General features: G+C 41.8%; 2 protein-coding genes across 3 annotated transcripts; one reads left to right on the forward strand and one right to left on the reverse strand.

The window, feature by feature from the left end:
- The first annotated feature begins 9,039 nt into the window (after window positions 1-9,039).
- Window positions 9,040-48,723, forward strand: LOC138585310 (kinesin-like protein KIF13B). Its single transcript, XM_069657597.1, has 37 exons — window positions 9,040-9,052; window positions 9,165-9,222; window positions 10,217-10,309; window positions 12,217-12,397; window positions 12,519-12,606; window positions 12,755-12,889; window positions 13,048-13,160; window positions 13,393-13,504; window positions 13,706-13,918; window positions 14,017-14,127; window positions 15,027-15,161; window positions 15,266-15,396; window positions 16,530-16,616; window positions 16,757-16,947; window positions 18,928-19,159; window positions 19,272-19,434; window positions 21,310-21,456; window positions 22,270-22,419; window positions 24,008-24,136; window positions 25,409-25,582; window positions 25,755-25,912; window positions 27,503-27,635; window positions 27,856-28,002; window positions 28,121-28,150; window positions 28,336-28,435; window positions 29,202-29,328; window positions 31,180-31,235; window positions 31,345-31,463; window positions 31,546-31,722; window positions 31,857-31,949; window positions 33,833-33,985; window positions 34,174-34,251; window positions 37,909-38,002; window positions 38,223-38,341; window positions 43,639-43,704; window positions 46,027-47,347; window positions 47,479-48,723. Exons 2-37 carry the CDS (start codon window positions 9,195-9,197, stop codon window positions 47,733-47,735), a joined length of 5,841 nt encoding a protein of 1,946 aa, XP_069513698.1. The 5' UTR covers window positions 9,040-9,052; window positions 9,165-9,194; the 3' UTR covers window positions 47,736-48,723.
- A 1,896-nt stretch (window positions 48,724-50,619) lies between these two features.
- LOC138585311 (homeobox-containing protein 1-like) lies at window positions 50,620-72,861 on the reverse strand. 2 transcript variants are annotated; one of them, XM_069657599.1, is made up of 10 exons: window positions 72,717-72,861; window positions 69,854-70,516; window positions 65,570-65,655; window positions 64,259-64,369; window positions 61,325-61,478; window positions 59,967-60,049; window positions 59,457-59,552; window positions 57,209-57,300; window positions 56,632-56,715; window positions 50,620-54,588 (listed from the first exon to the last, which is right to left on the reverse strand). In XM_069657599.1, exons 2-10 carry the CDS (start codon window positions 70,507-70,509, stop codon window positions 54,445-54,447), a joined length of 1,506 nt encoding a protein of 501 aa, XP_069513700.1. In that variant the 5' UTR covers window positions 70,510-70,516; window positions 72,717-72,861; the 3' UTR covers window positions 50,620-54,444. The 2 variants fall into 2 exon arrangements, with proteins under 2 accessions (XP_069513700.1, XP_069513699.1); XM_069657598.1 differs by having other exon boundaries at window positions 57,209-57,303.
- Between the last annotated feature and the right edge of the window lie 57,269 nt (window positions 72,862-130,130).

Raw genomic sequence — 130,130 nt, forward strand, 5'->3', positions numbered from 1 at the left:
AAGGTCTCTTATCAGGAAGTGTTGATCTTGTCCAGGGGACTTTTTGTGTTTGACTTCGGTTTCAATTTTGGACTCGTTGGTTGACCAGACTCCTGACTTGTCTGTCTTGACTTTGTATGTATATATATATACACTCACCGGCCACTTTATTAGGTACATCTGAAAAATCTAAGGTAATCCTATACACCAGCTCATCTATAAGATTTGCTTTCATGTTGCCTGTAATGTACAGGCTTTACAAGCTGTCACAGAGGTGTTCATTCAATGATATTTCAGCGTCAAGCTCATAACTGGTGGTGGGCCTGTACTGAGCTGTAGGCATCGGCCATTTTTTTTATTTTTTTTTATCCGACGGCCGATAAGAGTGCAGAGTGCCCACACACACGGCGGAGAGGAGAAAAAGTTCATTTCTTTGCTAATTTTATTAAACTTTGTTTTATTTACTTTATAAAACTTCAGGAAGTTATTTATTTATTTATTTAAATTTTCAGTTAACTTTATAAGAGATGCTGCTGACCCTGGGAACTCCCTGCGCTTTTTGTTTGTTTGTTTAATAAACATATGCTTAAAGGCATTTAAACAAAGTTAAGTGTTGGAGTTTGTATTATTCAAAATTTTGACGCCAATATTTTCACTTTTACTGCAAATGAATATCGGCTCCAAATATCGGTTATCGGCCTCCTTGACTACTAATAATCGGTATCGGTATCGGCCCTGAAAAAACCATATCTCTACTGAGCTGCATTATATTCAGAGGTGTTCCTAATACTGTGGCCCCCTCATGTATTTAAATAGAGAGGACAAAACATTTGTGACACATCTCAACATAATTCAGTGCAACACCACCTTTAACTACGGCCTCAGTAATAAAGTGTGTTGAATGTACACACTTCTGACTCTCAACAAAACAAAAGGCAACAAAAACTAAACTTCATAGAAGCAGAATCCATGGCAGCGCTGTCGTATTGACCTGCATTGTACAGGTGTACCTAATGTAGTGGCCGTACATATCGAGGGCACTTTCGGTCTGCTGTAAAACGCTGTGTCTGACACGACCCTTTTGGAGGTGATGTAGAGACAGTTATATTTTCTCTTCCATAACCAGTTAAGAACTCCTCACAGGAGCTTTGATAAGTCGTTCAGGACTTGTTGCTCGTCATGTGACTTGATTGAAATCTCATGCAGACAAAGGAAAGGTTGTATCTAATGGATGTGATCCTCATGACATTTGACAAAGCAATGCCACATGAGGCTCCGTTTGTTTATGTTTGTTTATTTCCATGTATCATACGGTTGTAATCGCCTGACTCGGTTGCTTCAGTTCTGAAATGGATCTGGTGCTGTTATGATTTTATTTAATATGCATGCAGTACACTTGGTGCATTTTGACTTAAAGTTAAGGCTTGTTTATACAAAATAGTACAAATTTACCAACTTTAAAGTCGAGCTGAAACGGCATTTCGAGAGTATCTAGCTTTTGTACCGTGACGTATTTCCGAGTGAAACAGGACGTGCAGGCGGGACATATCATTAGAGGGATTTGATTTGATCGTTGAGAAGTGGGCGCAGACAGACGTTCTCCACAGCGCAGTAGCTAGCTAACTGACCGAGCGTTCTCGGTGCTCTGCGGCTAAATGTTGCAGATTGATTGGTTGAAATTGTTTGCTGCTAACTTTTTTAGTTTAGTTTTACAGGAAGAAAAAATGATCAGATTTTGATATAAGAATAGGAAGGAATGGATTTTCTGTATTTTTTTTGGCCTATATTGTCAAATAGATGCACAATATTACCGGGGATGTGATCTAACAGGATTAAAATGACATTTTTCTTTTCACCTCGACTTAAAGATCAGACAGAACACGTTTTAGCAGCTGGGGGCGGCTTTTTTTGTGGTTGTTTTCAATGAGAGGGACGCTTTTTGCGCGCTGCTTTTGTGTTGCAGAACGCCTCACGTTTTTGAGGAAATGCACTGAGCGGAAAAAGTTGAGCGAAAAAGTTGAATTTAACTGAGCGAGTTGAAAAAACTCGAGGCGCTCAAAGCAGAAAAGCGCCCGATGTCATTGCCATTTTTTCTCTTTGTCCAATCGGATGAAAGGAGAGGCGGGCCTTCTGTCAGTTTACAATACAACGGTTATGTCAATGACAGCTGCGAGCTGCTCTTCTTTTAACCGTAGGCTTCAACAAAAAGTAGCAGTGCGGTGTGCCTCGCGTTTTACAGCCTGCAAAACACACTCTGTCTGATCGGGCCCTGAGAAGGTTTTCTAGACTAGCGCTTCCTCAGCGTCGTGTCCTACTTTGATCAATGAATGGAGAACAAAATGTTTGAAGTCGCCTTAAACTGCCACGGGTGCTTTGTTTGCTGCCTGTCCACAGTGAATTATGTGATTTAATGTGATTTATTTTTTAATCTGGGGTGTATGATTCTAATCCAACACACTTGTTGACATTTCAACAAATAATTCCTCACAGTCCACAATAAAACAACCCAAAGTACGCAGCCTTTGCTCTGTTAATGGGCAAGTGAAATACTTTTTATTACATCAGATGTAGGAATGAAGTTATATCCCTTAAAAGCCCTGCTGCTTTATAGAAATTGGAAGCACTTGTCTCAGTTTTAAATATTTTTTCCACCATTTCCAAATTTGTATTAATTTTATCAGACCAGTCCAACTTTCTGAGATGAAAAGGAGGTACCCCTACCTGGAATAAATCCTATTTCCATGTAGTGATCTGCTAATGTTTTGTCTCATTCAAGCGTGTGCGAACAGTAAGTGTGTACGTCAATTAAATTCCCTCAGGATGACAGGAGGAAGAGTTATTTTACTGACAGTAACCAGCCCGTCAGGTTAGCACACATCTCCCTGGAGCAAACTCAGCTCCGACCCCACCCATCCTCCTCCTGTTACTCTTTTCCTTTCTCCTCCTCCCACTGTGTCCTTCCTGCACCATTCCTCTCTTTACAGAAGGTGTGTCTCTTCCAGCTCAGTCCTGCTCTGGCAGTCAAGCCTTGATTTTTAAGGAGTGAGAACAAAGGGGAGGGCGATGTCAAGACTCATTTGCGGCATTAAAAATGTCTTTGAATATTATGATGTCAGAACTCCCATCAGTGCAAAGCATGGCAGTATTAACAAAATGACAGATGTGGTCGCATAATTTGAATTAAAAGCGTGTAAATGGGCATGTGTTGTATGTTCCCATATATTTAGCTGTAAACAAAGCAGGCCAGCCCTCTTCTCCCCCACAGCCAGTTAGTGAGTCAGAGCAGGGCATTCAGATGTTCCCTGAAGGATCTTGTGCCGACTCAGGTTACATTATTCAGTAAATTAGCTTCAGGGCAATCCCCTCCAGACGTGAAGTTATGAATCTCTTGTTTTTAAGTAAAAAGAGAGTCTCAATTTTCAGAAGGTTTCATATCTATTTATGTGTCTGTATCTGTTCGGGCTTCTTCTGCCCTAACACGCTTCAGCTACGGTATGTTTCCCCTTTGGGGATCAATGCAAACAGGTTTTACAGGCTCAGTGCGACACAGACAAACACTTCCACAAACCATGAACAGCATTGGGGTCATAGAGAAACACAAGGAGGAGAGGTCGACTGTTTTTAGCAGTCGTTAAGCAAGTGAATTTTTACTGAAAACATCAGTTGTGTGTAAAGGAATTCTTGATTAGTTTCCCAATGGACTGTGTCCTATTATGAGCATGATCAGTGTAATAGAAAAGCTTTGTTTGTTGGGAGAGGCACTGACCAGGCAAGTTCACAATGCTTAGTCAGCCTTCTGATTTGCTGCCCGAGCCTCAGGGGCTGTTAATATGTTACGGCACCCTCGGTAGCTGCGAACCAGAACAACAGCGGACCCTCAAGATGATAAGGATTAATAAAGCCCTGGGTCCTGCGCAAGCTGTGGAGCTTGTTAAACTATACTTTCATGGATTCTGTTTTACTGCACTTGCTGTAAACAGGACTTGAATTGTCGCTTGAATATTTATCAGGCGCTGCAAAGAAAAAAGTGCTTAAAGCTCCTGTGAGGAATTTAAAGTGAGTGATACAGATGGCTGTTAAAGAAAGCAGGATGGGATTTGTTTCCACTTGAGCATGTACAGGACAAAATCAGCAAAGAGGTACGGCTTTGTCCACAGGGGGCGCCAAAATCAACACAAAACGAAAGTTCCTCACAGGAGCTTTATAAAATTTAGCTGCAATCTTGAGCTTTTTCTTATCTGTTCTTTGATGTGATAAGAAGCCCGCCCAGGAGAGTTTCTTTTATCAGTTTATGGCCCCACAAACAAGCTTGTAATATGTCCTGACTTTCAGAGCTTTTACGTACCGAATCGGTTGTAAGCCACCGTCCACTCGGATGGACTTTGTATTATCAAATGAAAGTGAAATACTTGCGCAGGCCTGTTGGTCGTAGACTTGACCTATCATCCTCCTCCCTCTCCTTTAGTGACTCCTTGGAGCAGCAAGGCTCTGCCAGTTATCTCAGGAATGTCCTCGCCGGCCCAGGAGAGGACAGGACTTAATGTTGCTCTTTCATGGACCAGCCAAGTCTCGCATAGGGAGGCCTTGTTTCATTAAAGCCCCCTGTGTATAGCCAAATTGATATTTCTGCCTGAGTGGAGGTTGTGTCTTTTGAAATGTGTGGCACCCCCTCTTCAAAGGAGGGCTTCCCTGGAGACTGGGTTCTTTAAGTTTAAGAATGATTGATTATACCACAACAAATTTAACAAGTTGTGTTTCCAGCATTTTTTAAGTGTCCAGTACAAATGGATTTGCCAAAAAGATTTGGTTATTAAATGTGTTTGAAAACAGATTCACTGAAAGAGCCAGAAAACATTCATGCACAGCTGTTAGTAAGCTGGTGTTAACAGTCAGAGCTTTCTGCGGCCAGTATGCCACCAACACAAATAAACGTGTGGCAAACGAGGCCTGTAATCCCCTTGTGTTCAATAGTTGAATTGATGACTGAACTAGCATTGCCCTGATTGCTTTTCGGCAGTTGCAGGCAACTTATTAATCAGCTTGCAGAAAAAAATGATCAGAAGTGAGAGGATTAAACATCTAAATGCAGACTACGCATATAAAGGATATGTTTGCCACTTGGGGGCAACAGAAAGAAGCTTTAAAGCTGCTGTGATGAACTTTCAGTTTGTGTTGATTTTGGCGCCCCCTGTGGACAAAGCTGTACCTCTTATCTCTTTGATGATTTTGTCCTGTACATGTTTTTTAGTGGTGTTTTTTAACACATAATCTCACCCTGCTTTCTTTAACAGTCCTATGTATCACTCACTTTAAATGTTTGCCCTGGAAAATGTAAACAAAGGCAGCGTGCAGTTAGGCCATGTCCACACGGAGACGGGTTTAGGTCTCTTTTTTAGTTCCACTCATATTTTGCGCCATCGTCTTCTGCTTGTGTTTCTTCTTTGTTGTTACACTTATACGCATGCTCTATTTCTTCTTCTCTGGTTTGTTGTATTTGTGTGGCTGCGTTACAGCGCCACCCGCAGGCCGGTTGTATATATTACAGTGTTTCAGCGGTTTCGTGGGGACGCAAACATTTCCCGAGGCGGCGCCGTGTTTACGGAAAACTTTTTCTAAACGATGTCGGCTCCGTCTCCGTGTGGACATGGCCTTAGTCGCTTCGTCCGACACCTACCCCCCCGCCAGCAGTTTCAGGCATTAAAAATAACTATATAGAAATTAGAGATAGACCGATATGGTTTTTTCTGGGCCGATACCGATACCGATTATTAGTAGTCAAGGAGGCCGATAACCGATATTTGGAGCCGATATTCATTTGCAGTAAAAGTGAAAATATTGGCGTCAAAATTTTGAATAATACAAACTCCAACACTTAACTTAGTTTAAATGCCTTTAAGCATATGTTTATTAAACAAACAAACAAAAAGCGCAGGGAGTTCCCAGGGTCAGCAGCATCTCTTATAAAGTTAACTGAAAATTTAAATAAATAAATAAATAACTTCCTGAAGTTTTATTAAGTAAATAAAACAAAGTTAAATAAAATTAGCAAAGAAATGAACTTTTTCTCCTCTCCGCCGTGTGTGTGAGCACTCTGCACTCTTATCGGCCGTCAGATAAAAAAAAAAAAAAATGCTGATATGCGTCAAAATGCCGAATATCGGCGCCGATAATCGGTCGATCCCTAATAGAAATAATCAATCTTGTCGCTGATGGTCTGGTTTGCTTTTGTAGCTCATATAGAGTCATCAGAATTAATTTCAGTCCGTTTCATAACCAGCGAAAAACTCCTCACAGGAGCAAACATCCACTTTTAGGAGTAAACGTCTTTCCTGCCACCTGGCAAATGTGAATTTGATAATCACTCTCTCTTAGCTCTGTTTCTGGTCACTACCAAAATCTGAGAAGAATAAATCTGGCTCTTTAGCTGCTAAACGCCTGCTCATTTAATTTATTTGATTTGATAGGAACAATGCAATTTAACATAGTTCCAGTACAGAGCACGAAACCAATGTGCTGCACAGAGAGATTATAGCTTTCATTCATTTTCAACTCTTGTCCCGAGTTGAGCCTGTACACAAAAAATGAAAGCATTTAGTGTCATAATTATGTTCACATGCTAACTTAGCTGCTAGCATCTATCAGCTGTAGTGCTGTGTGGTGCTGGTGCATCCACAAGTGACACATTAATGTCCATTGTTCCCTTAATATGTTCAGACTATACGTAATCATTAAGCCATGATAATTTTTTTTAATGAACTCAGAATTCAAGTTAAACTGGATCAGACTTGGACATGCTCTAGCCTGACTGCGTCGCTGCTGATGGACAACGCCATGAATCGGCTCTGATAATTACATGTGACGTTTGCTGACTGATGCATGAGAAACTACAGTTGGCTGCGTGCACTGGGACAGAGCTAAAATGCAGTAACTATGCTTTAAAGTGTTCTGGTAAGAATGCAGAAATGTAGGCTTGGCCTGTGTCTCAGGGAGGCTGGAAGGCACAGAGGGTCTAAGTGCAGCTGAAGGTCACATTCCCCCCTTCCTTTCACATTGAGCCAAAGAGGATTAGTCACCTTGACAGATTTTTAAGCTCACTAGAATTCAAACACAATGTCCTTGAAACTCTTACTTCTTTCCCCACTAACATTTGACTGGAATCATGTCAGGATGTTTGTATTTGCTGGTTTTGCTGTTGCTCTGCTGCAGTGTTGTTTGCTGAGCAATGTTAAAGGACATTCATGTGACAGCTTTTCAGTTAACTGTGGTCGATAATGATCCCATCGTCTTTAGTCCGAGACGTTATAGAAGGGACACCGGTGAACGTGCCGAAGCGATAATCAACGTCCCGTCAAGACTTCCTTTTCCGCGTGCTGCATTGTAACTAGAGATAGACCGATATGGTTTTTTCAGGGCCGATACCGATTATTAGTAGTCAAGGAGGCCGATAACCGATATTTGGAGCCGATATTCATTTGCAGTAAAAGTGAAAATATTGGCGTCAAAATTTTGAATAATACAAACTCCAACACTTAACTTTGTTTAAATGCCTTTAAGCGTATGTTTATTACACAAACAAACAAAAAGCGCAGGGAGTTCCCAGGGTCAGCAGCATCTCTTATAAAGTTAACTGAACATTTAAATAAATAAATAAATAACTTCCTGAAGTTTTATAAAGTAAATAAAACAAAGTTAAATAAAATTTGCAAAGAAATGAACTTTTTCTCCTCTCCGCCGTGTGTGTGAGCACTCTGCACTCTTATCGGCCGTCGGATAAAAAAACAAACAACAAAAAAAAACAAAAAAACAAAGAAAAGGCCGATAATCGGTCTATCCCTACAAATGAATATTGGATTGTTGTTTGTATTGATACTTTATATTAAAAGACATGCTTACATGTACTGACACTTTGCATGTCCAACAAGAAATGTAGCTGTCTACAGAACATCTTGCTCGGCAGCCAGTAACTGGTAAATAGTTAAACCAGTTATTCTCCTCTCGCCTAGCTTCATTTAATGAATTGTAAGAGGAGGCCCAGAGGCATGAAACTATTGTGCAAGAAAAAAAAAAGCACAAACTTGACATGTTTTTTAATCGTATCTAATCTTGTTTATTTATAAAGCTGTTCCAGTTAAACTCCCATCTTACATTTGCACGTCGATTGTGCAGAGTTCTGACTGTAGTTACCGTCTGAGATCTCAGGATGTGGTCTTCATGCCTGCTCCGAGCATAAGGACCGAACTGGGAAAGAAAGCTTTTATGTTCTCTGCTCCCATCACTTGGAATAGCCTTCAAAATGACTGGAAGCTTAGAGGATTGGTCCCGCTGCCTGATGTTAAAGCTCGTATAAGTACAGTGGTGGACAACTTGATTGTGCGTATGCATTATAATGTTTTGACACATGTATGTATAGCCTATCCTCTGTGTGGCTGATGTGTTGTGTCTGTAATTTTTATGCTGCTGTCTTGGCCAGGTGTCCCTTGAAAATGAGATCATTGATCTCAGTGGGACTTACCTGGTAAAAAAAAGGGTTAAAAAAAAAAAAAAAATCCCAGAGCATAAAGCAGCTAACTAAATTTAGCTCATAACCCCAATGTTGGGAACCACTGGCCTAGAGGTTAGATAAGCAGCCCTTTCACCAAAGGGTCGAAGGTCAAAGACTAATGAAACTGGCTGGGAAAATGCTTGTGGAAAAAAATAAAGCTTACCATTTAACATCCATCTGTTCAGCTTGAAGGTTTGAGTGTGTTAAACTGTGTGACAGTGAGGTGAGAGGTTTGCTGAATCAGCACTCAGCTGACTTGAAAGGGTTAATAAAAAAAGGCCTCGGGTTTGTTTTGAATCTCGTAGTAGTAATTCTTACCTGGCCCACAGTGAGTGTTGCCATGTGATCAATATTTCACATGTTCCTGCCTGGGCAAGGACCCTTGCTGTGTTTTCTTTGGTGTGTAAATCCACAGGCCTGTGACATTGTGATCATGTCAGTTGGTTAACATGTTCATATTTATTGTAACAACAGTTGGTGACTGATACTTTTACTCTTTTTCTCTCTGTTGCCATCAGGAGTCAGCCGAAGGTGAGTATTTAATTAAAATCTGAATAAATTCTATTTTAAAGTAACACAAAGTATCCATGCATCAGTTGTTATCAATTCAAATCCACTGTTGCTCCTTGTGTGTTTTCTCCAGGCTTTTGCCTATGATTACTGCTTCTGGTCCATGGATGAATCCCAAAAGGAGTTTGCAGGTTAGTAGCCTGCCACAGTGTCAGTGGGTTTTGTACTATGCTTGATTTGGTGCAGGCTTTTTTTAGCTTGTGTGTAACTTTACCGCGTGTTAAACTTACCTCTCTGAACACTAGGGATGCACGATATTATCGGTTATCGGTATCAGCCGATATTGGCTTAAAAATTAATTATCGGATATCGGCCAACACGCCGATATCCGCCGATATAATTAACCGATAAAATAATGGGCTGCTGCATACTTGATTAAATGCCCGACCTCGGCGCAATGTCCCCGGCGCGAAGAAGACCTGTGCGTCGCAGCGTGATGACGTCACGTGTGTCTACCTGCAGCATGAGAGAGTTAGAAGCCAAAATGTCGGTGGTGTGGAAGTTTTTCAAAGTGTCTGAAATAGAAAGCAAAACTGCTATTTGCAACGACTGCTCAGCTTGGGTGATGCGAGGAGGAGCCAAGGCAAAGTCTTTCAACACTACAAACTTGATTAACCATCTCAAGACCCGTCACCCCGACCGTTGTAACAAATGTGATAAGTGTATCACCATTATACTGTACGCTAATTCCAATACAGAAGAGGGTTGATGATCTCGAAATATCAGTATCGGTATCGGTAATCGGCTAAATGAGTTGTAAAATATCGGCATATTGGATATCGGCAAAAAATCTAATATCGTGCATCCCTACTGAACACTAAGGTGCTCAGGGAGCAGGATAAAAACATGTAACTTGTTTTCCTCCAGATGAGTGCTTCTGTCATGTGTATTATAATGGGGTAGAACTAAACCGTTTCCAGGGGGCTTCTTAACAATGTGATTGTTATTATTAGCTTCGCAGCCTGCGTCAGAACTATTGAATCTGAACAAGCCTGTCTATTGGCTGTGAGCCTGCTGGGTGTTTTTCTCTGAAGCTTTGTTACTAAAGTTATCTTTAAATGTAATCTATGTATATCAGTCCTTTGACGTTTTATAATGTGTGTTTTCTGATTTCTGTCTGTGTAGGTCAGGATGTAGTGTTCCAGTGCCTTGGGGAGAGTTTGTTGGACAATGCCTTCATGGGCTACAATGCCTGCATCTTTGCTTATGGACAGACAGGTAACATTTAAACCTGCCAGTTTTCTTTTCCATTTCTGTTTAGAGTTTCTCCCCGTCTTTTCATATTGTAAGCTGCCGTGCCGAAAGTTATTCCATTGTTTTTGATATCAGAGTCCTGACTAATGAAACAATGCTCAGAAAGAAGTTTCTTAAAGGAGCAGTTCTCCCCTGGAAAAAGCCACTGTCAGTCAAAGCTGGTGTTCTCTGTAATCAATAGAAGCAATAATATTTGAAATTGGCGCCATAGCTGTGGAGAAAGTTGTACAAACAGCTCGTGGTTTTGACTGTTCTACATTCCTACAACACCCAGCATGCATTGCGCCCCTCCCTTTGACAGGAACGGCCCAGCTAGAGACGCTGGAGTGAAATACTACCGTTTTCGCTGCAGGCAACGGCTCAGAGCGGTACAGAATCTGAAATATGACGAGAACATACCGGTGGATCGTCTAAAAAATCTTCAGGTCTGCAGTCGACATTTCAAACCTGACGATTTTGAAAGAGACACGACATCGGAGGCGGGCGTCCTAGATTGAGGAAGTGTAGTTTAGCGAGCTCCCTGGCGTTTTACGTAGTCTGTTGGATGTTTTCCAGGGCCCATTGGAGAAGCGGATAGCGTCCTCCAAAGGCACAGAGGGAAATTGCATGTTTTTTCTAGCTTAATAGCATGATAGGACTGAGGTTAAAAAATCTGCACACTGGCCAATTAAGTACAATTAGCTACACATGCACAGATTAACACAATGATCGTGTTATATAACTGAATACACACTTTATACTTATTTAATCGAAGTAAATCATGTATCCAAAAGTGCCCAGCCTTTATGTATTATTATGTATTCATGTAATTATTGTTGTGAGTTTGCTTTAATTGAGGTACAAGGGAAGTTAGCAACAAAGGACTCTCCCAAGTGAAGGTTCTCTCAGCCACAAGGTGGAAAATAAGTTTCTGAGGGCTGTTAATTTAACCTTGTTGGATTTGGATGACAGAAGAAAAGGTGTTGCGGCACATCAATTTATTTATAGTCTAGAGTACAGCTTTCTTTTCAGACTCATAAGCAGAACTAGATGTTCACATTTACTGTATAATTAAGCTTTTTTATGTCCTCCTTTTAACTCTCGGCTGCAAATCACTGAAAATTGTCGTTTCTTGACCGAAGCTTAAACATAAAAAGAGAACATTTTTAAATTACCCTTTTGTTTTTACTAAAGGTACAATAAGTAGGATTTTTCTTACATTTTGTCAACAACACATTCAAACTGGGCCCCTCCTCCTGGGCTCTTCGTCACCAGAAGCTCACCCTCACTCTCTCGTGTGAGAACACGCCCACCCTGCCGAGCCAACACCGACAGCATCACGGTTACCTTTGCGCTAGCATGCTAACAACTGGTTACCTTTGCGCTAGCATGCTAACAGCTGGTTACCTTCGCGCTAGCATGCCAACAGCTGGTTACCTTTGCGCTAGTTGGGGCCCAGTTGCTAATTTGAACCACTCCTTCACTCACCTATACGCTGTGATTGGCTCAGGGAACCACAACAGCGCCCCTCTTGAAAACGTCCCTTGCAAAGCAAAACAACAGAATGGATGCAGAGGGAAGGGTCTGCGCACACACTCACCAACACACATGCATAGAGGCCCATAAGTGAAGATTTATATTTGTAAAAGTCTATATTTATTTTTCTAGGAAAATCCTACTTATTATACCTTTAATACCCTTGACTGTTTTTATGTTAAATGGGGCCTTTATAAGCAGCTTATGAAGCTTTATTCATCGCACTGTGTTTACAGACTTCATCAGCGAATAAAAGTGAATCTCTATTTCCTTCATCGTTACTATTTCCTCCTGCATTTCTTGTTTTGTTTTCCGATTGATATTTCGATCTGTACATTACTTCTGTGTGTCTCTAGGCTCTGGGAAGTCGTACACCATGATGGGCTCTGCAGAACATCCCGGTCTGATCCCCCGGCTCTGCAGCTCCCTGTTCAGCAGGACTGTGCGGGAAGCCCGAGAGGGAGAGAGCTTTACCGTGGAGGTCTCCTTCATGGAGATTTACAACGAGAAGGTCCGAGACCTGCTCGACCCTAAAGGGTGAGGAACGGGAATCACGTTCATGTCACAGTTCTTACATTTCTGTATTTTGAAGTATTCAGTTCATACTCTTTACCATCAACATGAGACTGAAGGATTAATAACTGTCTCCTCTCTGTAGAAACCGACAAGCACTGAGAGTGAGAGAGCACAAAGTCTTCGGGCCTTATGTTGACGGCCTCTCTCGCCTCGCGGTGGCTAGCTACAAGGTACTTGTAAAATACTTGACGAACCATATTTAATATGTCTGTTTTTCTTTTGCTGTTATCACTTTGTGTTGCCGGGGGAAACGAGGTATTTCATAAAGCACGGGTACAGACGAGACTTGTTTGTTTGTGGCGTCTGTGTCTCTGACAGGACATAGAGTCTCTGATGTCGGAGGGAAATAAATCTCGCACAGTGGCAGCCACAAATATGAATGAAGAGAGCAGCAGATCTCACGCTGTGTTCAACATCATCCTCACACACACACTCATGGACCTCCAGTCTGGGGTAAGACTCAATCAAGCACACACACTATAACTATTGATAATTAACAGGGTGTACAAACTTTATGTTGCTTGTTGACCTTCTGAAGCTGTGAAAATTTTCAGTCCGCGATAATAACTGTGTTCTCTATGTTTGTATATGTCGTTGTGTTTCTGCTTTAGACTAGCGGAGAGAAAGTGAGCAAACTGAGTCTGGTAGATCTCGCTGGCAGCGAGCGCGCGGCGAAGACTGGAGCAGCGGGGGAGCGGCTGAAAGAAGGGAGCAACATCAATAAGTGAGTCAAAGAGAAGAAATATGTGGTACGACAGTGCTGTGGCACGACCCAAGATGTGATTGGGTTTGTTTTCTGTCTGCAGTCACTTTTGATTTATTATAGATTCACATATTTATACTGCAGCAGTGAGTGAGCTTATTTTATCAGCTTAGATAGCCTGATGATTTCTCCCTCCACTTTATTTACTTCCCTCTTGATTCCCTGCATCATCCACACTCTGTGTCTCCTCCAGGTCTCTCAGCACCCTGGGTTTAGTCATCTCGGCCTTGGCTGACCAGGGGGCGGGAAAGAACAAGAACAAGTTTGTTCCCTACAGAGACTCTGTGCTCACCTGGCTGCTCAAGGTACAAAAACAATAACCCTTGTGAATACAGTTTTAACTACCGACAAACAGGAGGATGATTTCTGTGTATCTTCAGCTGCATGGAAACAATTTCACAGCTATAATGCTTATTTCCAGTAGCTCTGTTCAATTGGAAAAATGCTTCTATTGCCAACTTTCTGTGTTTAATTAAGACATTTAAATAATTGTGTTAAATGTGCAGGACAGCCTGGGAGGGAACAGCCGCACGGCCATGGTCGCCACCATCAGCCCTGCTGCAGACAACTACGACGAGACGCTGTCCACTCTGCGTTACGCCGACAGGGCCAAGAGCATCGTCAACCATGCCGTGGTCAACGAAGACCCCAACGCCAGGATCATCCGAGAGCTCCGGGAGGAGGTGGAGAAGCTGAGGGAGCAGCTCACCGAGGCTGAGGTGCAGATTACTTCAGAGCTGCTTTTGGCCTTTACAAGCTCTGTAAATAACGACAGTGTAATCTGTGGAGAGTGTAACGCAGCTTCTGTCACTCTCAGTCTATGAAGGCTCCCGAGTTAAAGGATCGGCTGGAGGAGTCCGAGAAACTGATCCAAGAAATGACGGTCTCCTGGGAGGAGAAGCTAAGGAAGACTGAGGCTATCGCTCAGGTAACAAACAAACACAGTTTCTACAACGGTTTCCAAACTCAGATATTTGAAACGTGAACTGCTGTCAGTTGTTTTTCTTCTCTTCTTTCAGTGTGACTTAATTTAAACGCAAGTTATTCAGAGTTTTATTCAGTAAGGAAGATATTTTCACACTATTCACAGCTCCCTCTCTTTTGACTCTTGCATTGCTTACATCAAGCAGCAAGAAAAAGGATGAGCAGTTGAATAATATACATATTAAATAGGGATAGACCGATTATCGGCCGGGCTGATTATCGGCGCCGATATTCGGCATTTTGACGCATATCGGCATTTAAAACTGGGTTATTTTGGCTCTGATGCGGCCGCACCTCTCTGTCTGCAGTCACTACTCTGTCTCCAGCATTGTCCCACCCACAGCACTGATTGGTTACACGCAGAGCCATGGCACGGGTAACAGCCAATCAGCAGCGAAAGCTGTGCATGCAGAGTGCTCACACACACGACGGAGAGGAGAAAAAGTTCATTTCTTTGCAAATCTTATTTAACTTTGTTTTATTTACTTTATAAAACTTCAGGAAGTTATTTATTTATTTATTTAAATTTTCAGTTAACTTTATAAGAGATGCTGCTGACCCTGGGAACTCCCTGCGCTTTTTGTTTGTTTGTTTAATAAACATATGCTTAAAGGCATTTAAACAAAGTTAAGTGTTAGAGTTTGTATTATTCAAAATTTTGACGCCAATATTTTCACTTTTATTGCAAATGAATATCGGCACCAAATATCGGTTATCGGCCTCCTTGACTACTAATAATCAGTATCGGCCCTGAAAAAACCATATCGGTCTATCTCTAAATATATATATCTATATATATATATAGATATATATATATCTATCTAAAATATGTGTCTCCTGTAGGAGCGTCAGAGGCAGCTGGAGAATCTTGGCATTTCCCTTCAGTCTTCTGGAATCCGAGTGGTGGATGACAAGTGTTTCCTGGTCAACCTTAATGCTGACCCTGCCCTCAACGAGCTGCTAGTCTACTATCTAAAGGTACCAAAAAACACACCTATCGTCCTGTGCTGTTTACAGTACATGTACACAATGTCTTCAGTGGTGCCTCATGCAGCTGCCTCTCCTCTATGTCCCATGTCTAGGAGCACACCCGTGTCGGCTCGGCCAACTCGCAGGACATCCAGCTGTGCGGGATGGCCATCCAAGCAGAACATTGTGTCATAGACGTGACAGAGGGCAGCGGTGTTGTGCTCAGTCCTCACCGCAACGCTCGGTATGTAGTCATCCTGAATCAACAATAAAGCCATGTTTGCTCACCGCTTAACCGCAGAGAGGGCCTATCAGTGAACAGCTGAATGTTCTGTGAGCCCTACACTGTGTAAGGTCAGAACGCCTGACATTAGATAATAAATGTACTTTGTTGAGCAACAACAAGGTTTTTTAATGACACCCGATAATCTTAGAAACTTTACATTTGTAGTAGTTCAACTTTAACTGATAAAATGGATCAAACAACAGCATACCCCTCAGCTACCATTGTAGCTTATCGTTTTGGCTTCGCACCGCTGTGCAGCAGAGTCTGTCGGCAACCTGCAAGACCGTTCACGTTACGCCCCCCGCTACAAGTTTCTGTTACAAGAAACGCCCCCTTCTTTCTTAAAGGTCACGACCCTCCGAGGGCATCGTATAAAACACAGAACTTACATAAAGAAAGTAGAATAAATGTTGACGGATTCATCAAATCCTCATTTTTATTAGTATACAGTAACTAATTATTGTCAGGCGAGCCGTTTCCCATCCTCCAGGATCCTTGCATTAATGATTTCACCCACCTCGTCCTCACTGCCAACCGAATCGTGTTAAAGCAGCTGAAACCTTCAGTTTGAACTTTAAACTCCTCTGGCTGGTTCCCTTCCATCCTCATCATCTTTGAATTTCCCCTCTGCGTCCTCCCTTCGCCTGACTCCTGTGACGAATTGCTCTTGCTCTTTCGTTTCCTCATACTGCTTTGCCAGCTCCCTCCACCTTCATCATCAGTCTCCGTGATAGATGCAACAAAACGTGTGTTTCATTAATTAATAGTCAGAAACGGCCGAACTTGAAGCAAACTCTGCGTTCTTTCAATCCTCCCTCCACGCTGGCGGCCTGCCACTCCGCCTTCCTGCTTTGACATCTCGCGTGGTTATGTGTTTTGATCAGCTTCAAAGAAGGGGGCGTGTCTTGAATGGTCTTGCAGGCCGCAGACACGCCCATCTCCCGCTGTGTCCAACTGTTGTGGTTCAGTCTCAAGGCTCTGATGAATATGTAGCTGTGTTCCTGTTAGATTTGTACGTAGGGAACTGTTTAATACAAACTTTGCTATAATAGCTTCATATGGTGAACACAGTATAAATCCTTCATTGGTAGAACATGTGTGAACGGCGCTGCAGTCACCAGCCCAGTCCAGCTTCATCACGGAGACCGCATCCTGTGGGGAAACAACCACTTCTTCAGGTTTGTGTTGCCTCTGAATCTCGATCCGTGTGGTGTTTCATTTCATAACATTTAAATGTTATTGCCACATCGCTTCCTTTTTTTTTCTTTGCTGCATCACCCTTCCTCTTTCTCACATACTTACTCATGCACATTCACAGGATCAACCTGCCCAGGTACATGGTCCACGCAGGAGCTGAGGACGAAGAGAGCGGCGCCGCGATGAAGACTTGTTTGAGCACCGACCGGCTGGAGGTGGACTTTGATGCATCCAGCGACGTGTCGAGCGAGCTGAGCTTCAGCTATGAGTTTGCGCAAACTGAAGTCATGATGAAAGGCATGGGCAACAACGGTAAGTCAGCCTCAAATTACAAACAATGGTAGAAGAGCACTCAGTCAAGCAATACAATGAACATGTGTTTATGTATCATATGTACATAATGAGTGCTCTGCGATATGGCCAAAATCTTATATCATGATATAGGATTTTTCATATCTTGTTTATCATGTTTTCTGGTAATTTAACAAATGATTAGTCCATTAGAAATAACCACTATTTTCGAATAATCCTGTGTGAATTAAATACTCCACAAATACAAAGTACTGAGTTTCCCTTTTCTGCACGTTAATGTCCGTGTTAATAAACAGCGCCTCCCTCTACGGTTCGCTGCAGGTTCACTCCCACATGCATGGATCAAAACGTAAAGCGTCGTCAAAATGATGTAAAGCAGTTCAGCCGCTGGTTTTGTGACATCACGATTGAGACAATCATAGAAAAACACATACAATAGACATTTTCATATTTTTTAAACAATATATATTATCAAATTGCCCAGCTGTATAATTTGTACAGTAAAGCTCAGAAAAATAAAAAACAATGAGAATGTAAATGTATAGCTACGCTTTATATGGACTTCAAAAATACGATTTAAAGCTCCTGTGAGGAACTCAGTTTGTGTTGATTTTGGCGCCCCCTGTGGACAAAGCCGATTTTGTCCTGTACATGCTTAAGTGGTGTTTTTTAACAAAAAATCTCATCCTGCTTTCTTTAACAGTCATATGTATCACTCACTTTAAATGTTCGCCCTGGAAAATGTAAACAAAGGCAGCGTGCAGGTAATCGCTTCGTCTGACACCTACCCCCCCGCCAGCAGTTTCAGGCATTAAAAATAACTATATCGAAATAATCAACGTTGTCACTGATGGTCTGGTTTGCTTTTGTAGCTCATCAGTTTTAATTTCAGTCCGTTTCCAAACCAGCGAAAAACTCCTCACAGGAGCTTTAAATATATTAATATTGTATTGTTCATCCAGGCACCTGTAAACTGGTCTTCTGTACCGTTTAAAGTCTGTTCATAGTCCAGACTCCAGAGTGAATAAATACTGCTCGTGTTTATAGTTTGTTTAGAAGATCTAAAAACTTACTTAGTTGACATGTGATGGAAAATCTCTAAACACAAAGTATCTTTTTTGACCTCTTCACTCTTCAAAATCATGTCTGTTGGACGTGTCATTAAAGGGGTCATGGAAAAAACAAATGTGTTACATACGCTGACCCAGGCTCAGGTGTTCTCAAAGGTGTAAAAGCTCTGGTAGGTTTAAATCAGACACGTCTTAGTGTAAAACGGTAACGCTAACACATTAGCATTAAAAGTGCTAATATGGTATAATGCTGTTTAGCAGGTATAATGTCCTTATCTGGGCCTGTTAGCATGCTAACATTGTCCATGCTACAGTAATGGCATCATCGTTAGCACTGCAGGTAACAGACATATTAACATTTTGCCTTGAGCATGGACATTGTTTGTTCAAACGACTCACAAAAACTAGTGTGTGTGTGTGTGTGTGTGTGTGCGCGTTTGTGTGCGCGTGTGTGAAGCATGGCAAAGAGAGGAACAAGTAACCCAGTACAACAATGTGGCTCATTGTTTACTTTTTAATAGTTTACAGACGACAATGGAGCTCTATGGCACAGAGGAACAATGTATTTTAGGCTGGTAACACACAATACTTGTTAAACAGGAGTGGCTGTTATTATTTACGGAAAAATAGAGAATAGCTTTATCCTTGAAAACCGGAGTAGGCATCTTTATTGTCCACTCACGTTGCGGTCCTTCTTTGACCTCAAAGCAAAGCACTCGGTGTAATAAACAAAGGAAATAAAATAAAACAAAGGTTAACCAGTCAAGTTTTACAGCTCTGTGGAAGGACAGAGTCCCTGAAGTTACTCCAAACTGTTTATGCAGTATAATTAAAAAAATTAGACCCATAATATATGTGATAAGATTCTTTAGACTCACTCTCTTTTCTCCTCCCTCCTCCTCCTCCTCAGACCCCTTGCAGTCTGTGTTACAGACCCTGGAGAGGCAGCACGAGGAGGAGAAGCGCTGCGCCCTGGAACGACAGAGGCTGATGTATGAACAGGAGCTTCAGCAGCTCCGCCGACGGCTTACTCCTGAGAAACCCTCCCAACTCCTGGACCCGACCGGCCTGCTGCCCGGTGGAGCTGCCACTGGAATGTCACCCACCTCCCACAAACGCATGCGGCGCTGGAGCGAGGACAGGTGATGCACGACAGGGCAATGTGAAACCTTTACCGATCCCTATGGAGTCTTTATAGGTGAAAAAGACTTTAAAAAAAATCTTTGAAAAATATGTATTGTTTTTGTTGTTCAGAGAGGCAATGATGACTCGCAGCCTGCGGCGCCTGAGGGAGCAGATAGTACGGGCCAACCTGCTGGCACAGGAGGCTGGCTTCATAGCTGAGGAGCTCAACAAGAGAACAGAGTACTTGGTTACTCTGCAGATACCTGCTGCCAACCTGGATGCCAACAGAAAGGTAGTATGTCTGCGAGTAGGTGTGTGTGCGTGTGCTAGAGGTCTTCAGGGGTTCAAAATTTGGTGCCGGAAGAGACCCGGAAATGTGCAATCTGGAAGCGAACCAGACCCGTCTTTTATTTGAAAGCTGGGACCTGTGCAGAACCGAGATATGTCGGACTCGAGCGGGCCGGGCAAAACAGACCCGATCAACACGACTTCACAGCTGATTGCTTTTAACAAGTTACCATTAGTCAGTTGTCAAAAGAAACCTCACCTGTGACGCAGCTTTCTCCACTGTGCCTGGCCGTGCATATAATCCATCCTCTGCCAAGAGAGTTCATAAAACACATCCAGGTTTCCTGTTATCCATGTCGTGTTGATAAAAACTTCTTACAGTCTTCCCAGATCCACCCGGGTATTACCAAAGACTGTATATGTAGATGGACGACACGACAGCTCCCTAAAAGTGAAGCCAAACCCTCTCTATCGCCCCCTGCTGACTGGCTGCAGTATAGGTCATAAAGCCCGCCTCCTCCATGTTAACAGATGGGACATGAGTCAAACTATAAAATCAAAATACACGCCCAATACATTTTTCTCAAACATGGTTTCTGTCATTATAGTTAGTTCTTATCATGCTGATTTAAGTTTATTTTTAATTAGTTATTTGATGCTGTAAAAAGGATGATTGACAGCTCTGTTGACCAATTCGGCTCCTGCAGCCGATCTGTTCCTGATTAGCAGAGTAGAGGAGGAACGGTGAGAGGAGACATAACTAAAACAATCACTACAGTCACTGAAGTTTACATACCTGTGAACGTTAACCTCAGACCAACACAAGAAGCTGTTCTGCTGTTAAACACGCCAGCATGCGGGATCCTTGCTGTTTTTCGTTCAGTGTGCGTTTGGGTTAGCGGAAGTGGCTACCGCAGCTCCACCCGCCGATCTCTACTGCGCAGACTCTGGCTCCAAATGACGTCACCATCTCAAGATGGCAGCGCCCGTCACGGGGGCTTTTACGGCATCAATTTCGTACAATGGGAGCAGATGGAGACGCGTCGTCCATCTATATATACAGTCATTGGGTATTACACATGATGTTGAACAGACCCATAACGGAAGATTATAGAACGAGTCCCGACCTGGACCCGTTTGCCCACGTTATACGTACAAGTGTGTGTGTGTGTGTGTGTGTGTGTGTACATGTGATTGTGTAAGTAAAAAAGTAAATAAAAGCTACAGAAACTCAAACTTTATCACCAGAACAATGAACACAACATCAAAACAATCTCTATTGACAGACTCCGCAGGTGCTCGTGTGAAGTCTAAATGATCTACATGCTTTTCATATTGTAGTACAGTTTTGAGGCTTTCCTGTGAGACAACGAGATCTCCAAATCATTTTGGCACCTTTAAAGTTACACTGAATTAGCTATTAGCCGTTCCTGTGGGACTTTTCTGTGATTTCCAGGTGGTTCCACTTTTGCAGTATAGACACCAGAGATTATCATATCTTCAGGGAGGAACAGAGGAGTAAGAAAAGGAAGGAAATGACACTGTAAACTAAATTTGTGTTTCATGTCTTCTTATTTGACTGAGTTTTGACACAAATTGCTTTGTTCTTCAGAAGTCAGTTTGACTCACTTCTTGAATGTTTTGTTTTGTTCCATCCACCACAGTGTGAAACCTCCTCTGTGTAGTAACTGATGTAAATCAGTGGCTGAATAAATGGAGGAAAAAGCACTTTTAGTTATTGAATAAAATCTGGTGTGCTGTCAGAGGACAGTTAGGAAGATGTTTGGCAGTGATACAACTGATATACTTTACTCTTCGTTCTGTGTTTGGATTTTTGACATGAATAAAAGCGTTGTACTCTCCACCCCTCTCTTCACAGCGTGATGTAGTTCTGAGTGAGCCGGCCATCCAGGTTCGTCGTAAAGGAAAAGGGAAGCAGATCTGGGCTCTGGAAAAAATGGAGAACAGGCTGGTGGACATGAGGGAGCTCTACCAGGAGTGGAAGGACTTTGATGAAGACAATGCTGTGAGTGAATACAGTTAGTCGCTTGCATGGCAACAGTTCCTGCCTGAAGAGGCGTCAAAAATCGTGCGTTTTGCTTTCAATAATTTGTCAGCAAATGTTAGAAAACTACCTGAATATTTGATTTAATGGAATTGCAATAAAACGAATATTAACATGCTTGGATGATGTGTGATGCTAATTAAAAGTTTAATGTACCCCTACGTACATTTGTAGATATGTGTATGCAGCATTGGGTGTGTGTTTGAGTTTATTAGACACCTGCAGTGATCGCACCAGAAGAAACGAGGAGTGTGTCTCCCCATTAAGAGAGGCACGGTGCGCATCCATGCATGACGCACAGCGCTGTAACTTCAGTGATCATTTAAATCTCCAGACGCACCGACAGGATCAGTCCGAATCTAATGTCCAGATTTTGAAGATGCTGTTATTTAAGATGCTAAAATTTTATTCAGTTCTCTCTGGAGAGTTTCTTCTGTCCTGTTAAATTTATCACACTTTAAATCAGTTTTTAGTGTCGCTGCTTAAATATCCCACGATATTTGCTGCACACGTGGAAAGAAGTAAATAGTTAAAGAAGACATTCATACATCAAGCAACACAATAAAGACATCACCTGGAAAGCTGCACGGCTCAACATAATGGGGACTTAATTCTAGGTTTGATGACTCGACTACAACCCTGACAGATGATGCATCTCTCAGTCATTAAATGCTTAAAAGATGAGACAAAAATAGGCACAGTGAAAAGCAAGAATGTGCAGATAAAACAGTTTCTTTTCTCACTTTTTTGTCGTACTTTATTTTTATTACCCAGGTGATGCGTTCCTATTTCAAACGTGCAGACCCATTCTTCGATGAGCAGGAGAACCACAGTCTGATCGGCGTGGCCAACGTTTTCCTTGCCTGCCTGTTCTACGACGTCAAGCTGCAATATGCAGTACCCATCATCAATCAGAAGGGAGAGGTAGGAGCCGACTGTGTGCGATCCATGATGGTTTTTATATATGGACAATTTAGATGTTAGAATCTTTGGAGTTCTTCTTGTAGCCTGCTATGTTTATGTTGAAGGGGTCCCTTGAATTCACATCTGTCAGCTCAGTTTGGGTTTTTTTACCCACTACATTTACTGTTTTCATTCACTTTCTCTAATCGCTCCCATCAGCAGATGTTTTCAGTGCGAAGAGCTAAAAAAAAATCCTCCTGAAGTACCTAATGAGCTGAACCACCTGAGCTGCAAACACGCAAAAATTCGCAACTACCTGTGGCTCATAGTGGAGCATTTAGCAGCTAAAGACCGAGCTATTTCCCTCAGGGGTTCGCAGGGAGCAAAGTCAGAGCAAAGGGGGGTAGTGAAGAGAGAGAGGGCAGTGGAGGGACAAATAACAAATGAATGCTGAGATTTCTGATCTGCTAAATGTGTACATAAACAACTGTTGGCTTCCAAAATTGCTTGTAGTATGTTTCGGCCGCCCCCAAGGGAGAAAATTATTAGGTTAATGCAGTTTCAATCTCGGCTCCCTTCGGCTATAGTCTGAGACGATACAGCCTCGGGGGACAGCGGTGAACGTGCCGGGCGGTAAGCCTTCCCGTCAAGACTTCCTTTTCCGCGTGCTGCATTGTTACAGAAAGAGAAACGGGTCTTACCTTTGCTCGTGATGCAGATTTGTAAGAAGTAAAAATTCAAGCTTTGTCAGGTCTGTCCTCAAGAGGAGAAGAAAACTTTTGAAATGCTCGGTTGTTGAACGGAGGTCAGATCGATCTGATGCATTCGAGGGAGTCGGGAAATCTGAACGGCTTTCGCGACACTGCGTCAAGGGAATTCATCTCAAGTTGAATTTTAGATCTAGAACAGATTGTTAGCTGTTAGCATGCAGATGTCTGTTTATAGAGATTAATAAGAAGCTAAATCGTCGTCAGATCACGCTGATGGGAGGCGGGATGGCATAACGGCGGATTACGTTCCGCCTGCTTTTGCTCTCCTCACGGACTGTTTTTCCTGCATACGCAGCAGTCTGCTGATACGTGATTGGTCAATATTACTCGGATTACAAGCGTAGTTCAAACAGAACGCTTGCCTTCCCGGAAATCCACGTCCCTGCCTACAATGTAAATAGAGCTTAATGCAGTTTAAATCAAGATCAAAACAGAGCTAGATGTACCGTAAACAAAGAGCATGTAATATTAAATTCAAAATGGCCCCAAAAAGAGCCCAAAGTGATGTTTGAATTCATTATGAAAGGGAAGAAGAGCAAGCAAATAATTAGAAAAGGGAAACCTGACGTTCTTTAGTTACTTGACATGTTTAAAAAGATTGTTAGATTATCAAAGGGTGCAATTTATTTTCTGTCTCATTTACTAATCAGATTTACGCATCAGGTCAGTAGTAATATGCAATTATGTGACATAATATATGAATATAATTTATTATATTATCCATATATTATATTGTATTATCATGTTACTGATTAATTTGATTATAAGACCTACTGACGAAAAATGATTTAAGCCTATGTTTGTGTGTGTGTGTGTGTGTGTGTGTGCGCGTGTATCAGGTGGCAGGTCGGCTGCATGTGGAGGTGTGGCGGGGTACAGAGGGCTCTGAGGAGGAGGGTCCAAGGCAGTCTGACACTCAGCAGTTCAACACAGATGGAGATGCACAGGAGCGCAAGCTGGACTGTGTGGTGAGAATATGCAAATGTAGCATTTGTAGATAACAACAGTTTATCAAATAGATTAGTTATTAATGAGGAAAATCCAGGAGGTTATTCAGGAAACCGTCACCTAATAAACATAATCATGTTTCTGTGCTTACTGACAAATAAGCCAGGATCCTGTGTGCAGTAGCTTTCCAGTATAAGTTAGTGTAACTTCAATATTGCCAGTGGGAAAATAGTTCCAGATTAATAATGGGTCTGTCAGACAGTCTGTTATGTCTTCTCTCTATTTGGTGTTTCTCCAGTTTAATTAACTCTGTCGGCTGTATATCCTGGTTGTCTGTTGCATCTGTCTGTTTGTCTTATGATGAAATGAAATGAAAAACAAAGTAAGGAGGTCATCCTGCACATTTCTATATATTCTCTGTGAAAACATTTTTATAGGAGGGAGACAAAATAAAACCAAGTTTAACAGACCAGCACATTTCAATAGCAACCTTGTTTAGGCACCTCAAAGACAGTTCTGTTTCATTATTTTTAGGGCTGGGTTTTAAAAATCGATTCGAATCGATTCTCATCTGAATGACCCAATATCGATTCATAAATCCTGAGATATATAAAAATATGTGTAAAACATTTTTCATCACGTTTCTGAGCGCTCCTGAACGCTCCTGAACGCAGCACGACTCAGCGCATCCCCCCGAAACATGCCCGGACTCGTTTACTGCACCGACTACGGAGACTCTGTTTATCGTGTGTGTACATGAATATGTAAGTTAGTTTTGCATTGATTTTCATGTTACACTCTGTTAGCGTCTGCTTTGGCCGTGAGTGTATTTTCGGCATGTTGTTATACTGTATGCCTTTCCTCTTAACTCTCGCGTGGTTTTGTTCTTGGCGCTGTGAGATCTCGCGGCCAAATGTTCAGACTAAAAATCTGAATAAGCTAATTCATAAAATTGTTAATATGGTGTTGACTGCTGTGTGTGTGTCATGTTAAATAAAAAGTACATGACTTCTTTGGGGTCAGTTCGTATTGTAAACATTAAACATTTTGATAATGCAGCAGGTTAGAGGTGCATTGATATTATAACTGAAATACCCCGAACAAAAATCGATATATCGAATCAGATCGGGACCTTGTGAATCGGAATCGAATTGAGAAATCCTTATCGATACCCAGCCCTAATTATTTTCCTTGGACCCCGAGATTCAAACTCACAGAAGCCAGAGTGACAAGTCAAACTGTTTGACATGATAGTACTAGATGAGATAATTTCCTCACCTTCTCCCTCACAGGTCAAAATCCTCCAGGCCAACGGTCTACCTCGCCACCTGTCCAACTTTGTCTTCTGTCAGTACCACTTCTGGGGGCAGGAGGAGGTGGTGTTCATTGCCCCGGAGGTGGCGCCAAGCAGCTCTTCCTCCAGCTCCAGAGACCCTCAGTGTACTGTGGTCTTTGACAGCCCCAAGGTATATTTCTCAAACGCCTATTTACTCCCATCAGCAACCTCATAACCTACTCAGCTCATCCTCTAGCCCCCTCTTTCCATTTGTTACGTACATTAAAAACAAGCTTCAGTTCATTCAATTCAAACAATGCATAAGAGAGTGATAAAGAGACACTGTAATGTAAATTTTTTAGGAGCTGTCTGTGCAAGTGTCGGAGGACTTTGTGGAATTTTTGGCCGACGGGGCCGTGGCCATTGAAGTGTACGGCCACAAGCAGGCCAACCATCGCAGAAACCTGGCACTGTGGGACCTCGGAGTGATTCAAGCCAAGACCCGGTCCCTCAGAGAAAGGTGCAGTGACAACACAAAACCGTGCAACTGTGGAAAGAGATGTCATATTTTAGTCTAGTCTCATATTCTCTCTCAACAACCGTAAAAGGCTGTCATGATTAAAGTGTCGCCTTTTAATGGTAGAATAGGCCGATCCTCAAAAGCCTTAGTATCTACTAAACATATTATATGTCAGTTAGAAATGAATAGAATCTCAAACAGATGTCAGCAAAGGACAAGATTTAGTTAAGTTTGGTTTGTAGTCCACTTGTGATTTCCTACTCTCATTTTAACATGCTTCTGTTTAATGCAGGAAAAGTCTGTGTGAACAGCAAACGAGGAATAAAGAAAAGGCAAAGGTTCAGTCTTAAAGTTGAAGTTTAATCCTGTTAGATCACATCCCCGGTAATATTGTGCATCTATTTGACAATATAGGTTAAAAAAAATACAGAAAATCAATTTCTTCGTATTTTTGTATCAAAATCCGATCATTTTTTTCTTCCAAAAAACTAAATTTCACTCGTGCTTACGTAAGTTAGCACCAAACAATTTCAACCAATCAATCTGCAACATTTAGCCGCAGAGCACCAAGAACGCTCGGTCAGTTAGCTAGCTACTGCGCTGTGGAGAACGTCTGTCTACGCCCACTTCTCAACGATCAAATCAAATCCCTCTAATGATATGTCCCGCCTGCACGTCCTGTTTCACTCGGAAATACGTCACGATACGGAAGCTAGGTACTCTCGAGACGCTGTTTCAGCTCGACTTTAAGGCCAGTTCAGATCAGTGATTCGCTACGAGACTCGATGCAACTGCCAAAAGAGTCCCCTGACATCGTAAAGTTCTAAAACTGGGCCGTTCACATCAAAGCAACGGAACACAACGCACACAGACGCTGACCGTCTCCATAGCAACGACAATCTAGTATCAGCAATCTAGCTGGATTTCTGTTATGGTTATAAAAAGAAATAGATGACAGTGACGTGCACTTTAGCTGAAACATTGATTAATAAACGTCAAAGACGGAGAGTTTGTTAAAGAGAGGATCTGGAGCCGTTCTTTGGCTACTGCAGCGCCAGAGACAGGGTGCCAACGCCAACTTATGCTGTTTCCTGATTGGCTGAAGTGAAACAGGTACATCATTCAGTTCTAAAACTGCATTTGGAGAAGTCAAATCTTTTGCAACTCCACGCAACGGCTTCAGACGCTCGGCAACTAACCAGTTCACACCGCTGCAATTTTTCTCAGCAACATTCTAAAACTGTTTTGTTGCGTTGCGAATCATTGATCTGAACACGGCTTTAGCTATCGTCTGACAACAATTCAGCTTTTTATTTATTCATTTAAAAATCTGCAGTCGCAGGCAGAAATCTATCTATGGAGAATACTTGTGAATCAATCCTGACATAGATGCCGTCCCTCTATCCCAACACTAGTCTTCATTTGGTATTTAGACTATAAGTTATGACCAGTCCCCAGAAGAGGGAAGCCACGAAATATCAGCCGTCACCACCAGATGCTAAATCGTTGCTGGACAAAAGCCAATGGGATCACAGATTGGTATTGTTAATAAGCTCTGACCTGGTGTGTGTGTCCATCCTATACCTGCAGGTGGAGCGAGGTGACCCGTAGGCTGGAGTTGTGGGTGCAGCTGATGGAGCTGAACGAGGCAGGAGAGTTTTCAACCGTGGAGGTTCTTCCTCCTAAAGACGCACGAACAGGAGGAATCTTCCAGCTCCGACAGGTATCATACATCCTTCTGTGTTTGTGGATTTGAAGGTGAATTCTTTTGAATAGGAACATTTTCCTGATGTAGATGTAGAGTTAAATTTTCTGTCTGCATCCACAGTCCCATCAATATTTACAGATGAAGCTAACTTTTATGTCCCGCTTTGTGCATGTAAATCAATTAGAAATACATATGAAGAAGTTACTATCTCCTCTATCCCAATCTGCACCTCCAGGGTCAGTCCCGTCGGGTTCAAGTGGAGGTGCGATCAGTACCAGACTCGGGCACCATGCCCCTCATCGCCACCTCCATCCTCTCTGTGTCCATCGGAGACGTCAAGGTCCGACAAGCACGTCTCTCCAAAGGCAGCGAAACACAATGGGTGAGGAGGAAATAAAAACAGCTGTTGTTAAATTGTTAAATTTGTTTTTGACCTAAATAGCTCCATTTTTATCCATTGCATGACTCTTTCACTGTTTCTGTCTCAATTTAAATCTCAGGGTGGAGATGAAGACATGGACAGCTACCAAGTAAGTAGATGATCAGTGATAAAGATGCATCTTATAACGTGTTGGTATAGCTCCAAAAAAACAGGCAAGTCCCCAAACTTGGGAGCGTTTCTGTGAAAAGTGTTGCAACTGGTCTGTGTGTGTGTGTGTGTGTGTGTGTGTGTGTGTGTGTGTGTGTGTGTGTGTGTGTGTGTGTGTGTGTTTAGGAAGTTGACCTGGAGAGGATGAGGGAACAGTGGCTTGACATTCTCACTCAGAGACAGGAGTATCTGGACCAGCAGCTACAGAAGATAGTTTCTAAACCAGGTAAAGCTTTGAATCACAGCCACGAACAAAAAAAAAATCACAGTTAGCAAATAAAATAGAAATGAGAAACTGAGTGAGTGGCGGTACTTTCAGAGCTGTAGAGGGAGAAAGTTTGCGACATCGGAATGGTGGATCATGGAGCATATTGGACCTCCACTGACGCGACTCTCTGTCTATACGGCTCTGGATACTTTGTTCGGGGAGTAGGCGGGGCTGCTCCTCCGCTGTCCTCACCCACGTCCGCAGCGTTCATATCCAGGGGTAGTTTCGGGTCTTTGTTTTAAAGGTTTCCTTGGGTCGGTCTTCACAGAGAATCTTATTTCCTTTAAAAACGGGACCTTAATTAACACACAGCGAAAAACAAACCGCATGAGCCGAGACGAAGAGACGGAGATTTACTGCGCGAGCCACAGTCACACCAGCAGCGTGAAGACTCTCATCTGTTTTCATGCATTTAAAATGAATATGAACACGTCCCGCAGCCGTCACGCACACACCACGCTTCCAGTGTTGCCCACAAAAGCGCACATTGACCTGATGCTGTCAGCCACATACGAGGTTTTGACCTAGTCTTGTTGATTCTTTATGAGGACAGCAGAACTCTTCAGTTGTCAATATGATCATACAGGAATTCCAAATACAAATGTAAATGAACAACAATAATAATGAACTAACAGATCTAAAACAGAATATTCAACACTATTCAGTAATTTACATACCACACTTATCTGTATATTTTGTATGTTTTCTGTATATGTGCTTGTAGATAAGTCGGAGGACGATGTTGAAAGGGAGTCCCAACTGCTGGAGTGTCGCCTGACGCTCACTGAAGAACGCAACGCTGTTCTGGTGCCGTCGGCAGGCAGTGGCATCCCCGGAGCGCCTGTCGAGAGGTGTGTGTGAAGGAACAGTTATTGTTTTTTTTGTTATTGTGTCAGCCGACACATGGGTCTGTATGTGACTGACTGAGTGACTGACTGAGTGACTTACTGAGTGACGGTACTTTCACAGCCGTAGAGAGAGAGAGTTGCGACATCGCAATGGCGAATCATGGAGCATACTGGGCCTCCACTGACGCGACTCTCTGTCTGTACGGCTCTGGATACTTTGTTCGGGGAGTAGGCGGGGCTACTCCTCCGCTGCTCGTCCGCTGTCCTCACCTACGTCCGCAGCGCGCACCTGCTTTCAAACACATTGTCGTCCGCCTCATAAGGACAGTCCTTGTAACATATTGCCCACAGAAGCGCACATTGACCTGATGTGGTCAGCCACATTCTAGGTTTCGACCTTGTTGCTTTAGGAAGAGACACAAGGAAAATCCAGTGTTTAACATCTCCATGTGGTGTTCTTCATGTGCTACAAGACATATCAAGGACAACATCTCATCTCCAGTCATCTCCATGGCTGGGCCTGTCTGCTTTTAAACTGCAGTGTACCAAGGACAGGCTGAACAACACGTTTTCAGATTGGAAGCTTTGAGACGTCACAAACCTAAGGAGCCAATCACGTTAATGGACTGGGTTACGCTATGCATATCATGATGTGTAACCTATGGCAACCACTTTGGCGATGCATGAGCCAGCTGTAACCGTAATTTTTGCAAACTGACTACTGACTGCTACCGTTAACGTTACTACTAATTACTACATTTAAAGCTTGCTAAGTTTCAACAAGTTGCCACTAAACGACGGCAGAGACGAGTGTTTTGTTTTCGCGACGGAGGGGGCGGTTGGAAAAGTGCATAGTGGGTGGGACTATGCAAATTCGGGAATTTTTGGGAGGATATTTACAAGGTCATAAAACGTAGTTTGCAGAAAAAACATTTATTAGTTCAAGCAGAGAATTTTCTATGTCTAAAAACATGACAACAACAGAAAATTAAGGTATAACTTACAAAATGTACGGCACATAATTCCTTTAACAATAAAACCCTGTGAGAGACCTATGTGTGCAGTGAATAAGCAGAATACTTTTACTGTGGACATCAGAGGACATCAAAAAATGTAGTTAAGTAAAATGTAGAAGCGTAACTTAATTTTTAGTTGCTTTAAAGTGTGTCAGTGATACCTTATTTACACGTCCACTGAACTGGGCTTAACATCTTAGTGTGTGTATTAGGGATAGACCGATTATCGGCCAGGCCGATTATTTATTTAACTTTGTTTTATTTACTTAATAAAACTTGAGGAAGTTATTTATTTATTTATTTAAATGTTCAGTTTACTTTCTAAGAGATGCTGCTGACCCTGGGAACTCCCTGCGCTTTTTGTTTGTTTGTTTAATAAACATATGCTTAAAGGCATTTAAACAAAGTTAAGTGTTGGAGTTTGTATTATTCAAAATTTGATGCCACTATTTTCACTTTTACTGCAAATGAATATCGGCTCCAAAAATCGGTTATCGGCCTCCTTGACTACTAATAATCGGTATCGGTATCGGCCCTGAAAAAACCATATCGGTCTATCTCTAGTGTGTATATTATATCTTCTCTTATTTTGTTCAGCTCTAGTCAGAGGTGTTTGGTAAGAAGCTGGACTTAATGATATTCTTCCTTAAACTACCACTGTGTTGGACACATTAACTCGGTGGGTGTTGATTACTTGGCACTGCTTGAGAACAGCCATTTTGTCACTAAGCCAAAAATGAATGTATTCCATTAATTAATAATTCAACGTAGCAGCCAGGCCCTCTGTATCACAGATTAGGTGTTTAGTCATTGTGCTAATGGTGGTGTTTCTCCTCAGGGTTCCTGTCCCTGGAATGGAAACACACATTCCTGTCCTGTTCTTGGATCTCAGCGGTATGTTGTTCTTTATACTACACGTGTTTGTGCTCGTACATTAGGCAAATCCTCTGTTGTCTAAATTACAATTGTAAAAGATTTCTATCTGTCATTTTTATCCCTCCAGCTGATGACTTCCAGTCCAGCCTTTCAGCCCCATTGGCCGGGGGTGTGGATGCATTACTCAATGGAGAGGAAGACGACGACTTCTTTGACCTTCATATTGTGAAAAACTATGAGCCAGAGGTAAATAGTCCCAAACATATCGTCTAGATAGCAGCCGGGGGATATCTTTTAACTATTTTACATGCTTTTTGATGTGGTCCAGGTGAAGGTGGAAGCTTCCTGGGACTCGACGATCCACGAGTGCCCCCAGCTGAGTCGCGTGACACCGGCTGACCAGAGGGTCTACCTGACGGTCAGCACGGTGGTTCAGCTGAGCCACCCGGCCCACATGCAGCTGGTCCTCAGGAAACGAATCTGCGTCAACGTCTGCGGGAGACAGGTGGGCGGCTGCCGAGGCCGGATGTACAGGAGCGAGCCAACAAAATAACATTTTGTTTCTAACTTAAAAAAAAATCACACTAATGCAGAGATAAACTGATCTGACACAATGTGGCTGTGTGTTTTGTTTGGCAGGGTTTTGCTCAGAGTCTGCTGAAGAGGATGTCTCAGCGCAGCACCATCCCCGGCTGTGGAGTCACCTTAGAAATAGTGTCTAACATCCCAGGCGTGAGTATTTAACCACAGAGTTATTTGTATCACAACTTCCCAACATGGTCATTCGCAACAATAGATTTACATGGTCAGAAAAACAAAGAAAGCTTAGTCAAGTCAAACTGACATTGAGACAGGCCTTTAAAAAGATCACACATTTTGAATTCTTATGTGAAGTGAAACACAGTTTTTAAATTAGAAATCATGTTTTGATGCACTTATTTCCCTAGAAATTGACTGTAAACAAAAGAGCAGGGTGCAGTAACTCAAAGGACTTTCTCCTGGTTATAGAGCATTGTTGAACACTGCCTATGTTCTGTGGTCTTTCTTTTAAAGATGGCAGGAGTTGTTGATCCGTAAGTGAGTAAGCATGTGTACCATAGATGTTAAGTTCACACCAGAGAGCAGCTCATACTCTATAATAATTTATCTGCAGTTGTGTTATTATGTCAGCAGCAGCAATAAAACCTTTTTACTGTACATCAACATTTTGTGAGGGATTCTAAACATTGGGGTAAGCAGTTATATCAGTAGTAGTTACTCCAGAATTCCTACACTAATTAAGATAAAAGTTGGCACAAACGTCCTCTTGGACTCAAGTCAAACTTTATTTGTATAGCATGTTTAAAACGACCGCAGTTGGCCAAAGTGCTGAACAAAAATCCCACCAAGATTCTTAACAAACGGACAATTGTAAGAAGCTAAGGGGCCAAGAATAGCATCAGAGTCGTCCAGTAGGTCTGGTCGTCCAAACATAATGACCTCAGTCTTATTTTCATTGAGATTGAGGAAATCTGAATCCATCCAAGTCTTTATGTTGTTCAAGCAGTTTAGCAAAGGCTGCACAGAATCTTTACTCAGTGTTTTTAGAGACACGTATATTTATCAGCAAAACAATGAAAAGGAATGTCATGTTTCTTAAATATTGACCCTAGGGGCAGTATGTACAATGAAAAGAGGAGAGGGCCCAAAATGGAGCCTTGAGGGACCCCACAAGTAAGTGGGCCCGCAACTGACGAGTTTTTCGACTAAGTGCACTGAGAAACTCCTATCTGTCAGGTACAACTGAAACCATTTGAGGGCAGTACCTGTAATGCCCACACACAGTTCAAGGCGTGATAAAAGAATGATTTGATTAGATTTTGGTGGTCAAAGGTCAAGGTCACTGTGATCTCATGTCCATCCTATTCTTGTGAACACGATATCTCAGGAACGCCTTGAAGACATTTCTTTGAATTTGGCACAAACGTCTACTTGGACTCAAGGATGAACTGAGTAGATTTTAGTGGTCAAAGGTCAAAGGTCACTGTGACCTCACAAAACACGTTTGTGGCCATAACTCGAGAATTTATAGGCTAATTATGTCAAAATTTCACACACATTTCTTATAGGTTTAAAATGATGAATTGATGACATTTTATACCCAAAAGATGAAAGGTCGACTTCACTGTGTCAGCATAATGCTTCATATCGTCCCTCCAATCCAATTCTTATTGATTTAGACCCCAAGGTACTTGAATCCACCCTTTTCACTTCCTCTCACTGGATGACAACCAGGACAGGGGGCCTCCTCTTCCTCTGTTGATCCACAACAAGCTCTTTGATCTTGCTTAAGGTGATGATAATTGCATCAGGTGTCAAAGTACTCTCTCCTCCTCTGGAAAAAATAGTCACTAAGTGAGGGCAGCATATTTCTCACTGGAAACTCTGCACGTCAGAAGCTGGACTTAATGATATTCTTCCTTAAACTACCACTGTTTTAGACACATTCACTCGGTGGGTAAGCAGTCGTGTCATAGGCGTAATAATTTAATTAACTATCACCTCAGCATGGTGAATTAAGAGCTGGCATTAACCACATTAGTAAGTACCCTGCACTTTACATCCTGCTCCCCCAGGACATCCATGGTCCAGAGGATAGAGAGATGCTGGCCAGGTTGGCTGCGAGCACAGAGGACGACCAGTCAGCCGACAGTGAGGCGGCCATAGAGAAATACCTCCGCAGTGTCCTGGCTGTGGAGAACATCCTCACTCTGGACAGACTCAGACAGGTCAGGAAACACAGTTTATGAAAACCAGAGATTTGTTGTTTACTGAAAATACCTTGATTTTTATCCAGTCTTATTTAACTCTTTTACTTTAAATTGGAATCATTTTCTTTCTATTTGCCCAAAAATAGAGCTAAATTACACTCATAATACAGTGCATCCAAATAATGATTAAGTGTGTGTCTGTGCAGGAAGTGGCTGTGAGGGAACAGCTGGCAGTCAGAGGGAAAGCTGCCAGACGCTGCCTGAGCTCGCCAAGCGTCAACCGGGTAAGAGATTTTAAGATTTAGCCTTTGTTTTATTTATGATCCGCACAAATCAAGTGTCAGTTTATGTGTTTTGCTATTTGGTGCCTCAGACCTCATCAGGAAGTGATATCAGGTCAAGCTTTGGGTCCTGACAATATGAAAGCACATTAGGGTCATGGAAGACTTGAGCGGCTGTGGCTCAGTGGTGAAGGTTCGGGGTTTGCTACAGTCCACATGTTGTAGTGTTCTTGGGCAAGACACTGAACCCTAAATTGCTCCAGATATGAATGTAGATAGTTCCTGATTGGAGACATAGCAGCCTTTGCCATCAGTGTGTGAATGTGAGTGTGAAAGGGTGAATGTGACAGTAGTGTAAAGCCGTTTTCCCACGGGTCAAAAATCCTGCTAACACCGACTAACACCCACCTTTTTTTTCTTAATGGGAAAGGCTACAATCGGCATTCAGACCCGGGTCAAATGACTCTGCAATGGACCCGGGTAATTATCGCCTCGGCTCCAATCGCCATTGATGGGAACACCAAACCTGTGTTGACATGCTCGGTAACTTCTGCGACTCCTCGTCATCTCAGCTACAAATTCTGCCCGTCTCCGTCCGAGCAACGCTCGAACATCGTTACAGATTTGTCGGCGCCGAGTTTAATAAACAGACTGAATGAGTGATAGATACAATAACCACTGTATCATCTTCACTGTTGACTAACCCTGTTTCGGGCACGTTTGTGACGTCAGACGGTGATGCAGCAGAAAAGAGACGGACAGGAGTATACTTCACTGGCAATGGGAACCGAGACAATCGGCCTCTATAAGCAGGTCTTCCCGGGTCTGAAAAACCTGCGTCAACACGCTAGACTTGACTAGAAAAGCGCTATATAAGTACATTCCATTTCCTATATGTACTTACAGTATATAGCCCCTTTCTAGTACCACTCAAGGCACTAATTTAGAGCCATGCAAGGAAACTCACTAGCCCTTTTTACACTCAAGTTGTTCTGCCTCTGAGCCGGCATCGGAGGTAGTAACAGAGGCAAAACAGCGTTAACGCAAATTGCAGGGTTGGCAGGTCGGAACAGCGCCGTATGTGTATTTGAAGCATGCGCTGTCTGTTTACACCTCGCGCACATTTTGCTTCCGCAACGCCGGAACGCTATTTAAAAACACACACTGGGGGCGGCTTTACGGCGGCATAGAATGACAAAGATGGCATGAGGACGGAGCTTCGTTAAGGCGCTGAGGCTGAACCGCAGTGTAAAGAAAGCTTAAGTTTACGAATCATTTACTCACACACTGCAGGATATTCTTCCAGGAGTAATTTGGGGTTCAGTAACTCAGCCCTAAGATACTTTACTATACTGTAGGACCTGGTGATCAAACCGAGCCAATCTTCCGATTGTAGGGCGACCCACTCTATCTCTGAGCCACAGCTGCACCAGCTGATACATAGATTTTAAACTATGACACAGGACTCAGGAGTTTAAGCATGCATCTTTGGTTTGTTTCTTTAGATCACTAACATGAACTAAACTCAGTGTTTTCTAACCCCTAACTGTCACAACAACTTTACTTCTGCTAACAGGATTTTTTGGGCTCGCTTATATTTGGGGGTTCAGGTTTGATTTCTTCAAGTAGGTCCTTCTCGCCTGCAGTTAACCTGTCTCACTAACACACTGGCCCTCTAACCCTTTAACCAGCTTTCAGCCAGCTGTCGGGATCTCTACTCCTCCAGTCATAAGCTCACTGACTTCAAGGTGAGACACATTAAACCACTAAACCATTTTATTTATGATGTCTTACAGTTCTATTTACAGTTTTCTCTTTGTGTCATTTTCTGTTTCTCATTTGCAATATTTCCCCTGAAATATGGACTAAAGACTGAATGCATCATTTAAGTGTATGTCCAGCATTTGTATTGATTTCACCGGCTCACAATATGTTCAGTTATGAGTATTGAGTGAATTGAATGATTCCATGTAAATAAAGAGCAAAATAAATCCAAAATACTAAATTAAAGCTGTAACATGATGACTACAAACACTGCGGATAAGGGATTCCCCACTAGTACCCAAAGGGGAACTTTTACAGGTGCAAGGAGTGTGAGAAAACATCCAAGATCCAGTAATTTGCAAAAAGTAAGATACATGGTTGAAATATCTACAAATAATTAATAAACAGAGTAAAACTTTTGCTCACAATATGGGATAAATGTTTAATATAGTTTATAGAGTAACAAAATAATGGATAATGGTTGATACTTTGCCAATCTCCGATCCATCGGCTATACACCGGTGAACGTGCTGGGTAGTAAGCGATCATCGACTTCCTGTCGAGACTTCCTGCCTGCTGCATTGTAACAGAAAGAGAAACTTGTGATTGACTTGTTATTAACGGGTCTTACCTTTGCCGAAATTTCAACATCATGATGCAGATTTGTAAGAAGTAAAAATTCAAGCTTTGTCAGGTCTGTCCTCAAGAGGAGAAGAAAACTTTAAAAATGCTCGTTTGTTGAACGGACGTCGGGCCGATCATTTCTGATGCGTTCGAGGAAGTCTCAACGCCGAACAGCTTTGGTGAGACCGCGTCAAGGGAAGTTACATTTTAAAACTAGAACGGATTGTTAGCTGAACTTACATGCAGATGTCTGTTTATAGAGATTATAGAGAGTTGCTTTTGCTCTCCACACTGTTTTTCCTGCATGATACGTAACGACTTGCCATCCCTAAAATCCACGTCCCTTCTACATTTCTATGTAGAATCTGTACACAGAGATTAATACTTAAAAGAAAGGGATAGCTGGTTGAAAAATGAGGCTTAAAGTTAAAGTAATCTCGAAGATCTCAGTTTCGTTTTTTTGGCGGCACCTATAGCGATAAAAGGTAATCGCGGGAGCACACTTCCCAGATATCCAGACAGTGTTGCATGTGTGACGTCCACGGTTGGCTCCGGTTGTAACTCTTGATTTTCCTCACTGACGGTCGCTTTCCTTTCAGACTGTTTGCCTTCATCTGAGCATCACATTTGTTTCTTTTTCTTTGGATTTTCACTTATTGTTGAAGTTGTATCTGTAGTCATCCATCTTTTCTTTGTTTGTTCAGCCATAGTAGATTAATGTTTACTCGCAACACTTGCAGAGAGCAGAAAAGCAGCCGCTTAGCTCCGCCTACCCTCTCTGGCAGACCAACCACTGCTGGGTGATGGAAAACACGTCACTAACCGGGCGCCGCTTGTGATTTTTTCTTTCTGGTCACCAAATGAGGATGCTTAAGACCACAGATTGCTTTAGTCCTCTTTTAAACCAGACGCTCTTGTTGTTCTGGGATTGTGGCGGTTTAAAGCTTTGTGTCCTGAGTCCCAGCAAATACCTGCGAAACATTACATTCTCACAATTGTCAACATTCATTACAGAATAGTCGATTATTTAAAACGACAAAATAGTAGCAACACTGATGTTTCTGTCTGTGTGAGATCAATCATACGTGGTGTTAAAGTGAGGCTTCTGGGTGTGCTTGGCGCTGACATACTTGACCTACGTCCTGATAAAATCATCTCTGCAGAGTGCAGTACACTTTGGGATCCCAGTTTAGAGGTTTGGAAATATGATTGCCCTACCTAATAAAGCCATGTGGGTCACGTTTTGGGTCTCTTCTTCTGTTTCATACTCAGGGCTGGGACAGCCACCAGGACCTTTCCGTGGCGCCTCCTTCGCCGAGACGCACCTTGCCTAGCTCCGTGTCCCAGAACCTGAACCCAGAGACAGGTAGGACTGATAAAACCTTTATCGTCTAATGGGTTCTTTTTCTGGCTTTGAATTATCTTTCCCTATTTGCTGCCTTTGATGTCATTTTTACACACAACTTCCATTTCCCTCCTTTCTGCCTCAAAAAGCTAACTGTCCCGCTTCCCTTCTTCCCCCTGCCCTCTTTGTTTCCATATCTCCTCCTGCATCCTCCTCTTCGTTCCTCTGCCTCCTCCATCAGTGCATTCAGGCTTTGCTGCATCTTATCTCCCTCCAGTGAAGGCTGTGCCCAAGCTGCTGAAGTCCCTGCTACCTGGTGGGAAGGAAGATATTAAAGAGCAGACAGCTGTCCATCAGCAGGTACTTTCAGTCAACACACAGCTCTGGATTTAAGCCTGCATTCTGCTTGCTGTCTTATCAGGGATTTAAAGTTTATATGCATCACTGCAGCCTGAATCTAAATATCCCCTCTACTCATCAGCAGCTAGACCTATTTTTTCTGTTGCCATGGAAACAGAGCTTATGCAGATGGAAACACAAATAATAATGTATAAATGCCTCTCTGCCCAAGGTGAATGGTTTTCAGAAGTTTGTGAAAATAGAGGTTATAAACTTTCTGATAACAAAGGACTGTGAGCGCATCTTGTAGAGCTGACGTAATGTTTTGAGGCAGACGTCTTCTCAAGTAGCCGTCACCTTTGATTTATTCATCAAATATTTGCATTGTTTTCACTTCAATTTAGCTTGGAGGAGTTGTAGAGTCTGATGTCCACAGGCAGGAATGACTTCCTGTGGCGTTCTGTGGTGCATCTTGGGGGAATGATGCTGTGTTCGAAATGCCATACTACACTAGCAGTACGTACTGATTTGGCCAAAATGTAGTGTGTAGCATGCAAACAAAAGCAAAATGTGCAGTCTGCCAAATATACCTGGATGTCGTACTGATTCGGAGAAAATCTCCAGTATGCATCGGATGAGTCTACCTCGCCTACTGTATCCCACAATGCAAAGCGCTGGAACGTCACAGCGGCAGTTGAAATGACGGACAGCAGCAGCATTCCAGCAGAAGGGGGCGCTATAGCTAAAGAAGCGGTGATTATTGTTTAATTCCACCTGGCGTAGCATACTGCAAAAGAAATTTGAAAAGCTCCTCCATACTACAAACTACCACCGAACGTCGTATATAGTATATAGTATGTATATTATGTAGCATGTATAGTATGTAGTATATAGTATGTATATAGTATGTAGTATATAGTATGTATATTTTGTAGTATGTATAGTACGTTGTATTTAGTATGTATAGTACGTAGTATATAGTATGTAGTAAATAGTATGTATAGTGTCTAGTATATAGTATGTATAGTATCAAGTATATAGTATGTAGTATATAGTATGTATAGTATCAAGTATATAGTATGTAGTATATAGTATGTATATTTTGTAGTATGTATAGTACGTTGTATTTAGTATGTATAGTACGTAGTATATAGTATGTAGTAAATAGTATGTATAGTGTCTAGTATATAGTATGTATAGTATCAAGTATATAGTATGTAGTATATAGTATGTATAGTATCAAGTATATAGTATGTAGTATATAGTATGTATATTTTGTAGTATGTATAGTACGTTGTATTTAGTATGTATAGTGTCTAGTATATAGTATGTATAGTATCAAGTATATAGTATGTAGTATATAATATGTATAGTATCAAGTATATAGTATGTAGTATATAGTATGTATAGTACATAGTATATAGTATGTAGTATATAGTATGTATAGTGTCTAGTATATAGTATGTATAGTATCAAGTATATAGTATGTAGTATATAGTATGTATAGTGTCTAGTATATAGTATGTATAGTATCAAGTATATAGTATGTAGTATATAGTATGTATAGTATCAAGTATATAGTATGTAGTATATAGTATGTATAGTATCAAGTATGTAGTATATAGTATGTATAGTGTCTAGTATATAGTATGTATAGTATCAAGTATATAGTGTGTAGTATATAGTATGTATGGTATGTAGTATATAGTATGTAGTACGGCATTTGAAACACATCCTGAGTCTTTCATTGAACGTGTACCTGTGCTTAACCAGCACATCATGGAGTGGGTGGGAGACGTTGTCCAAGATAACCCGTAGTCACGCTCCACCCCCTCAACATCACTGGACTTGCGGAGCAGTCTGTCGGGGTCACTGTAACAGGCTGCATGTGCGGTCGGCGCATGCGCACTATAATTGTAGTCCTGCGAGTTAAAAGTATTGTGCAAGGGCAACATAGCACTACATCCTTTACATTTGTGTCGATCTACCTTGAATAAGGTAACTGCTGCCTTAAACTGTACATGTATTTATGAGTCGGAAACATGTTCTAACAGATACTCCATATGACTTGTTGCATCATGGGAAATGAAGGATCTAGGAGTTTTGGAATGCAACACTTCCAAGGGACTACAAGACGGAAAGTCGCATAGTCTTCTGTGGCAGTGTTAACCACTCATCTGTCTCTTGCATCCCTCAAACTTTTAGTATGTACTTCTTAGTGGAGAAGCACCTCTAAGGCCTCATTTAGTTGAGCTGATTTCCCATGTCTCAGTAGATCCATCAGAAAAAATCTGTTGTGTCTTGTCCCATCTCATCGTCTACAAAATGTTTTATTGCTCATAAAAAGAAGAAAATCTTATGAACGGTGTTAAACCAAACATCAGAATCTTTGCTCTGTTTTTTTATTTGTTTTTAAATTTGAAGTCATCAGAGGCAATCAAACCCCGGTTACTTGAGCACATCAGTTAACTAAAACAATCAGCACACACAATAGAAATGTATTTGGTGTCTCCTAAGTGATTGACGGCTGTAAAATGTTTTAGACTCAACAAACAGCCCTGACTGAGACAGACGCTCACTGTGTGTAGAGGAGGGTTAATTAGGAGCAGGTGAGCCTCTTGCCCCCCTCCCCCCTCCCTTCAGCGTCTAATCATCCACTGATCTCCAATCATGAGCCATCAGGACCTGGGAGTCTGCAGCTTTTTATTGCAGCCAACCACTACAGCGTCTGATTCGACTGATTAGCACCTTGAGGCACGTAGGGAAGCTAATCAGGGAAATCGTGTGACGCGTTTGGTCGGGATGGAAAACCGTCGGGCCTTGTTGTTGCATTGTTTGAGGCCATGGCTCTAATTAGTGCTTCAATACACCCTGCTTGTCGCAGATGTTTAGAAAGGTCAACGCGAAAACCAAAGCCTCGAGTACGGCATATATAAGCACGCTGTTGACATTAATTGGACAAATGATTGATTGTAGTCGTGATCTCAACATCAGTACAGTGGACAGATCTTGTTTGTTTTAAATTACATTCACAAAGTTGGAAACGTCCGGTGACATGGAGGAACTGCAGCGTGAATGTTGGAGACTGTATCAAGGCTGTCATAGTTCATGACCACAGATTTAGACTGTTGACGTTTCAAATCTTACTTATAGCTGAAGCGCGGACGTGAACTAAGTAACAAACACAGGACTTGGACCTGTCTGCCTGACTTGGACCTGTCTGCCTGACTTGTCGCTGGACTTGAGAAACAAAAGCTTTGAGGTCTCTGAACTAGTCGTATGATTAAATTCTTATCTAATTTAAACAGTCTGACTGAAGCAGACAGGCGATGGTCGCTCCTTTCTGTGCAGAAGAAGCGTCAGATGACGCATAAAACTCCCCTTTTTTCTGTGAGCTCGCACAGAGCCTGAAGCAGAAAGCCTGAGTTAACAGATAAAGTTCAGAACCATGTTCATGACACCTGTTACCCAGGTACAGGAATGCACTGCTTGTATTTTGACAGGTTAGACACAGTGGGGGAAAATATGCATTTTAGATGTCCGACAGCCCACGATCATTTTAGTCCCGTCTCGTCTCACATTCGTGTCGTCAGAGTTTTTATCATCAACAATCTATTTTTAGCTCGTCAGCATCTCGTCTTCGTCTTGGAAAAAAGGTCGTTGATGAACCTTTTTCGTCATTATTTTCGAAATTAACAAGAACTTGAGACTTGCTTTGACAAGACGTAAAACATGATACTTACAAAAGACTTACAATCGATCGGTTAACAATGTTTCCATGTGCTGGTTACGTTTTATGATCCTTTCTAATCTTTCTTCGAATGAAATCACAACGTGTGTCTGTCATATTGATATAAACACAACGGAGGCAGCCATTCATGTCTACCTAACGCTTTGTGTTGACTTGCAGGTTTACTGTCCTGAGCCAGAGAAGTATAGGATAGACGTGTTTGATCCGCTCTCTCATGATGGACGTGTTGTCCGTGTAGGTTGTCATGCTCTTATTATGATCAGCAGAGATGAAAAAGTGAAGAGTCGATTCCTTCACAATGTGACATCAAGGGTGCTTCACAATCAAACAATCGTCCTGATTAAAATCCTGTGAATGTCTGTTAAATTGAGATTTTCATGTAAATAAATGTCTGTTAAGTCTCTATCTATTGCCGAATGAGGTAACACACTGGTGATTGAGCCTTTGGCCCACTGATGAAAGCCTTTACATTTGCAGTTCAAATATTTCAAGATTTGGGATTGATATGAAATTAGTTTTCTTCTTTTACTTTCTTCAAATGTTTAAAAGCAAATCATACAACATTTGATCAGCTGGCAGAGTATGTGGAGTGCATTAGATGTAACTAGAACACTGGAGAGGGAAAAAAAGGTTTTTTTTTCCTACTGTTGCTGAGGCAACCACGGAATCATTAGCTGTCATCAACCTAACCGTTACATTGTAAACTGACAGAAGTCTCGCCTCTCCTTTCATCCGATTGTACAATGAGAAAAAACGCCCACGACGTCGGGTGCTTTTCTGCTTTGAGTTGAAGTTTTTTCAACTCGAGGCGCTCGAAGCGTTTCCTCAAAAACGCGAGGTGCACAGAGCGGAAGAAAGCGAGGCGCTCTGCAAAGCAAAAGCAGCTCGCAAAAAGCCTCTCATTGAAAACAATGACAAAAAAGCCCCCAGCTGCTAAAACGCGTCCTGTCTGATCGGGCCCTAACAAGTCAGAATTATGCTGCAATAACTTTGATTGTTTGACTAGTTTATCCTGATTGTCTGTGGGAGTGATCTTATGAACACATGATTTTGTTGCTTTCTTTCTGCATCGCTGATCACTGCACTAACATTCAATATGTTCCCCCATTATTATATATAATTTACTAAACTTATTAGGAATGTAGTTGTGTTGTAGTTAGGTTTGTTGTTGTTAATATTATTATTATACGCGATAACAAAGACATGTCCCTGCAGTCCTAAAATATTGTAATAGATGGCCTAGTTTGTTATCCTAGTTTAGTATTCTGTGAGGCTGTCAGATGCTGTCGGCCGATCATCACGCTGAACACCTTTCTCTGTCTTTCATTTGTTTATAATCGTACATAAACCCACAGTTTCTGTCTCACTGTCGGACTGAAGCTCAAGTTCTATTATTCCCTCACAGCAGCTCGCCGCCGCTTCATGCTCGATGTAAAATGGTTCACTATCTTATCTCCAGGTTGAATTTGACCTGAAAAAGTCGCTTCTTGATCGCATCTTGAAATCGGCTCGAGCTTTCAGAGTTGTTTATATATTTTACTAACTGAACGTTTCCTCCTTCTTGCAGAGTTTGCCTCGCATCGTGGTGCAGTCGGCCAGTGTTGAAGACGGCATGAGCAAACATCAGTATCCAGTAAGTTCCCGAACCCCAGAGTGTGTTTATGTATATACATTTACAGGAATATAGGGATGGAATACTATTTGTTACAGGTTGTGTTCCTCATTATCAGAATTTCTTGGGTGTGGTCTTGTAATGCAGTGGTTTTCAAAGTGGGGGCCGCCAGGGGGCACTAGGGGGGCCTCAGAAAATTGGAGGGAAGATAAGAAAAAAAATTCAAAAAAATAATAAAATAAAATAAAATATTTTTTAATTTTATTTTTTTAATAACCATTTGTCCTGAACCGTACACGTAAACACGTAAACTGCCGTAATCTCGGATTCTCAAATTCAGCTGCAAATTCGGCATGACGACGTCATAACGACGTCATAATCTGTGTAGACCTGGCGGTTGTTATCAAGCTGCTCTGCTCCTCAAGATTGCGTGTAGCTAGCTAGCGCAAAATGGACAGGTTTCTGACAACAAATAGACCGAAGGAGCAGACCTACAGCCCTGCCATGGAAGGACTCTGCTGCAAAAAAACCTAAGAACTCATGGCCAACTAAATTTAAAATTAAGTATGGCTTTACAGCAATACAGAAAAATGGCCATGATTGCCCGAAATGCGTCCTCTGTCTGGAGACCCTCTCAAACGAGTGTTTAAATCCTTTGAAAGTTCAGCGTCACTTGATGCAAAAACATCCGGCAGAGGCCGATAAAACAGTAGACTTCTTCAGACGTAAAGAAGAGCATTTGGTCAGGCAATCTGCTGCATTCACACAGCAAGCTACCGTGCCCGAGCGGGCCCTGAAGGCATCGTTTTTAGCCTCATACCACATTGCTCGTGCTAAAAAACCTCACACAATCGGAGAGGATTTGATTCTACCAGCTACCAAAGACATTGTCCGAGAATTGCCTGGTGAGGATGCTGCCAAAAAAATCGACGCTAAACGTTTAGCATTGTCTGTGGGTTTGGGGGTGCCCAGCCAGAAGCTAGTGCTGTTTGGGGGGCCTTGGCATGGAAAAGTTTGGGAACCCCTGTTGTAATGCATTTATCATCTTTAAAAAGACTTATTTTACTGGTAGGAACTATTGACTAAAAAAAAATACAGAGGCACTTATTGTTGTTCCTCTGTGTTTCTGTTTGAGACTCTGCCCTTGTGTTTTCTGTGTTTCTCGTTTTGTCGTTCAATAACTGGGAGGAACTGCTTCTAATAAATGCTAGCAACCACGAAGTTGCTTTAATAAGCCTCAGTTATGTAGCATTATGTTGTCAGCAGAGATCCCTTTTAAAGCTGCTCTAATCATTCATTTTAAATTATTATGAATGAATAATATGAGGGGAAAAAAACGAGGATCGTTCTGAACTCACATCTGTAGTGAGGTTCTAAGTGTTTATGCACATTGTTCAACTCTGCTGTTTGGGTTAAAGGTGTAAGTAGGATTTTTCCTGCATTTTGTCAACAACACATTCAAACTGGGCCCCTCCTCCTCCTCCTGGACTCTTCCTCACCAGAAGCTCACTCTCACTCTCTCGTGCGAGAATACGCCCACCCCGCCGAGCTCACCTCAAAAACTTGGTTCAAGTTTAAGTGCATTATAATTAGTAATTTATACTGACACTGTAATTTATTTAGACTAATAAAACATGGTTTATAATAGTGCATAGAAAGCTTTGTGTGTTTTTGGTCTAGCAGACAACTATGGCCCCTTTCCCACTGGTTAAAAAACACCCGGCTTTTTAGCCTAGTGGGAAAGGCGACAATCTGCATTCAGACATGGGTCAAATGACTCTGCAGTAGACCCAGGTAATTATCGCCTCGCCTGCGATCGGCATTAAACACAAAACCTGTGTCGACACGCTAATCTCCGCCCCCTCTCCAGCGTGATGCTATGCTCCGTCGGTAACTTCTGCGATTCCTCGTCATCTCAGCTACAAACTCCGCCCGTCTCCGTCCGAGCAGCGCTCCAACATCGTTCCAAATTTGTTGCCGCTGAGTTTGATAAACAGACTGAATGAGCAATAGATACAATAAAGACCTAACCACCGTAACATCTTGACTGTTTACTAACCCTGTTTCGGGCGCGTTTGGTGACGCAGCAGAAAAGAGACTGACAGGAGTATACTTCACTGGCAATGGGAACAGAGACAATCATCTACAGGCAGACAGCATTTATAAGCAGGTCTTCCCGGGTCTGAAAAACCTGCGTCAACATGCTAATTTCGGTGGGAAATGGGTATATAAGTCTACTTCAAGGAAACTGAAATACAGACTAAACATTGGAAGACAATAAAATGAATCCTGATATGAAATGTTGAGTCACAAGTATCTTTTGTTGCCATGGTTTCCCTCTAGGTTCCTATCGAGGAAATCATTCCTCCTGACCTACGAGCAGAGGGGCCCAGACAGGTTCCCCTCCCACCGCCTATAATCCCAGAGACGGAAGAGTCCACCCCCAGCCCTGTGAGTGAAGCATCGAGTGGATACATCTCAACTAGCATATCAACTGTGACACTGTCAGATGTCTATACACTGAGCTGGGACCTGCCTCCATCATCCGGCTTCGAGGCGGTGCCGGATGAAGAGGAAGAGGAATTTAAAGTCACGCAATCGTTGTATTACACAGCCAATGAGCCAGATGAAGAGACGACTAGCTCGATACCAACCAAACCTGTTGATACTCCTTTAGATTTCAACTTGAGTGAACAAGAACAGAATGAGTCTCCATCAGGCCTGTTGCAGGAACAAAGAGAGTCAGATGCACAGTCAGACTTGCCATGCCAGACCAATCAAAAGCAAGACTCAATAATTGACCATACTGAATCAGATACATTGGACAACTCAATCCCAATTAACCCATATCCCTTGTTAGTACAGGAGAGTGAAACGAAGCAGACAGAGTTCCTAACAGACCACTTACAAGTAGAAACCCCTCCAACAGAGGAACTCGAGCTAGCTGCCACACGCGAGACAGAAACTGAACTGGCACTACACTACGAAACACAACCGTCTCCACAAGAAGGCCAGGATCAGTCTGAAACAATCATCCCACAGCAACCCAAACAAGAACAAACACTCAGCGACTGTGTTCAAGACCCCGCTCCAGATGTGGTCCCAGAAGTGCCTGAAGTCTTGGTTCCAGCTCCTGCCCCATCTGGAGATCTTGTTCCGCTAGTTTTATCTGCAGATCAAGCTACTCCCGAGGACTTGAACCCAAACGGTACCTCCATCCTGACATCTTTCACTACAGAAGAAGCTCAACAGGAAGGACCTGCCGATGCATCGACAGATGCTTCCACAGCTCCTTCTCTGTCTACTATTCAGCCCTCCAAACTTGATGCATCAGTGGCAAACCCCTTCAAGATCCAGAAAGTTAAGTCTTCAGACCTCAAGTCCTTTCAGGGAATTGTGGTTGAGGAGGAGGGTAAGACTGGGCAGGTGGACCGGGCCAGCAGCTTTGAGGCAGGACTTAACCTGTCTGTTCCGATGGAGAGCCTGGAAATAATCTCTGACTCTGAGGATGGAGATGCAGTTGCTGATGCTGTTCTTCCTGACTGGTTGAAAGAAGGGGAGTTTGTGACTGTGGGGACGAATAAAAGCGGCACCATCCGCTACGTTGGACCCACCGAATTTGCAAAGGGTACCTGGGTGGGAGTAGAACTGGAAGTACCAGCAGGTAAGTAAAACAGCGGCCCATCCTGTTGCTTTTTAACACACTTCAAATGCTCGTATTCCCTTCTTCACATACACACCGTAATCTGTTACCACTCAGTATCTCTCACAAATCTTTTTCTGTCTTTCCTCCAGGGAAGAATGATGGTTCAGTAGGTGGCAAGCACTACTTCCACTGTAACCCTGGTTATGGTGTGCTGGTCAGGCCAGACAGGGTCAGTCGCGGCGGCGTAAAGCGCCGTCGCCAGCAGCAACAGCAAAAGCGCCGCAGTGCCAACCTGTCTGGATCAAGCCCCAACCTCGCGGCCCTTACCGCACTAGCCAAAGGCGACGGTGGCGGGGCAGCAACCGGCCACAGCAAAGGCGACAACCGGAAGTCCTGGAACACTTGAAAGCGTCGATTTTGGACACCCCAACCACTCATCCATCGCCCACATGTAGCAGCTGGCTGATGTGATAATAGGGAAAGCTTTTCCGAGAGTTTCAATAGAATGTTTTATTTGGACAAATCCACGCTCCTGTTAGGAGGGGGAAGCATCAGATGTTCAACTTCTTCTGTCAAAGGACTGTATGCCTTGCTAATATTCTTAAAAGTCAAGAAATATTAAATGTTTTATCAGAACACTGAATGATTTTAGGTTTGCAGATGCAACAATATGTGTAATTGATTAAATTTTTAATGGTAGTTTTCACATTTTTACGTGTCACTTGCCAGGGTTAGTAGATAAGTATATTTGCGCGCACAACATTCACTGGATCACGAGACACTGAGACCCCAGAGGTTATACACGAGCTTCTTCTTCATGTGCTCATATTTATACTGTTTATTACGCAGCTGCGACTTCCATGTATTGTCAATGTCTTTAAACCGATCGGTATTGTGATTTGGATGTGGTTGACTTTATGTGCCTTGCAGCGAAAGTGCCTTAGTGATAGCCCACCAAATATTGTGATGCTGGTAGGACGGAGCTCATTTTGGCTCCTTCGTATGTATTTCTACTGTTTCAGAATAAAACCTCTTTTGTCCAACAAATTTTAATAAGCTTTGTCTCCATGCATGTATTATAGGATTGATTGGAGCAGACGTCCTTTTAAAGAAAGATAATGTGTGGCATTTTTTTCTAACTACCTTTTTTAATTGGCGGATGTTGATTACTCTGCGTGCGTGCGTGCGTGGGAGCATGTTGATTTGTACGTGATAAGGACACTTGAGGGAATGTTTGTTGTAATGAAAGTATTAATTTTGTCTGGTGAATAAGATATTTTATACGTGTGCATTCAAGTGGATCATTTTGACTGCCTGAAAGGTTATTTATTTAAAGATGAAGACATGAAATCAAGTTTTTATATTGTTAAAATAAATGTCATTCTGCCCTCATCGACCAGTGTGTGATAAATCTGTACGGATGCGTTCTTCAGATAGCAAACCCAAGTCTCATTGATATAGCTTTATTCTCTTGTACATTATATATATCATACTAAAATAAACACAAGTTAAAAAATGAACAAAGAAACTGTACAAAAAATGTATATATACTACATCTTAATTACAGAACAGTCTACTGTCCAAAAAAGGCACTAAATTCTGAAATGGGCAATACAGTAATTTTGAACATAACTAGATTTGAGATTGATACAACAGCATTCAGTCCTCTTTTTCAGAGCTATATTGGGATGAAGTTGATGGTGTTTTCACTTGGAACACAGAAGGACAAGTAGACATGTTGACCCTGACACCACGAAAGGACACCCCATCAGAGTAAGCACTACCACTCGAACACACACGACACTGGGCGGGGAGAGCCGTTTCAGTCTGCTATTCAGACGAATCCGTTTCCAGTTTTCAGAGTCCTTGCTTTAGAGCACCCGATGCTTCCATCACATGAACATTTCTGTCAATGTTAAACACTAACATAAAATACTGCTGGATTAAAACCTAGCTAATTGAGCCATGGCATCTCTCAAACACTAAGGCAATTCATTTAAAAGTGTCTTATAGAGAGAGAATAATCTCTAAATGCACTCTGTGTTTTTTTTCTTTGCACACACCACTCGTTTCACAATTTGTAAACATACAATATTCTTTGTAAGGGGAGACAACGTCACACCAAACTCCATACTGAACCCCAATAGAAAGCAGGATTTCATCAACATTTGCACTTTTGAAGTGAGAATTCAATTCCTAAAATGACCATTTTCCTTCTTTATCTTTATGAGCCTGAAGACTTAAAATAGCCCCACCACAATGTAGCTTACGGTGAGTTAGCTCATTGGTTCAATCTCAAAGTATTTCTACAGTTCCAGAGCAAAGACCGTATAAAAAGATGGACGACATGACAGCTCCCTAAAAGTGAAGCCGAACCCTCTCTATCGCCCCCTGCTGACCGGCTGCAGTATAGGTCATAAAGCCCGCCTCCTCCATGTTAACAGATGGGACATGAGTCGAACTATAAAGTCAAAATACACGTCAAACACATTTTTCTCAAACATGGTTTCTGTCATTATAGTTAGTTCTTATCATGCTGATTTACGTCCAAGTGTTCATTTTTCTGACAAGTTTATTTTTAATTAGTTATTTGATGCTGTAAAAATGATGATTGACAGCTCTGTTGACAAATACGGCTCCTGCAGCCGATCTGTTCCGGATTAGCAGAGTGGAGGAGGAACGGCGAGAGGAGACGTAACTAAAACAATCACTACAGTCATTGAAGTTTATATGTGAACGTTAACCTCAGACCAACACAAGAAGCTGTTCTGCTGTTAAACACGCCAGCGTGCAGGATCTTTGCTGTTTTTTTCAGTAAGTTAAGTGTGTGTTTTGGTTAGCGGAAGTGGCTACGGCGGCGCCACCCACAGATCTCTACTGCGCAGTTCTGCCTTGAAATGACGTCACCATCGCAACATGTCAGCGCCTATCACGGGGGCTGTTTTGGCATCACTTTCATACAATGGGAGCAGATGGAGACGCGTCGTCCATCTATATATACAGTCATTGTTAATTTAAATAAAGCGAGTAATCCAAACACTATTTAATTGTGTCTCTAATGGTATGGCAATTGAACAAGACAGAACTCAACATTGTATATTCATACAAACCTAGTTTGAGTCAGAATCCTGAATGATGTCTCTAAGGCATTTTTCTGCGAGTTATTTTTATAAGAGAAAGGTTAAAGGTCATTAAAAAGCTACATTTCAAAATGGAGTTTGGCGTGGCGTTATTTTCAGGATAGGACAGCACATACTGGGGCTTTGTTTTACTTTGATATGGTGTGTGAAGCAGCTGTATGGAAATGTTTTTTTTTCACACCAGCCCCACAGTTGTACATTTGATGTTTGCTAAAAAGGAAGGCTCAGGGGAGGGAAGGTTACATTTTTAGCTTAGTCAACAGTGATTCTTTCTTCAGATAAGGTGCATCATCATTAATCTTTCACGAATTAGCTTACTGCCTCAGACACAAAGAGGGGGGGGGACTGCTGTTCAGCCAAATAAGGGATGACACAAAGGAAAAACACAGTTTAAAAGATAATGAAAAAACAAAAAAGTAGAAATGATAAAGCATGATTAATTTAACAATAAAAGCAAGTCATTTCAAAACTTATGTCATTCTTTTTTGTACATAACCATAACAAAAAAAAAAAAGAGTATAAATACATATTGGTTTTATCTTTCAACCCTTTCTTTTCGAAACACAGGTCCCAGTACTGACTGACTGTATTCCCAGCTTAGAACACACAGAAGCAATAGATTTAAATATAGCTTTACTAGACTAGAGCCTGGGGCTGGGAGCTATTCTACAAGCAGGATCAAGATACCAGTTTATTTCATAACATCACAAATGTCCATATCAAACTATTTAAAAACAGTAAACTGCTTTGTGTAAATCCTGCTTTGTAGAATATTTCCCCAATTCTCCAAAACCATCTCTGAAGGCAGGGCTTCCTTTAAAGCAACAATGCAAACTTTTGGGAAATGTCAAACTACTGCTGTAGAGGTCGGACTTATGTGAGAAAGTCACTACCACTCTCATGTCTGTGTGCTAGATATTTAAGCTATATCACATGAGAGGGAGTGATGTGCTGAATATCATCACGGCTGTCATTCAATCACAGCTGTGATGATATTCAGTACAACATCACAACCTCAAGTGTGATATTGCTTTTTTGCAACAGTTAAACAAGCAGCAAGTAGTTGTAAAAAGTACCAATCAACAACAGACTGTTTTCTGCTCCAGAGGTAGCAGCTTGATCAATGTAGACACCTGGCTGAGGCGGTGTAAGGCCCCCGATCAGACAGCGTGTTTTAGCAGCTGGGGGCTTTGTAGTTGTTTTCAAGGAGAGGCTTTTGGCGCCTCGAGTTGAAAACAACTCAAAGCAGAAAAGCGCCCGACGTCACTTCCGTTTTTTCTCATTGTCCAATCGGATGAAAGGAGAGGCGGGCCTTCTGTCAGTTTACAATGTAACGGTTGAGTTAATGACAGCTAACGATTCTGTGGTTGCCTTAGCAACAGTAGAAAAAAAAAGTGCAGCGAGCTGCTCTTTTTTTTTTAACTGAAGGCTTCAACAGAAAAGGCAGAGTGCGGCGCGCCTTGCTTTTTACAGCCTGCAAAACACGCTCTGTCTGATCGGGCGCTAATACACAGAGTGATAAGTCTCTGTGACGTCGCCACTCATGGAATGCCTCTTGTCCAATCAGATTACTTGGTCAGACTAACTGTTGTATGATAAGCTATAGTATATAGCATATATATAGCATAAGGGGAAACGAGATAAGATAACTGTAGATATGAGAGTTTAAAGTTTGACTGTACCTTTAACTTTGGCCTGATGCAGATAGCACTCTTAGCTTAGTTTAGCACAAAGACAAACAGTAGGATAAAACAGCTGAGCTAGCTCTATCCAAAGGTGAAAATGTGTTAACCCAATTAACACGTTACAGTATAAAAATGGCACTTTGTCCTTGTGCCTTGCCAAAAAAATGTTGCAGCACTTAAAACGATGACATGCCGTTTTTTAAACTCTTTAAAAAGTTGTATGTTAATCTCTGTGCTTTAGAGGTGCTAGAACATAGATACTGTACGCTTTGGGCAGAATCAGACCAGCTGTTTACCTACCAATCTTCATGCTACGCTAACAGTTTCCAAGGCTCTAGCTTCATTTATAATGTACCAAAGTGTGACATCAATCTTCTCACGCAGCAAGAAGGTAAATAATCCCCAAAAACGTACATTTTCACCCTATTGCCCAAATTTGAAGACGGCAGTCAAACACTGGAAAAAACAACCATACAACAAAATTGGTGATCCCATGAAACAGGACCTCTTCCTTGAAGGAGCACACTGCACTTTGCCTCTGCTTTATGGCATTGTGATGATCTTCAGACAGATGGTTTTGGAAAAATTACACCCCAGACAAAGAAAAGTGGAACACTTTCCAAGATCACCACATGAAATGTCTTTGAGTCCCTTCCAGTGGTGCTTTTACCTTTGAGGCTATATAGACAAAATAAAAGCGTTAAAACCGCCTCAGAAGATCTTTTGCTATTCGATTTCCAGTGTGAATTTAAGTCTAATTTGATACCACTGAAAAATCTTCTGAAAGCACAATCTTTAGGCTATTATAAAGAGGCAGCGTCACAGAACCAGTAGTGAATAGCTAAGGGTAAATTTTATCATTAAATATCTGGCTGCTAATACCTATCTTTACTGATACAGGCCTGCTGTAGTGTCCAACCCACATCCGAGGCCCCACTGGCTCAAAGGGGCTTCTCTTCGCGTGAGAAACAACCTACGTACACCAAAGCAGTTAGCTGAAAGTGCTTTGGATGATTGCAGACACAATTTTCAGATCAGTCTTTGCTAAGCCCCTTTGCTTTTTGCTCAGAGCGTCTTTTCCTTTGGCATGTATGACATTGAAAACAAAGCACATTTTCCCTTATTAGATAGCTTAGGTTTGCTTGATTATCACATTGACCCTAAATTAATTCTCATGGCCTTGACTACTAGACATAAGTGTCACTGGGAGACTAAATATCAAGGCAAGATGATTGTTTTCAGCCCAAATGGCATCTGGTTCTACAGAGGGAAATGCAGGTAAGAGAACTAAAACCCTTGCTGCTGTTGAATATAAACCTTACCTTAATTCTGGCATTTTTAATGTGTAATAAAAAGTTTCTTTTTGATACCAGTTCTCAGGGAAAGAACCTGCGGTATGCTGTACAGATAAAGGTGGAGTTATCTGAAATTAAGGCTCCTTCTTTTTGCAGAGGTTTTTATTCAACAGCAGGTCTTCTGTAGAAGACAGTGTTCAGTTTGCAGATATCCTGTCTCGCCACCTCTGTGCAGGAGAAGAAGAGAGGGAAACCCTCGCAATCCATCTTTTTTTCCCAGACCACGGTTGGACGCTGCGTCACTTATGAATTGCACAATGAAGAGGGTTCATTTTTAGGGGTATATAGGTAGGTAGGTAGGTTGGTAGGTAACACACCATGAGGTGAGTGTGACTGAGAACCATTAGAACCATATGTATATTATATATACAGTACATGTCATTTTTCTGAGGTTGACGCTGAGGTTAGATAGACTGAGGATTGGCTCAGACAACCAGGCTAGAGAGGGGAAGGAGAGGGGGAGTGGGGAAGGGGAGAGGAGAGAGAAGAGGTATACTGTGAGGAGAGAGTGTATACAGCGGAAAGACAGAAGTTCCTGGGAGACACCATCCAAGACGAGGACCACCCATTTGGGGATTAAAGGCCTGGATTGCCATCTTTCTTCTTTCCGTGGACCGTTTTCTGAGAGATCAGAGGACATGTAGTGACCCATTTCCGCCAGATGTGTAAATATGTTGGGTAGGGGTGGGGTGGGGGTAGGATGTAATAACTGTGTACACGCACTTTGAAGGAGGGGGGAGGCCGAGAGAGATGGAACAGTTGGCAAGGGGCAGGTTAAGGGACAGATTCAAAAGGTTTACTAAGTAGAATTATTTGGTCTTTTTTCTTTTTTTTTTATAGCCCCACATTTCCCACCTTTTCCACTCCTCCTTCTCTTTCTGCTCTTGACTCGTCATTTCTCACGTCCACTTCCTCCATCCCAGTTCCCGTGCAGTTCATTCGTCCTCCAGGGACTCCGTCTTGATGTCGTTGGGAACTCCTCCGGTCCTGGACAGGGCCAGGATGGTGTGGTTGACCGCAGCCATCTCCACAGCCAAAGAGATGGGATCCTGGTGCTCGCTGTGCGCTGCACTGTCATCCTGATACAAGGAGGGAAAGTAGGAAGACAAAGATCCAAGGTGAAGTGATGTCACAGAAAGCAGAAATGTTGGAAGTTCAGATTGAAAAAAGTTGGAATAATTTTCTATCCGAACTGTATTTCCCTTCCTAGTTTTGCCACCATGCTGACCAACTGAAGGGGAGGAACGAGGTACAACAGATACTGTATACTGTATATGTGTTGTACCGAGTGAGTTGACTGAAAGGAACAAGCAACCCAGCTGCAGCCCACAAGTCTATTTGTAGTCGCTGAACCAAGTGTTGTAAAAGTAGGAGGATTTTTGTTTTGTAAAATAGATTTTAAAGTCCAAATAATATTAAGTATAATAGTTAATTGTTTATATGTACATGAAAACACATTGATGTGTTCCCTTACATTAACAATAGAGCAAAAGGAGCTAGAATCATGTTTTAAGTAGAGTACCTTTTCATTTTGTAATACCGATACTGCCAAAAGGAAAAGAAATATTAATAGATATATATTTTAGGTCATATCACCCACCCTTACTATAAACCTATATAAAAGACACAGACATGAAAAAAAAAAAAAATACCGTAATATAATTTGAAACTGCCAGAAAATTAATAAATACCGTAATATACAGTGAAACCAGCAGAATATTAATAAATACCGTAATATACAGTGAAACCAGCAGAATATTAAAAAATACTGTAATATACAGTGAAACCGACAGAATATTAAAAAATAGCGTAATATAGAGTGAAACCAGCAGAATATAAAAAAATAGCGTAATATACAGTGAAACCAGTAGAATATAAAAAAATACCGTAATATACCGTGAAACTAGCAGAATATAAAAAAATACCGTAATATACCATGAAACCGACAGAATATTAAAAAATAGCGTAATATACCGTGAAACCGACAGAATATAAAAAAATACCGTAATATACAGTGAAACCAGCAGAATATAAAAAAATACCGTAATATACCGTGAAACCAGCAGAATATTAAAAAATACCGTAATATACCCTGAAACCAGCAGAATATAAAAAAATACCGTAATATACCATGAAACCGACAAAATATTAAAAAATACTGTAATATACCGTGAAACCGACAGAATATAAAAAAATACCGTAATATACCGTGAAACCAACAGAATATTAAAAAAATACCGTAATATACTGTGAAACCGAAAGAATATAAAGAAATACCGTAATATACTGTGAAACCGACAGAATATAAAAAAATACCGTAATATACCGTGAAACCGAAAGAATATAAAAAAATACCGTAATATACCGTGAAACCGAAAGAATATAAAAAAATACTGTAATATACTGTGAAACCGACAGAATATCAAAAAATACTGTAATATACTGTGAAACCGACAGAATATCAAAAAATACCGTAATATACCGTGAAACCGACAGAATATTAAAAAAATACTGTAATATACCGTGAAACCAGCAGAATATTAAAAAATACCGTAATATACCATGAAACCAGCAGAATATAAAAAAATACCGTAATATACCGTGAAACCGAAAGAAATACCGTAATATACCGTGAAACCAGCAGAATATAAAAAAATACCGTAATATACCGTGAAACCGAAAGAAATACCGTAATATACCGTGAAACCAGCAGAATATAAAAAAATACCGTAATATACAGTGAAACCAGCAGAATATTAAAAAATACCGTAATATACCGTGAAACCGAAAGAATATAAAAAAATACCGTAATATACCCTGAAACCAGCAGAATATAAAAAAATACCGTAATATACCGTGAAACCGAAAGAATATTAAAAAATACCGTAATATACCGTGAAATCGAAAGAAATACCGTAATATACAGTGAAACCAGCAGAATATAAAAAAATACCGTAATATACAGTGAAACCGACAGAATATTAAAAAATACAGTGATACAGATTTTTAGTCTAGACTAGTATGACGATAAAAATAAAATAAAAAAAAGGAACTGATCCAATCTCCCTTTAATGGAATACACAATGTTGTTGTAAACATACTGCCTCTGTGTGTGGATTTACCTGTGTTGGCGAGGTGGGCTCCAGTCGGTAAAGGCTGAAAGGTCGGCTTAGAGGTCTCTTGTCAAAATAAGGCAGGTCACATGCCTGGAGGAAATAGAATAAGCCATTTATACTATGATTCAAAAATGTCAGCGCAAGTTTAATTATAGAAGAAATTCTTTCATATTAATCCATTTTAGCACGTGACAACATTTCTGAACATATTAAATACACGACTCATTTTGTTTTCACTGCTGATTTAACTTATCTACACAACTTAAGAGATGGAAAACAGGTATAACTGATCCACATATGTATTGTTTAGCTGGAATGAAAGACGTGTAATATGCATCCATCCCTTGGGTTCTCTCCAAGGGATACAAGTGAATGGCTGGCAAGAAGCTAATCCATCAAAACAATGTAAAAAAAACCATATATGAATAAATAAAAAACAGACACAGTACAATACAAAATAAATCATGAAGCTGTAACACAAAAAGATGCGACCTTTCTCTTAAATCAGACTAGTTGTTCACAATACTGTCTGTCACATAACTCTGGGTTTAAGTGTCTTTTGGGATCCTTTATCACTCTCTACCTGCTCTGAGAAGTCATTCCCATCGATGTCATCGCTGTTCGAGTGTCCCCCCGGACTCTGGACATCTATCCCATGACTCTCCAGGATTGTGGCTTCTTGGAGGAAGAGGATGGATTATTAGATTTACGATGAATCACTGATAGTATCCTTCATTACTTAATTTAGAGCAGTGATTCCCAGCCAGGACTACATGGAGAGATTATGGGGAAGCTTAATACATTTGAAAAAATAGAAAGTAAAATCTGACTTAAAAATAAAGACTAAGTGGCCACATTACACAGCTCTGCCATACATTCTACCTTTAAGACGTTTATATTGTTTTGTTTTTTATGACCTTGACACATTTGTAACTTAAATTATGACCTAAACAATATACATATAGTTGAAGGTTCTATTGTAATGGAATACATTATATTGTGAGGTGTTTCTACTTCCATTTTACCCACCTTAGGGGGACTAAATGTTATCAAACAGTTAGTTCTGACCAAGTAATCTGATTGGACAAGAGGCATTCCCTGAGTGGCAATATAGAGTATAACAGCACTGGGCCTTTTCACTCTGTGTATCCCTCCACCTCAGCCAGCTGTTCTGAATACTGTTAATTAACATTACAGCCGACTCTTATTTCACTGGTTGCTTTATAAATTAAATCAAACAGATGAATACACATCATAAAAAGTAGATGTGGTAACCTGCAGACACAGAGTGCAGGAGGAATGTTTTGGTTGCTTGGCAACAACAGTCAAGCTAACTTGTGGAACTAGTTGAGTTGATGGAGCAAAAAGTAATCTGTTGATTACTACTATATGCAGCTTGTTTAACTGTTGTATAAAAGCAATATCACACCCGAGGTCGTGATGTTGTACTGAATATCATCATGGCTTATCTGCTATTCAGCACAACATCACTCCCTCTCATGTGATGTTGCTTAAGAAACAAGTTTGATTTTAACTCAATCCTTTCCAATTTAATCACCAACCCCAATGCAAAAACATATAACTGAATTATAACTTCTATGTCAGAGTGGAACTGTCGATGTGTGTTCGAATGCCTCTGCCAACCAGTCAGGTTGCACTTTACATCCAACAGTATTTCTTACAGACTGACAAGGCAACTGTGTGCCAAACTGTGTGCGTCAGGCGATTGGCTGTACCGAGGCATCATAGACTTAATAGCAGAACAGTTGTTCTGTATTGCACGAGATCATACAGCTGTACCTCACTGGCATCTGAGTGTATATATTTTCAGTCAGCTGTCAACACCTTAACGCTTAGTAAGCAAGAGATCATAAAAGAGTAAATAGTTTAAGTAATGAAGAAATGGTTAAAATAGCAAAAAGTAAAGTATAAATGGTAAAATCGTCAGCTTAAGTAATGACTAAATATGAATTAAATGGATGTCAGCTGAAGGTGATGGATACATGGTTAATATAACTAAAAGCTAAGAATAATCCACTGGCTCCCAATCAACCGACGAATCACCTACAAAATCCTTCTGTATACTTTCAAATCTATTCACAACCTCGCCCCTCCCTACCTCTCCAACCTCCTGCACATTACTACTCCATCCCGCACCCTCCGGTCTTCCTCCTCCATCCACCTCACCTTTCAGCCGCTCTGCTCCCCAGCTCTGGAATTCTCTCCCACCTGACTTCGGAAACTTTACCACCCTCCCCATCTTTAAATCTAATCTCAAAACTCATCTGTTCCGCCTCACCTACTCTCCCTAACTCTCAGCACTGTCCCTCACCCACTCTTAATGTATTTTATCTGGTTTGTTTACTCTTGTTTGTGTTTTTTGTTTGTACAATGACCTTGAGTGTCCTGAAAGGCGCTTCTAAATAAAATGTATTATTATTAATAAACACTTTCAATATTTAGCCTAAAGGGTAAATGATAAATTATGACATTAAGATATTACTAATAAGTCAAACTTCTAGTCATCCAAGTGGTGGGAGTGTGAATGAAAACTTGACCAAAGAAATACCTAAAAATGGACAGTCGAACTGCAGGGGGAAAAAACACTGTAACAATTACCACTTAATAAACAATGATAATACCGGCTCACAAGCTATGAATAAAACTTTGCCAGACGACTAATTAACAATCATCGAGCTACTGGTAGTGATGGGATGAACTCGTACTGTATATAATCGCTGCTAGTAAACATTAAAAAGTCATATTAACACAAAGGGATGTAACATGCAGGGCACAGTGGAAATGTGTGCTCTCTCCTTAAGTCACATTACCAATGTTAGCTCGTCTCTTGATCTCTTTGCGACGGTTGGCGAACCAGTTGTAAACTTTCAGGGAGGTCACCCTCTCGAGATCCGACAGCTTCTTCCCTGAAACAAATCACAGGACCATCTCAACGCATCTCTTGAAAAGAAATAACATTTGAGGAAGTGGAAAAAAGGAATTCATTATAAAGTAGTTGCAAGCAAATACTCTGTTGATCAACTGCAGCAAACAAAGCTGCTGGGTCTCCTAATTGTAGGGGTCAAGCATGCAGGTGCTCCTTTAATGTCACTGCTCTGCATGTATTAAATATAGATATAAATATGTGTACATGGATACTAAAGATGTTGATGTCCCCCTGCTGGGGATGCAATGGTTACATTTCACTGAAGTTGTTTGGATAAGCACATGACCTCAGGTAATATTCACATTACTGCTCATCAGCACAGCAGAAGCTTTTATCCATTACACACAGATTCATGTTTACATCACAACATTTCTACACCGCGGTATACACGTACCTGGTTTCTGAATAACAGCATTACAGGCGTTTGCTATTTCCTCCCGTTTGGCCTCATCCGGGTACTGGTTGTCGTTGAAGTAGCTATAAATAGCAGAAGACAAAGGACGGTGTCAACAAACCGGAGCTCAACATCCAGCCCTTTCCTTGGACAGCTTAAACTCCATAACAGAAAGGCTATGAAACTAAATCCCAGTACCATAATGAATATGGGAGTTTTTATTTGATCAGGACATGTCATTCAACTCCTATATTAAACTAATTTCTCGGACTGTCTCAAAACAGACAAACTAGTCCGTGCATTCTATCCTTCTAGATCAGATTATTGCAATTTGTTGCTATCAGGCTGCCTTAATAAATCTCTAAAGACTCTTCAGCACGTGTACTGACAAGAACTAGGAGAAGAGATCACATCTCTCCTGTATTGGCCTCTTTGCAGCTCCCTGTAAAATAATGTAGAACAGAAATGCGTCTTTCTTACAAAGCTCTTGATGGTCAGCCACCATCATACCTTAAAGAGCTCATAGTGCCATATTACCCCTCTAGGACATTACACTACCAGGAGGCAGGCCTGCTTGTGGTACCCTAAGTCTTGTTTAGTCTCTTAAAGTCTCTAAGAGTAGTCCTACTTTCAAGAGTAGGCTCAAAAATGTCCTTTTTTTTAAAAAAGATTACTTATTTGGCCTTTGGCTTTATTTTTAGGACAGCTGAAGATAGACAGGAAATGTTGGGAGCAGAGAGCAGGGGATGACATACACCAGAGGATCGGCCGACTGGGAGTCGAGCCTGCGATCAGTGCGACGAGGACTGTAGCCTCTGTACATGGGGCGCCTGCTCTACCAACTGAGCTAAACAAGCGCCCCTCATAAATGTCCTTTAGATTAAGCTTTTAGTCATGGCTGGCTCAGGCTTGCCTCACGCTTGCCTTCAACCTGCTCCCTTGTCTTGCAGGTTCCTGGGGATCGTTGTTGTGGACCACCTGCCGCGTGCTACTATTATCACTTTTATATTATCATTATTATAGTTGTTATTGCTAATATTGGACATATTTCTACTCTTATTACTGGCTTGTGATTGTAAGTCTTTATTATTTGTTATTGTATTTGTTGCTGTGTGTACGTCTGCCTCTATCCATCTCTCTCTATCCAACTTTCTCGGCCCATTCAGTCGAGGCAGACGGCTGTTCAGCACGAGCCCGGTGCTGCTCGAGGTCGTTGAAAGGTACGGTCTAGCCCTGCTCTTTTTGCAAAGTATCCTGAGATGACGTTTGTTGTAATTTGGCACTATAAAAATAAAACTTACTAGATTGATTAATCATCTTTAATTCACTGTTCTTCTGCCTCTCCATCGCTCACTCACCTCTCCATCACGGCCAGGCACTCTTTCCTCCAAGTGAAGCGGCTTCCCCGACGCAGGCGGAAGGTTCCAGGGGCAGTGGTGAGGGGGGGCGGGGTTTGCCTCCACTCCATCTCGTCCATGGGTAAGGGAGCTGGCCGCATGTTGAGGGTGGCACCTGGGTAAGTGAGCAGCAGAGTCACTGGGAAGTTGCAAATTAGGATGGCACGTGTGTCGCCACATAAGCATCGAGTACATGAATCTTCATTTATGTTCAATTAAAAGCACAAACTGACAGAAGAGGAAATACTATTAAAGGCTGTTTTCACAGATAAATAAAGAAAATGTCCCCTTAATGAAACAATGCACTTCTCCAAATACATTCTGATAATACACTCGAACGAGAAGCGCTGACAAAGACGTCTCTACAGGGAAAAATAAATCACACAAAGGTGTCATTTGCTCTCAAACTCATAACACAAGCTAAAGCTTAGACGTGTCGTTCGGGCATCATAACCTAATCCGACATGGACGTTTAAAAAAGGCATAACAAGTTTGCCCTGCAACAGTCCGGGTTATTAGAACAGCATGAATGAGGCATCAGTTTCCTCTGCAGCAGTGACGGAGGCATGTGTGTGGGGCCGGGCTGAGCTGAGCTGGGCCGGGCTCAGTCTGGCCATAAATAGCATAGAGCAGTTTCCACTGCTGTGGCTGTTGGCAGGGCTCCACCGAGGAACATGCTGCAGAGGACAAGGCGTGGGATGTCTGCTGCCTGACTGTAGGCTGGTACAGCGCAGGCACACGGATCTGTAGCTAAAGCCAGCATGAGGTCTGTTGTTTCTGTTGTTAACAATATCCAGCGGAGTGTGGAAGTGTGGTTGCGTAAGACGACAGACTCATCCTTTGATGAGACTTTCACAAACGCAGAACTTACGTAAAACTATTGATCAAGCCAAAGATAAGGTCATTTTTGTTTCTGCACATGAGATCTGTCGTTTTTCAGGCCAGAAAGAAGCAAAGTTTTAAAAGCGGTAGATCCAGGAAACAAGACTTGGCCTGAAGTTGAAACTGGACTGACGAAAGACTCTCTGACTACTTGACTCATCTGAAAGTTGTAATCAAAGGCATTCATGTGGCTAAAATACTAGAACAATAATAAAAGACAAACAAAAGACAACAATCATTTGTTCAAAATATTGTTTGATTATTTCAAAGAAACACACATGGCCCAGCTCCGGACTTCACACTAAATGCCCCTCTGACTCACTTGATTGAGAAGTTAAAAGGTGACGTAACATTTTAGATTGTCCTGCCGACCAATACAACCAATTAGATCCCGATCAGACAGAGTGCATTTTGCAGGCTGTAAAACACGAGGTGCACCGCACTGCCTTTTTTGTTGTTAGGGCAACCACCAAATCATTAGCTGTCATTAACCTAACCGTTATTTTGTAAACTGACAGAAGGCCCGCCTCTCTTTTCATCCGATTGGACAATGAGAAAAAAACGGCCTCAAAAACACAAGGCGCTCTGCAACACGAAAGCAGCGCAGCTACGACTACAAAGAAGCCGCCCCGGCTGCTAAAAATAGAGGTCGACCGATAGTGGATTTTTAAAGGCCGATTTAATAACGATAGTTTGTACGAGGAAAAGGCCGATAGCCGATTAATCGGCCGATATCCCCCTAGCCCACGAAAAAAAAATATATATATATATACATATATATATATATAAAACTTTATTATTTACTTTTATATATTTAATATGTATTTTAATCTACATGAATGAAAAACGCACTCTGTCCGATCAGCCCTTACTCTCCTTGGTTTTTCCATCTATGGTGTTGCATCCAAACGCTTCCTCGCATTATTTCTCAGGTGGTTTGTCGTCATAATTTTACCTTCCCGGCTTGCTGCATTCTGTAGTTTTCTGTTAACAGTAAGAAGAATCGACCCTTCGCTAAGCCCTGCCCCCCTTGGTTACTGTTGCTACGCCTGTCAAGCTTTCACGCTGAAATGTAGATAATATGGTGTTTTCAACTATAACAGTGAGATGTTAAGGGAAATAATAGCAAACTTCTGGTAAAATAGTTCCTAAATATCAGAGAGAAGTCGACAGAAAGGAGGACAGGAGACATTTAAAAGCTGCATCCAGAATACAGTCTGTCAGCGAGTGTCGAGAATGAAGCATCAGGCACTCCACGTCTTGACAATTCATGTAAAGGACATATACAGGGACAACAATGTTGTTGCACAGCAGGGCGAGTCAACATATTAATGTTTAGTTAAGACTCTGACGCTATCATTTTGTTTAAAGCACGTCAGGATACTGCTCGCATATCGTGGGCTTGATCCACACACTGGATCTCCTAAAGGCAAAACAGGAAAGCAAGCGGAGACCAGTTGACTGTCTTCCACAATCTTTTAATTCATGTCGACATGACGACATCTCTCCTCTCGAGTTTTTGGCTCGGGAAAAGCTAAAAATATGACCCTTCTCTAAACTTTGAGGATATCTGCTGTCAGTCTCGCAGATTCCATATGCAGACTGCTTCAGCATTCCTCCTTGTTCTGAGAGCTTGGCAAGCCTCCCGCGCCTAGTTACGGTTGCTAACGTAGGATTGGACAGTGGCTGTTCAAGGGAGGGTTTAAGCAAAGGGTCAATTGCATAGTTTTTGGGGGATTTTTGAGTTTGCAAGGCATTTGTGAAGAACTAAGAGCTCATGATACGTTGGAGTCAGTGTGATTATTATTCACGTCAAAACGCTAAGCAAATATAGCAGAACCTCCAGTGACGGATATCATTGAACATTTCTTTTGCTTGATAAGGCTAATAAACCATCCCCCTTACATCCACATTTAAAGCTCTTCAACTTTACTTTATCAGGTCAACATACCTTAAAAACTTCACACAAAGAGGCTAGAGGGATCAGGGCGAGGGGGAAAGACGCTGACGTACCTGGTGTTGTTTTCTCCAGAGTGTACCAACGGTAGAAGGCCCTTTTCTTCTGCTCGCTCAGGTCGGAGCCGTGCTGTAGCAGCCAATGGGAGATCCTGCTCTGGCTAATACCTGAAAAGCAGCCAGACATCGAATTATACGAGAGCGTTATCTTGCGTCGAGCTAGCGCACCATCTTTACACAACCTTTGGAAGAATTCATGAGTGACAGAAGGGAGAACGTTTTTTTCTCTCTCCTTAGTTTTGAAAGAATTTCCTCTCAATCATTTGTAACACAAGCTGCAGAAATACTGGCAGGCACTTTACCTCCTCTGATTCCTAATATATTTTTGACATGTGTCTTGTTTTGTTTCTTGTTTCTTTTATAAAACTTTTTTTTATGCGTCTTCTGAATTTTAATATTTCATGTCCAAAAACTGTTGGCGCAACTACTAGGTTTAAATTTGGTCTAACACTTTGTAAGTAGCTGTTAGGCAGGGAGCAAAATCTATTTCCGAGATACCCGGGAAAACCCACTTAAAGATGCCGATTGTCTCCTTTCCCATTGCCAGTGAAGTATACTCCTGTCTGTCTCTTTTCTGCTGCGTCACCGTCTTACAGCGCCGGAAACAGGGTTAGTAAACAGCGAAGATGTTACAGTGGTTAGGTCTTTATTGTATCTATTACTCATTCAGTCTGTCTATTAAACTCGGCGCCGACAAATTTGGAACGATGTTCAAGCGCTGCTCGGACGGAGACGGGTTGAATTTGTAGCTGAGATGACAAGGAGTCGCAGAAGTTACAGACGGAGCATAGCATCGCACCGGAAAGTGGGCCGAGATTAGCGTGTGGACACAGGTTTTGTGTTCCCATCAATGCCGATCAGAGCAGAGGCGACATAGAGTGATTTGACCCGGGTCTGAATGCCGATTGTAGCCTTTCCCACTAAGCAAAAAAGCCGGGTGTTAGTGGGTTTTCTGACCAGTGGGAAAGCGGTTATAGTTGCATACTGGCCGATAACTGGAGCACAGAGAAACTGTTCAACTTCAACAGACACATTTAAAAACAGCTTTCTGGTTGCGAACTAGATTGAGTAACTGAAAACAATAGAAAAATAAAGTCTGACCACATCAGTCTGTGGTAACAAACCTCATGTGCACGTCCTGAGCGGATACATAAGAAACCAACCTCTTATTTTTTTGTCACATAAATGAGGGGCGCAAATGTAACCATAAATAAATCTGCTTGACGGACAAAGCGAGAGTACATTTTGCAGCAGAAAACAGGTAATAACAGCAGCAGTGTTTCACAGTCTGTCAGTGTTGCTACATACCTGTAACTTGTGCCACCACTGCCTGAGAGATCCTTCTGTTCCCCAGGAACGCTTTGATCTCCTCTTTCACCATGCTGCTATCTCTCCTGCACACACAGCACAAGAAAACACAGCAATGTTGCTTACTGTAATACACTGTGGGCAGCATAATCTGAAGCACAAAGCCTGATTTTACACATTTTAATATCAATTCAAATAACTGTGATTATTTTTTTTACAAATGTAATACAGTATGGTACACCTATTTGACAAAGTGATATCAAAAAGAAATGCAGTCGAGGGAAAGATGAACTTTTGATGATTTACATAAACCTTAAAATGTTCAATGGTGCTGCAAGCTGCCACGTCATCATTCACCTAGCATCAACAAACAAAGCTGGAGTGTAGAATGCTTCTGTGATTGAGGCTGTGCCACTTCATATTCAGACCATTCTTTTAGTATATACTACAATGACCGATCAAAGGTCAGATAATCACATTTTTCATTTTGGGTTTGAATCTATTCGTGTGAAAAAGACTTTCTTTTTAATCTGAGGTGCATTTTGAAGGTATTACTGGTGTATCGTTTTTAATGGCTCCTCAATCTGGGATCCCATCGTCTACAGTCTGAGACGATACAGCCTCTGGGGACGCCGGTGAACGTGCCAGGCGGTAAGCGATTAAACGACTTCCTGTCAAGACTTCCTTTTCCGCGTGCTGCATTGTCACAGAAAGAGAAACCGTTCTCTTGTGATTGACTTGTTATTAACGGGTCTTACCTTTGCCCAAATTTCAACATCATGATGCAGATTTGTAAGAAGTAAAACTTCAAGCTTTGTCAGGTCTGTCCTCAAGAGGAGAAGAAAACTTTTAACATGCTCGTTTGTTGAACGGAGGTCGGATCGATCTGATGCTTTCGAGGAAGCCGGGAAATATGAACGCTGAACGGCTTTCATGACACAGCGTCAAGGGAATTCATCTCAAGTTAAATTTTAGATCTAGAGCAGATTGTTAGCTGTTAGCATGCAGATGTCTGTTTATAGAGATTAATAAGAAGCTAAATCGTCGTCAGATCACGCTGATGGGAGCCGGGATGTCATTACGGCGGATTACGTTCCGCCTGCTTTTGCTTTTCCTCACGGACTGTTTTTCCTGCATACGCCGCAGCCTGCTGATACGTGATTGGTCAATATTACTCGGACTACTAGTTCAAACAGAACGCTTGTTCCCGGAAATCCACGTCCCTGCCTACAGATTCTACATTTCTATTTAAAAAGAGATTAATGGCTCCTAAACAGCGATGCATTTCAGAAACACACAAAGGCAAAAACTACATGAATTTAGCCACAATCAAGTAATCTATACTTCCTATCAGGCAAAAATGTTTCCATTTTAGTCCTCGGCGGTGAAAAAATAAAACATGCACGGACTTGCAGGGATGGAGGGTGCTGAGTGAACATGTGCAGTCACACAGTGTACCCACCCTGCTTTCTGGCTTCCAGCCCAAGCTGTTATACATACCCAGAAACCTACACATGCACAAGCTTATGATGTTCTTTGCTTAATTCCTCATCTTGATATACACATGCAAACCTTTGAAATGTGTTAAGTATTGATGCAATTACTCATACAAGTAATTTATCTGGAAGGCACCTAACGCCACCAGACTTTAACAGCACTGGTGCACAAACCATACAATCACAACATGCTTTGAACCACTCAGTATATACCCAGACAGTCAAAATGGATATAACATCAAAGTCCTGAGTGCTGTGTTAACATATTTCTGAAATGAGAATGCGTCACGACTCTTGACATACAGCATCGATATCCTCCACACCAGTCTCTCTCGCGCGAGGCTAAAATTAGAGCTCAAAAATGCTGCTTGTATCGACACAAGTGAATCAATGTAGCACAATCTGCTGTACAAGAGAGTGGGAAGTGGAGGAGGGCGGAGGGAGGAGGGGGGGTGGGGATGTGCTAGATGCCAACTCAAAGGCCGAACCCCTGCAGAGACGGAAATGTGCACTTAAAAGAGAGAAAAATCTGAAGGGCACAGTGGGATTGTCGACAAGCAGAAACCTTGTGTCACGCCCCCGCTGCACTGAAGAGCTAGATTGCCGGAGAGTCCTACAGACGGAGAGGACGCAGGCTTTTCAACGCTTTTTAACTTCTTGGGCTGTCTAAAGAGGACGTGTAATTTGATGTAGAGACGGCGTGAATGAGCAACGGGACAGCTAGTGCAGTGCTGAGGATAGAGCCCGAGCTTATTCTCATTGTGACCGTTCATACAGGGAAGCTGTAAGAGGGTTAATGTGTAAAGTGCTCTGAGGAAGACAGGGGCCAACATGTGGAATGCGATAGATTATGAGCAGTGAAACTGTCAGCGTAATATCATAAAGGGCCACAGTAACTATAAAGCATCCAATTTAAAACCTAAAGTTATTTTTGATCTGTACGTAATTTAATGTGTCTGTTGTAAAGGCTTCTCTTCCTTCCTTCCCGTCCTCGCACTGAACCCTGAAGGCTTTTTAAACGTCTTTTTTGACTGTATGCCTAATCTCAACAAACACGCCTTTATGCTCGTCTCGGTTCTTTAATTCACCATCACAGGGTATGCATCTTCATGTGGTGCATGCTGTACAAGAGAAATGTCCTTATCACATCTTTCACGTGGTCCTGCTGTGCTTAAGAGCAAACAAAACAAAGCCTAGCCAACGATCTTCAAAAGAAAATGTCTGTTCCAACACTTAACCATATCTGTTTCTTAATTTTTTCAACTGTACATCTCGAGTTGTCATTTATCTGGATCATTTAAGTAATGAACAACAGCTGCTATTCCCTGATGGTGCAGAAACTCACAAGTTAAAAAGGTTGCATGTCTAGTAGGGCTTTAAAAATCTTTTTTTTTTACATGAGTGACCCAATATTGATTAAAAAAATCAAGAGATCGATAATTAAAAATATGTGTAAAAACGTGATCACTTCGTTTCTGAGCTCGCCTGAACGCAGCACGACTCAGCTGAACTACGGCAGTGAGGGAGACATGCCCGGACTCGTTTACTGCACCTACTACGGAGACATCAGTGATCACAGACGGACTCTTTTTTATCGTGTGTGCGTCCATGAATATGTACGTTCGATTTGCACTGATGTTTATGTTCCTCTCTGTAAGCGTCGGCTTTGACCGCAAGTGTATTTTCGGCATGTTGTTAAAAATATTGATTAAAAAATCCCGAGATCGATAATTTAAAATAAGTGTAAAAACGTGATCACTTAGTTTCTGAGCGCTCTTGAACGCAGCACCACTCAGCTGAACTACGGCAGTGAGGGAGACATGCCCAGACTTGTTTACTGCACCTACTACAGAGACATCAGTGATTGCAGACTCTTTTTATCGTGTGTGAGTCCATGAATATGTACGTTAGTTTTGCAATGATGTTTATGTTACACTCTGTTAGCGTCGGCTTTGGCCGCGAGTGTATTTTCGGCATGTTGTAAAGTATGTCTTTCCCCATAACTCTTAGGCTCGTGTGGTTTTGTACTCAAATCTCGTTGAAGCCCAGTTTGTTTAATCAAAACCACTAAAAATCTTAAACTGGAAAAAAAGTTAATAAGCTCTAATTCATAAAATTGTTAATATTGTGTTGACTGCTGTGTGTTTGTCATGTTAGATAAAAAGTACATGATGTAACTTCTTTGATACCCAGCCCTAATCTGTATCAAGTAGCGCTAAGGTGGATTATCAATCAACATAAAACCTTCATCAAAAGTTCCAGCAGAGCTCCTAAATGCACTACAGATTATTTTACTTCTTCTTCCACTTGGTGCCATTTAATTAACCATGACAGAACTGTGCTTTCTCGCCTCACTCGTAAGTGCATAACTGCCAAAACAGTGGAAGTGGAAACTCCAACACACAACGACAACACATTGCTTACAGAAGATGTATAATGGCCTTCAAGGTTGCTTTAACAAGCTCCTTAAGTTCAATCTTGTGTCCTTTATACACAAGAACTTTTTCTGTGAGAGGATAATTAGTAGGATGGATATGATTGAAATGTGTTCGTTGTCTATGTTCATTTCCATCTCATGCAGCAGGAACAGTCTGAATATTAACACTTTTAAAACCAGCAAAAGAAAACACATTTTAATGATCTCTGTAATAAGATCCACAACCTCAAAGTCATACCAGCCGATGGATTTATTGTGGATCTTCATAAGCACCAAATAAAAGTTGGGGAAATGACTATAAGTGAAAAGTTTTTAAAAGTTTTAGAGTACACTTCTCTCATTACTACTGACCTCATCAGCTCCTCCACCTTATCATCAATGTCCAGGTCCTCCTCTGTCGCCTCAAACCCGAACGCTCGTGCCGCGGCTGCACTGTTAACTGGATACCTTGGAGGAGACAGCTTCCCGTTGGGTGTGGCAGCTAAGCTATCCCGGCCATTCTGTGACAGAGCCACCAGTGAGACGGGCGAGGGCAAGATGGTGGAAGGCGGTGGTGGCCCTGGAGGCGGGGAGGTGTCATAGCTGTTGCTAGGAGAAGGTGAGAGTCCCCCTCCGCTACCAAACTGCGTCTGCGTGGCCGTGGAGATTTTGGAGGTCGTGGAAGAGGCAGTAGCTGCAGAGTTATCACCGGTGCTGACCTCGCCGTTGTTGTTGCCGTTGCATGACACGGAAGAGGTGGTGGTTGCCGAGGCAGTGTTGTTATTGTTGAATGATGTAGTAGTATTAGAGGCAGAGTTGTTGTTTGCCCCGCCTACTCCATAGGAGGACGAGGAGGATGAGGAAGAGGAGGTGCGGCGGCCAAACTTGTCACCATGCTCCCGGTCCAGCCGGTCCAGAGTTTCAAGTGCGTGCAGGATCTCCTGCTTGGTCATACCGGTGCGACGCAGCCGCTGCAGCAGATCTATCTGCTCAATAGTGAAGCGCGGCTCCTCGCTGAATTCAGACATCCTGCTGCTGGATGAGAAAAAGACAGACAGGTGTTGAGGCAGATGAGACAGAAAATGAAAGGAAAGAAAACAGTAGATGTAGGGTTAAGTTAAGAAAAGGCAATAAGTGGATGTTCAAGATCTAGGAGGGAAATGGAAGGAGAAAGAGAGATGGAGAAAAGGAGGGGCAAGGAGGAAAGTCAGGGATAAATGAGACAGATGGAGGGATGGCAAAGGCAAGGAGGAAATGAGAGGATTAAGTATGAAAAGACTGAAAAGGAATGCAGTTGCAGATAGGGAGAAAAATGAGACTGATTGGAGGGAGGAGTGAGGGTGAGAAAGCTAGTGGAAAAGAGTTTAGGAGGTAAAGTTGCAAGAGAGGGATAGAAAAGAAGAAAAACTGCTAGAGGAAAATAAAGAGGCAGCAGATAAGAAAAGGAAGACAAGAGCGAGAGATAGAAGTGTGAAAGAAAAAGGGAGGGAGGGGCAGGGCATAAAAAATCAGCTATTTTTGGGAACCAGCAGGCAACACACGCAGAGTGCCAGAGTCACCTTGACAGCTGATGCTATCTTAACATTCTGACTGCCGTTCTTTAAGAGCTACAATATATCCTCTGCTCTGCACACCACCCACGCTGTATGTTTTTCATAAGCAATTTGCTGTGCTCAAAATCAATGCAACTGGAATCAGACTGCGGCAGAGTTTTCCATCTTCTGTGCCAGCCCTACGCTGATATGATAAATGGTTTAAAAGGGGTCATTGGCATTTTTCTACATCTGCGTTATTCTATGCTGCACAAAAGACAGGGGAAAAAAACTAAATGGCTTGAGCGTATGCAGTGATATTTAAAGTTATTATGAAGGAAACAAACATGATAATGGCGAGTGTAAGCCTGTTACAACATTCTTTGAAAAGGTGAAGAAAGACATTTCAGACACAAACAGGGGGAAGTCTCTTTTGGATGGGCACTTAGATACATCACCTTTGTACCACAGAGGAGCTCAGTTATGAACACTGGTGAACATTGACTAGTCTCTTCAGGTATTCACAAGGAAGGTTAGTATTGCTGTAAATCATTATCACTGCAAGAAACCGTGAGACCCCAGTGATATGAGCTAAACCACATTTTAACTAATACAGTCCGACTGGTTAGTTTAAACAGAAAAGCTCAGTTTATAACATCCATGTGTATACATATTACTGTGCAATAGTCAGAGTGATGTTGTGCTCCTTTACAGAGGCTTGTGGTGCAAACAACACTGAGCATTTGAAATCAAGCATTTACAGAGTTAACAATTCACTTTGGCTTAAAGCTGTTTAACTGGTTAAAACGCATTGAGCAGAGGTTAAGAGCTGCAGGGGAGCAAAGATTCAGTCTAATCTAAATTAACGCCCTAAACTAGTTTACTGTAACCCAGAGAAAGATACAGAAAAAAAGTTAATGACTGATCCTACTTCTTATTTCTAATTATAAAGACAAGCGCAACTGAAGTGGGTCCGTGTATGGCAGATGGTAAAGCAAACTTGCTTTTGACCACATTCCTAACGGATTTTATTATCACTTCATTACAGTCCAAAAAAGTTCAACAACTCTTTTAACTCACAGAGTAACAAGAAATCCTATCTTCGCTAAGAAGATGACATCCGATCAATCATACTGGCTTTACAGAGCAAGCAAAAACGGACGCTTTCCTTGACACAGGTCGCAAACATCAGTAAATCAAAGTCAATTCTTGAGCAGTGCAGTTTTCCCATAGTTCGTGGTATCTCTTTATCATCCATGCGATTTCGTTTTGCTGACTACAGGGCCTGCAGCGAGAGCACATATCTGTCGCTCTGTTCAAGGCTGCGGGCAAGTCACTGGTGATGCCAGCTTTGACGCCCTTTGCCCAAAAGCTAACGTTAGCAAATGTTTCTGTGGCAGCAGACGGACAATGCCTGATGTGACATATAATGAGCCCAGCCTCTGCCCTCTAACCCAGAATTATTTCTATCGTTTACATTACAGCTGTATTTGTACTCACCACTCTTGATCGGCATCACAGGGGACGGCTGGCAACTTAACATGGGCTATTTGAGTAGCTCTTGGCTTGTGTAATGATTAGCATAACATGCTAGCCGTGCATACGCTGATACTAGCTGACGTTAGCCGCTGTCGCTGGCTAGCGAACGTTTGATATTAATAACATCACTTTCAGTGTTGAAAATAGCTAAGTGCATGACTTACCTCGGTTAAAGTCGTCCACTTAACCATTTAACTTTATAACTTGAGCAAAGACCCGCTTAGCTTTTACTGCAGCCGAACTGTAAAGCAATTTGATTACAATGCCCTGTCCGACCCCTTTCCAAGGATTCTAATCAGAGGCGAATTATTTGCCTCTCCGCTTTGTCTGTCTGACAACAGCCATATTGACAACTAACACCTCCGAGTAGCTCTGAGGGAACTGTAGTTTTCCGCTTACAAAAAACCTCTACCACGCGTCGGCGTTCTTTAAACTAAAAACTACAAATCCCCGACACAAGAGAAAAGGGGGAACTGGTGGCTCACTGATCTATAGTTATCACAGACGGCGATGCAGTTTTTAATGTGACCACAGTGACTGCTGCCCTCCACCCTGCTGCTGCTCAAAAAACACTTTAGGGTTCATACTAGATGGTAACCCTAGAATTGTGATAGTCTCGCGAGATTCACTTAACTTTAAAGTACACTTAATTATGGGGCAGTGTCAAACCTAAATGTAGCCCAGATCAGTTTGCCTTTAATAAACAAGAGTGATTTAGAGTACATCAAGTAATTTACAAATTTAGGCGAAGAAATCTCTTGCCAGCATTCGGCTCTTGGCTCATTTGCAGAAACAGCTGGTGCGTTTTCTCATGATTTTAATAAATTCAACAGCTATCTATTACAACCTGATCCTTTCCAGCAAGTACCGATAGGAGCCACAGGATAGCTCCCTTTTGTGTGGAATTTGGACCCTTTTACAGGATCACACATAAAAAAAAATTGGTTTAACAAAAGGCATAACAACCAACATTGTTACACCACTGACTCTGATTGGATTTAAGGATTTGTGGAGCAAGTTTATACAAATAAGGCCTGGCTAGGTCAAATTGGCTTCACTGTAGGCTATAGGCCATATAGTCATTGCTATAGGCCTACTCAAGTTTGAGTTGCTCATGACACCAAGCAAAATTGACTATTCATTTCTTGCTCGAACATCAATATTTTCCTAAACTTTACCAAACTGCAACCACTTCAAATCATTGACCATGTTTAAGATATGTTGTGAAAGGGGCCAGTTTGGTTAGATTTAAGAACCAAAATTGTAAATTAAGTTTAAGCAAAGATTGTACATTAATGATGACTTTCAGTTTAACACATGTCTGGGTGAAAAAGAAACAGGAAGTGCACATGTGCAAGAGTTCCACAGATCTAGGGTTACCATCTTGATACGCTCCAGTTGTAATAATCACCCGCCACCAACTGGCAGGCAAAAGTAACTTCATCACAGCTGCATATCTGTCTAGATATTTATAAAAATGTTTTTGTCCTTTGGAAATTAAGTACTTCTTGCCCTTTTTGACAGGAAGTAAAGCCAATTTAATTTCTAAATCAAGCTAAAAGGATTACGTATTAAATTGGTGGTGCAGTAATCCCAAAAAGGAGTGGGATAGGAGAAAATACAATTTAATCGACCAGCTTTGTACAAAGCACACTTTAAGGTGTACAACCAGAATGTCCCAGCCAGCTTTCCTCAGTTGTTGCAATTACATCTGGGTGGGAAAAGTTCTGGATATATTTAAACGACTTGTGCAAAGCAGACAATTTACCGGGGACACCAAACCAGTACCAGCAGATCTCCTTAAGCTTAAGCTCACAAGATACCAAACTTGAGAACATATGCCCTCATAGACATACACATATTTACATATTCTGAGTGCTTAATGTTTGATGATGTGCAGGGGGGGCCAAGCTATTTATTCGGCTGGCTTAGGAGCAAGTCGGTCAGCAATAATGAGAAATTAAAAGAGGCTTAATTCTGGAGGGGAAATGGATCCAGGTGGCTAACTTAGCATGCACATCAATTAGACATAATATTTTTTTTGCTGTGCTGTTTCTGCTTCATTTCAGCACCTGCTTTTTCTCTGCGGAGTTATATCATTCTTTGTACACACAAGAAAGCAGTTTTGGTGGCACTTTGTTTCCTATGTTCTCTTTAAATTTAGGCCTACTGAGTTATTCCTTAAATTATTGTTATGAGTTTTAAACAGAGGTGCTGCTCAAATAAATGCTTACTTTGAAAAGTATGGTCAGAGCTGAAAGGAAGAGGGTCATGTTTAATTTGAGGTAAAAACATTTACAACAAGGCAAAAGTGCTCTGCTTCCCTTGAACAGCAGTCAAATAGAAATAGATAATATTAATGCTGTAACAGTTGACTTCACAGTCATGAATGATACAGGACACGTAGTTCTGATATTGGTTGCTAATGGGGCTATATTTAGCAGGGACTCTATGAGATCTTTCACTAAGAATGGAGCAACACAGCTTTGTGTGTGAATGCTGCAGTTCTGACGTTCTCACACTGCCACCATGTGACCACAATTATCTATGCAATTATTTAGTCTGTATGAACAGAACTATTTATATATGAAAATTATCTTTTTTTTTAAAAAAGGACTTTATCATGATATTTCATGTTCTTTATGTGCTCTAGCTAAATTAGTTAACTCAGTGCAACCACAGCTGTTAAAATGTTAGCAGCCAAAAGAAACCGTGATGCACTCAGGCCCAAAAAGACTCTCTCTCCTCTACCGACACTGTGAAAGGTTTGTTGTAAATTAGCACTTTCATTGTTTTTGGGTACATTAACACTTAAACAGTCCTTAAATCTTTATGTCCATTAGTTGCAAAATTCACTAAAAGCCTTATTTTACCAGGCATAATGCATCAGAGACAAGTGGGTTGGGAGGTGGGGTTAAAAGACTCGCGAGTGAAGTTGCTGTATGGGTCCAGCAGTGAGGAAGCTTTTGTTCAGTCAGCTACTGAAACTAAAAGAGGAAAGGTACATGAAGCTCCTTTGCGCCTTTTATTCTGACGACAGTAAGGGCATGCCAGGCGTTGCATTCGTCAGGCGGCCGCCAACACACCTGACCTTCGTGTGGTGCACGTGTTAAAGTGCAGGCATTGCTCAGTGCTAAAACAATGCCAGTGTCATCATGGATAAACCTTCTGTATCACATGAGGATGAATCAGCATGGTCATCTTTTAAGGACTCATGTCAAAGATTTAAAATTTGGTATATGTGATTATAATTATGTTTACATTAGTGTGAAATTGCTTGAAAGTGAAAAACACCTGATGTGTGTTCATTACTTCTGAGTGAGCTCTTTATAGCTACAGCTGTAAAGAAAAGACACAAAAACAACATGTTGTTGTGGATTATGTGCATGGTGTTTTCTTTACTCTAACATCTGTTCTAGTTAACAATGCATTTCAACTTACTTACTTACTTAAAACTTGGCCACACATTTCAAAGTCCTGTCCTTTGCTTAGAGTATGACAGAGTGTTTCTTCATCAGGCTCTGAGCGCGTTTCCATTACAGGTGCCATGTGACACCTCATTTGAGTTTTTCTTCCACACAAAATAGACTAATGCGACAAGAGAAACAGGTTGTTGTAATGGATTCCTGTGAAGAATAGGGAAATACATAACAGCGAAGATTTTTTAAACTGACATGATGTTGATTTCAAAAGGGAAAAATCCCTGATTACTTATATGGCTGACAATATGGTACATTTTTGAGCGGCAATGAAAATAGAGCTGCTTTGTGTGGATTGTGCAGTGATTTAACTGCTCACAGGGCTAAATAAATAACTTTATTAAAGTATAAAATTCATATGTGTACAAGCATCTGCTCGGCTCTGCTCCATGATGACATAATTTAACCATCCATCCATCCTTTACTGCTTATCCTGCGCAGGGTCGCGGGGAGCTGGAGCCTATCCCAGCTGTCATTGGGCGAGAGGCGGGGTTACACCCTGGACTGATCGCCAGTCAATCACAGGACTGACACATAGAGACAGACAACCTTTCCCGCTCACACTCACACATCCAGGCAATTTAGAGTCACTAAACCTAACGAGCATGTCTTTGGACTGTGGGAGGAAGCTGGAGTACCCAGAGGGAACCCACGCATGCACGGGGAGCACATGCAAACTCCACACAGACAGGCCCACTACGTCCGAACCGGGGTTTGAACCAGGGACCTTCTAGCTGTGAGGCCATTTAACCACTTTCAAGTGATTTTTTTTCTGCATTATGTCTTGTACAGTTAAAAAGTTTAAATAATGCCAAAAATCCCCCCAAAAATATGGCGATACCAACATATATCTGTGATAGGCCAGTATTTGCCTATGACATCGACTAAGCAATCTATCTGTCGGGCTCTACGTGAAATTATTTTTCCACTTGATGCATTCTGAATCTTTATTTCAAACATGAAACTGCGTTTAGACCTCTTAAATTCAAAGTTTATACAGATTAAACATTACTTTTGCCTTCATCATTCTTTCGGTGTATGGATGATCCTGTATGAAATGTATATAGACTGAAGCAAACAGGAAATATGAGGCTCAGATTTTTTCATAACCTACTGAATGCATTTAGGTTTTGCTTTTGCAAGTAAGAAAAGTATCCCCTTGCTGATATACAGCATATCATAGAGAATATTGTCTGGAAAATGATCAGTTACAGCTTATTTTTATCCAAGAAAGCCACCTTTGTGTCGCTTGGGTTATATGTGGTTTTGTTTGTGCCAAAACAATTTGCATGAGGAGGTAATTGTCTGGTCCTTGGTACAATGTGCAGCTGCATACTTCCAGGACATTTGCACTTTGCATGCTGGCTTACAGTCAGGCAGTCACGACTAAATGTAACGGAGCCATCATTATTAGGGTATTATTACAACACTATATCTACTCTGACAAGTCACAATTACTACAATCCCTAGTCTGACTAAACAAAAATAACACCCTGGAAATGTGTCCATTTGCAGCCATATTTGTGTTGTTTATAGGCTGCTGCAGGCAGTGAGCGTGAAAGATATTTATGAGTTGTTGCTGATGTTCTGTCATGTAATGGACTTTTGAACAGCAGAGGGAGACTGCAACAATCTAATGGCTTGTAATTTCTGAGAGTACTCTGGTTTTGCCAGTTCCCTCCTCTTTTAGCTATTCTTCTAGGCTTCCATCTGCCTCCTCTTCCTTTCTCCTGCTCATTTCTCGTGGCTGGAAAAGGTCTCGTTAAATGCATAAATACCTTTACTGTGGTTATGTTTAAGAGTTTATTGACAAAGTGGCCTGATATTTTCTGTATATAAGATGTATACATATATTGGTTTATCTTCAGCCACTGGTCATTTGGCTTGCATGAAAACTTAACCAGTTGTTTTAGTCGGCTTTTTGCCAACGTTGTCCTGAAGTTCTTGATCACAACATCAAATACAATAGGGTGAGAAGAGGATGGGGTATTTCGCCTCCTCCTAGTGCCCTGAAGTGATTTTCCTTACAACCTGCGAATAACTTCAGAGGGCAAACTACTGGTTCAGAGAGGAGGAACTGCAGAGCCAGTTACCTGACATATTTTGACATTTATTTACTGCAAAACAGGTTATGTTATATGATATTAGGCCTATTTATTATTTTCGTATCATATTGCTCACGTGTGCTTTTAAGAGTACTGCTATTGCTTTGTATCATAAAATAACGGCTTCTTTATGAAGTCGGGTGATGGAATTGTCCCGAATAACAAGTATGAACTCCGACTTTTAGTATGTCCCGTTGTAGTTTTTCCAAGTAGGAGGTCGGAAATTTTCAAGTTCCGAGTTGTATAGAACGCAACATCAGTGCGCAGCTGCCCACCCAACATGGTTTGATGCTTGTATAGTGGATACATCAGCACCCGGCAAAACATTAAAGTCGAGGACTAGGAACACTTTTCTTATCGGCCGTTTGTTCTCAGCGTGTGTTTTGCTTCGGGACCCGGTTCATACCCATGTGAGTACGCAGCTTGGTGGTGAAAGAAACGACAGAGAAATCGCCGTTGTTTAGCCAGCTGTTTTGGTCAGTGAAGTTAGCTGGCAGTGGCTAGCAGCGTCAGTCAGCTAACATGAACTTAGCTAGCTTGGAGAGATCAAACATCAGCGTTGCACTGTTTTGGTGGTAAAGTGAAACTAGATATCCACAGTTTGAAGCACGTAGTGATGATGAGACAGCGTGTCTAACTGCGCAGTGTTTTAGGTGAGCAAAGTAGTAGCTGAATGAAGTAGTAAAGGTTAACGCTAGCTTGGCTGATTGTGTGATTTGACATAACGTTAAGGCCGAAGCTATGAAGGTGACGTCATCTTACAGTAGTTGACCCAAGGACATGTTCCAGCCTAAACTAACATTAACTGTTTGAATTAAAGTCTTATGCCAGTTTGTTGTTAGTTTCAGCTGCTGTTTTGTTAACTAGTGCAAAGTGTATAATTTTAAATAACATTTCATCATGTGTATCATTTGCGAAATATTATTTTGCCGTTATGTCTGAAACAGCATCTTATGGAGAACCATACGAAGGCACTGATGTTTTACGTTCCAGTGTTACATTTCCAAACTATTGTGCAAAACATACCTGTGTTCTGCTTTCCTGTTGGGTTTGGCTCTATTGTTCAGGAAAAGTGTTGGCTGCCCTAAAACAGAGATTGGTTCAGCTCGCTATTTTGAAATGAAGTTGCTTAACTAATTTATTTGAACACCTGCTTGTCTTAGGAGGAGTTGACGGACATTTCATGGTGGGGAAGTCCAGTTTCAACGTCAGTTGAACTCTTTATCTTTCATAATCTGTTCACTTTAAATTCCCTAACACCTTTACTTCTTAATCTTTAATTAATTAAACCTATACTATTTAATTATTTGACCTTCCTATACCTTTATTTTTTTCCTCTTAGTTACATCCCTGAAACCAGTCTCTTAATAAAACCATGGAATATCTGAGTTTAACATCAGCCGAATGCTGAAGGAGTAGGTAAATAAAACAACCTTTAGTTATTCCAAGGCCTCTAGAGAGGTTACACTGCAATCATTCAACTCAGTATTTGTGATCTAAGCACTGACCTCTGTATATAAAATAAGATAAAAGTCAATGACTTGTATCAGGGGAAAACTAACCTTTGATTCTTCCTATTTATAACATTAATGTAAAGCGGCATCAGACAAATCCCTATCCCATAAAAAATCATGGTAGTGAGCAGTCAGGTAAGCTTCAGATTATCATTAAAAGAATGAATAATGACTAATTTCTGGAAAAAATATAGAACGAATGTCAATAACATGCACATATGCCCCGAGTCATTAGTTTGTTGTGAGTGTTTCTCTCACGAGCATTTGTGAACTAATCCTCTTCCTATAGCTTCTTAACAGCATATGAACGTGACCAGCGGCTCTCAGGGCCAAATAGTTGAGAAACATGAATGGAAAATGAAAGGCAAACAGCCCTGTGTTAGCGGGTTGGACATAAGGAAATTATTTGAGCTCAACACGGCAGTATCATGGAAAGGTACGACTTTTGTTCACAATCCTCTGGTAACAAGTGTTAGGACTTTTATTTGCCAGAACCCATTACCTTATTAAACAGGATACTAGTAAGTATTGGGCACATATTGAATTAAATCAGATTAAAATTGTGTCACGACTGACTTTGTGAAATCATCATATATTGTATTGTTGCCTAAAGAATCAATATAATGGTGCACGGTGAGGAAAGCTATGAGTGTGGAGCCCAGTGACCTGATGTGTTGCCGCCTTGTTTTTACAACAACTGTGTTAAATGTTTGTTTCTTTTGGTCTGCAGTTTCGTGAGAGTGATGCGTCATTTGCTCGGAAATGTTGCTCAATCTGTTCAGTGTTTTGACAGTGCTTTTTTCTTATCAGACGTTCTTGGAAGCTGCCAGGTGAGGTCAACATATTGCCGTGAGAAACAAGGAAATACAGACGCAGAGCTCATCTAAAGAACTTACAGTAAGTATAAGTACAGGTTCAACGTCCTTCAAACCTTTTTGTCATATACATTTATACTGTCATCCCTGAAGCCTGGCTTTCCTCCTTCCCGTGTGACCTTCTTGCAGTGGCAATATATTCCGTATAAGGCCACTAGGGGGCAGTCCTATCCAAGCTAATTCTGTACAGAGGCTTTTCTTTGTTGTGATTTCCTGATTGACGTTCAATACGTTACCTGCATTCATAAAATGTAGAGGCAAGTAATATATAATAATATAGATAAAAAGTCGTATCTGCAAAGCCCATGCAAGTTGCCTAAATGCCAACATGCAAGGCTTAATGTTACATTAAAGCTCCTGTGAGGAGTTTTTCACTGGTTATGAAACAGACTGAAATTAATTCTGATGACTCTATATGAGCTACAAAAGCAAACCAGACCATCAGCGACAACATTGATTATTTCTATATAGTTATTTTTAATGTCTGAAACTGCTAACAGGGGGTAGGTGTCAGATGAAGTGATTAGCTGCACGCTGCCTTTGTTTACATTTTCCAGGGCAGAGATTTGAAGTGATACATATGACTGTTAAAGAAAGCAGGGTCAGATTATGTGTTAAAAACCACTTATGCATGTACAGGACAAAATCAGCAAAGAGACAAGAGGTACGACTTTGTCCACAGGGGGCGCCAAACACAAACCGAAAGTCCCTCCCTGTCAACTTTCATTGTCTCTGTCAGCTCGGTTTATCTATCCTCTCCCACTCTCCAACCCTTTCCTAAGTTTTTCTGAATCACTCCATCCTAGCTCCTAACCCCCATGAACAACTGGCTCAAACAGCTGGCTTTAACAGCTGCTTTCTCTGTCATTTTTTGGTCCAACTCCATCTGGGCAAGTTTTTCTGTAGCGTTGTCTCTCTGTAAGCTAGCCGTTCTGTTTCTAAATCAGAATTTGTTTTCTTTTGCTGTTGTTACCACCATAAATACTTGCTGACGACACCAGTCGGGCAGGATGTCCGCTAAGCAATGGATCGACCTTATCGATGGGCCGCTACTTAAAATGGCCTTCAGCAAGATACTGAGCCCCAAATTGCCTGTGTGACTGATTGGGTGAACATTAGATTAAACCTGGTAAGCCTCTGATTTTGGTGTATGAATGTGTGTGAATGGCATGCAGTTTAAAGAGCTTTGACTGATCAAAGACTAGAAAATTGCCATATAAGGGCCCATTTATCATTCATCTCAAGTGCCTCAGAATAAATCAGATTTTTTTGTAACTGCACTTAAAAAGCCTGGTCTGAAATGTTTTTGCTCTGTCTGCTGATAATGTGCTGTAATTTTTCCTGAATGTAACCCTTTGTAAATCATGGAGATAAATATTCCCCCTACAAAGGGCGAGTAGAGAAGTCTGAGAGCAGCACAATGTTGGTTTTTTTTGTTAGGGTTAGAAAAAGAGACAATTTATGATGGACCTGTTTGAAAAGCTTAACCTGTTCAAAGCCAAACAGGAGCACTAGCGGTCTAGTTTAATTTCCTGCTTTAACTTGTATACCGGTAAGATAAGGAGTGTACATACAGAGACAGAGGAGGGTGACAGGTGGACAGATGCTGTTAAACTGATCTGGCTCTGTTTCAATCTAAAATCATAGTTCCACTATAAATTGTCCACTCAAACTGGAGTCATATTTGGATGACCGTGAGACCTGTTACTGATGTGCAGTTATGTATTATTAGGCATTATAAATGTATCTGGCATCGCTGTGAGTTGTCTCCTGTAGGGCTGGGTATTGATAAGGATATCTCACTTCGATTCCAATTCACAAGGTCCCGATTCGATTCAACTTTCGATCCGATTCGATTTGATATCGATTTTTGTTAGGGGTATTTTAGTTACAATATCAACGCACCTCTAACCTGCTACATTATCATAATTTTTAATGTTTACAGTAATAACTGACTTCAAAGAAGTTACATCATGTACTTTTTATTTAACATGACAAACGCACAGCAGTCAGAACAACATGAACAATTTTATGAATTAAACAGCTTATGAACTTTTTTTTTTCAGTTTCAGATTTTTAGTCTGAACATCTGGCTAATGGTTTTGATTAAACGAACCGGGCCTCAACTTGCGCGAGATTTGAGAACAAAACCACACGAGACTAAGAGTTATAGGAAAAGGCATATTGTACAACATGCTGAAACAGTGTAACATGAACATCAGTGCAAAACTAACTTACATATTCATGGACGCAAACACGATAAAAAGAGTCCGTCGGCGATCATTGATGTCTCCGTAGTAGGTGCAGTAAACAAGTCCGGGCATGTCGCCCTCACCGCTGTAGTTCGGCTGAGTTGTGCTGCGTTCAGGAGAGCTCAGAAAAGTGAGTGATCAGACACATTTTTATACATATTTTTAAAGATCAATGTCGAGATTACTTCATCGAAAATAGAATCGAGAATCGATTTTTTAAAAACCCAGCCCTACCCTCCTGTGCCTATCCTCCTCGGGCTGGCACAAGGGGTAATCAGGAAGGGAGATGGTTGCCACCGCAGGCATGACTGAACATTTGCTGTCTATAATTCAAACTGTTGCCCTGTGTTCTTTGATGTCGAGCTGAAGGATGGAGACGCTGGTGGATCTTGTGGCACCCCGTGGCACCAGCATGCCTAATCTCCGTCTGCCTTTGTACAGACTTCAAACTGCTACACAGTATGGATTTGTGTCTCCTGGTGCTGACAGGCCGGTTGGCTGGATCTACTAAGATGTCTGAAAAAGAGATGTTCTCCCAGCTCTGAGGAGACAAAGCCCCTAACTATCATGCCTGCCAGGGACATTGATTTAGATTACTCTGAGATGGATATTTTGCTTTCAGTTGGGATGAAATCCAACCTGGGATAAACATTTCCAATTTATGGGAGAACAGTCTGAGAAGTGGACATGCTGAAGTTTTATTCATTGATATTTGTGCAGAAGTGAGTCCATTTTTCAGCTCTGTGTTTGGTCTCCAGCAGCTCTTTAGCAGCTAAATTATTATGTTTTCCAGCCAGTCTTTTTCTTGGAACAACTGCCTGCTTCTTTCAGAAGACTTTCTCCAAGTTTTTTCTACATTTTTTTTTCACATTAGGCTATGTTTTGTAAAAACAAAAGGAGTTAAAATGTTGAAATGGAAACTGCCTTTTAAATGAGCAAAGTATGTAATCTGCGGTTTGACAAAAATATTGTACTTATACATCAGTTGAGATTCGGGCTGGACGACATGTTGATATATCTCATCAAAACGATATGAAAATGTCTATCATGTGTGTTTTTCTATTTCGTCTCTATTGTGATTTGAATATGAATATTCGCTTTATAAAAGTAATTTAGATTTATTATATACAGGAAAGAATGAAGGGGCGTCTGCTCAACTGTAAATAATAATTAATACAGGTAACCTGGTTGTTTGCCATACGTGAGACTTATGACTACGTTTTATTTCAAAGAAAATTGATTAATTTGTGAGTGACTTTATCTACCAAACAACTTCCTATAGATGTCAATAAAGTAAAAAAAAAAACACTTAAAGGAAACACTTAAAATAAAAGCGTTGTGAACAAACGAGGGGAGTCAGAAAGCTCAATCGGGCTTTTACTTTAACTTTAACTCATGTTACTTTCCATGCCTTTGACATTCTCCACACAGAGAGATGTTAATATTGCTGTCAGAGATCGATACATTACATTTTCATATTGAAGGCTAGGGCTATATTTAATGTATCTTTCATCCTTAAATTTACTTTAAATTGTAAAGTTTAAAAGTTCTCAATAAAATAAGAATATTAGTATTTAATTCACACAGCATTATCCAAAAATAGGCTTTACCCTGTGGTTATTTCAGATAGACTAATTGTTTTATAATTACCAGCAAACAATCTATATCGTGATATATGTCGTTATCGAGATATGAAAACTCCTATATCGTGATATAGGACTTTTTTTCATATTGCCCAGCCCTAGAGTTGGGTTTAGCTCAAAGCCAGCACGACCTCACAGAGCTGCTAGCATGTGTCGTCTTAATGTTGTTTACGTACAGTATTTTCTCTTCTCTGAAATTGTTGTAAATCAGTTACGATGATCTCTTTGACAGGATATTTTAAAGGCTGTCCTTGTTTGAAGACCGTTTCCTACTGGTCAAAAAAACAGCTAACATCCCGCTTTTTACAATCGGCATTCAGACCTGGGTAATTATCGCCTCGGCTCCCATCGCCATTGATGGGAACACAAAACCCGTGTTGACACGCTAATCTCCGCCCCCTCTCCGACGAATTCCGCCCGTCTCTGTCCGAGCAGCGCTCAAACATCGTTCCAAATTTGTCGGCACCGAGTTTGATGAACAGACTGAATGAGTAATAGATACAATAAAGACCTAACCACCGCAACATCTTCGCTGTTTACTAACCCTGTTTCAGGCTCATTTGTGACGTTGGTGACGCAGCAGAAAAGAGACCGACAGAGTATACTTCACTGACAATGGGAACAGAGACAATCCATAAGCAGGTCTTCCCATGTCTAAAAAAACCTGCGTCAACACACTAAATTGAGGTGGGAAAGGGTTATTATACAGTCAATACTTTGTGCTCAAACCAAACACTTTAAATAGCTTCCGATGAAACCCCTGACAAAAGGATAGATCAATGGATTCTTTGATTGTAGCCGGACTTAAGTCTTGGGTGCGTCTCTGGCATGTGGACGATCCCACCAGGCAAACTTGAGCCTCAGCAGACAGAGGCATGGCTCCTATCATGGCATCTCGCAGCCCATCCATCACATCAACTCCTATCTCGGTCTTTATGGACCTCGTAATTGAAAACAGGCGGCCTGATAGGCCCTTTCCCTTTTGGTTCCCGGGCTTTAGATTAAAGAAATCCTTAGCGCCTCGTGTTCCTTAAAAGGCACATGTGAAATGTTACAGGCTTTGGCCACCGACTTTGCTTTCAGCTATTTGACCTGAACAGGACCCTGTGTGGGAAGAAGTGCTCTGAGAAAACACTCCCGTCTCTCTGTCTTTTGCATCACACAGGCCCAGAGGCTTGCCATATCACTGCCTGCACCACAGCTGTCACTGTTTGTATATTTGATATACTGACGGATGCTGAAAAGGAACAGGTGTTGCGTATTAGTGCCACTATTTTATTCCACCCCCCTCTGAAAAAAATGCACTGTGTTCAATAGAGTTGTCAGAGTGTATCATTGTAATATATGGCTATATGACTTTTAAACTGAGCTTTGCTACAAAGCATTTCCTTCACAGTTCTCCTTCACAGAAAGGAAGAGGCACAGAAAGGGGGAATGAATGAATGTGGTTCAGGTGGACTGACCCCAACAACAGATCAGAAACATGGGAATGTCTTCAAACAGCGACCTTTTTCCGCCCTGCTTTCTCTTCTGTGAGTTCTTTTGGTCTGACTTGAGTTTGTGGGAATATCAACCACAGATGGAAACTTTGCTGTGTTTTGTTTTGGCATTTATGACCAATATTTTTGTGAGAAGTGGTCTTTTTTTTTTAATAATAGGTTTACTGAGGTTCTTTTGTGTACATTACAATGCGTAGGCTTTTTGTTGTTAAAGACGCACAACTGCCCAAACCCTGGACTTCTTAACTTTCGGCCTCTTTCAATATTTTTGGGCTGATTTTTTTTTTGAGTGGACAAGTTTTTAATCCCTCGCCAGGCCTCAGCTTGCAGAACACTGTTTGGCTTCCCTCACCACATCGGTCTTGGTTTGTGTGAGTCAGAGAGTGAGGGTGAAGGCCAATGGTTGCTTCACTGCATCTTTCCTTGGTTGTTTAGCTCTTCAGACAAATCCCCACAGACAGGCCCTGGTTCCCCCCGCAGAGAGCAGCCTCATTAGGATTTGTTGAACAAACTGGATAATGTTGACTGGCTGAGGGAGCAACAAGGCCTTCCCTCCCAGGGACGCATGTTCCTTGCTGCGGCCTGACCCTGGAGCTACGGGGCCTTGTCCAGTCATATTTGGCTCATATGCCTCCCAGTCTGGGGCTCATTTTGCTATGCAAAAGGGAGCTTAAGGTTTTAATAAATGGACAGCCTGTTGAGGCAACAGAGGGGTGACGTTGCCATCACAGGGTGTGGAGTTTAGTGAATAACGCAGCCTGTACTGTTACTCTCAAGGTGCTCATGAGGGGGACAAAGCACAGAGAGCAAACTGCACGAAGGTGTGCAATCCACATTAAGGCTGGGTGTCGATAAAGATTTCTCAATTTGATTCGTTTCGATTTCAGATCTGATTCGATTAAATATTGATTTTTGTTCGGGGTATTTCCGTTACAATATCAGTGCACCTCTAACCTGGTGCATTATCAAAATGTTTAATGTTTACAATAAGAATTGACTCCAAAGAAGTTACATCATGGACTTTTTATTTAACATGAAAAACGCAGCAGTCAACACAATATTAACTATAACAGCTTATGAACTTTTTTCCAGTTTCAAAATTTAGTCTGAACATCTGGCTCATGGTTTTGATTAAACAAACTGGGCTTCAACTTGCGCGAGATTTGAGAACAAAACCACACGAGACTAAGAGTGTTGGGGAAAGGCATACTGTACAACATGCCGAAAATACACTCCCGACCAAAGCCGACGCTTACAGAGAGTAACATGAACATCAGTGCAAAACTAACTTACATATTCATGGACGCACACACGATAAAAAAGAGATCACTGATGTCTCCGTAGTAGGTGCAGTAAACAAGTCCGGGCATGTCTCCCTCACTGCCGTGTTTCAGGGGGATGCACTGAGTCGTGCTGCGTTCAGGAGCGCTCAGAAACGTGAGTGATCAGACACGCTTCTACACATATTTTTAAAGATCGATCCCGGGATTTATTAATCGATATTGGGTAATTTAAATGAGAATCGATTCGAATCCACAGTGTTTTTAATGGTAGATTGCAAACAAGCAAGTCAATCATTGATGTGTCATTGTAAGATGAAAGTAGAGCTACTTAATTACTCAAACAAGCCAAACAATCTACTTTATAGGGGGCGTTCTGTTCCTCTCTCAAATATCTCAGCTTGATGGAATCTCACTGTCAGTCATGTTCAGCCTGGACAGTAAGAGATCTGATTAAAAAGGGTGGATAGCTATTGAATTAGCAGAATGTAATTATTGTGGGAGGTGCAGGACGCCATAACCTTCACTTTGGATTGAAAAATTGACAAAAGATGGACGCAGAGAGTTTACATAAACAGTCTTTGTGCATAAGATGTGAGTATGTCATGCATAAGATCACTAACATCTCTGCTAGCTCTGTTCTCTGTTCCATGTCAGTCTCTTCCTTAGACTACCACCCTCTTCCTGTTTCTCACCACAGAGCGGATATAGTAAAGGTGCTCTGAAGTCATTCCATTAGTGCTGAATGCTTGAAAGGGTTCGCCCCCTTAGGAACCAGTCGGAGCTAATGTTGAGCGATGCTGGACACATGGCATGTGTAACTCGCCACCGAGTCTCAGGGGCTCTCAACATTTGCCTCTGATTGCCAGCAGACTCTGTCGCATCACTTAACGCAGCCAATCAGTTTTCAAAAGTATGATCAAGTTAACGGCATTAAACTACTTGTTTTTTCTTTATTCATGAAAGAAGTAACCTCCTGAACAAATGTATACAGTTGAAATCACACATCAGAAAGAGGAAAACAAAACACAACAAAAACGACGAGTTCAGTCCTGCTGAAGTGGTGACACATTTTACTGCCTGCATTGAGAGTTTAGTGAATGTTGGCATGTTAAGTTCAAATTAAGTCCCGTCAGTGAGACGATGAATATATTAATGGACAACTGTGGATGGAGTACAGCTTGGTTTTCTACTGGGCTTTAAAAAACAAACAAACAACACCACAACAGGAACAGTGCAGAACACAGCTACTTACTTGACAACAAATTTCACCACACCGCCTAATCATTTATTCTTCTTTCTGACGATATTATTTATAGAGAGGACAGTGGATAGTGTTGGGAACAGGGGAAGAGAGAACGGAGGATGACACGCGGCAGGGGGCCGAGGGCAGGGAGCCCGGGAGGAATATGGCCTCTGAAAGTGGGCCCCGGATTTAACCGCTGAGCTAAACCCGGCTTCCCCGCCTAATCATTTCTGACAAGCCCCTAACTGGTCCAGTCTGCTCACTTTGTAGATGCAGTTCACAAGCTAACAGAGTTATTCAATTTATGCAGGTGAAATAAAAAAGAATAGTGTGTTCTGTGTATGTATCCTCCAAATCAGCAAATACTGAACATGGAAATGTGTGAAGATCAGGAATTTAAAACATCAGAGAGCCCCCTGTGCCCTTTCATTTCATTGGACGCAGAAGCACTGTGACATAGTGTTTTGGAGTCTGCAGAGCCGATATTCTGACATTTCTATTTTTCTCAAAGTCTCTTTGTTCTGAAAATGTCACTACCCGACTGACCTTCACTATGAAACGTACCTAATGTGTTCTCACAATGTCTGCATTATTGGGACTGAATCCTTTGCTCTGAGTCCCTCGGTTCAATTTTCTGACACTGCTGAGACCCGTTATACCTGACAATGTGCCCTGCGACGGACCCAAGAGGCAGCATGGACGGAAAACTGAACCTTAATGATCACAGATGGAGAACAGGCATATCCAAACCCCTACAGACGGGTTACAGAAGTTGTACTGAAGTTTACAGACGTTTTTCCGCTGCTGGCGTCTTTTATCAAGAATGGCAACAAAATGTACTTGCATAGAGTTAATGAGCTCCCCCGGGAAGAAACTTTAACTCTATAACTAAAAGGGGGTTTAAAATACACTGCCTGGCCCAGAATAGAAGTCGCACACTCTAATATTTCGTTGGACCGCCTTTAGCTCTGATTACGGCACGCATTCGCCGTTGCATCGTTTTGATAAGCTTCTGCAACATCACAACATTTATTTCCGTCCAGAGTTGCATACATTTTTTGCCAAGATCTTGACGGGAGAGTCGGGCCGCTGCGTAAAGTCTTCTCCAGCACATCCCACAGTTGCTCAATGGGGTTAAGGTCTGGACTCTGTGGTGGCCAATCCATATGTGAAAATGATGCTCCCTGATCCGCTCTTTCACAATCTGAGCCCGATGAATCTTGGAATATGCTCGTGCCACCAGGGAAGAGAAAAATCCATTGATGGAAAAACCTGGTCGTTCACGTTGTCAGCCGAGCTCATTTTTTGGGCACATGACGTTGCTGAACCTCGACCTGACCAACTGAAGCAACCCCAGATCATAACCCTGCCCCCACAGGCGTGTACAGTAGGTGCATCATCTCATCCGCCTCTCTTCTTACCTTGATGCGCCCATTGCTCTGGAACTCTGGACTCATCAGACCACATGACCTTTTTCCATTGATCCAGAGTCCAATCTTTATGCTCCCTAGCAAATTGAAGCCCTTTCTTCCGAACAGCCTCACTGATGAGTTGTTTTCTTAAAGCTACACAGCTGTTTAGTCCCAATCCCTTGAGTCCTCTTCGCATTGTGCCTGTGGAAATGCTCTTACTTCAACATTCAACATTTCTTCCTTTAAGATGATGGTTCACCACTATCCTTCCAGGTTTTAATAATGCGTTGAACAGTTCTTAACCCAGTTTTAGTAGCTTCAGCATCTCCTTAGTTGTTTTCTTTGCTTGATGCAGGACAACAATTTGACCCTCCTGAAACAGAGTCGCATCTTTTCCACGACCACGTTGTGTCTTCTGACACGGTTGTTTAAGGAATGAGAAGCTACTCACCGCATCAGCTAGGGTTAAATAACTTGTTGCAATCTGAAACATATGAATCACTGCAGTAATTTCCAATGGAAGGCTCTTACCTATTTGCTTAGTTAAATCCAGGTGGTGACTATTTTTGGGCCAGGCAGCGTATGAGGCAACATTTACAGATTAAACAACTTGCAGTATTTTAGGTTAGATAACATGATAATGAAAACATTTCTTTTATAATACAAGTAATTGAACAAGAAAACTTTGACTTGTAATGGAGTATGTCTATGTTGCAGTTTTGCTAATTGTCTGAATCTGAACACGTCACCACTTGGCCCTGCGTGTGTCTGCGGTCGATCGTCTCAAGGTCTCGCAAACTATATTCAGCCATGGGTATATAAGAGTTACGTTAGTAACATTATTTTGGAACTTTTACATCGAAACCTCATTAATAATCCATTCCCTAATGAATAAACTACCTTGTCTACATGGCTAAATCCAACCATGTAAAACAACTGTGTCTGGAGAAGCTGAATAGGATCCATAAGATGAAGCAACATTTCTTGTCAGACCACTTGTTGAACTCGCTAGTGTTCGGATAACCTCAGTAAACATCTGAATGCAGGACATTTACTTTTAAAAGAAAATGAATAGTCTTGTATTGATAGTTTGACTTAAATAATAATCAATCGATCAATCCTACTAGCTGGAGTTTAGCTCTGTAGATGGTCATTGTATCATGAAGCGTGGAGATTAAGTCTTGCGTCAGTGCAGTTGCATCTTCAGAGCAGGCCAACAAAATGTGATACATGTATCTCTCTCTCACTCTGTCCTTCTGTTGTTTCTCTGTTATATTCTCCTGAAAGGCATCCAGGAGTCTGTAAACTTAATTCAATAAGAGATAAATTGGAAAAATGTGCAAATGTAAGGCATATCTTGGGCTTGCGGCCAGAGAGACATTCTTCGTCCTCTCTCTTTTCAACCCAACTGCCCTCTTCCCTCCTTCATTTTCTCTTCCTGTATGCTGTTAATAGTTCCAGGGTCCCATCTGCTTTCTTGCTGTAGAACAATTAAAATACTGTTCATTAGACTGACACAAACCAGAGAGGGTTTAACGGGGTGAAGGAAGGAAGGGAGGGAGAAAGAGAGCAATCTTGGACCTGGCCCAAGACCCTGAAGGGCCTGTTGTTTAGGTCACAGTACAGGCTGAGGTAGATGGATTGGTACAGATGGAGTGGAGAAGAAATAGATACGGGGAGGGCTGTGACAGATAGTCAACCTAATCCATTTCTTACTTGTCATTTGAAGATTACCTTGTAGTAGCCTGAGCCAAATTCTGCCCAGCCGCCCAGTGCAACATGCCTCCCTTCCTCTCTTTGTCTCCCCTTCCTTCCCTTTCTGCCTCTTTCTGAAGTTTTCTAGACATGAAAAAAAAATCTTGGCACTACACAAACAAATGCACACTTGTACATAAAAACATTATTAAAACATACCAATCAGCCGTAACATGATGACCACCTGCCTAATATCATTTAGGTCCCCCTTTTACCGCCAAAACAGCCCTGACCCGTCGAGGCATGGACTCCACTAGACCTCTGAAGGTGTGCTGGGGAATCTGGCACCAAGACGAGGTGCGGCCTCCATGGATCGGACTTGTTTGTCCAGTACATCCCACGGATGCCCGATTGGATTGAGATCTGGGGAATTTGGAGGCCAAGTCAACACCTTGAATTTGTTGTTGTGTTCCTCAAACCATTCCTGAGCCATGTTTGCAGTGTGGCAGGGCCTATTATCCTGCTGAAAGAGGCCACTTTCATTAGGGATTACTGTTTACATGAAGGGTTGTACTTTTACTTGTTAGGTAGGTGCCATTCCACATGAAGGGCAGGACCCCAGGTTTCCCAGCAGATCATTGCCCAAAGCATCACACTGCCTCCGCCGGCTCGCTTTCTTCCCATAGTGCACCCTGGTGCCATGTCGTCCGCAGGTTCATCCACATGATGTAAAAGAAAAAATTCATCAGACCAGGCCACCTTCTTCCATTGCTCCGTGGTCCAGTTCTGATGCTCATGTGCCCCTTGTAGGCACTTTCAGTGGTGGACAGGGGTCAACATGGGCACCTTGACCAGTCTGCAGCTACGTGGCCCCATACTCAACAAACTGCAATGCTCTGTGCAATGCAAACTTTCTATCCGAACCAGTATTACCAGCAATAGCTCTTCTGTTGGATCAGACCACACGGGCCAGACTTCGCTCCCCACGTACATCAATGAGCCTTGCCCGATCATGACCCTGTCACCAATTCACCAGTTTTCCTTCTTTGCACCACTTTTTGGTCGGTACTGACCACTGCAGAGCGGGACCACCCCACAAGAGCTGCAGGTTTGGAGCTGGTCATGACAGTTTGGCCCTTGTCAAAGTCACTCACATCCTTACGCTTGCCTATTTTTCCTGCTTCCAATATATCAACTTTAAGGACAAAATGTTCACTGGCTGCTTAACATATCCCACCCATTAAAACGAGATAATCAACGTCATTCACTTCACCTGTCAGTGGTCATAGGGATTACCTTTGGATTGGTGTTTGGAGAGAGTGTTGTTCTGAGGCTGGGCAAAGTTTGAGTACATTTTGTTCACTGCCATTGTCCAGAGAAGTCCTCTGCTCCACAAATGCCACCTGGTGTGATCTGAGCAAAACAAATGTTTCTCACAAGAGTCTAGCAGTAGTAGTATTCTGTTACTAAAGCTGGTGTATAATCCATTTGACAGAATGGACGTAGAAATACTGTTGGCTCTCTTACAAATCAAAGGTGCAGTTGGGTCTGGTCTATGTCAGCTAGGTCAGACCTGCGCTGTGCCATCCCTTCTGTTACCATGAGCAGGACATCTGGATGCTCCGCAGTCAGGGCTGCTGCTTTATTCGGTGAACTTAATTGTGATTTGTGTAGTTTGTGTCTCTGGGGTCAGTCGCATGCTCATATATTTACCAACTGTAGTTCAACTTAATGTTGTGATTACAAGCGTATTTTGGATCGGTGGATTTTTCAGTGACGTAGCTTTGAGCCTAATTTACAACAACTCACACCCCCTCCCCCATAACTGCCGTCACCTTTTCGGAGGTGCTGTGCAGCGGGAGAAGCTTTGGCTCCAATATAAGACATCTGTGTCTTGTTTGGTATTAGCATTAGCTAAACTTGACAGGGAGTTCTTTCTCCTGACTCTCTTGAAATCCTGGCTTGTTATTGAAAACCTGCAGTCACACTCATGTCTCCTTCTCATGCCCTTCCATCACACCCTTCCTCCTTACATCCTCTCTTATTAGAGAAACAGAAATAGTTTTGTTTTTGTAAGAAATCACTTGGGCGTAAATCAAACTTCCAAAGCTTAGAGGTCACAACAACTTCCCCTTTGGGGTTATATTTAAGTGGCACTTAGGCCCGCTACTGTAGCTAATCACAAGGATTTATAGAGTGCATCACCAAGGGGCCGGAGGACCAAGGAATGTTTGCTGGCACCCTGCTGCAGGTGTTAAAAACCTCTTTCTTTGGTCCCGTCTTTCTTTTCTTTCGTCCATTATAGCTGCTGATGGAAGGCAGCTGGAAGACCTTGCTTATTCTCCGCTTGTTGGCTCAAAAGGGGCTCTGTTGGTGGAACATAATGCAAGCAGCGCCCTCCTCCTCCTAATGCCGGTCACTCCCCAGTCCGGAAAGTCCTTCACGTAAAGCTTTCATAATTACATTGATCTTGAGGGGGCCTTTTACGACCTGCTGACGCATTCAATCACGTTTCTGTATGGCCCTTGTTAAGAGCTCCTCTGCTTTGCATATTCCAAGTTCACCTCCAACGCTCTTGTTTCTGGTAATTGGAAGTTTTCACATGGTCCTGTTTGAGAAGGACGAAGGATGGAGGATGAAGGAAAGGGAAGGAGGACGCAAACAAGAAGGGGGGAAGGAGCGTTGCGGATGGACCGGGAGGGGGTTGTTGCTCAATTGAGGGAGAGAGAGAGAGAGAGAAAGGGGGACTGTCAGAAACTCCAGAGGCATGTATTACAAGATCCAGATGTTGAAACCCCACAACATACACCCAGCCCCACCATACTCATGTCTATTGTACATAACCTGAGAGATGGATTACATTGCATGGAAGGCATTACAGCACTCTTGGATAGCGCTTGTGTTTGCACCATTGTCCGTGGTGCCTCTCTGTTTTGTTTTCCAGGCTAAATACAGGAAGTCATTATTAGGCTCTGCCTTATCCAAGGAAACATATCTGTTCCCCCAACCCCCCTCCCACCTCCACCCTCTTTGAATTTCCACCAAATCACGTCTTTGGTCTAGTTTGAGTGAATGCAACAGCAGGCCAGAGCTAATGAGCTTGCTGTGATCTAAGAGCAATGTCATCTATACCCCAGCCCGTGCCATATGCTAAACACTTAACCTGGAAATAGGAAGGAGTGATAATAGGAAAACTTTATTTTAGAGCTTTTTTTCCTCCTCATCCCGCCATCCTCATCCTCCTTTTCACTAAGTAACCTCTGGCATGAGAGGTCAGTGTTGTGTTCCAGCAGGGTGACCTTTGGTAATGAGAAGGCAGGCTAGAGGGTGACCTGGAAGCGCTTTGTCCGCCTCTCCTGGGAATACAAACAGTGACGGTACTAAGGCACACAGAGACAGCTGCAAGGCTGCCGGCTTGTGTGCTCCGGCCTGCCCCGTTGCCCATTTGTCATTTCACTGGAAAAGAGAAATACAAACGAAAAAGGAATCTTCCCGACTGTTTCTCCTCAGGACACATGGAAGAACCTTCCCGACCTTACAGAGTCTACATTAGCTTTGAGGAAAAAAAATAGCTTTTAATGTTAATGGTTGATTCTTGTTTGTTGCTTCGGCCTCAAGTTGAGATGTTTCTGATCTTTTAGGCCGATCTACGTTTCTTAAGAACCAGGGGTCTTATTTATTCATAAAGCATGTAGTGTAAAAAAAAAAAAAGTGAGTTAAAAAACTTGGTGTCCAGGCTGCCTTAAAATTTTAAGTTGACTTTCCCAGTTAAATTAACTTGTTATCCTTTAGTTTACTTAACTTGAAACTACAATGTAGTTGTTTTGTCATCACAGTCTTTCAAATTCACTTATGGCCACACCAGGGTGCGAACCGCTAACCTACTAGCTGTGAGGCAACGACACTAACCGCCACTTCAAATTATATCAACTTGATTATGTTTATTTATTTATTTATTAGCTTATTTGTCAGGGACAAAGAAGACATTGTGACAGATTACAGTAACATGAGACATTTGTATTGCACATAGGGTTTCTAGCCAAGGCTAATTTGGTGGGACTTTTCTACTAAAAGCTCAGTACAAGTCATCATTAAATAGAGCACATGCTTAAGTTGCATTGTTAGTATGTATGTGTTTATATTTAGGTAACTTTATTGCTAGGTTAATCCTTTTTGACTCCTAATTTGAACTGAATCATTTTAAAGATGACATGAACACAAAAAATTAAGTTATCACAACATTTGAGCTAACTGCTAGTTAAACTGACAGTTACTGTGACTCATTGTTTTTACAGTATGGTTAAAATGTGCGTTCACACAAAAGTCAGGTTTAAAAAGCTGCTCATACGTGCAGGCAGTGTTCCCTTTTATAATCACAGTCGACCTGGAAATGATCCTAATGACCCTGCTGGTCAAAAGCATTTTATGGTGATTCATGGCAACAATTTTTTTTTAGGGTATAGGAGTGTTTTTATGGTGTTTGTGTATGGACATAAATGGCCTTAATTTACACTTTTTTTTGTTTGTTTTGCTTTGTTTTTTGTAAAAAAAAAGAAATTATCTCGCTTTTTTTGAGGATGTTTTTTTTTTCTTTTTTCTTTTTGTAACTGAACAAATATTATGTCGTAAATGAATTTCCTGTCCCCTGAGCGTGAAACCAATAAGAAAAAAAAAAAAGGAAAAATGTGTTTTGTGAACTGCTGTTTCTACCAGCTTGTTCCTGTCTGTGTTTGGTTAGATGTTTCTGTAGGACTGGGGGGAGTGATCCACAAACAAAAGAATGAGGTGACAGGAGTGTATGTGGGTGGAAGAGCACTTGCCTGTGCATGTGGGTATACATCTGTGTTTTCCCCCCTAAGACTCTGGTCAAAGTACGTCTAAAGGAAGGTGACTGATACTTTTTTTAATTGGATTAACAAAGAGCTGACTTGATTTTATAATTCATTCATCCCGTTTAACCCCGACTACCTCACCCTGTGATCATTTGATTTTTAAGCCCACGTTACCGTAGCCTGTTCTGGGCTTTCAGTTGCTCTTTTCGCCTCCTTTCATATGCCACTGCTTTCATCGCTTGAGATTTCCTATGTTGATATCCCCGTGTCATCTGATACAGGCTTAATTTTTTTTCCTGTTGCCTTTTAAAAAACGGACTCGTATGAGCTCCTGGGTGACTTTCAAAAGCAATTTGCATATCTGGCATTAAATCGAACAGCTGAAAAACGACACAGGTGGAGGGAGGAGTGGGTGGACGCTTCTTGGCTGGCATCCAGAATGTACAAAGATTGCTTATCTGCTCACACGGCCTCCTTTCATCTTTTTTTGGAGTGCAAGGGCAACCTTCAAATTACCGTAAACTACACATAGCATTTTGCTAGCTTTGTGTTGTGAATTCATGTAGTATCATTGACCCACCAGTGGAAAGTGTTACGGAGGGCAGAGTGAAAGGGAGTTTAAGAACAAAAAGGCAAAGCGCCACAATAATTTTTGGCATTGATCCCCCGTTTAACAAGCAAAGTTTTCTCAAGGCTGCTCGAGTATGAGCTGATCCCATCGCAGAGCGAGCGCGCTCTTTCCTTTCACGCTTTTCATTTTCTACTTGAAAGGGGCGCAGTTATGAATCTTCTTTGATCCTTTAGAATTGGGAGAGACTTACTTTTGTGCAGAACGAGACTGTAAGCCCTTTTTGAATTCTAAAGGCATACACAAAACCTTTTAGAAAATAATGGAGAAAAAAAAGCAGTAATTAGGGCATCCTCAATAGGAGAGATCGTTGATAGCGTGTGACAAAACAAACAAGCGATGAGTGAGGGGCATTCATCCATTGTAAGTCTCATGACATCATTGGAAAATTGAGTTTTATGACTGGTTCAAAGTGTTTACATGCCACTATATGTTTGCTACTTGTTATGATTATATGTAAGTAAAATAGTATGTGGTATTTGTATTTAGACAGAGCAACACCAGTGCATGTCTGCAGGACGCCGGCAGACCTGGAGCAGCGTAGCCTCGTCTGTCTAGAGATGCTCTCCCTTCAGAGGAAATGAGTCTACGATACACAGGCATTGCTCAAATTCCTCTACTTGTGTCATCGCCGCTAAAGCAAATAGCGGCTTAGGGGAGAGGATTCTGCCACTGAATCAACAGATTGTTTGTGTCTTCACAGGCTCAAAGGGAACGTTTTCAGAAATGTGAAAAGGTAGGAATTTGTAGTTCCCTTTAGGCTAAGCCTATTATTGTGAAACCAATGACTTGAATTTTTAATCAGGCCCTTTCCTGGAATAGTGCTACTTTTAAAGCTTAGTGTCTCTACCTTTACACTTATAAATTTGAAGGGAGTTCTGTTTTGGGAGGGAGAATACTGAACTTAAATCCTCAGAGATTGCGGCATGCTATGCTTCCAATCGGGAGTGACCTGTGGTTGATGGATATTGTCCTACAGATGGTTGTTTGCAAATTAATAAGGGTGACTCTGCGTCCTCCTCTCAGACACTATTGTTCACCCTTGTTGTAAGCATCACTGAAGAAGTTTTCTGGGATAGTGACAAAGAAGTTCATCAAACCCCAACAGATCCTACTTTTAAATGTCCTCCACAGCAAGCAGCACGTAACCCCTTGTTCTGTACTTAGGGCTTATGTTTATGTCTATAACCATGATACATTTCAGACCAGGGGTCTCCAACAGGTAGCTCGCAGCCTGGATTTTAGTAGCTCGCCAAGAGGCTCACAGACTCTGTTCAAAAAAATCAGACGACATTAAATGCACCTTGAAAGCCTCTTCCCACTTCAATTCAATCAAACACACAGCTGTCCCGCCCCCTCCAATACAAAACAATAGGATAGGCCGATCAACTGTCAATAAAAGACAGTGATGCTCCTGGCAAGTTTGTCAACGTCTGAACCTAACTAATCACAGCAATGTTGCTGCAACCTCCATCAAGAGGTCGGGTCAGTTATGCTATACGCTAGTAAGCGAAATAATTCAGTGCTCTTCGCCTGTTAGCCAGATTTATGCTGGACGATGGCCACTCCAAGAAAAGGCAGAAAACATACTAGAGTGGGAAAGCAAGTTTTTATTCATGAATGTGAAGGGCAAGTGAGTGTGCCTCGTCTGTGGTACCAATGTTTCAGTCGACGAAGGAATCAACATGAGGCGCCGCCAGCAATTACAGCGCGAGTAGCTGTTGGCCACTTTCATTTTTTCAAAGCAAGCTATCAGATGAAAACAGGTTCTCCTGCTTTGGACGTTTTACTCAATATGAACACATCAAACACAACTGAAATAAATGTTATGCCCCATATGAGGAGAAAGATGTTCTTTAAACACAAAGACAATGTAATTTCCAGTAACTGAAGGATAAAAAACAGGCCTTCAAAGACAAGTGCTACGCTTTAATGAAGCCCCTGATTGCTTCAGGCAAGCCGCCACAACAATGGTCTTGAATAACTGTCGAGTTGGAGTTTTACAAACTTAATTTATTTCCTTGTAACACAGAACACATGGCACTCATAGTAAAAGCTTGATATCCAACAGACAAATGAATGGGAACAAATGATTGATTAAAAAGTGATTGTAGTAGAAGAGCAAGCGACAGGAGAAGCTAGCTTTTGAGAAGCGGTTTCTCTCACGGCAGCTCCGTCTTGTCTGTGTAAAGGACTTTATGTTTTTAGTTTGACTAACTTGGTTGTCTTCACTTACAGCAAGGTAACTGAGTGGAACTTTGAACCATTATGTTGGATGGAATAGGCCCTCTGACCCCAGGTCGTTACTCTAAATTGGCTAAACCCCCCCCCTTAACTTCGGTCCATATTTCAACTCCCTCTCTGGCTACCACTCTCTTCATCTTCTCCCTATCCACGCACACCTTGGTAATTGGTGATGCGGACCATATGTTGTGTTTGAATGGCCTTCTGTTCTGCAGAGCCATTAGACATACCAAAGGACATATCATAACCTTGTTTTAAGGCTACCTTTACTTTCCTGTAACGGCGTCGAGCGCTGTGTTTTATATTCTCTGAGTTCTTATCCGACCTCTTATCTCCTCTTCACCTCGCCCGTCAGATTAGCACCTTCAGCATCTCCTGCGAGTGCACAATACTGCTCACTATACTGTGGGAGTTGTCTCGTCACTGTCTGTAATCATCACCCTTAAGTGACCGCCTCAGACCTTATTAACAGAGCAAGGGGAGCCGCCAGTTGAGTGACCTTTCAGCTGGAGGGTCAGTGTGTTTAAATACAGGGGCAGGAAAAAAAGACTTGCAGGTTCAGGAAATATGTGTGTGTTTTGGTGTCACTGTTTTTTAAGTGTACCTTGGAGCACCTTGTGAACAGATTCTTTTCTTTTCTCTGCTAATTGAAACAAATCCATCACTTGTTTTGTACGGCTCGGTAACTTCTAGTTTACAAAATTCCAAAATTGTATTTGTAACAATCTCGAACTTTTTCATGTAAATAAATGTCTGTTAAGTCTCTATCTATCGCTGAATGAGGTAACACAATGGTGATTGAGCCTATGGCCCACTGATGAAAGCCTTTGCATTTGCAGTATTATAGACTGGGTGTCTGTGGCGACATTCATGGAAATAAATCACAACCTGCACCCAGTTAGTGACACGTTTTCCATCACCCAGCAGTGGTTGGTCTGCCAGAGAGGGTAGGCGGAGCTAAGCGGCTGCTTTTCCGCTCTCTGCAAGTGTTGCGAGTAAAAAGTAATCTACTATGGCTGAACAAACAAAGAAAAGATGGATGACTACAGATACAACTTCAACAATAAGTGAAAATCCAAAGAAAAAGAAACAAATACGACGCTCAGATGAAGGCAAACAGTCTCAAAAAGAATGCAGGAAAATCAAGAGTGCTCTTGCTGTAACAGATTGTCGCCAGTGGGAGGCACTCAAGAGCACGTAACTGAAATATTCAATATTGTTACTTTAATACACAAATACACCCCTTATAGAAGTCTCTGCTTTCAACAATCTAGCTACAGTTGTATTGTTTTTCTCTGAAGTTGCTCAAGCCCTCAGTCTTGGTAATCATTGTGATTCTCATGTGCTCATCTTTCTGTTTCTCCACAGATTTTACATGTGTTTGCCAGGATTCTGAGAGTCTGGATGTATGACTAGACGCAGGCATGGTCCATTGTCTTCATACAGGTAAGATGTAAGCTGTGTTTAAATGTCAGCAAATATTTAACAGTGTATTTGTTCACATTATCCACATCAGATCAAAGTCTTTATGCCACCAGGAGTACTGCTTTGTCCACAGGTCCAGCCGTGCATGTCTCCCCTTGTACAAAATAATTTAATAAACGCTCAAAATAATTATTCTTACACAGCGCGAAAAGTTTTTTTTGTTATTCTAGCCGTCGGTTTTGATTCACTTTAATTTATTCATTGATCTAATGGATATGTAGGAACAGTGTGTGCCACTTAAAATATAATACAAGGCATGGTACTTACCTCTTATTTTTATATTTTTATATTTTAATTACCAGGTTTTTCCTAATGACTGTATATATAGATAGACAACGCGTCTCCCTCTGCTCCCATTGTAAGGAAATTAAGCCAAAATAGCCCCCGTGATAGGCGCTGCCATCTTGCGATGGTGACGTCATATGGAGCCAGAGTCTGCGCAGTAGAGATCGGCGGGTGAAGCGACCGTAGCCACTTCCGCTAACCAAAACACACACTTAACTAACTGAAAAAACAGCAAGGATCCCGCACGCCCGCGTGTTTAACAGCAGAACAGCTTCTTTGTGTTGGTCTGAGGTTAACGTTCACAGGTATGGAAACTTCAGTGACTGTAGGGATTGTTTTAGTTACGTCTCCTCTCACCGTTCCTCCTCTACTCTGCTAATCCGGAACAGATCGGCTGCAGGAGCCGTATTTGTCAACAGAGCTGTCAATCATCCTTTTTACAGCATCAAACAACTAATTAAAAATACATTTGTCAGAAAAATGAACACTAAGACGTAAATCATGATAAGAACTAACTATAATGACAGAAACCATGTTTGAGAAACATTTATTTGACGTGTATTTTGATTTTATAGTTTGACTCATGTCCCATCTGTTAACATGGAGGAGGCGGGCTTTATGACCTATACTGCAGCCAGTCAGCAGGGGGCGATAGAGAGGGTTTGGCTTCACTTTTAGGGAGCTGTCATGTCGTCCATCTTTTTATACAGTCTGTGGTTTTTCCCAAAACAGCAAATGTTCTTGTGTCAGTCAGCCTTTGAAGAAAGCATTAATCACAAAGCCAACATAAAAACCAGCCCTCCGCATGCCTCAGCACTGTGCAGACTAACCTAACAGACTGAAGTCAGTATCCTGTATTCAGTGTCCCTTGATCACAAGCAGCCTAACATCAAAAACATGCGAGAGGGTTAGCAACCGAGAACTAAAGCAGCCGTTCCCAGTCCTTTCCCTTTCCCCCTGTGCCTCTGTCTGGCGAGTTCAGACAAGCCAATGGTAAAAGGTGAGGATGTTTGTTCTTCACCTCGCTACAACTGGGTCAGTGAGCAAGGTAAAGGTGTTTACCTACGGCTCACAGCTCACAGTGCCCTTACAGACCTTTTGAGATGGATTCAAACTCCTAAAAGAATTTGCTTGTATCCGGAAGTTATACTACAATTACTTGATGTTGTGTGTTGAATTTTGGAATGCAATTCTGCTCGTGTGGACACGTCAATTAAGGGTGATTTTTACTCTCGATTTGTGGTTACAGCAGTCTGTGGTGGCAAATATATCAAAGGTTCAGTGTGCAATGTGTCCCAATATCTTGAAGTATAAATCTAAACTCAGGAAGCAGTGCAACTTTCCTTAACACACACACACGCACACACAAGCACACTCAAAGACGGGTTCCTCTCTCACTCTCACTCACTCTGTCTCTCTGGTTTGCTCTGCCCTGACCTGCTGAAAGGCTTTCGGGGCCATGTCAGTCAGCCAACAAATCTCTCTGTTCAGAGGCTCGGCAGGTTGGACGCCAGACTTTCCTTCCTACTTATTTGTTCACACAGGCTTCCTTGTCATGTCAAGATGCAGGAAACACACCGTGCTGTGTGATAAATTCAGCTACACATTGTATACATCAGTGTGACTGAATATGTTTGCTTCTTATACTACTCCTTTTCATGCATGCGTACATGCAGATGTATAAAGGCTTGATTGTGTTACGTGTGTTCGCCTGGTTTCATCTGTTATTATCTGTGATCATTGTGTGTGCGTGTGTGTATAATCATGGGTGAACTTCAAGAAGAGCTAAAACCGAGCAGCTGCGGCTGCTTTGTAAAATGGACAGCGTCTGTTGTTGATTCTGCAGGGCTTGAGTCTTCAGCGCGGCCCAGCCCGGCTTCTCCTGCCTGCAGCTGCGTGCACTGTCCATCTAATAGACTTCACAGCCTTTGAAAGCCTTTTTAGAGCCTTGAGGAAGTAAACACTGATTTCAGTCCATGGACTAATCAGTTCAAGCCAGGTCATTAAGTCTTTTGTCTTTTTTTTTTGTTTGATGCAGTGAGGGGTTGACTGAGATCAATGTTGCCCTGCGTGTGTCAGTATTTTCTACGGGAAATAATCAAGTTGACTAAAATTACAGCAGGTAACATTGCAGCTGTTTTATACAATTGCTGCACAAAAATACAGATATACTTCAGTACGACGGAGTATTAGGGCAACATTAAAGGAAAAAAAATAGACAAAAGACATAATATTATGAGAATGAAGTCGTAAAAATACGAGAATAAAGTCATAAGAGAAAAAAGTCTTAAAATATTTAAATATCAGAAGAGCAGCCGCCTTCACTAAAAGGACGAACGTGAAGTACAACTTCACAGTGAGCATCCTGTGAAGTTATGCTTGTAAATGATTGCACAGGAGGCTTCACACAACCTGAGCCGGAGCTGTATCTATTGAACACACCCGGTAGCATGGAAGCATCACATACATGTACCTCGCAAGAACATGCGAGATCTCCTACCTAGTAATGCGCAAGCACATTAAACAGCTATATATCAATATATTAGTATAGGTTTCATAAATATGAAAAACTTAATCTTTTGGAACATCAGCACCACTTTGTCAAAACTATCAGGACTCTAAAAAGTGATTATTTGAAAATAACTCGGGAATTGAGTCATTTTAGCGCAGGCGACTGGCTGCTCTTCAGATATTACCCTTCAAAATAAGATACAGGCTTACCATAGCCTAATATTATGACTTTTTCTCTCGTAAGATTATGGCTTTTTTTCTCGTAAGATTACTTCTTTTTTTCTCGTAAGATTACGACTTAATTCTCGTAAGATTACGACTTTATTCTTGTAAGATTACGACTTTATTCTTGTAATAGTCTGACTTTTTTTCTTGTAAGATTACGACTTAATTCTTGTAATATTCTGACTTTTTTTCTCGTAAGATTATGACTTTATTCTTGTAATATTCTGACTTTTTTTCTCGTAAGATTACGACTTTATTCTCGTAATATTCTGACTTTTTTTCTCTTAAGATTACGACTTTATTCTCCTAGTATTATGACTTTTTTCTCGTAAAATTACGACTTTATTCTCTTACAATTATGACTTTTCTCCTCATAAAATTACGATTTTATTATCGAAATCTTAGAGAATTTTTTTTTTAATACTCCTTTGTACTTCAGTGATGGCCATTGCATTCCTTCAAGTTATTTTTTAAACTCTAAAATGTCAATTGCATTGCACATTTATTGGTCATAATCCTTCAGTAACAAAATTCTTTTTTTCACATACATCTTAGAAATAGTGATACAATGCCTGTGCTTTCTTTCCACTGAGGTTGGATAATTTCCCTTTATGTTGGAGGGGATGGTCCTCATTTCAGGCAAGGCAGGGCATTATAATAATAATACACAGTGCAAAACTCCAGACTTTTCCAGACATCACAAATTGAATCACTAGAAATACATTTTCTTTGGATAATCAATCGCCCCCAAACCTTTCAACGGATTAATAAAATTGCCAAAAAAGAGACTGGGCAAATATACAATTTACATAGCAAGTGACAACCAAAGTAAGGTTAACTTTATTTATTCTAATGATTCTTAGCTTGCTGACTCAAACAAGTCTGCCACTAACCAGCCATTGATCCTCTCCTCCCTGCGTTCCACAAGCAGCTGTGTTGACTGTCTCACGCATGGGAACTCTTGATTACTAGGCTGACTGTACATTTGTTCTGAGCCTGGCAGTCAGCTTCTTCTGCCTCCCCCTCCAACTCGCACTAAGCACAGCCGCTTAACTTTGATCGTGGAAAGTTGTAATGACTGCTGCTCCACCATCCAAGGCCTAAGGTTATCCACCAGGCTTTATTAGCCTAATGAGTGGTTCGGGGATGTTTATCTATACTGCAGAACGTCTATCTGAAGACGCCTCTGGCAGCCGTTTCATGTCCAGAACCTTATGTTGGCAGACAATTGCATGCTTTTTGCTTCATTAAAAACTTCAGCTGCAAAGGCTTGGGATGATGTCTTCATTAAGTTTTATGATTTGTTGATTTTAATAATCTGTTGTGTTTCTTGATGTGAGGGAGGTGTTAGGAAAACACCCCTCCTTGATATAACAAGACACAGGTGGAATAAAATGACATCAGTGCGTTAGCTCAGCTGGAGGCGGCTCCTGAGCCAAAATATGATTGAACTTGAAATATGTCCACACATGTCCAATTTAACTGTCCACAGTTAATGACTGCATGTGCTCAAAGTAATGACACCACACATTTATAAAAGGATAATAAATGTGACGAAAAACTGTTATTGTTGAAACATTTTGGATCAATAGCAGACGCTTTTAAAAAAGTTGGACTTTGTTTTCCAAATATTTATCACTTGTTTAAAAGGATCCATACACATTATTACTATAGGCTAATTCAGCCAGATAAACTATGGTGGAAGCACTTCATTTAGCTGATGTAAATGGCCAAACTTTCCATATCTTTATGAGCAGTCTGTAGTTGTGCAGGAGCACTGATGATGGTCAAAAAGTGGCTCCATTTTTCTCCGTGGAGTTTCTTTAATCTATTTATATCTATATGTTGAGGGGGGTGCAGACTTTTGGGAGGGTTGGGAGGTTTGACCGTAAAGCTTAGGCTTCGGACGACGGATTTCTCACAGACCATTCCCCATTCTTTCCTTTTTTTTCATTTAAACCAAACAAATATTGTTGATGTGACATAGACCCCGCTTCTTATTACATTAAATTGCATTGGATTTGTACGAAGAGATGTTTATTCATAACACCAGTTCCTCTTTTCTTCCCTCGCCTACATCGTCTGGTGTTGTGGATCCTCTTTGCTCCATTGTCTCGTGAGTTCCGCTGGTGGTCTGTCATGTAAACACCTCTTAGAGCCTTCCCCACTCTCCTTTTCAAAATCTTTTTTTCCCCTCCTTCTGTGGCTGCGTCTCTTTTCCCCGTCCCCTGTTCCTTTCTGTTTCTCCATCACCATCACAAACATGCCCACATACACAAACGTCCCAGCTCAAGCCATTGCAGGCAGTGGATTTGTCCCAGTGCAGGGGCCAATAGTGTATTGGGGTTTTAGGTGCCAGTGGGGAAGGAAGGACCCTGCTGGCCTGTCAGTGTCTCTGACCCCTCTATCACAATGGCTCCCTCTTCCCTCCCACTCATTTCCCCGCCAAGCTGGGAAAGTAAATATTTATCAGCCCCCACAACAATGGCCAGCTTAGAGGAGAAAGAGACTTTGACCAGAGCTCATGCAAGGCCTGTAGACGAGGCCGGTGTTAGTCAGGCCTAAAGATGGGTTACAAGAAGATTAAGATATCTCTGTATGTTGCGGAGAAATACACTCCTGAAGTGGTTATGTTGCATAGTCAGAATGTTCCTGTTAAGGTAAGGCTAAATACAGGACTAGAAGGGTTGGTGAAAGCTAATGCTAATGCTAATGTATTCTTGTTTGATGGGTTGTCTTGACACAGACATTCAAGCCCTCCAACAGTGAATTGTAACTTAAATTAAAAACTCTGTTCGGTTTGTGCTAGAAACTTGGTTCCAACGTCAAATTTTACATCTCATTAAGGAGAAGTGCACTATTACTTTTCTTAATGCTAACATGTTTAGTCATTTTTTATTACAGTATATTATAGAAGTCTTGACGGGTAATGTTTGATAGCACTGTAAGGCTAAAGAATTCAAACTTTATGGTAAGGAGGCCCATCTCATAGTGCTTGTATTCAAAGCATAGCTCAACAATAATTGCATGTAATAATTAGTGATGATGAGTAATAAACACGTCTGTAATCGCGTTTATATCGAAATAACTATCAAAAGCCCTGAATAAAATATAATGAGAACTTATGTGAAGTACGTCAAATACAAATACAAATATCAACAACAAATGAGGACTTTGTTCCCATCAGTTTACAGTGAGGTGTTGGTATTATAGATGCTTTACCCTGACTGCAATCGGCTACTCTTGCCTGTTGTCGAGGCGAGCTGGCAGTCATCTCGAGGCGAGCCTATTGTGTCGTCCCCGACATTATTTAGAAACCCCGCCCCTTTCTAACACTTCTGGCCCCTCCCCTTTGACATATTGTTACCCCCACTCCTTCCTTAAATAACAATTGAGAGATAGATGGACCCCACGTTGTTGTAGTACGTGTACAGAAACAAAGATTGACAAGTAAGCAGCACTAAAAGATGGCAAACTGATAGGGCCTTGTATGAGCCCAGACGATCTTTCTCTGCCATTTTTAATGAAAAGACATTGGTTATACTAACGTGAAGCCCGTCATGGCGGAGAGAACATTTCCTGCCAGCAGACACGGTCAGAATTACAATAGAAAGCAGATTCGATCTCGACTCGTATCTTCCGGCTGTATTTTGTGCAGTCATTTTGCAGCTGTAAGGAGATGAAGCAGAAATGCCTCGAATATATTCAGCACAGAATGTCATGCGTTATACGATCAAGGAAACACCTGCTTAAATGACTAAAGCAGAGTATATTACAAGCAGGTGCTTCCCCACATGTTCACTCTGAGGGATAATGAGGCAGTTAAACATTCCTTATGTGCATGTATAGAAATGTTGGATAGGCTCAATAGCTAAATATTTTGGATACTTTGGCTAACTGTCCGATGCAGCCGCAGCAACAAAGGTTCAGGTCGTGTTGCCATCTAATGCTGGGGGCTAATCCTTTATAGAGCAGGAAGTTCCATCAATCAAGAACAGAAGGAGATACTGCGGTCACCGTGCAGTGCATAACTCCTGGTGGACACTTGGAGATCAAGGCTGCACCATAGAGTCATACCTCTCTTTGGCATCAGATATGTCTGATTACCTTTGTTTGGTCTGCTGCTTATATGTGATGCTCCAATTCTGTAAACACGCTGTTTTTAGCTAATAAGCAACTGGTGGGAAAAAACACAAAGGCAGCAATCGAATCAAGACAAGGACACGGACTTGTTGGCACACTCGGGCTCTCAGGCCTGTTAATTGGCCCAGTGAGATTAGTTTTGGCTAGTATCCAAATCAAGACACTAATATGTCAGATATGGTGTGAAATAGCAGGGGGTTAAGGGTTGGCGGGAATGAGGCTGACGCCTGCCAGAAAACAGCACGTTTATGAGCCACTTGACTCAAAATCGAGTTTTTAAACTTGCTGGCAAAGGTGGGATTATTCTGCTACATGCAACATTATGCTTTTATGGAAAGCCTGTAACTGTAAATGCAGAGGTGCACCAATATTACTTTCACATAAGCAGCAGTGTTGAGTATGTTAGTCTGGCAGTCACTCACGAACACAGGAGAACACCGGTGTTACCAATTACACCAGACATTTTACAGGGGTGCAGATGACGCCTGATATCTATAGAGTCCTTTAATGCTCTAACATGGGTTCAGGCAGAAAGTAGGGGACAAACTGTAAACCATTTATAATAGTTATCAAATAGTTTATCTATCAATCAAGCAAAAAAATCACCTTTTTAATGTAAGGGTTTACTGCTTATGGTCATTTTGAAAAACCTCGTATGTGGCCGACCGCATCAGGTCAATGTGCGCTTTTGTGGGCAGCACTGGAAGCATGGCGTGTGCGTTACGGTCGCGGGACGTGTTCATTTTCATATTTAAATGCATGAAAACAGATGAGAGTCTTCACACTGCTGGCGTGACACGCGCGACTCACCTGCCGAAAATGTAGAGGCTCCGCTATTTGTACCACGAGCCACGCACAGTTCACAATGCTTTTTTTTTTTTTTTTAGTGTTTCCCGGGTCGATTTATTTGTAACTTTTCCAGAAAGTTATTTGATCGATAAAGTCACTCACAGGCTTAAATTTTCTTTGAAATACAAACACAGTCATAAGTCTCCCGGAGGCCATAAGTATATATGAAGAGTTCATTTGCAAAAAACAGATAACTCCGTTTTTATACATTTTTATAAAACGTATTTCTCTTCATACGTTAGTAAAAATAAATAAATAACATCATATTACAGACGTAACTCGGGTACGATCTCTCCCTCTCTCCCCCTAGCTTGCTGTCCGTCTCTTCGTCTCGGCTCATGTGGTTGTTTTCGCTGTGTGTTAATTAAGGTCCCGTTTCCAATATAGATAACATTATTTTCTGTTAAGACCAACCTTTAAAACAAAAACCCCAAACTACCCCGGGCATGCATGCTGCGGACATGGTGAAGACAGCGGAGGAGCAGCGGAGGAGCAGCCCCGCCTACTCCCCGAACAAAGTATCCAGAGCCCTATAGACAGAGAGTCGCGTCAGTGGAGGTCCAATATGCTCCATGATCCGCCATTGCGATGGCGCAACTCTCTCTCTCTCTACGGCTCTGAAAGCACCGTCACTAACTCACTCAGTCAGTCAGTCAGTCACATACGGACCCGTGTGTACGGCTAAAAATGTGGGTTTAAACTGAAAGAAAAGCGCTTTGAATACATCGCTTTGGGCTTTGGGAAATTGGCGTGACAATGCTGCTTTTTAAAATTGTGTGAACTTAATAATTAATCAATTAATCATAAAAAAATAATCGGCAGAATAATGACTAATGCAAATCTATTTTGTGTTTTCTATCGTGAAAACACATTTCAGGTGTCCTATACAACATGCTTGAGACTTTGCTGTACCGGATCAGCAACAGTCCTAGAGCTACGGATATTACTGGTGTACCTCTGGTTCTCACTTTGTAATTCCATTTTGGGGAGGCCCACTGACCCAAAGCATGATGTAATTCCATAAGCCTGTCACTAGTAGTTTCCCCCGCATTTTTAATGACTATGAGATAAATACCAGACTCGTATTTTCAGAGTGTGGCATTTTTTCCCCCTCGTCTGTTTTTATGGCAATTATACACTGTTTAGAAATATTTATGGACATATACAGACGGCTAATAAAGTCCACTTTGGCGAAATGAAACTCGACAACTTTCCACTCATTTTCTTTTTTTGGTGCATTACTGTTCCTCTTTGCCTCCATGCTTACCGCTGCCAAAAAGCAGTAACCACCTTTTTGATTTATAACAACAACTTGTTTTCTTACACGAGATTAAAAAGAAAGATTGCAAACAGACACTTCGTCGAAAAAAGTGTGTGCAGACAAACATACCCTCAGAAGTCGTCTTGTGCGAGTGTTGGGTCCCGCAGACAAATACACGTATCTTTACATGCCCGCACATTTAACACAGCCCTGGGCACGCTGTGTTACGCACACCTGTACACACAAGGACACCTGTAGACCCTCACTTCCCTTGTGGTACTGTATCAGTTTTCCGTTTTGATGTAGAGGTTGTTTTTGGTTGCCAAGGCTCAATGCTGCAGAGGAATCAGGTGTTGTGTGAAGCGGACGAGCTGACAGAGGAGAGGGGGGCACCGTTATTGTTCCAGCACAGATTGTTTATTATGAATGATGATTTCAAACAGTAGGTTAAGGAATGACAGAGCAACCAGCCCTTTCTCATTTTCTTTTTTCCTTCACACACATAAAACACACATTTACTGTGTTTCATCAACAGTATTGTGCCAACTCTGTGAGTGTATATGCGTGTGTGTGGGAGAGACAGGATTACTTATATAGGTTTATTTCTAGGGTCCATTTGTCAAAGTGCACATTTATCATTCAGCTCACTGGTGTCAGACCTGCTGCTTTCCCACCATGTCTCTATTACGCTCTGCTGGTACTCACTTTGACACTCTACACCTGACCCGTCACACACAAACCTACCCAGTCCAACAGCACACAGACACACACACACACACGCACCCAGACAAAGTATGCACACACAGTTTCATACCTTTATTATACCTAGCTTTCTGTGTCACCCACACACAGTCCTAACTTGAAAGTCAAGCTGATTTCTCTGCATTCTCAAGTCTTTCTTCTTTGCCATGCTTTACTTTGGAGGCTTGAGGCAGCTGCCTCTAGACCCTAAATGAACAACAGGCTTGTTTGTGTATGTTAAGGAGCTCAGTCCTGGATAGGTTGAGCTGAAGGTGGCATTCTTTCATCCATTCAGAGATATCTGCAAGGCATGACAAGATGCGTGCCGAGACTGTAGTGTCGTCTGGTGGGAGTGACAGGCAGAGCTGGGTATCGTCCGCATAGCAATGGTATGAGAAACCATGGGAGCGGAGGATTGCGCCAAGTGTGGTATATTGAAAAGAGACGGGGACCGAGCACTGACCCTTGAGGCACCCCTGTGGATAAGCTGTGAGGTTTGGATACTACTGAGAGGTAGGCCATGAACCAGTTGAAGGCAGATCCTGAGATACCAAGCTGAATTACCATGAACCAGACCTATGAATCTAGAGAGCATCCCTCAGCTCCTCCTCAACCAGACTCCAGCAAGCTTCTGCTTTGCTTAACTGTACTTGAGCAACAAGTTGTCCCTTTAAAAATCTGTGTTGAATTCTTGTTTTCTTTAACCTGTTATCCTCTTGAGCTGTTCTGGGGCTGGTACTACCAATCAAGAATAATTAAACGATTAATTGATTCTCAAAATTGTTGATTTTCTGTTGAATTTACTTATCAGCTCTATAAATATACAGCTATAAATGAGGCCAGCCTTTGACGCTGGCGGCTCACATATTAAATATGGCTGGGTATCGATAAGGATTTCTCAGTTTGATTCGATTCCGATTGACAAGGTCCTGATTCGATTCGATTTCTGATCCGATTTTTGTTAGGGGTTTTTCAGTTGCAATATCAATGCACCTCTAACCTGGTGCATTATCAAAATGTTTACAATAAGAATTAACCCCAAAGAAGTTACATGATGTACTTTTTATTTAACATGACCAACACACAGCAGTCAACACAATATTAACAATTTTATGAATTAAACAGCTTATGAACTTTTTTTCCACCCTCAGGTTTTTAGTCTGAACAACTGGCTCAAGGTTTTTATAAAACAAACTGGGCTTCAACTTGTGCGAGATTTGGCCATGAGATCTCTTAGCGCGAAGAACAAAACCACACGAGACTTAGAGTTATGGGGAAAGGCTTATTGTGTAACAACATGCCGAAAAAAAGCTTGCGGCCAACGCCGACGCTAACAGAGAGTAACATAAACATCAGTACAAAACTGACTTACACATTCATGGATGCACACGCAATAAAAAAGAGTCTGTCTGCGATCACTGATGTCTCCGTAGTAGGTGCAGTAAACAAGTCAGGGCATGTCTAACCTCACTGCCATGTTTCGAGGGGATGCGCTGAGTTGTGCTGTGTTCAGGAGCACTCGTGAGATCAACGTGAGTGATCAGACACATATTTTTAAAGATCGATCTCTGGATTTATTAATCGATATTGGGTCATTTAAATGAGAATCGATTCAAATCGGAAAAATCTTTTTTTTTAAAACCCAGCCCTACTATTAAACTGGCTAACCGGAGTTTGCTTTGTTCAGTCATGTTGATTTGGTGGTTTGTCACCGCTTCTTGTTGATTTTGTTCTGTTTTTGTCTTACAGGCAATGCAACCTCTAACACAGCCTCTTTGCTTTGTTTGATCTCACTAGCTCAGATTGTGGAAAACGAGGCAATGAGAGAGATGTGACGTGAGCTTTTGCTTCAGACAGTTAAGTGTGTGCGCGTGTGTGGAGGGGAGAGCAGCTGCAGAGGCCCTGGTTCCCGTCTCGCTGGCGCACACCTCTCCACAGGGAGTGGGAAGGGCTCCAAGTGCCCTTAGCTTGTTGTTAATGCCCCCAGAACCAGAGACAACCCGCTCACACACACCCACACACACATACACACGTATTTATACCGTATGTTGCATGCATACATACCTCATGCACTCATGGGCCCTGTCTTTGCCTTACCTCTTCTCTACATTAGTATTTTTGGCCCACTGTATCATTTTGATTCAATTTAACCACCTTGTTTGTTGGCATGAACAGTGTAACAACATCATCCAGCAAGTATGGGCTGAAGGGGACAATTTAACAATACGGTAGAAACAATATATCCCTCGCTAACATGCACAAAGACTCGATATCGGAGCCAAAAATCCTTTTCAGTGAGTCTTAATTCAGCTGCTTCCTTCTCAGCCCCCCCCAAACCCTTTAAAGGGCCCTCCGAGAGCCCACTTGTCCTTCAGTGAGATGACACAGGATGAAGTCACTCCATTTGCCTTGGCACCAGCATCCTTGTTTCAGGCACTGTGGTGATGTGCCAAGGGCTATGTTCTCACAGCAGAGCGTTCTGCCCAGTCTGCGATGAGAGGGACAAGGACATAAAACCAACCCTGTGTAGTACAACAAATTGCAGTGTGGGACAGAGCATGCCAAAGACAAGCAAGGCAGGAAACCAGTTTTTTTGTCGGTCATACACAGGGGCGAGTGCACACCCAAAGTCCACCAGCAGGATTTTACATTTGAGCAGTATAGAGTGTGATTGGCAAGTGATGGCAGATAAAAATGAAAGGGTTAAATCTTCCACTGTTTGATTGGTGTTGGTTGTAGAGTTTAGAAGACTTTGTTAATCAAGTGCTAATTTGTGAAAATGCAGGAATTTCGCGCCACACTATATCCTTTGCATATATTACCCACAATGCCACTTTCCTTTCAGGGGAAGCCTTGCCAGTAAATCTACAAATAGGTCTAACAGGCGCTCATACAAGGTGCATCTCCCTGTTTGCGTGTGGGGGTTCTCCCTTTCCTCTTTGACAAACGGGACCAATGAAAACTTGGTCGAGTGAGACTCTCCTCATCATGAAATTGTTTTGATGATTATTTATAAATACAAATAAATATATACTATTATTCATATTTCAGATCTAATATGCTTAGTGTATAGTATAGTTCAAGTGTTTTTTTGTTTTATTTCTTCTTTCTTTTTGTCTGACCGCCGGGGTCAGCCCTACACACGGGTCTGTATGTGACTGAGTAACTGAGTGAGTGAGTGACGGTACTTTCACAGCCGTAGAGAAAGTTGTAACATCCTAATGGCGGATCACGGCATGTTGGACCTCCGCTGACTCGACTCTCTGTCTATACGGCTCTAGATACTTTTCGGGGAGAAGCGGGACTGCTCCTCCTATGCTCATCGGCTGTCCTCACCTACGTCAGCAGCGTGCACCTGCTTTCAAACACATCTGCCTCATAAGGACAGTCCTTGTAACACATCGCCCACAAAAGCGCACATTGACCTGATGCGGTCAGCCACATACAGTCTTGTTTTTTCTAGCTCTTAATGACCACACTTACCTACCGGATTTTAAGAAGAAGAAAGATATTTACAAGCAAGACTTTTAGATTCACAAAAACAAAGGTGCAACTAGAAAACCTCCTCCTTTTCTTGTCATACAATTGCTTTTTTTATGTCATCCAATTCCTTTTTTCTATTGTTACTTTTACATTCTGCTTGACAGGCCACTTGTTACTGATCTAATAATGGTGTTAATTAAGAAACTCTCAGAATTAAACTAAAGGACATGTCTCTATCAAAATGGAGTATGTGATATAAACCAAATGTGGACATTTCTACATATCATGTGTCCGTGTCAGAAATTCCTACATTTTCTGTATGAAAACATTTGTTTAAAGATCAACTGCTTTCCAGAATTTATGCTGTTAAAATTTGATTCCGAGCAGAATCTGCCGCTAAAACGTAACCGCACACTCTTTCTATTCATCAGCGGATTTACTCATTAATAGAGAATGATAGAGATCTATGGCACTCTCTGTGGCGGCGACGAATCGGGCAGGCCAAGTTATGCTTGAGAACAGATTGGAAGCGCCCAAGGCTGCCAGATCTATGATTTATTTTATTTTATTATTGCATGATTATTTTATCAATGCAACAGTGTGAGCTTGTTGGTGCAGCTGCGGCCAGTAAAGAGGCAGTAGGTATATAAACTGGTGTTTTGTGTTGACCCTGTGTGATATTCTTGCGGTCAGACACAAAAACAATGTACTGTTAAAAAAAACTGCGCTGGATATCACTTAATCAAAAACAGTCCTGCACAAAAAAACGCATAAAAGAGTGTTGTGGTGCAAAATGAAGCTTGTTTATTAAGCTCGTGTCTCCGAGATAAGGTCAGCAACATGGAGATCCTTAAAGAGCAGATGATGATCGAGTCCTTTGATGTGGTCTGGAACATTCTAAACTTGCCATGTCTGCATTCCAGCCGCTGTCTGTGGTGACACTTCAGTGACACTTAAGCTGTAATATTTTCCCCATGTCTGGGTTTTGTATTTGGAGAAAGAAAGGGAGAGTGTTCTATCTCTACTCCCCCATCTCCCTCGCCATCCCTTTTACCGCAGCGCTCTTTCCGTCCTTCTCTCAGCTTGTTCCCTAAACTCGCCTTCGTTTCGTCCTTCCCCACACCTCTGCCTCCATTCCAGTGTTTCTGTCTGCCAAAAGGCGTATGACAGCAGGATGTGATCTAACACCTCTTGAACATTTTCAACCACACAAAATAAGGTAATATTTTTTTTCCCCCGTTTTTTCTCCCCAAGGCCATCTCGTCCCCCGTCTCAGAGGCCCCGAGGGGCCCCGGGAAAAATTTGGCACACGGATGTGATCTTTCAAGTTTTATCACAGTTTCTCTTCAGAGCCGTGATCGCCAATTTCTGCTTCAGATTCTTACTGTCAGACATAATAAGACCTCTGCTGGCTGCTCTATCGTGACTTTGATATTATTTTATTTCAAGGTTCAAATATTTCTAAGCAACACTCAAAGGTGTTCTTTTTACGTCAACATTGGCGGACACATGAAGTGTTTATTTCATGTATTTTGGTGTCTTTTTGTGTGGTGGGAGTATCTGTTTATATAGAGTGAAACCATAAAATGTGTTTAGTAATTAAATATAACAATACTTAAATGGCATTTTCTGCATAAAGTCAAATTCTACAAAGATTTTAACCATTATTAACGCAGTCTATTTTCCTTGTATAATATTACTCAAATCCAGCTGTACTGGCAGTAGGACAAAGCTATGTAAGCAATACAGTTCATTATTGTCCTCTCAGTGTAACAAAAAAATATAAATGCTAGTTAATAATCGCTAAAGGTGATTTAAAAGCCCGACTTAAATTAGACTTAGTAACAGCGATAGAGAATTTAGTGAGATGGGAGGGGTGTGAAAAGGCTCCTCAGTTTGTGTATGGCCGCTTTCCCACTGGTCAAAAAACACGCTAACACTAATGGGAAGGTTACAATCGGCATTCAGACCCCGGTCAAATGACTCTGCAGTAGACCCAGGTAATTATCACCTCGGTTCCGATCGGGAACCCGTGTCGACACGCTAATCTCCGCCCCCTTTCCGGCGCGATGCTATGCTCCGTCGCTAACTTCTGCGACTCCTTGTCATCTCAGCTACAAATTCCGCCCGTCTCCGTCCGAGCAGCGCTCGAACATCGTTCCAAATTTGTTGCTGTCGAGTTTGATAAACAGACTGAATGAGTAATAGTAATAAACACCTAACCACCGTAACATCTTCACTGTTTACTAACCCTGTTTCGGGCACATTTATGACGTCAGAAGGTGACGCAGCAGAAAAGAGACTTACTTTTTAGGATACTTCACTGGCAGTGGGAACGGAGACAATCTGCATTTACAAGCAGGTCTTCCCAGGTCTAAAAACCTGCGTCGACACGCTACATTTTGGTGGGAAAGGGGTATATGTTTGCGCAGTTCCTCAAAGGCTCTTCTCCTTTTGAGTAAATGCTAACTTTGGTCCCCTCAAAGAGGAACTCTCTTCGACTAAATTACACACACAAACATCCGTCCACCAAATTCCTCCTAAACAGCGCTTTGTGTGAAGTGGCTGTGTCTGTCCGTCTGCCTCTTAGCCGCCACTCCTTCTCTTTCTGTTCTGCATAACTTCCCTGTCACCCTGTTTGCATCCCAGATCAAACCACAACTGTTCAAACTAATTAAGATCTCTCTTCTCCCTTTCGGCTCCCTTTCTGCTTTGGGATTTGAGCACACTTCATGTTTGCTGGACTTGTCTTCCCTCTTCTCTTTTACCTAATACGAACCCTAGGTTTGCATCGCCACTCTCTGTTCTTTACTTTTCTTTTGGTCAGTCAGTCTGTCCGTCCCTCCCCACCCCTCTCCCTAAAAGAAGAGTTTGGATGTGTCTTTTCCCAAACCAGGAAGTTGTTCAAGCACTTGAGAAAAGGGACGAGGGCGAGGTTGAGTGAAGGTGCAAGAAAGACAGGTGATCTGGCCGCTCAGAAGCCCCTGACACCACGTGCAATCTTTTGGAAAAGCAGCCATCATCAGAAGGCTGAGCCTAGTTTGGGGCCAAAACTGTGCATATTTTAATGTGATAAAGCAGAAGTGAAACAACAGGCCTCTGTTTCTAATTGTTAAACGTTGTCTTGTTCCTCTGCCAAGTATCTGCAGCTGGCCAGTGTTTGTTCTGTGTGCAATCTGAAAACCTGATGGCACTGTTTGTTCTTTGGCTCGTGGAACAGAAATAATATTGCTGATTCTAAAGGCAAACCCAACACCGACTGTTGGGAACATCTTCAGACATGAATTGACATGACTTTGACATCTGCTGGAACTCGACTAGGCTGTACATTGTTCCAGTAGGCCCCATATCAAACAACGACGGGTTGAGGTCCTAACCTGAAGACATTTACAAACAAGCTGACGGTAAACATCTTTATCTTTGGCACATAGACATACACGAAGAACTGCGGATAGGCCCACAGTGGCCACTGTACAATCATCACAAAGAAAATTTAGACTGGAAATGTCAATTTGCTAACACCATCTCCTAATAAATAACTAAAACATGAACCTCTTGCTCATGTTTGTACATATAAGCCCTCCTATTCCTAAATTTGAATGCAAGGGTTACCAGCCGTATCGCAGACCCCCTGGACGCCTCTAGGCAGACGTCAGGGAGCTCTGCTAATCTGGTGGGAGATATCTGTCCTCACTGCCAAGGTGTTGAAGGGATAGGGTTTCCCTGGTTTCCTCATCTTGGACCTACAGAAGCCATGTGAGCAGTGCTGCCTGAGAGCCATTCCCTTTTTCCCTCTCTTATTTATTCAGTGAATTTTCTCTCTTTTGTCCACATATACCTCTTTCACATCTAAATTTAGCGTGTTGACGCTGTTTTTTTCAGACCAGGGAAGACCCGCTTATAGATGCTGATTGTCTCTGTTCCCATTGCCAGTGAAGTATACTCCTGTCGGCCTCTTTTCTGCTGCGTCACCGCCTGACGTCACAAATGCGCCAGAGACAGGGTTAGTTAGTTAGGTTAGTTTATTAATCTCGGCGCCGACAAATTTGGAACGATGTTGGAGCGCTGCTCAGACGGAGACGGGCGGAGTTTGTAGCTGAGATGACAAGGAGGCGCAGAAGTTACCGACGGAGCATAGCATCGCGCCGGAAAGGGGGCGGAGATTAACGTGTCGACGCGGGTTTTTGTGTTCCCATGAATGCTGATCGGAGTTGATGCGATAATTACCCGGGTCTAAAGCAGATTGTAGCCTTTCCCATTAAGCAAAAAAGCTGGGTGTTAGTGGGTGTTAGTAGGTTTTTTGACCAGTGGGAAAACGGCTAAATGCTCAAACACTCTTGAGTCTGACTTTTTTAGACACTCTTTTATTTCTTACTTTTTTTCCCCCTCTCGTTTGCAAGATATTTCCACATGCAGGGATAGGTGCAATGCTCTGAATGCTTGTATGAATACCTTTTGCCTTCCTGCATTCATGTCGACACACATTATGATCCTGCATCTGAGCATGGTGCCATTAGATAACTGCTGGCGTTGCTTTCAAATCACACGAGTTGGGTCATGTTTAAACTTACAGGACAAAGTCTTTTGTGGACACTTTTCATTCCCTCTCCTGTGTTATTTTCTTTTACAGCTGTTTGAGGTTTCATACCTGTCTCCTGTATTCTAACCTGGAATTGCCAGAACAATTTTGAAACTTAATAAGTCTGAATAGTGGTTTCAGAATGTTCATCTGCAGCCATCTTGGGTGTTTCCCAAAATGCCTAACCAGAGGATGAATCTCTGCAGCCTGACATGATCAGGCTTAACAGGAGGGGGACGGGATGCATCTGCTAATAAAACATGAGCTTGCAGTTTGTGAGCTAAAATATATATTTGCTATTTGCGCTACACGTCTGCCCCATTTGCTTCAGTGAACAAATTACTAATAGTTATTCTAAGGGCAAGTATGATGAGGCATTAAACATAGTTTCTGAAATGCCGTGCCACAGCCTTGAATGGTTTTGAAGAGCATGCTCCTTCTGTCCCTCAGTCTTTAACTCCTCTTTTTTGTTGTCCACTAAACCTGTCACTTTAATGAGTCATGTGCGATCATCCCAGGAGAGCTGGGCTTTCACCATGGCCTCTTTCTGTCTCCGGTGAGGATTTGTTAGCTGTTTATAAAACAGACACATTAATACTGATGCCTCTGTATGACATACAGAAGAAACAGAGCAAGATGACTGACTTTATCTAAAATAAAGCCAAGATCGACACTAACCTGCTTTAAGTAACAAAACAACCCCTTATAGTTTTCACTTTTCTGTGCTACTTTGCTACTTCACTCACTCACCAGGTGAGACTTAATTCCCTGAACAAATACCACACTAAAACATACTCTGCATGTAAAGTACTGAAAATGTGTCTTAAAGGTACAATAAGTAGGATTTTTCCTGCATTTTGTCAACAACACATTCAAACTGGGCCCCTCCTCCTGGGCTCTTCGTCACCAGAAGCTCACTCTCACTCTCTCGTGCGAGAACACGCCCACCCCGCCAAGCTAACACCGACAGCACCACGGTTACCGTTTCGCTAGCATGCTAACCGCCGGTTACCTTTGTGCTAGCATGCTGACCGCCGGTTAGCTTGTCCTACCCGGTTTGAGGCACCTACCTGTCCAACAGAAAGAAGGCCAACTCTGCATCACTCTTTCGCCATGTTCGCCGCTCTGAATGGGGCCCAGTTGCTAATTTGAACCACTCCCACACTCACCTATACGCTGTGATTGGCTCAGGGATCCACAACAGCGCCCCTCCTGAAAACGTCCCGAGCAAAGCAAAACAACAGAATAGATGCAGAGGGAAGGGTCTCACAAGGGTCTGCACACACACTCACCAACACACATGTATAGAGGCCCATAAGTGATGATTTATATTATATTTGTAAAAGTCTATATTTTATTTTTCTAGGAAAATCATACTATATACTCACTATATTTAAAGTGAGTATATATATATATATATATATATATAAAGTATGTTTGGTACTGCAGAAAGATGTTAGATTATGATGCTTTCATGTGACAGCAGGATTTTACAGTTGTTGGTTGAGGTGGAGCTTATTTTGAACTATTTGTTAACTATTTTCATCATGGATTAATATTCCTAACATTTTCTTTTCATTTGTTTTGTAACATTTCAGGAAATATTATGAAATGCAGTCACAATTTCCCACAGCCAAAAGTGACAAAATTGACAATTTTTTCAAAATCGTGTGTTTTGAAAATCTTCAAATTTGTTGCCATGTAAGTGAAATAAGCATGTTACCCATTTTGACCCCGCTCCTTTAAAGAAACTGATTTTAGAATCCATTGACAGAATTGAGAATTCAAAACTGACTATTAAAATTCAGACAATGTCCGACCCTACTTGTAAGTACCAGGTTGTTATTATAGGAGACAACTACAAAGCACTAAATGGCTTATGCGTGACTTGCCTCGGGGCCAGCTGTGATAAAGTGGCTCACCACTAAAGATGACTACCGCCTGCTATATGAACTGTGTCCTAATCCTGGGGGACAGCTAAAATTAAAGCCAGGTATGGCCCTCTGCCTGCCCAGCATTCCCTGTGAGAAAACTTCCTCCCCTGCTGAGAAGACTGTTATTATTCAGGAAATGCATTTCCTGGAGAGTCTTCGGGCTTAGATAGGCTTTTTCTTTGAGTAAATCAAAGACCTCTGATTAGCTAAAAACTGATGTATGTATTGTGCCAACAATGAGCTGGAAATTTGTGTATGACAAACTTGTGACATAAACAAAATCGGACATTGTTTTCTTCATCAGCTTTAAGCCTGGAGGGGACAGACAATACCCCACATTATACCCGCCCATTGTCCCTCCCTACCTCCCTTGAAACCAAGGAAAACAATAAATTAGGCTAATAAAAAATAAATAATAAATAAATGTTAGATAGAGATAAACAACAGTAATAATACACAATTTAAAATAATAATAATAATATAATAATATATATTTAAAAAAAAGGAAAACAAGGATCAGATGCATAACCATATTAACAGCAGCAATAACCCAAATAGGTAAACATCAGCTGTAAGGATACATCAAAGACTCAGTTCTTTTACATATTGAATAAATAGAGACCACACTTTAGTAAACTTAACCCACAATGTATGTCTAATTTTCTCAAGTGGGAGCAAAGACAACAACTCCTGTATCCATCTCCTGAAGGCAGGGGGTCTATCAGATTTCATTTCATTAGAACAATGTATGTCTGCTCTTAAAAAAAATCAGACATATGGAAGTCTTTATTGGTGGTGATAGAGTAGCCTAAAGAAACTTACTGCGTAAAACACTTCTGATAATGAATTAAGGAAGCGTCTTACAAGAAAAAAATTCAATTGTGGCCTTATTAATGTGCACATGCTTACTTAGTTAAGTTGAACTTATTCCTTTAAAACCTGCTCAATTTAAATGTCACAAGTTTAAAATCAGCCACGTCTCCAGCCTGCTTACAGAAGGCAGTTTTTTATTCTAAAAAGAAACTCCTAAGTTGAGGATCTATTGATTTGGACCGCTCCCCCTCTGAGCTCTGAATGAAACCACAGTTTCTCAGGGCTTTTGTTGCCTTAGGTGAGGAGGCAGATTTGAAAGTAGTTATTAAACTAAACCTAGAAGAGAAGCCAACACCTCTGAACCGTAATCTATAATTTAGGTGCTGAGTTAAGACCAGGTATGGCCTTATTGAGCTATTATGTGTTCAGATTTCAGATAAATAAAGGCTGTCTCTTGCACTGTAAGTAATGTTTAAAGCCTACTTTGGTCGTTTCAATTTAAAGTTCATTCACTGCAGTATATTTTTTATAAGCTATGCGTTTTAATAATAAAATAATGCTTTATTGAGACGAGCTAACATTGCCACTTACTGATGTTTTAATTCGCCGCGTCCTCTTTTTTTTAAGTTTTCAATAAAGATGTGGAAACGCGCATGAGTGGTGCCTTGGCGCGTGCCACCGATGTGGCAGTGAGCGGGTTAAAGCAGACAGTGTGACCGTCCTATCAGTGCTCTGCGGTGCAGTCCCAGCCCACCTCCTCCAGCCTCCGTCCCCCCGGAGAGAGCAGGGAGCTGGGACTTGTGTGAGTGTGTGTTTGAGGCTGTTTGTCATTCTCACAGGACACACTTTCATGAGAAACAGTCCGCTATTCAATTGTTGTTGCTTTTTTCGGAGTGTGCTGTTGGTGGAAAAAGCTCTTGCGGATATTTCGACTACAATCGAAGGATTCTTTACTTTTCGTGTTTGTGACGAAGCGCCGCGTGCCTGCAGATCCCACCGGCAATAACGAACGCAAAGCCCCGGGAGACACAAAACACGGTAGGATATAATGAACACTGGCTGCGCTTCAGGCTGCCCTATTCGTAAATTTTTTTGACGTACTTCGGTGACCTTTAAGGACGACAAAGTCCGTGAGTTACAATGGCAGTGGGCTTCAATGGATTCAGAAGTCGAGAGAAGATCAGGATGTGGGAAGTTGAGTGCAGTTTAGGTCCATGAGCCTCAGTTGTAGAGCGTCAGTGTGTCTACCCAAGAGGTTTAGCTGGAAGCGGAGTAGACGGATGTCAAACGAGTTAACCTCTTTTTACCCTCAACGTTTTTCTGTACAGTCCAACCACACTGAAAAGTAGTACACGTTTGGAAATAAAATGGTTAATGCTGTTAGAAAAATGATAATTACCGTCAAAAGTTTATTTTTTTATCACGCTTGTTTGTTGCAAAAACTAGCACTAGCAACTCATTTAAGTTTAACATTGTTAGCATCATTAGTATAAGGCAAGCTAAGTGAGATAACCATCCACTACCTACCTGAATCTGAATTTATTCACTGAATGTTTTCATTGTTTTGTCTAAACACAGAATGACACTGATGTAAATGGTGGGTGCAGACGCTTTACCCTCTACGCACTTTGCTTTTCAACATGGTCTTCATTGATTCACTTGTCATCCTAATTATTGTGTTGGATCGAGCTAGGTTGATGGAATGATAAAAATAGAAGGTGTTTGCCTAATTTGCCTTGAGCCAACACTGTCAAACTGGTATGCTTCATAGCTAGGCTGTGAAAAAAGTCTCCTGGAGGGGTCAACATGTCCAAAAACTCTCCTGACAACCAGAAATATGTCAAAGGGAATTTGTACTGCAGCCATGTCTAGCATACGAGTACCGAGCTGAGACGGCTCTGCCTGTTGTTTTTGTTAATATTAATATTGTTAAAAGCGATGTGGTTATTGACAATCTCTTGACTGATTCCTTGTAATTACTGCCTATTAGCTTTAATTAAAGGGATGCAGGATGCCATGCCTTGTGTTGTGTAGCTGCCTGTCGCCTAAGGTCTCCATCTCGCTCACACCCTATAATCATAAACTTAACATGAAAGACAGCAGAAGAAGCGCTTTGTCATCACCTGTGGTTTTCCTAACCGCTTGCCCTGGGAATCATTACAAGGGTTGGTTTTTCGGTTGATATGCTCGGATATTTAAAGGTTCAACACACTCAATATTTCTTCTTGACGAGGACTCGAGGGGGAGTGGGATAGCTATCCTCATTGGCATAGGGAATCCCTTGAAGCTTCAGGTTTTATTGTTAAAATGAGGTGGAAATGTTACTTCAACGGATTTAGAAACCTGGACAGAGTCTGACCTGGAAGTAGAGGAGTGTTGTTGTTTTTTAATAAAGTTATTGGCCCATCAGAATATCTGTACATTCAGCTAACTTAAGACTCACAGCTTGCTTTATACAGTTTAGACCAAAAATATGATGCGCACACATGCATACACCTTATTCGAACTGCGTCTTTATCTCCCATTCAGTTGCTGGCATTACCTTCTCCTTTTTTGTTACGGTTAATAACCACCAGAGTACTCTTGCTGCAATGCTAGTGTAATTTAATTATTTTATCTGGGGTGTATTTACCCAGGTACATCAGCTAAATTTCCTTCATGAAAAGACTTTTTAGCCTCACTTTCAGTTGTCTTTGATTCAGCCTGGTGCAGCTGTCAGCTTTTATTTTGCAGAGAGACACAAGACCTTGCTTGTGTCCGCAACAGACGCCCTAGATGTCTCACCTGCCTGTCAACGCTCTGCATTGGGGAAACACACACACACACAAAGCAGAAGCTGAAATCCTTTGCAGAAAGCACACTCGGTTGCACTTTAAAGTTTATTCTCTACGTATATTTTTTCATGCTTGGTCTCCGTAAACTTTCATCATGTCTCCTTAAGTCATTACAGGCTCCTGACAGCTGTGGGAGCCAGACTAATGACTTCATCTGGGTTTCCCTCAGTGCTCTGCTATTCTGAGCTGTTCAGGCTCCAGAGTCATTCTTTCTTTCCTCCTCTTTTTCTCAGCCCCCGTCCTCCCAGCCACCCTTGACCCGAGAGGGCTGTCATGCTCATGTTTCACCGCTCACTTATGTTGAGGTGTTGCAGAGTGCATCGGTCACATCGGCCTCACGTCTTTGGCTCAGTGTCAAACGGGAAAAACAGGGCAGTGTTAATGTTTTGCTCAGTGGTCGAATGTAAGCACTTCCATTTTGTTGGAAAATATTTGTCTGGAGAAATAAAATTGAGTGAGGTTTCTTGGAAGGCTAAAGTTAATAGTTATGATGATATTTAACGAAATTTTCTGGTATTTTCTTCTAATAAGAGACCTGCCATTAAAAGTCATTGACAAGTGGCTTCGGTGATTCTTCAGGGGCATTGCAACAGGATATGGTTGCATAATTAAAGCATCGCAGTTTTTTGATAATTCCTGCTGATAAAAACTAAAATATGCTACATCGACGTTAAAGTTCTCCACAGTGGAAGTAGCACTGTTTGATTGAGGTGAACCCTGAAATATACTGTACACATTCTGTTACTGCTTCAAGACGCAGCAACTCACTGCCGCTCCGCTCGCTGCGAGTTGCACTTCTGCGCACATGTCAGTCAGTGATGTCAAGGCAGATATTTGGCCTCTCGCACATTTTCATACTAAGTTCTTACTTTGGACTTAAAGGAGAAGTTCTGTACTTTTAAACCTGGGCCCTATTTTCACAAATTTGCGGGTCAAAATGACGAACAAAAACGTTTGGAATCGGTCTGGTAGATGTCCTCGGCCGCAATGGCTGCAACATAATCCCCTGGGGCAAATGCGCCCCATCAAAGTACGTCCACTAAAAGTGCTTGTTTTTACCACTGACAGGCACAGATTGTTACTCCAGGTGTCCGACAACATTACGGAAAGGATCCCAACGAAGATCGTCCTTTTTTTTGAAGAGTAAGATCCTTTTTGTGTAACCAAAAACGGAAGTCTCGCTCAAGGAGAAGTCTCGCTCTGAAATCCCGCGGCTGGTGAGGTGTTACCTGAACGTGACTTTTAGTTTGGAGAGAGGATTTGTTTACGTAGCGGACTATCAGGAATATATTTTAAAAGCCATGGCTGAATATTTACCTGATTTTGACGATGAAGATGAAGCATTTGAATTCGGTGGCCGTCCCTATTTATTTGAGCCAGAGTATGTTGCGATATACGTTTCCCAGGGTTGAAGGGTTTAGTGGCGGGACCGGGCGACGGCATTGTTCAGGTCTGTGTAAAGCTTGGATGTTTGCCAAGTAAAGAGTTTTCAACAGTGTCAGTTATCATTATGAGCATAAGCAGATACATATTGAGACAGAGTATACGGATGAAGAGCTCATAGAAATTGAAGAGAGAACGAGGAGAGGGAGAATTTGTAAAAGAAGGGTGACACATCTGCAGCCTCACCGCTAGATGCCATGAAATCTTACACACTGCATCTGCAGGTTACTTTTAAAGTGGTTTTATTACTATTCTGAATGTGTATGAGCAAATGACTCTGTCACTTCAAAGTCATTATCATTTTAACTTATGTGCTGGGAACGTAATTCCTGTGTAATCGATCACTTCTCTTCTGATGTATTAAATGAGCACCAGTTAGCTGATAACACTGGTGTCCATTCTAATAGAGTCGTCACAACACTAGAATTTCAAACCTCAATACGATACTCATAAAAACAAATGATACTCGATACCTGTTTCGATACCATGGCAACAAAAAGTCCTAGGAACAAAAAATTAGGTAATTTTTTTTGTTTTAAATTTCCCACCTTCACACATCGCTGGTACAGAAAATAGTCACTAAACAAACCGGCTCATTTGACATAGTGTTAAAGGGATAGTTCGGATTTTTGGACACCAAGTTGTATGAAATACTTGCTAGTAGTGTAGTGGATGCAACGCTATTAGCTCACTCAGCGGGTCCCGTAGTCGGAGTTCTGTCCGGTTCTGACCGAGAATAAGTAGCTCCGGTGAGATGCCAGGGTCATGAAACCGAAAACGTTTTTAAAACACGCAGGCGATGGTGATCTCTTTCAACAAAAAATCAGCGTCCTAGGATTTCATATACTGCGCTTTTCTTTTGGCACTATTTTCTCTCTTGACAAATCCAGTATCACTACGCCTGCAGCAGGCCTGTTGTCATTGCTGTATAGGAGCTCCAGGTATATCTGAGGGCGGAGCAGACGGACACAGTTGGCAGGATGAAGCACAACTTCAGCCTATATAAACTAGATCCTTTACTTTCCTGGAAGGACTGTAAATTATTTCTGTTTCACTGATTTATTTTCATTAACGACGCTCGCTCTCTTCACTTCCTATCTATGTTGCTGGACCACAGATGCTCTCTCTCTTTTGCGCGATATGCAGATAAGAGATAAGATATTACTTGCGCACTTTTATACTGCGCCTTATATTGTACCATATTGTAAACCTTAGACCTCATACCATACTGCATTATCTCATCCTGCATACCATGTCACTTTATCCCATAACTGCCACTTTAACTTTTTTTATCAATTCTTATTGTTATACTCTATTTACTGACTTACTGATTATGTTATCTTAGACCTGACAAAGCTTCATTTTTACTTTTTACTAATCTGCATCATGACGTTGAAATCTCGGCCGAGGTAAGAGCCGTTAATTACAAGTAAACAACAAACAGTTTCTCTTTCTGTAACAATGTAGCGCGTGGAAAAGGAAGTCTTGACTGGAAGTCGTTTATCGCTAACTGCTCTGGTTAGATTGCACCTGCAGTGACTAAAACAGTACACTAACACTTAGATGAGTAATCCACAACAACATTTATTTGTTCTTGAGGACCACGTCCCCAGCTAGTATTAGCAGCAGTTATTATTATAGAGAGCCGCTTTTATTTGAGAATTTACAGTATTATCAAATCATAACACTTTACTAAAAGAGCAGGTCTAGACCATACTTTTTAAAAAACATTTATTATTTAGAGAGAGACCCAACAGGAATTCACCATGAGTAGTACTTAGCAACATTTGGGAAGGCAAGGAAAAACTTAACAGGCAGAAACCCTCGAGCAGAACCAGGCTCACCTTGAACAGCCATCTGCCCCGAAAGGAGCTCAGCGTGTCGGATCCCCCGGCAGTCTAAGCCTCGAGCAGCATAACTATGGGCTGGTCCAAGCCTGAGCCAGCCTCCACTATAAGCTTTATCATTAAGGAAGTTATAAGTTTACTCTTTAAATTAGAGAAGGTGTCCGCCTCCCGCACCCTGACTGGTTAATGATACCAAAGTAGGGGGCGGAGCTCATGGACTCATTACTGTTGAGGGCTATAGGAATACATGGCTCAATAGAGCTATGACTCTCTGTCAGCCTGACTGGAGCACCACATTCTTTCAAATGTTTGTGAATTTCTGAGTCGTACCACGGAGCTAGCCTCCGTCATTTAATAATCATCTTCTTCTTCAGGGGGGCAACAGAATCAAGAGTAATTCTCAGTGAGCCTGCAGTACTGTCAACAAACTGATCAAGCAGGGAAGACATGAGCATGCGAGCTTTTCCGAATCAAAGAGATTGGTCTTGAATTAAAAGCAGTCCTATCAGACAACTTTGAGTGAATACATTGTTTTATAACTTGAGTGTAGTCAGTCAGCGGGAAATCAAATGTTACTAAGTGATCTGATAAAAGAGGATTTTGTGGAAAGACGCTTAAGTTGTCGGTTTCAAGGCCTTAAGCTAGAACAAGGTCGAGGGTGCGGTTAAAACGGCGAGTAGGCTTGTTTACGCTTTGAAGCCAATAGAGTCCAATAATGACATGAAGGCAGTTCTAAGGCATCATCTGCATGAATAAAGTCACCTATAATAATTATTGTATCTGTACTCAGGACTGAGTTTGATCAAAACTGAGCCAGGCCAGGAGGGCGGTAAAAAGTAAAATACACCAATCTTACATTTGCAGTTAGCTGACTTCTGGACTATCAGGGGGCACAGGGCATTTACAAGGGGGCTCCCTGCTTTGCTAAGAGAGCCAACAGAAATACAGTTCACATTGCCGTGTCCTGTGAGTATTTTTTAATTTAGCAACACAGCATGTAACGTAAAGTTCGACCAATCTGTTTCCTCTAGCTGTTGAACCAGTTCTTTAGCCTTCTGATGCAGGACTGTCTCGTGCTTGGTACCGATGAACAATTTTCAAATTTTCTCTTTGTTAAAGTCACAGCAGTGACCTCAAACAGGGTAATCTTCCGATCAATGCAATTTACACAGCATGAATAAGATCCAGGAGCAATGATTTCCTGGAGTCTCTGCCTGGAAACCCCTGGTCACAACAATACAGAAAGCCGCTGCCCGGCCAGGAAATAATCAAGCTCATAACTCCACTTCAGGGCTGCACGATGTTGGAAATAACTGACATTGCTATATCTTTTTCTTTCTGGGATATAAAGAAGGAGTCCTACATGTATACAATAAAATGCATTCTTTTAATTATTGTTATTTAGGACTTTAATTCTCTTTTCTGAAAAAATCAAGAAACAAAACTTTGAGCAGCGACTTGTCCACTCGCAGTACACAATGAACCGCGGCGAAACGCTTGCGTCAATCAACCTGTGACGGCAGCAGTGTTGCGCACATGTTTACAAGCAGATGACACGCAGGCTCTGCAGCACAGCGGGCTGTTCACTCTGTGCTCTGGTGAAGAGCTGCACTGATGTAATATCAGACAGACTTTTCCTGTAGGTTCCCACCTACGTTTAACGCAGGTTCTTCAGACCTGGGAAGACCCATCTATAAATGCCGATTGTCTCTTTTCCCATTGCCGGTGAAGTATCCTCCTGTCGGTCTCTTTTCTGCTGCGTCACCGTCTGACGTCACAAACGCGCCCGAAATAGGGTTAGTAACCAGTGAAGATGTGGTTATGTCTTTATTGTATTTATTACTCATTCAGTCTGTTCATCAAACTCGGTGCTGACAAATTTGGAACGCTGTTCGAGCGCTGCTCGGGCGGGATTTGTAGCTGAGATGACGAGGAGTCGCAGAAGTTACCGACAGAGCATAGCATCACGCCGGAGAGGGGGCGGAGATTAGCGTGTCAACACAGGTTTTGTGTTCCCATCAATGCCGATCGGGACCTAGGCGATAATTACCCGGGTCTACTGCAGAGTCATTTGACCCGGGTCTGAATGCCGATTGTAGCATTTCCCACTAAGCAATAAGCCGGGTGTTAGCGGGTTTTTTGACCAGTGGGAAAACTGTTTTAGTCATGGAAGATGAGAAACTGGTGTGTTTTCGTTTTGCATCAAGCCACACAAAAGTATCAGCATGACGTCATTTGATTGACATCGCACGTCATGCGATGCGACATTGCGATGGTTAAACGATTCATCATTCAGCCCTCCCCTACTTTAAAACACAAGTAGATGTTGTTACGGTTTGGTTTTATTTGGATTAAACAAAAAGAACAATGTCTCTCACCTTTGGACTGAGCGAGGGACGCTGTTTTAACTATGGCTCAGGTGTTTTATACAGAGCTAAGCT

The sequence above is a fragment of the Semicossyphus pulcher genome, unplaced genomic scaffold (assembly GCF_022749685.1).
Source record: "Semicossyphus pulcher isolate SPU_LCO1_2020_fin unplaced genomic scaffold, fSemPul1.0.p SCAF_11, whole genome shotgun sequence".
NCBI lineage: Eukaryota > Metazoa > Chordata > Actinopteri > Labriformes > Labridae > Semicossyphus > Semicossyphus pulcher.

Bases quoted from the DNA above. Each gene is read 5' to 3' on its own strand.
- LOC138585311 (XM_069657598.1), bottom strand. From the start codon at position 70,509: ATGTCTGAATTCAGCGAGGAGCCGCGCTTCACTATTGAGCAGATAGAT. The intron at 64,370-65,569 runs GTATGTAGCAAC...GCTGCTTTTCAG, and splicing joins AGTGGTGGCACAAGTTACAG to GTATTAGCCAGAGCAGGATC. The intron at 57,304-59,456 runs GTAATGTGACTT...TCTTCCTCCAAG, and splicing joins CAAGAGACGAGCTAACATTG to AAGCCACAATCCTGGAGAGT.
- LOC138585310 (XM_069657597.1), top strand. From the start codon at position 9,195: ATGGATGAATCCCAAAAGGAGTTTGCAG. The intron at 10,310-12,216 runs GTAACATTTAAA...GTGTGTCTCTAG, and splicing joins CTTTGCTTATGGACAGACAG to GCTCTGGGAAGTCGTACACC. The intron at 13,505-13,705 runs GTACAAAAACAA...TTAAATGTGCAG, and splicing joins TGCTCACCTGGCTGCTCAAG to GACAGCCTGGGAGGGAACAG.